This window comes from Ornithorhynchus anatinus, chromosome 5, assembly GCF_004115215.2.
Source record: "Ornithorhynchus anatinus isolate Pmale09 chromosome 5, mOrnAna1.pri.v4, whole genome shotgun sequence".
NCBI classification, from domain to species: Eukaryota; Metazoa; Chordata; class Mammalia; order Monotremata; family Ornithorhynchidae; genus Ornithorhynchus; species Ornithorhynchus anatinus.
Genome location: NC_041732.1, coordinates 1,713,070 through 1,838,035, shown reverse-complemented (window position 1 = coordinate 1,838,035; position 124,966 = coordinate 1,713,070). Strand labels below are relative to the sequence as shown.

The 124,966-nt window shown below is 59.8% G+C and overlaps 10 protein-coding genes across 19 annotated transcripts in view; 3 read left to right on the top strand and 7 right to left on the bottom strand.

Annotated features, from left to right (window-relative positions):
• Window positions 1-6,509, top strand: part of WDR87 (WD repeat domain 87) — a 12,850-nt gene extending 6,341 nt beyond the window's left edge. The window contains exons 5-6 of the mRNA XM_029065177.2: window positions 120-418; window positions 713-6,509. Coding sequence (XP_028921010.1) covers window positions 120-418; window positions 713-6,489 — 6,076 coding nt within the window. The 3' untranslated portion in view covers window positions 6,490-6,509. The remainder of the gene's footprint in view (window positions 1-119; window positions 419-712) is intronic.
• A 9,556-nt stretch (window positions 6,510-16,065) lies between these two features.
• On the top strand, window positions 16,066-23,630 carry MAP3K10 (mitogen-activated protein kinase kinase kinase 10). Its single transcript, XM_029064993.2, has 10 exons — window positions 16,066-16,919; window positions 17,958-18,138; window positions 18,236-18,384; window positions 18,533-18,708; window positions 19,672-19,912; window positions 20,723-20,845; window positions 21,158-21,296; window positions 21,687-21,799; window positions 22,260-23,003; window positions 23,139-23,630. The coding sequence occupies exons 1-10, from the start codon at window positions 16,205-16,207 to the stop codon at window positions 23,483-23,485; spliced, it is 2,928 nt and encodes a 975-aa protein (XP_028920826.1). The 5' UTR covers window positions 16,066-16,204; the 3' UTR covers window positions 23,486-23,630.
• A 563-nt stretch (window positions 23,631-24,193) lies between these two features.
• On the bottom strand, window positions 24,194-28,590 carry TTC9B (tetratricopeptide repeat domain 9B). The gene is made up of 3 exons (XM_001520306.4): window positions 28,109-28,590; window positions 24,991-25,173; window positions 24,194-24,453 (listed from the first exon to the last, which is right to left on the bottom strand). The coding sequence occupies exons 1-3, from the start codon at window positions 28,536-28,538 to the stop codon at window positions 24,362-24,364; spliced, it is 705 nt and encodes a 234-aa protein (XP_001520356.2). The 5' UTR covers window positions 28,539-28,590; the 3' UTR covers window positions 24,194-24,361.
• Window positions 28,591-29,650: 1,060 nt separating this feature from the next.
• CCNP (cyclin P) lies at window positions 29,651-32,275 on the bottom strand. Of its 5 annotated transcripts, none has more exons than XM_029065273.2 (7): window positions 31,987-32,275; window positions 31,779-31,894; window positions 31,472-31,574; window positions 30,743-30,901; window positions 30,465-30,623; window positions 30,196-30,347; window positions 29,756-30,088 (listed from the first exon to the last, which is right to left on the bottom strand). In XM_029065273.2, exons 1-7 carry the CDS (start codon window positions 32,228-32,230, stop codon window positions 29,816-29,818), a joined length of 1,206 nt encoding a protein of 401 aa, XP_028921106.1. In that variant the 5' UTR covers window positions 32,231-32,275; the 3' UTR covers window positions 29,756-29,815. The 5 variants fall into 5 exon arrangements, with proteins under 5 accessions (XP_028921103.1, XP_028921104.1, XP_028921106.1 ...); XM_029065274.2 differs by having other exon boundaries at window positions 29,829-30,088; window positions 31,476-31,574; XM_029065270.2 differs by having other exon boundaries at window positions 29,651-30,347; window positions 31,476-31,574.
• A 1,071-nt stretch (window positions 32,276-33,346) lies between these two features.
• Window positions 33,347-60,001, bottom strand: AKT2 (AKT serine/threonine kinase 2). Of its 2 annotated transcripts, none has more exons than XM_029065263.2 (14): window positions 59,910-60,001; window positions 49,280-49,416; window positions 44,554-44,682; window positions 44,233-44,344; window positions 39,703-39,856; window positions 39,464-39,598; window positions 38,938-39,003; window positions 38,421-38,489; window positions 38,172-38,294; window positions 37,931-38,059; window positions 37,595-37,809; window positions 36,854-36,941; window positions 36,488-36,590; window positions 33,347-35,898 (listed from the first exon to the last, which is right to left on the bottom strand). In XM_029065263.2, exons 2-14 carry the CDS (start codon window positions 49,323-49,325, stop codon window positions 35,819-35,821), a joined length of 1,449 nt encoding a protein of 482 aa, XP_028921096.1. In that variant the 5' UTR covers window positions 49,326-49,416; window positions 59,910-60,001; the 3' UTR covers window positions 33,347-35,818. The 2 variants fall into 2 exon arrangements, with proteins under 2 accessions (XP_028921096.1, XP_028921095.1); XM_029065262.2 differs by having other exon boundaries at window positions 39,464-39,595.
• Window positions 60,002-64,074: 4,073 nt separating this feature from the next.
• C5H19orf47 (chromosome 5 C19orf47 homolog) lies at window positions 64,075-72,248 on the bottom strand. 3 transcript variants are annotated; one of them, XM_001515681.2, is made up of 10 exons: window positions 72,193-72,248; window positions 71,373-71,445; window positions 69,585-69,672; window positions 68,907-69,021; window positions 68,155-68,236; window positions 67,912-68,049; window positions 66,730-66,876; window positions 66,280-66,350; window positions 65,836-66,178; window positions 64,075-64,616 (listed from the first exon to the last, which is right to left on the bottom strand). In XM_001515681.2, exons 2-10 carry the CDS (start codon window positions 71,389-71,391, stop codon window positions 64,525-64,527), a joined length of 1,095 nt encoding a protein of 364 aa, XP_001515731.2. In that variant the 5' UTR covers window positions 71,392-71,445; window positions 72,193-72,248; the 3' UTR covers window positions 64,075-64,524. The 3 variants fall into 3 exon arrangements, with proteins under 3 accessions (XP_001515731.2, XP_007661992.1, XP_028921130.1); XM_007663802.2 differs by having other exon boundaries at window positions 64,524-66,178; XM_029065297.2 differs by lacking the exons at window positions 71,373-71,445; window positions 72,193-72,248 and adding an exon at window positions 69,972-70,091 and having other exon boundaries at window positions 64,524-66,178.
• A 4,395-nt stretch (window positions 72,249-76,643) lies between these two features.
• Window positions 76,644-84,442, top strand: PLD3 (phospholipase D family member 3). Of its 2 annotated transcripts, none has more exons than XM_029065267.1 (12): window positions 76,644-76,732; window positions 77,672-77,772; window positions 79,271-79,333; window positions 79,829-79,977; window positions 80,882-81,062; window positions 81,308-81,428; window positions 81,799-81,926; window positions 82,317-82,517; window positions 82,643-82,782; window positions 82,944-83,109; window positions 83,499-83,598; window positions 83,738-84,442. In XM_029065267.1, exons 2-12 carry the CDS (start codon window positions 77,746-77,748, stop codon window positions 83,938-83,940), a joined length of 1,479 nt encoding a protein of 492 aa, XP_028921100.1. In that variant the 5' UTR covers window positions 76,644-76,732; window positions 77,672-77,745; the 3' UTR covers window positions 83,941-84,442. The 2 variants fall into 2 exon arrangements, with proteins under 2 accessions (XP_028921100.1, XP_028921101.1); XM_029065268.2 differs by having other exon boundaries at window positions 76,675-76,741.
• Window positions 84,443-85,104: 662 nt separating this feature from the next.
• HIPK4 (homeodomain interacting protein kinase 4) lies at window positions 85,105-90,798 on the bottom strand. The gene is made up of 4 exons (XM_029065245.2): window positions 90,273-90,798; window positions 87,486-87,842; window positions 85,911-86,699; window positions 85,105-85,640 (listed from the first exon to the last, which is right to left on the bottom strand). Exons 1-4 carry the CDS (start codon window positions 90,735-90,737, stop codon window positions 85,455-85,457), a joined length of 1,797 nt encoding a protein of 598 aa, XP_028921078.1. The 5' UTR covers window positions 90,738-90,798; the 3' UTR covers window positions 85,105-85,454.
• Window positions 90,799-92,561: 1,763 nt separating this feature from the next.
• On the bottom strand, window positions 92,562-101,397 carry PRX (periaxin). The gene is made up of 8 exons (XM_029064992.2): window positions 101,347-101,397; window positions 100,560-100,688; window positions 100,317-100,442; window positions 99,027-99,183; window positions 98,558-98,754; window positions 94,954-97,360; window positions 93,646-94,854; window positions 92,562-92,665 (listed from the first exon to the last, which is right to left on the bottom strand). The coding sequence occupies exons 3-8, from the start codon at window positions 100,341-100,343 to the stop codon at window positions 92,562-92,564; spliced, it is 4,101 nt and encodes a 1,366-aa protein (XP_028920825.1). The 5' UTR covers window positions 100,344-100,442; window positions 100,560-100,688; window positions 101,347-101,397.
• Window positions 101,398-109,159: 7,762 nt separating this feature from the next.
• On the bottom strand, window positions 109,160-111,147 carry SERTAD1 (SERTA domain containing 1). 2 transcript variants are annotated; one of them, XM_029065321.2, is made up of 2 exons: window positions 111,005-111,147; window positions 109,160-110,089 (listed from the first exon to the last, which is right to left on the bottom strand). In XM_029065321.2, the coding sequence occupies exon 2, from the start codon at window positions 110,083-110,085 to the stop codon at window positions 109,378-109,380; it is 708 nt and encodes a 235-aa protein (XP_028921154.1). In that variant the 5' UTR covers window positions 110,086-110,089; window positions 111,005-111,147; the 3' UTR covers window positions 109,160-109,377. The 2 variants fall into 2 exon arrangements, with proteins under 2 accessions (XP_028921154.1, XP_001510854.1); XM_001510804.5 differs by lacking the exon at window positions 111,005-111,147 and adding an exon at window positions 110,396-110,908.
• Window positions 111,148-124,966: the final 13,819 nt, after the last annotated feature.

Sequence of the window (124,966 nt, the reverse complement as noted above, 5' to 3'; positions counted from 1 at the left end):
GATTATAGTGGTACCCCCGACCACTGGACTCTCCCATCGGCTCCCACCGACCCCCAGTCTCTCCCAGCGGTCTTCCTGCTCCCAGTCAGCCCGCACCGCCCCGTCTCCTTCCTTTCCAGGCAGGAGCAGATCGGGGAGGAGTCCCTGGACCAGCTGCTGAGTCTGCGGGCCACGGACCTCCCGGCCCTGCTGGCCGAGGTGGAGCGGCAGCTCAATGAAGACCTGGACCTGAAGGACAGGACACTGGGACCACAGATCAGCCTCGATATCTCGAAGGCCGCCGCCGCCCCCCCGCCCCCACCGCCGCAGATCCTCATCCCCACGGCCCCAGGCATCACCATGGCCACTCCCCAGATCCGCCAGCGCTCCAAGATTGGCAGAGGGCCAGGCTCTGGAGTGGGCCAGGCAGCAAGCAGAGGTACGCCAGGGTGCTGGGCCCACAGATCTGATGCTGGAGGGGAGGGGGCGGGGCCGGGTGGCCCTTAGGGAGGCCCTGGGGTACCTCGGTTCCACGGCGGGGCTGCCCAGCGGTCGGTTCCAGGCTCTCCCAGCCGGAAGGAGAGCGGCCGGCTCTTCCTTGACCCGCCGGGCCCCATCTGCCAGCTCCCGCCCTCCTCTGTTGGCATTTCTGCTGACCCTCTCCAGCTGGTGGCCTGGGTCCCCCGAGCTCCCCTCACCCTCTCCCTCCTGCACCCGACCCTTCTCCACACAGCCAGGATCCTGCTGCAGGTCTCCCAGAAGCTGGAGAAGGCGAAAAAAGGGCCCCCGCCCGAGCCAGATGAGTCCGCCCCGAAGGAGAGTGCAGAGGCGGTGGCCGTGACACCCGAGGGAGAGGTCGGGACCTTCCCGGAGAAAGAGGTGACCACAGACGAGAGTCTGCAGGGGGCGCTGGCCCCTGTGGGCCGGAGGCCCACAGCCGTGGAATTGTTCCATAACGTGTTCAGGTCCCGGCAAGAGGGCGCCAAAGTCTCGAAAATCTCAAGGGAGAGCACCAGCCTGTTGGGCGTCCGAGGGGAAGACAAAAAAGTACCCAGTGTGGGTAGCCGGAGTGTCGCTGGCCTGCCCGGGCCCACCGAGCCCGAACAAAGGGGTGACCAGGATAGCAGCTCGTGGAGGGAGGATCTCTGCCGGCTGGTGAACCTCCGTGTGTCGGCGTCCCTCGAGGGCCTGGGCCGGGACCTGACCGCGGAGCTGGTGAACACGGCTCGAAGGGCGTTAGGGGGCCGGAGGCTCAGCTGGCACCTCTTCCAAGAGATCTGCCCTGTCTCCCTGCTGCCCAGCCAGGGACCCCGGCCAGAAGGCACCGTCCAGGCCGGGCTAGGGAAACCGGGGACAGAGGAAGCAGGGAGAGAGGAGAAGGAAGGGAAGCCCCCCAGTAAGAGGGAGGCAGAAGTTTCCAAGAGAGAAGAAGAAAAGGGAAGGGAAATTTCCAAGAGGGAGGAGGAAAAGGAAAGGAAGATTTCCAAGAGGGAGGAAATTGACCTTGCCCCCAAAGGGGAAGAATTCGTCAAGAAAGAGAAGACATTGCCCACTGAGGAACAGACATTAACCCGGGAAGAGAGAACACCGGCCAGGAAAGAGGGGGAGGTGACTGTGGAGGAAAAGGAAGTGGCAAGAGATGAGAGGAGCCTGGCCAGAGAGGAGAGAGAACTGGCCATGGAAGAGAAAGAGATGATCATAGAAGAGGGGAGGCTGGATAGAAAAGAGAGGGAAATGACCTGGGAAGAGAGGGAGATGGCCAGGGAAATGAGGGAGATGGCCAGGGAAGAGAGGGAAATGGCCAGGGAAATAAGGGAGATGGCCAAGGAAGGGAAAGAAATGGCCAGGGAAGAGAAAGAGATGGTCCAGGAAGAGAGAAGAATGATCAAGGAAGAGAGTAGGCTGGCCAAGGAAGAGAAGAAGCTGGCCAGAAAAGAGAAGGAAATGACCACGGAGGAAAAAGAGGTGGCCAAAGAAGAGAGAGCACTACTCAGGCTAGAGAGAAAAAGGGTCATAGACCAGAGGGAGTTGGCCAAAAAGGAAAGAGAATTAGCCAAAAAAGCGTGGAATTTGGCCAAGGAGGAGAGAGAAATGGCCAGGAAAGAGAGGGAAATGGCCAGGAAAGAGAAGGAAATGTCCGTGGAGGAAAAAGAAATGACTAAAGAGGAGAGAGAACTGTCCAGGGAAGAGAGGAAACTATCCAGGAAAGAGAGGTCACTGTCCAGGGAAGAGAGGGAAATGGCTGGGGAAGAGAGGGAAATGGCTAAGGAAGAGAAGGAAATGTCCATGGAGGAAAAAGAACTGATGAAGGAAATGAGGGAGCTGGCCATTGAAGAGAAGGAAATTTCCATGATAGAAAAAGGAAAGACTGAGGAAAAGAGAAGGCTGCCCGGGAAGGAGAGAGAACTGACCACAGAGGAGAGTGACGTGTCATTGGAAGACAAGGATGAGAGCCAAGAGAGGGAAATCGCCAAGGAAAAGAAGGACAAGTTCAAAGAAGAAGGTGAGGAAATGCCAATGGACGGAAAAGGGCCGACCAAAGAAGAAAGGCAGCTGCCCCGGGGAGAGGTGGAAATGGCAAGAAAAGAGAGGGTTGTTCTCGAGGAAGAGGAAGAATTGCCCCTCGAAAAGAGGAAGTCGTTGGGAAAAGAAAGGGAGGTCTCCAGGAAACAGAAGGAAATTCTCAAGAAAGACTCAAGGGAAATGATCCAAGAGGAGAGGATGTTGGCCAAGGAAGAAAGGAAGCTGGCAAAGGAAGAGAGGAGAGTGGCTGGAGAAGAGAGAGAGCTGGCCAGGGAAGAGGCTCAAATGTCCATGGAAGAAAAGGAAATGATGCAGGAAGAGAGAAAGCAGGCCAGGGAAGAGAGGGAAATGCCCCAAGAAATGAAGGAAATGATACAAGAAGAGAAGAGACTGACCCGAGAAGAGAGAGAACTACCCAAAGAAATGAAGGAAATGGCCCATGAAGAGAAGAAACCGAGCGGGAAAGAGAGAGAAATGCCTAAAGAAATAAAGGAAACAACCCAAGAAGAGAAACTGGCTCGGGAAGAGAGGGAATTGTCCACAGAAATGAAGAAAATGATTCAAGAGGAGAGGGAACCGGCCAAAGAAGAGGGGATACTGGCCATAGAAGGGAGAAAACTAGCCAGGGAAATGAGAGTGCAGAGCAGGAAAGAGAGGAAATTGGCCAGGGATAGGAGAAAACTGGCTAGGAATCAGAGGAAACTATCTAGGGATCAGAGACAACAGTCCAGGGATAAGAGGAAACTGTCCAAGGAAGACTGGGAGATGATCGGTGAAGAGAGGAAACCCGGCAGAGAAGAGAAGCAAATGACCAGAGAAAAGAGAGAAATGGCCAAGGAAGAGAGGGAAATACCCACAGAGATGAAGGAAATGATCCCAGAAGAGAGGGAACTGGCCAGGGAAGAGAGGAAAATGCCCCAAGAAATGCAGGAAATTATCCAAGAGGAGAGGACACTGGCCAGGGAAATTTCAGAAGTGACCGATGAAGAGAGGAAACCGGCCGTGGAAGACAGAGTAGCATCCATAGACGAGAGGCAATTGACCGGGGAAAGGGGGGAAATGGCCAGGGAAGAGATGGAAATGGCCAGGGAAGAGACAGAAATGGCCAGGGAAGAGACAGAAATGGCCAGGGAAGAGATGGAAATGCCCAGAGAAATGGAGGAAATTACTCCAGAAGTGAGGAAACTGGCCGAGGAAGGTCAAGAAATGACTAGTGAAGAGAGGAAACCTGCCATGGAAGTGAAAGTGATTGCCAGAGGAGAGAAGCAACTGACCAGAGAAGAGAAGCAAGTGACCAGAGGAGAGAAGCAAGTGACCAGAAAAGAGAAGTCAGTGACCAGAGGAGAGAAGCGAGTGACCAGAGGAGAGAAGCAAGTGACCAGAGGAGAGAAGGAAATATCCATAGAAATGCAGGGAATCACTCAAGAAGAGAGGAAAGAGGCCAGGAGAGATCAGGAAATGACCAGTGAAGAGAGAAAACCTGCCGTGGATGAGAAAGTAGTGGCTAGAGGAGAGAAGCAAATGACCAGAGAAAAGAGGGACATGCCCCTTCTGAAAATGAAGGAACTGATCCAAGAGGAGAGCAAATTGGCCAAGGAAGAGTGGGAAATGCCCCAAGAAATGCAGGCAATTACCCAAAAAGAGAGGAAACTGGCCCGAGAAGAGAGGAAAGTGGCCAGGGAAGAGAGGAAAGAGGCCAGAGAAGAGAGGAAACTGTCCAGGGATCAGAGGAAACTGTCCAGGGGTGAGAGGAGACTGGCCACGGAAGACTGGGAAATAAAAGGGAAAGAGAGTAAAGTGGTCCCGGAAGAGAAGGTGATAGCCAGAGAAGAGAAGGAAATTGCTGGGGAAGAGAGGGAAATGGCCAGGGAAGAGAGGGAAATGGCCAGGGAAGAGAGGGAAATGGCCAGAGAAGAGAATGAAATGGCCAAAAAAGAGCAGATAATCACTAGGAAAAAAAGGGACTTGATCCTCAAAGTGAAGAAAGTAGTCAGCCAAGAGAGGGAAATGGCTAGGGAAGACCAAGAAATGCCCCAGACGAGGCAGGAAATGGTGGAGGAAGCAGACCAAGTAGCCAGTGCAGGGAGTCCCCCCTTGAAGAAAGAGGAAATGGAAAAGGACAGGCCAAGTCACAAGGCCAGAGAGGCTGGGCTGTTCAAGGCGGAGTTGCAGAAGTTTCTGAGGCGCTGGAAGAAGTGGAGGAAGCGGATGAGGCGGGCTCGAAGGGTGGAGACCATCCTTGAAGAGGAGGAGCCAATCGAGGAAGCCAGAGAGTCGTCCCTGACCGAGGATAGTCAATCAGAAGAAAAGTCTGAGGAAGAGGACGCCTTGTCCGAGGAAGCGGAGAGCATGTACCCAGACGAGGCAGAGGGAGAAGGGGCCTTCTCTGGGGAAGACGAGGTGGGCGGTGAGGGGGGCCCATCCCAGCTGGAACGCCTCATGGAGTTACTGAGGGAACAGATAATGGGGCCCTTGGTGAGCCAGACCAGGGATGCGCAAAGGGAAGTGGCGAAACGCAAGCTGGAAGTGGAGGGCAAGCGCTGGTCTTCCCTGAAAAGGCTGCCGGAAACAGTCGAGAAGAAAGCCCCAAGAGTCTCGTTCAGGTTCCCCGAAGCAGCCGGAGAAGCCGGGGCCCCCGAGAAGCGAAGGCACCGGCGCCTGGGATTGTTCCCCAATGAGCCCCCGGAGCCCCCCAGGCGCCGGAAGGCTCCCGAGCTGAAGGACCACATGCAGATGCCCAGGACGTTGACGCCCAAGGAGGCGAAAGAAGCCCGGAAGTGGGCCTGGTTCACCCAGCTCGAGCAAATCCTCACCGAGTCCTGGACCCCATCCCTGGAGGATACCCCACCCAAGCCCCCCACCCACCTGGAGCTGAACGGGGTGAAAACGGCCTACCGCCGCCTCTGGGAAGCCCGGGGCCTCAGCCGGAGTCGCTTCCTCCGCTTCTGCCAACTACTTTCCGAGCCCTCCGGGAGCGAGCTCCGCAGGCTGCTCCAGCTGGCCCACCTGCAGGACATCGTGGCCCGCTGCGGGCCCTCGAGCGATGGCGGCCCCTCCCACGCCCCGGAGAAGCCCGCCAGAGTCCCAGGACCGAGGGGACCCAGAGGTCGGTGGACCCTGCCGGTGCTCCCGCCCATCAGGAGGAAAGAAATTCCTCAAACGCCTGCAAAGGGCCCGGGGGCCCAGGGGCTACCAGTACAACTCAAGACCATCCCCGGGCCCTGGAAGAAGCTGGCCCTGCTCCCGCGGCAGGCTCGCCGGCCCCAGGCTCGCGGCGCCCGGCTGCCGAAGGGCAGCGGCCCTGCCCAGCGGTTCCCTCAGGCCCCCGCGGTCCCACGCTCTGCCTCGGTGCAGGAGGAGAGGCTGAACTGGGAGACCTTCCTGGCGCTCTACCAGGTGCTGCTGGCCATGCGGGCGCGCTGCGGGGAGGACAGCCCCATCTGGCTGGCCCAGTTCAACCACCTCCTCGACCTGTACCGCCTCAAGTCCCCCCGCCTGCGGACCTTGCTGCAGCGGCTCCTGAGGGCTCAGGACCGCCCCCGCCGGGACTTTGTGGTCGACGCGGCCAGGGAGGCCCGCGATCTGGCCCCCGGAGAGCGGTTGCTCTGGAAGGTGCTCTGTGGGTGCCCCCGGCCTCCGCCCCGACCCCCTGCCTTCGAGCAGGTGCTGCCCCTCCCCTGGAGGAACAACGTGCACACCATCCGGCCCAAGGGCGATGCCCACTGGGGCATCCTGAAGCTCAGCTGGCGCAGTCTGGCCTCCACCCTCCCCACGGAGGGGCTGCCCCAGTTCCCCACCCCCCGACCCTCTGAGTGGCGCCGGCCCCAGAGGAAGCCCCGTCTGAGCGACACCCCTAAGGTTCCCGGGAAGAGGTGGGAGGAGGGGGCAGGGGGAGGGGGGCAGCCCCAGCCCCTAGGCCCCCACCACCACCACGTCAACTCCAACCCCGACCGGGCTCAGCCCGCCCTCTTGGTTATTCCAGAATAAAACCGGAATCAATCCATCAATCAGTGGCGTAAAGAGCACTGGACTGAGCGCTTGGGGGAGCACCAGAGTGGGTAGATTCTGTAATCACAGTTCAGAACTTGTGGATTCCCCCAAGTTGGGAGTTGCTGAGTCGCCCCCTACTAGAGGAATTTGCCACAGCCCACTGGGTTTACAGATCAGCTGCTGCAGCTTTCTTTCTCTTATGCCTTGACCCCATAATGGGCCTTCACTCCCCTCGCTCTGGTCTCCCCTCCCCTGTTCCCCGAGCCCAGAACCCCTCTTCATCCCTCTCCCCACAGGCCCTCCTCTATAGGCTCCCATCCAACTCCTCCCCACCCCTTTGTTCCATTATTATCTCTACCCTTCTCCCCTACCTCTTCCCTGTCATCCCATCCCAGCACCACCCCTCATCCCCCTCTCCGTGCACTGGCCCCGCCACCTCCTTCCCATCCAATCCCCCCAGCCCTCGTGCCATCCCGACCCGGAACCCCCACCCCAGAGCCTAAACCAAGGGCGGCCTGTGGAACCCCTGCTCCATCACGGGGAAGCTTCCCTTCATTACTGACCTGTTCCTGATCCAGTGGCTACCCCTCCTTGCCATTGCTGAAAACTGGCCCTCCTCAGATGACACGGTCTCCCCTGCTGCTCTCTCCAGAGGGGGCCTCATCTTCTCCCACTCCCCCAGACTCACTGGGAAAGGGGGAGGTGGTGGGTTCCTTCTTGCGCCCGGTGTCGCTTTCGCACCATTCCACCTCCCCCAGCCCTTTCTTTCCCATCTTTCCAAGCTCGTATCGTCCGCCTCTACCACCCACTCCAGATTCCAGTAACGGTCATCTACTGCCACCCCCGGGTCCCACCTCCGACTTCTTTAACCATTTTCATCCCTTTCTCATATTCCTTCTCTCTTTCCCCATGCCTACATCAATCCTTGGGGACTTCAGTATCCACAGAGATATTCCTGATGACCCTCTGTTGCCTACCTTCTATCACTCCTCAACTCCGCTGACCTCCTGCTCCACCCCACCTCACCTTCTCGCCAATTTAGACATATCCTCGATATCACCTCTAGCCACCGCACAATCTCTACCCTCACCAACTCCGAAATCCCTCTTTCAGACCACAACCTTCTCACCTGCCTTCTCTGCCACACGGCTTCTCCCCGTAAATCTGTACCGTTGCCCCCACAGAGACCTCCAATCTTTTGACCCCAACCAATTTTCTCAATTCATCATGCCCCTTTAGCCTCCCCACCCAAACTTTCTTCCCTTGATGACTAAATCGATGCTCTCAACACCACCCTCTCCACTTAACTCACTCGCTCCCCATCCCTTCGTCAATCTCATGCCGCTGAACCCACAGCCCTGGATCACCTCCACAGCCCAACTCCTTCACGCTTGTGCATGAGCCGCAGAGTGCTGCTGGCTTAAATCTAGATCTCAGGCCGACTTCATCCACTTCAAGTTTATCCTTGAGTGCTTCAACTCTGCCCTCTCCTTTGCCCGGCAAAATTATTTCTCCAACCGTATTGATACCCATGCCCATCACCCGCTTCAGTTCTTCCAGATGGTTAACTTCCTCCTCAAACACGCTGTCTCCCCACCTCCCCGACCCCTTGCCCCCAAAGACCTGGCCACCTACTTTATTAAGAAAATCGACACCATCAGGCATAATCTCCCTAAAATGTCCCCTGCCCCTTTCCAGTCCCTCCCCAACCCTGCCCCTTCTTCAACTCTCCCATCTTTCCCAGCAGTACGTCTAGAGGAGATCTCCTGCATTCTCTCAAAATCCATTGCCTTCACCTGCTCATCCAACGCCACTCCTTCACAACTTATCAAAACACTTGTCCCTTCCCTTCTTCCCTCCCTAACTTCCGTTTTCAACGGTTCCCTCTCCAGTCGCTTCTTCCGTACTGCTTTTCAAAGATGCCCATATCTCCCCACTTTAAAAAAAAAAACCCTCCTTTGACCCTACGGCTCCCTCCAGTTATCGCCCTATCTCCCTCCTGCCAATATTCTCCAAACTCCTTGAGCAAGCTGTCTACACCCACCGTCTCAAGTTCCTCTACTCCAATTCTCTCCCTGACCCCCTCCAATCTGGCTTCGATCTCCTTCACTCCACAGAAACCACCCCCTCGAAGGTCATCAGTGATCTCCCTCTTGCCAAATCCAACAGCCTCTAATCCATCCTAATCCTCCTCGACGTCTCAGCTGCCTTAGACACTGTCGATCACCCCCTTCTCTTGGACACATGATCCAACCTCGGCTTCATTGACACTGCCCTCTCCTGGTTCTCCTCCTATCTCTCTGGCCGCTCCTTCTCAGTCTCTTTCGTGGGCTCCTCCTCTGCTTCCCTCCCCCTAACTGTAGGGCTCCCTCAAGGTTTAGTTCTCGGTCTCCTTCTATTCTCCATCTACACCCACTCCCTTGTAGAACTCATTCTCTCCCCTGGCTTTAACTATCACCTCTATGAGGAAGATACCCAAATCTACGTCTCCAGCCCTGACCTCTCTCCCTCTCTCCAGTCTCGCATCTCCTCCTGCTCTCAAGACCTCTCTACTTGGATGTCCTCCCGTCATCTCCAACTTAACATGTCCAAATCAGAGCTCCTTACCTTTCTGCTAAAACCCTGCCCTCCCCGTGACTTTCCCATCAATGTAGACGGCACCTCCATCCTTCCTGTCTCACAAGCCTGTAACCTTGGCATTATCCTTGACTCCTCTCTGTCACTTAACCCACATATTTATGCCGTCACTAAATTCTGTCAGTTTTACATTCTCGACATTGCCAAAATCCGCCCCTTCCTCTCCATCCAAATCGCTACCGCGTTAATACAAGCACTTACCCTATCCCGCCTTGATTATTTGATCCGCCTCCTTGCTGACCTTGTTTCTTGCCTTCTGATGCCTCCTGTCTCTCCCCACTTCAGGCCATCATCCACTCTGCTGCCCGGATCATTTTCCTAGAAAAAGGTTCAGACCACGTTTTCCCACTCCTCAAGAAACTCCAGTGGTTGTCCATGCACCTCCACATCAAACAAAAACCCCTCACCATCGCCTCTAAAGCAGTCAATCACCCTGACCGCTCCTACTTCACCTTGCTCCTCTCCTACTACAACCCAGCCCACACACTTTGTTCCGCTAATGCTAACCTTCTCACCGTACCTCAGTCTCATCTTTCTCACCTCCGACCAGTCACGCACATCCTGCCTCTGGCCTGGAACATCCTCCCTCCTCATATCCGACAGACAATTATCCTCCTCCCTTCGAAGCCTGATTGAAGGCACAGCTCCAAAAAAACCTTCCCTAAGCCCTCCTCTCCTCTTCTTCCACTCCCTTCTGCATCGCCCTGACTTGCTCCCTTCATTCATTCCCCCCTCCCAGCCCCACGGCACTTATGTAGATCGTTGTAATGTATGTATGTATATTAATGTCTGTCTCCCCCTCTAAACTGTGAGCTTGTTGTGGGCAGAGAATGTGTCTGTTTATCGTTATATTGTACTCTCCCAAGCGCTTAGTATAGTGCTTTGCACACAGCAAGCGCTCAATAAATATGATCGAATGAATGAATGATAATAATAATAATAATCGTGGTATTTATTCGGCGCTTACTACATGCCAGGCACTGTCTAAGCACTGGGATAAAATCAAGCAAATCAAGTTGGACAGAGTCCCTGTCCCGCATGGGGTTCACAATCTCAGTCCCCATTTTACAGATGAGGGAAGTGAGGCTCAGAGAAGTGAAGTGACTTGCCCAGGTCAGGCAACAGACAAGAGGCAGGGCGGGGATCAGAACTCACCATCTTCCGACTCCCAGGCCCGTGCTCTACCCACTACGCCACACTGCTTCTGTAGGCATGTCCCCCGCTCACAAGGAGCTTACAGGTTATGGGGGGAGACAGACATTCAAATAAATGCCGGATGGGGGAAACGGCAGAGTGGGAGGAGCTGTGGGGCTGAGGGTGAGCGGACCATCAAGGACCGAGGGTGTGGTGGCTGGAAAATAGTAAGCGCTTAACAAATACCACAACTATTAATTATTAATAGCCATCAAGTGCTTGAGGAAGTTTGGCTGGGGTGCAGCTCTGCTGCTTGCGCCTTTCCGGCCCGCTTGGCACCCGTGCCGGGGGATGGCGGAAGGGCCGCTGGGCTCCGCGGGGCTGTGGCCCGGGATAGAGAAGCAGGGTGGCTCAGTGGAAAGAACTCGGGCTCGGGAGTCAGAGGTCAAGGGTTCTAATCCCGGCTCTACCACTTGTCAGCTGTGTGACTTTGGGCAAGTCACTTCACTTCTCTGGGCCTCAGTGACCTCATCTGTAAAATGGGGATGAAGACGGTGAGCTCCATGAGGGACAATCTGATCACCTCCTAGCCCCCCAGCGCTTAGAACAGTGCTTTGCACACATTCATTCATTCATTCAATAGTATTTATTGAGCGCTTACTATGTGCAGAGCACTGTACTAAGCGCTTGGGATGAACAAGTCGGCAACAGATAGAGACAGTCCCTGCCGTTTGACGGGCTTACAGTCTAATCGGGGGAGACGGACAGACGAGAACGATGGCACTAAACAGCGTCGAGGGGAAGAACATCTCGTAAAAACCGATGGCAACTAAATAGAATCGAGGCGATGTACAATTCATTAACAAAATAAATAGGGTAACGAAAATATATACAGTTGAGCGGACGGGTACGGTGCTGTGGGGATGGGAAGGGAGAGGTGGAGGAGCGGAGGGAAAAGGGGAAAATGAGGCTTTAGCTGCGGAGAGGTAAAGGGGGGATGGCAGAGGGAGTAGAGGGGGAAGAGGAGCTCAGTCTGGGAAGGCCTCTTGGAGGAGGTGATTTTAAGTAAGGTTTTGAAGAGGGAAAGAGAATCAGTTTGGCGGAGGTGAGGAGGGAGGGCGTTCCCAGGACCGCGGGAGGACGTGACCCGGGGGTCGACGGCGGGACGGGCGAGACCGAGGGACGGCGAGGAGGTGGGCGGCGAGGAGCGGAGCGTGCGGGGGTGGGCGGTAGAAAGAGAGAAGGGAGGAGAGGTAGGAAGGGCGAGGTGATGGAGAGCCTCGAAGCCTAGAGTGAGGAGTTTTTGTTTGGAGCGGAGGTCGATAGGCAACCACTGGAGTTGTTTAAGAAGGGGAGTGACATGCCCAGATCGTTTCTGCGGGAAGATGAGCCGGGCAGCGGAGTGAAGAATAGACCGGAGCGGGGCGAGAGAGGAGGAAGGGAGGTCAGAGAGAAGGCTGACACAGTAGTCTAGCCGGGATATAACGAGAGCCCGCAATAGTAAGGTAGCCGTTTGGGTGGAGAGGAAAGGGCGGATCTTGGCGATATTGTAAGCGCTTAACAAATACCAACATTATTACTATTATTATTATCTCGGCGTGGGCCCACGTGGGGAGGTCCGGGGGCACGGGGGTGGGCGCAGCCGCGGCCTTGCGCTTCTCTCCTCCGCCACCAAGGGGCGCTGCGGACCGGTGTCGGGCTGGTCCCGGCAGGGACTACATTTCCCAGAGTTCAGAGCGGTCGGAGGGGAACCCGCCGTGGCGACCGGCTGTCAGTCATCCATCCATCCATCCATCCATCCATCCATCCATCCATCCATCCATCCATCCATCCATCCATCCGTGTTTCCGTGTTTATTGAGCGTTTACTGACAGTGATGGTATGTGTTAAGCGCTTACTTTGCAGCGTAGCTCAGTGGAAAGAGCCCGGGCTTGGGAGTCAGAGGTCAAGGGTTCGAATCCTGGCTCTGCCACTTGGCAGCTGTGTGACTGTGGGCAAGTCACTTCACTTCTCTGGGCCTCAGTGACCTCATCTGAAAATGGGGATGAAGACTGTGAGCCTCACGGGGGACAACCTGATTATCCTGTCCCAGCGCTTAGAACAGTGCTGTGCACATAGTAAGCACTTAACAAATACCAACATTATTGTTATTATTATTCTAAGCGCTGGGATAGTTCCAGGGTTATCAGGTTGTCCCACCCGGGGCTCCCAGTCTTAATCCCCATTTTAATGATAATAATGATGGTAGTTCTTAAGGGCTTATCATCTGCTAAGCACTGTTCTAAGTGCTGGGGGAGATACCAGGTAATCAGGTTGTCCCACATGGGCTCACACTTTTAATCCTCACTTTACAGATGAGGTAACCGAGGCACGGGGAATTCATTCAATTCATTCATTCACTAGTATTTATTGAGCACTTACTGTGTGCAGAGCACTGTACTAAGTGCTTGGAATGGACAATTGGGCAACAGATAGAGACAATCCCCACCCGATGACGGGCTCACAGTCTAATCGGGGGAGACAGACGGCAGAGCAAAAACAGAACGAAACAAAAGCAAGACAACATTATCACGACAAATAGAATCAAGGGGATGTACACCTCATTAACAAAATAAAGTTAAGTGAAGTGACTTGCCCAGAGTCACACAGCTGACAGGTGGCGGAGCCGGGATGAGAACCCATGACCTCTGACTCCCAAGCCCGGGCTCTTTCCACGAAGCCATGCTGCTTCTTTACTGTGTGCAAAGCACTATACTAAGCGCTTGGGAGAGTACGATATAACAGTGTAACAACGAAACAGACACATTCTCTGCCCACAACGAGCTCACAGTCTAGAGGGGGAGACAGACATTAATATAAATAAACAGATAAGTAAATAAATCATAGATTTATACAGATAGATACATACATGCTGTGGGGATGGGAGGATGAAGAAACAAGAAAGGGCGGCGCAGAAGGTTGTGGGAGAAGAGGAGAGGAGGGCTTAGGGAAGGCTCCTTGGAGGAGATGGCTCTTCAATAAGGCTTTGAAGCGTGAGAGAGCACTTGTCTGTCTGACAAGAGGAGGGAGGGCGTTCCGGGCCAGAGGTAGGATGTGGGCAAGAGGTCCGCCTTGAGATAGATGAGATGGAAGTTCAGGGAGAAGGTTAGCATTAGGTGCCCCCGGGAGGGGGGCTGGGCGACAAACTAGAGAAGCTCCTACTATTGTCTTCTCCCAAGAGCTTAGTACAGTGCTCCGCACACAGTAAGTGCTCAATAAATACAACCGACCGACTGGAGTAGAGAAGCAGCGTGGGTAAAGAGAAGCAGCATGGCGTGGCGGGCCGGGGAGTCAAAAGGTCAGGGGTTCTAATCCTAGCTCTTCCACTCATCTGTTGCATGACCTTGGGCAAGTCACATTTGAGTCAATGCTTCCTTAAGCACCTTTTGTACTAAGCGTGTGAGTCGGTGTGTAGCGGGAGAAGAGGCGATAAATAGGAGGGAGATAGCTGACTGAGTGTCTTAAAGCCAGTGGTCAGAAGTTTCTTCTTACAGCTGCAAAAGGAATGGGCAACTATTAGAGGTTTGTGAGGAGTTGGGAGATGTGTGATGAATGAAGTTTTAGAAAAATGAGCTGGGCAGCAGAGTCCGGTATGGACTGAGCAGGGGAGAGACAGGAAGCGGGAAGGTCTGTGAGCAGAGCGCGGTCATCAAATAGGGATGTGGAAAGTGCCTGGACCAGCCTGGGGGTCATTTGGTTAAAGAGAAAGGGATGGATCAGTCTGTCAGTCAATAGTATTCAATGAATATCTACTCTGTGCAGATCACTGTGTAAAGCATTTGGTTGAGAGAATACAGTGGAGTGGAGTAGAGGAGACACACTAAAAATATGGATAGGAGGAAGCAGTAGCCTATAATAAAGGTATGTACAAAGTGCAGTGAGAAGATGTGAGCACCCAAGTACTTAATGTGGAACTTTTCAAGTGGCAGTTGGGAGGAAAATAGGGTGGGGAGATAAGAAACTAATCAAGGAAGGCCACCTGGAAGAGGTGTGGTATCTGTAAGATCTTGAACAACCTGGGACTGTTTTGTGGAGGAAGAACCAACAGGATTGAAAGAGAGGTTGAAAGAGGGAACTGGATCAAGACTAATGCCAAGGTTATGAGCATGCGTGATAGAGAGGGTAGTGGTGTCCTTAACTGATGGGAAAATTAAGTGACAGGCAGGAGTTGGGCCGAAAGATGAAGAATTTATCTTGAGCTAGAGCTGCCGGGGGGAATTTGAAGGAGAGCTGTCCTCCGCGCACGAGGAAATCTAAGACCGGGGAGTCGGTGAGAGGTCAGGGCTGACCAAAAAGATTTGGGCTTTAACCACATTGGGGTGTTAAATTCGTGGGGGCAGATGAGCTTCTCAAGGGAATGACTGTAAACCGAGAAGAAAAAGAGACCCGGAATTGAGCGTCGTGGAATGCCCACGGTTGAGGGTGGGAGGGAGAGGAGGGGCCGGTAAAAGATGCTGGCAGAATTTAGTGTGAGTGCTGTAAAGCTCTCCTGTTAACAAGCATGGGATCGTAGGTCTGAGGCCAACTCGAAAGGAGTCGGGCAGATGGCCGATTAGAAAAATTTTTTCACTAAAGACCCAGCTCTGCCAATTGTCCGCTGTGTGGCCTTGGGCAAGTCACTTCACTTATTATTAATATTATTATTCTCTGGGCCTCAGTTCCCTTATCTGTAAAATGGGGATGGAGTCTGTGAGCCCCATGTGGGACAGGGACTGCGTCCAACCCGATTTGCCGGTGTTCGCCCCGGCGCTTAGAACAGAGCCTGCCACAGAGTAAGCGCTTAACAAGTACCTTGAAGATGCTGAAGACGACTGACTTCCCGGTCCCCCGTCGGCGCGTGGTCCATCGGCAAGAGCACGGGCTTGGGAGTCGGAGGACGAGGGTTCCGATCCCGCCTCCGCCACTTGTCTGCTCTGCGGCCTGGGGCAAATCCCTTCGCTTCCACGTGGAAAATGGGGTGAAGCCCGGGAGCCCCCCGTGGGACAACCCGATGACCTTGTACCACCCCCGGCGCCTGGCACAGTGCTTGGCCCACGGTAGGCGCTGGACGCCTACCGTCCTTCTTATCCAGCGGGAGCAGGAAGGGCGGCGGACCCCCGGCTGACTAGGGCCTGGATGTCCCCCCCTTCCTCTGGCCGGCTCTCCGGGCTCGTCCCCCGGCCGTCGGGCGAGGCGGCGGGGGTCCGGGCCGGGCCGGGCCCGGGGCAGCGGGGGAAAGACTACAAGTCCCAGCTGGCACCGGGAGCGGCGGCGGCGGCGGCGGCGGCGGCGGCGGCGACCGGGGCCACCCGGGCAGAGCCCAGCTGACATCCCCGGGAAGGGGAAGGAGAAGGGGAAGGGGCTGGGGCCGGGGCTGGGACAGGGCGGAGGGGCGGGATGGAGCCTCCGGGCGGGTAAAGGGGGCGGCGGGCAGGGTCGGGGGGCTGCGGGAGCCCCGCCATCGGGCACCGCGGCCGGTCGGCAGGGGCGGCCGGGGAGTGGGGGTGGGGGTCCGGGCCGGAGATGCGCCCCGGGGTCCCGGGGCCTCGGGCCGTGGGAGATGAGCGCTGGACCCGGCCCGTAGAGGCCCCGGCCGCATCTTCCGGGAACAGGTGAGGGCGGGAGCTGCGGGCCTTCCCCACCCGGATCCCCGCCCGCCCGGCCGTCCGCCAGCCGGGCCGGGGGCCAGGGGGCAGGTGGGGACCCGGGCGCGGGGCGGGAGGAAGGGAGGGGGGCGGCCCCGGCGCCCCGCCGCCAGCCCGCCCCCGTCGCCTTTTCTCCTATGGCCCCTCCCGGGGTGGCCCCCCACCCCCGCCGGCCCGGCCTCGCCCCGGGGACCGGCCACAGCCCCGCCGTCCCGCGTGGGTGAAGGGGCGCGCCTCGCCCCGCGGCCCGGGGCGAGAGGGGGGCGGTGCCCGGCCCCATGGAGGACGAGGGGGAGGGGGCGGCGGGGTGGGGGGCGCCCCTCGCCGGCCCCTTCTGGACCGCCGTCTTCGACTACGAGGCCGCGGCCGAGGAGGAGCTGACCCTGCGCCGAGGGGACCGGGTGGAGGTCCTGTCCCAGGACTGCGCCGTGTCCGGGGACGAGGGCTGGTGGACCGGCCAGCTGCCGGGCGGACGCGTGGGCGTCTTCCCCAGCAACTACGTGGCCCCGGGCCCGGCGGCCGACGGCGGGCCGGGCCGGCCGCTGACCCCCGGGGCCGGGCCCGGGCCGCCGGACCTCCCGCCGGAGATCCCCTTCCAGGAGCTGCGGCTGGAGGAGATGATCGGCGTGGGCGGCTTCGGCAAGGTCTACCGGGCCCGGTGGCGCGGGGAGGAGGTGGCCGTCAAGGCCGCCCGGCCGGACCCCGAGCAGGACCCGAGGGCCGCGGCCGAGCAGGTGCGGCGGGAGGCCCGGCTCTTCGGGGCGCTGCGCCACCCCAACATCATCGCCCTGCGCGGGGCCTGCCTGCGACCCCCGAACCTGTGCCTGGTCATGGAGTACGCCCGGGGCGGCCCGCTCAGCCGGGCCCTGGCCGGACGCCGCGTGCCCCCGCACGTGCTCGTCAACTGGGCCGTGCAGGTGGCGCGGGGCATGGCCTACCTCCACGGCGGGGCGCCCGTGCCCATCATCCATCGCGACCTCAAGTCCATCAACAGTGAGTCCTCTCCCCCCACCCCCGGGGGGGGGGTCCCTCGGCCGGAGGGTAGGCCCCACAGGGAGAGGGACCCCGGCCAATGGCGCTCGCCTCGAAAAGTGGCTCCCAGGGCCCAGTCGGGCATCGGGCCTCTAAAAGTCAAGCAGCGGTGGACACCTTTTCCTCTCCCTGGTGTCCAACGCTGCAGCGTGGGAGCCTGGGGAACCGGGAGCCTGGGGGCCCTGGAGTCTGGGGAACGGGAGCCCGAGGACCTCGGAGCCTGGGGAACCCAGAGCTTGAGGATCTTTGAGCCTGGGAAACCCGGGGCCTGGGGAACAGGGAGTCAGGGGAATCTGGAGCCTGGGGAACAGGGATTCTGAGGTCCTGGGAGCCTGGGGAACCCAGGGCCTGGGGAACGGGGATTCTGAGGTCCTGGGAGCCTGGGGAACCTAGGGCCTGGGGAACGGGGATTCTGAGGTCCTGGGAGCCTATGGAACCCAGGGCCTGGGGAACAGGAATTCTGAGGAACAGGGAGTCTGGGGAATCTGGAGCCTGAGGACCTGGGAGTCTGGGGAACCCAAAGCCTGAGGGCCTGGGGAACAGGGAGTCTGGGGAATCTGGAGCCTGAGGACCTGGGAGTCTGGGGAACCCAAAGCCTGAGGGCCTGGGGAACAGGAATTCTGAGGAACAGGAAGTCTGAGGAACAGGGATCCTGGAGACCTGGGAGCCTGGGGAATCCAAAGCCTGAGGACCTGGGAGCCCAAGGATTGGGAAACCTGGTGTACAGGGAGCCTGAAGACTTGGGAGCCTGGGGAACCCGGAGCCTGAGGAACAGGGAGCCTGAGGACCCAGGAGCTTGGGGAATAGGGAAACTTGAGGATACAGGAGCCTGGGGAACCAGAGCCTGGAACTGTTTACTGCAGATACATCTGGGAAGGCTTTGGAAGGGAATGGAAGGGGGACCCTGACTCAGCAGGGGATTTCGGACCTGTGAGCGGAAGGTGGGCGGGGGCATCCCCTGAGACGTGCCTCCCCCCATCCCCCTTCCTCCCTACACAGTTCTCATCCTGGAGAAGATCGAGAACAATGATCTGTCGGACAAGGTGCTAAAGATCACAGACTTTGGACTGGCACGGGAGTGGCACAAGACGACAAAGATGAGTGCGGCGGGCACCTACGCCTGGATGGCACCCGAGGTCATCCGCCTGTCCCTCTTCTCCAAGAGCAGCGATGTCTGGAGGTGCCGCGAGGGGTGGGCTGGCTTGGAGGAGTGGGCGAGGGGCGGTGGCGGGCCCAGAGAACCGGCCCTCAGGCTGACGGTGCCCCACCACGTGCAGTTTCGGGGTGCTGCTCTGGGAGCTGCTGACGGGGGAGGTGCCGTATCGAGAGATCGACGCCCTCGCCGTGGCCTATGGGGTGGCCATGAACAAGCTGACCCTGCCCATCCCCTCTACCTGCCCCGAGCCCTTCGCCCGCCTCCTGGAAGGTGAGCGTGCCCCGGGGCTGGGGCTGGGCACCCTTCTGGCCTGTCTCTCCCCTTCCTTCCCGCTCTGGTCATCCAGGGTTATTCAGGCCCCAGACGATTCTGGGAGCCCCATCTGTAGCATGGCGTCCCGCTGTCCCCCCCCTCACAGAGTGCTGGGACCCCGACCCTCACAGCCGGCCGGGCTTCGGCAGCATCCTGGCCAGGCTGGAGGCCATCGAGCAGTCAGCGCTCTTCCAGATGCCCCTCGAGTCCTTCCACTCGCTGCAAGAGGACTGGAAACTGGAGATCCAGCACATGTTCGATGACCTGCGGACCAAGGAGAAGGTCAGGCCCGAGGTCGGGGGGACGAGAGGAGACGGATAGGGATGGCAGCTGGGGGATGGGGAAGGGGCTGGGGGTTTGAACCCGTTGCCACGGTGATTTATCGAGCCCCTGTAACTGGGGCGGGCCTAGTTGAGAAAATAGAAAAATGAGCAGACCCAACCCCCGCCCCCGGGGAGCTGAGGTCTAAAAGGAGGGTGCCCACGAGCACCCGGAGCAATATGAGAGACCCCCACGGCCCCGAGGGAAACCGCGCTGGACCCACTGGACCCCTGGCTCTGAGGGCCAGCGGCCAAGTGGAGAAGCCGCACGGCTTAGTGGATCGAGCCTGGCTTGAGAGTCGGGAGGACCTGGGTTCTAATCCCGGCTCTGCCACCTACTTACTGTGTGCCCTTGGGCAAGTCACCTTACTTCTCAAGGCCTCGGTTACCTCCTCTGTTAAATGGGGATTAATGGTGAGCCCCATGTAGAACATGGGCTTTGTCCCACCTACTTAGCTTGTATCTCCCCCAGTACTTGGGCCAGTGTTTGGCACATAGTAAGTGCTTAACAAGTACTATAATTAATTATTAATTAAGCGGGCCATTTGCCCAGTATCACCAGCCTGAGTGCCTGAAGAGCCAGGGTGGCCATGGGCCCCCAAGTGGCAGGGGTCCTGAAGGCGCCCTTGCAGCTGCCCTTCCACGCACACACACCCCTGCCCGCAGGAGAAGCAGGGGAGCTTAGTGGATGGGGCTCAGGCCCAGGAGTCAGAAGGTCAGGGGTTCTGAACCCAGATCTTCCAAGTGTCTGCTGTGTGACCCTGGGCAAGTCACCTCACTTCTCTGAGCCTCAGTTCCCTCATCTGTAAAATGGGGAGCCCCACATGGGACAGGGACTGAGTCCAACCCAATTTGCTGGTATCCACTCCAGCGCTCAGTAGAGTGCCTGGCACTTAACAAGTACCATTATTATTATTATTGTCAGGAGCTGCGGAGCCGGGAGGAGGAGCTGCTGCGGGCGGCCCAGGAGCAGAAGTCGCAGGAAGAACAGCTGCGGCGGAGAGAGCAGGAGCTGGCCGAGCGCGAGATCGACATCGTGGAACGGGAGCTGCACCTCATCATGTGCCAGATGAGCCAGGAGAAACCGCGTGTCAAGAAGCGCAAGGGGCACTTCAAGCGCAGCCGCCTCAAACTGCGTGACGGCAACCGCATCAGCCTGCCCTCGGGTACGGCTCCCCTCATCCCCAACCCCTCCGCGGGCACACCGCCCCTCCCTGCGCGTGTGTGGGGGCGTCGATCGATCTGTCAGGCCGTGGTATTTATTGAGCGCTTACTGGGTGCGCAACGCCTTATTGAATATGTGGGAGACCACGGGGCAGTAGAGTTGGTAGGCACCATCCCTGCCCTGGAGGGGCTTAAAGTATAAGGGGGTGGGGAAACAGATATTGAAATAAAATTACAGGTCGGGGAAACCTCTGGGCGCAAGTCCGACCGCTGTGAACGTGGCACAGCTCCCTGGCATGATATGCCCCTCTGGGGGCACTGCTCTGCCCTCTGAGGGCACAGTTCAGACCCCATGTGGGCCCAGCCCAACTCCCCAAACCAAGAACCCGTGGCCTTTTCAGGTAGAGCCTAACACTCCATTTGCTGGACTTACCCTGGTTTCACCACCTTCTGTTCTTCATGTGCCTCTGTTTGCCTTTCGCTGAGTCTGGGCTTCCCGGTCACTGGCCGGTGTCCACTGAGGACCCTCCCTCTCTCCATGGGGCCGGCCGGCTTGCCCTCTTGACGGACACTAAGTCAGGGGATATGGAGGCCTCGTGGCCTGGCCCAGCCCCTTCCTCTGCCCTGCCCTGTTCTGAGGAGACCCCTCCTTATGTGTGAGGGTGCTGAGGGGGCGTGGAGGGGCTCAGCTCTGGGATCTCCAAGCCTGGGGATGCCGCAGAGAGGGCAGGGGAAGGGGCAGGCCGGGCAGCGGGCATCGGGGCTGAGGCCGATGTGGCAACGTCACCCTTCTGGCCCCCCCGACTCCCCAGGCTTTGAGCACAAGATCACGGTCCAGGCCTCCCCGACGCTCGACAAGAGGAAGGGTCTAGGGGCCGACGGCTGCAGCCCCCCGGCCAGCCCCAGCATCATTCCCCGTCTGCGGGCCATCCGCCGTGAGTGCCCCCGCCCCAGCCGGCTCCACCGGCCCCGCTCGGGGGGGCCGACTCATCCCCGGGCCGGCCCCCTTCCCAACTCCCTAGCCCCGCTCATGGGGTCCAGCCCGCCCAACCTCCACTTGTCTAGCCCTGCTCAATGGGCGTCGTTGCATTCATCTGAGTCCAGTGCCCACTCTCCACCACTGAGGGAATTAGTGGGCATATGGACCTCTGCCCTGCCTGGGGGCCCCTCGCCCAGCCTCTCCCCAGACAAAGGGTTCAGTCAAGTGCCCACTCAGGGCCCAGGTTGACTCCACCTCTCCCCGGCAGTGACCCCCGTGGACGGCAGCCGGACGTGGGGCCGCAGTGCTGCTGTGAAGAAGGAGGAGCTGGTGGGCAGCAAGAAGAAGGGGAGGACGTGGGGCCCCAGCACCACGCTCCAGAAAGAACGCGTGGGCGGGGAGGAGAGGTGCGGGCCCCGGGGGCCGGGGGTGGAGAGGAGAGGTGTGGGCAGCCAGGGCCGGGACCGAGCAGTGGGGCCTAATAGTAATCATTATGGTATTTGTGAAGCGCTTATTATGTGCCAGGCACCGTACTAAGCACTGGGGTAGATACAAGATAATTGGTTTGGCCAGAGGGTGGGGGTGAGGGCCAGGGATGGGCAGTGGGGCCTGAAGGTGGGGAGGAGAGGGATGGGGGTGGGGGAGGAGAGGAACGGGCTGGGCAGGAGGGAGCAGTGCCCACAATGCTTGGCCCAGGGGCTCCTCCATCTCCTCCCTCCTCAGGCTGAATTCAGAGGGTTGCGGGGCCTCTCCTGGAGGTGACCGGCTCTGCATCCCTCCCTCCTTCCCCCGATCAGGCTGAAGGCTCTCGGAGAAGGCACCAAGCAGTGGTCATCCAGTGCTCCCAATCTGGGCAAATCCCCCAAGCACGTGCCCGTCACCCCCGGCTTCGCCAGCCTCACCGAGATGGGTAAGGGTTGGGGGAGGGGCAGGCCCCCCCTGGGGCTTCGGCTTCGGCCTGGGGGCGAGGGGGTCTTGGGTTAGGTGTGAATCACAGGCTAGTTGGGGCCTCCTGAGGTCACGCTGTCCATCTTGCCCACGTCCCAGGCGGCTCTTTCCCTCACCTCAGGATCAAGGGGGCCCAGGGGCAGGAGACCCCCCCCCCCCCAACCTCCCACCATATGGAGCTCCACATCCCCTCCCCCAGAAGGCACTCCTAGGCCCGAGGGGTCCGGGGGTGGGCACCGAGAGGGGGTCCCGGGGGCCGAGGGGTCAGAGGGCAGAACCCCCCCAATCCCCTCCTCGACTGCCCTTAAAGGGAGCCCCCAGGGCCGAAGAGCCCCCGCCCCCCCACCCTGCCGGCCCCCAGAAGGAAGCCCCAGGGCTGGGGACGCGAGACCCGAGCCCACCCCCCGCCCGTCTCCCCGCAGAGGAGCTGGCGGAGCCGGACGAGGCCAGCGTCCCGCCGTCGCCCTACAACAACCCGTCCTACCTCACCCTCCCGCTGCCCGGCGACGAGGCCCCGCCGGGCCGGAGCCCCTGGGGCCCCGAGGAGCCGGGCCCAACCCCGGGCCGCGGCGGGGGGCCGCGCAAGAGGAGCGAGCTGGCCCTGCTGGGCTGTGCCACCGTCCTGGGCGCCGTGGCCCTGGGGGGCGACCTGGCCGAGGCCTGGGGGGCGGAGGGCGAGGACGAGGAGGAGGACTGCGGGGAGGAGGAGGGGGAGGACCGGCGGCGGCGGCGCCGGGAGGGCCTGTTCCCTCGGGCCGGGCGCTTCCACCGCGGGGTCGCCGGCCCTCGGGGCCACCGGGCCGGACGCCGGGAGGAGGCCGAGGCGGTGCCCGGCCTGGCCCCGTCGGCCACGCTGGTCTCCCTGTCCTCGCTGTCCGACTGCAACTCCACCCGCTCGCTGCTGCGCTCCGACAGCGACGAGGCCCCGCCGGCGGCCGGAGGCCCGGACCCCGGCCCGCCGCCCGCCGCCTTCAAGGGCGCCAATCCCCTGGTGGACCTGGAGGTGGAGAGCTTCAAGAAGGACCCGCGCCAGTCGCTGACCCCCACCCACGTGACGGCCGCCCGGGCCGTGCCCCGCGGCCACCGTCGCACGCCCTCGGACGGGGCCCTCCGCCAGCTGGTGCACGGCCAGCCCCGCCCGGTGCCCGACGGCGCCCAGGGGCTCGGTGAGTCGGCCGGCCGGCGCCCCCGGGGGGGGAGGGGAGGTGGTGGGGCCCGGGTCGCCTCTGCCCTGACCCCGGGGGGCGGGGGCGGCGGTGCGGCCCAGCCCCGACCGGCTCTTCCTCCCCCTCGCCCGCCAGGACCCTCGGACTTCCCCCGCCTGCCCGACCCTCAGGCCCTGTTCCCCGCCCGCCGCCGGGCCACGGACCCGGCCGGGGGCCCCACGGAGCGCCCCACCAGCCTGGCCTTCGCCCCCCGCCCCCGCCCGGCCGTCAGCCGCCCCCGCCCGGATCCCTGGAAACTCGTCTCCGTCGGCTGGACCCTCGGCACCTCGCCCTCCCCGGGCGTGACCGAGACGCCGGGGACCCCCGCCCGCCCCACGCTCATGGACATGGACGTGGACGGGCAGAGTCTGGACAGCACGGTGCCCCTCTGCGGTGCGCTGCCCCCGTCCTGCTCCCAGCTGGAGGCCGATGCGTCCCGCTGAGCCGCCCGGGGCCTGGGCCGCCAGCGTCCCCTCCTCTAGCCTGCGGGGCACGGAGCCCCCTGACCCGGCCCGGCCCCGCCCGGCCCGGCCCCGCCGCCCCTGTGGGGTGGGGGGAAGAGGACCGTGGGCCAGACCACTGTATTTATTGGGGTTGGGGAGGGGTGGGGGGGGTGGGGGCGGGGGAGGACTAGTTCTGCTATTTAATCTTGTGATGTTTGTACCATGTGCTGCCTGCTGAGCCAGTTCGGTGCCTGCTCTGCAGGGAGGGAGAGAGGGAGGGGTAGAGGTGGGGGACCAAAGGCGGGAAGGGGGGGGGGAGAAATCTTGGTGATTTGATTTTATTTTTTAAATTAAAAGCAGCCCCCTTCTCCCCGCCCAAACACACACCTGCTGTGTCTCGGCGCTCCATCGTTCGCTGCAGTGCGGCTGCGGCCTCCAGGGGGCGCCCCATCGTTCGCTGCAGCGGCCACCAGGGGGCGCCCGATCATTCGCTGCAGTGCGGCTGCGGCCACCAGGGGGCGCCCGGAGGGGCGCAGAATCCTCCTCCTCCTCCTCCTCCGCGGCGGGCAAAGGGGGATCCGGGGCCCCCGCCCCCTTGACACCCACCGCCTTCTCGCTTTCCCACTTCACACCTCCTCCCCTCACCCCTTCCAGGGGGATTGCTTCGGCCCAACCCCTCGGTCGCGACAGAGAGAGACGGAGGCGGAGTTGGAGTCGGTCCCGAGCCTTTACAGAGAGGCCGCGACGTGAAATAAAAATACAGTTATCAAAACGCGCTCGAACGCTTCGAGGAGGAGGAGAGGTGCACGGGGCGGTGCTGTGGTGCTGGAGGCGCTGCCCTCGCCCCAGGGAAGATGGCGAGCTCCTGCCGGAGCCTCAGCCCGGCACCTTTTTGCCGCCGTCCCGCTCCCGGCTACAGCGCGTCATCTTCATCTCCGTGAGCTGGATGTAGCGGAGGACGTTGGTGTCTGCAGGGGGAGAGGGCACCCAGGACTGGGTAACTCTGTTGGCCTGGGGAGTGGGGGGCGGTGCAGCCGCATGCGTGTGTACGTAATAATACTAATTATGGTACTTGTTAAGTCCTTACTCTGTGCCAAGCACTAAGTGCTGGGGTAGATGCAAGGTGGGACACAGTCCCTTTCCCATATGGGCTCACACATCCCCATTTTACACATGAGGCACTGAGAAGTTAAGTGTCTTGCCCGACATCACACAGTAGTCAGGCGGCACGGTCACGATTAGAACCTAGGTCCTGAGTCCCAGGCCCGTGATCTATCCACTGAGCCACACTGCTACGTACGGCGAGGACAGTCGGAACACGTCTGAGAGTGTTCATGTCTAAGTCGGGGTGTGTGCCGGAAGGCCTCCCCGCCCCACCCGGGCGCAGCGCCATGCCCAGTGTGGCCGCCTGGGTCCCACCCCCCTTCGAGCTCCGAGCCTGTGCCCTCCTCTCTCCCTTATCCATCTCCCAACCCGCCTCCGAAACGGTTTTCCCGGTCTCTCACCCGTGGGTTCCCGGCTGCGAGCCTCCCTTAGGTAGAGTAGGGCGCGGCCGTAGTCGCCCAGGTGGTAGAAGGCGATGCCTGCGCGGTACGTGGCCTTGAAGTTGCCCTCCTGCTTCTCCAGCACTTTGAGGCAGTATTCCCGGACCCGCTCGTAGTTCACCAGCTCCGACTGGAGCAGGCAGGCTGCGGCGGCGGCGGCGGCGACCGGGCGGGTGGAACAAGGCACAGGCGATGGGCCGTTAACGTTTAGACTCAAAGCCAGCGAAAAGTGGAGCCATGGATTGAAAGAGGGGCCAATCCGGATGGCATCTCCAACGAGCCAATCGGACTACAACACCTAAGAAGGGGATTCCAGGGCGCTCAACGGGCATTGCCAATAGAAGGAGTCGATGGGGTAAAACCGACGACGCTCGGATTGTAAAGGGGCCAGTCAGAGCGGCCGCTAGAGGGAGCCAATAGGGATAAAGCCGACGAAATTCGGATTGTAAAGGGGCCAGTCAGGGCGGCCGCTAGAGGGAGCCAATAGGGATAAAGCCGACAAGATCCGGATTGTAAAAGGGCCAGTCAACGCGGCCGCTAGAGGGAGCCAATAGGGATAAAGCCCACGAGACCCGAATTGTAAAGGGGCCAGTCAGCGCGGCCGCTAGAGGGAGCCAATAGGGATAAAGCCCACGAGACCCGGATTGTAAAGGGGCCAGTCAGCGCGGCCGCTAGAGGGAGCCAATAGGGATAAAGCCCACGAGACCCGGATTGTAAAGGGGCCAGTCAGCGCGGGCCGCTAGAGGGAGCCAATAGGGATAAAGCCCACGAGACCCGGATTGTAAAGGGGCCAGTCAGCGCGGCCGCTAGAGGGAGCCAATAGGGATAAAGCCCACGAGACCCGGATTGTAAAGGGGCCAGTCAGCGCGGCCGCTAGAGGGAGCCAATAGGGATAAAGCCCACGAGACCCGAATTGTAAAGGGGCCAGTCAGCGCGGCCGCTAGAGGGAGCCAATAGGGATAAAGCCCACGAGACCCGGATTGTAAAGGGGCCAGTCAGGGCGGCCGCTAGAGGGAGCCAATAGGGATAAAGCCCACGAGACCCGGATTGTAAAGGGGCCAGTCAGCGCGGCCGCTAGGGGGAGCCAATAGGGATAAAGCCCACGAGACCCGGATTGTAAAGGGGCCAGTCAGCGCGGCCGCTAGAGGGAGCCAATAGGGATAAAGCCCACGAGACCCGGATTATAAAGCGCCCAATCGGTGTGACCACTAGAGGGGGCCAATAGGGATAAAAACTAAAGTCGCCCGAATCGTAAAATGACCAATAAGCGAGGCCAATAGAGGGGGCCAATGGGGGTAAAAATTAAAGTCTCCCGAATTGTAAAATGACCAATAGGCGTGACCACTAGAGGGAGCCTATGAGGGCAAAGGTTACGGTACCTGGATTGTAAAGAGACCAATGGGCATTGCTCTAGGACGCTAATAGGAGGAAAGTCTAAAGTCTATGGGACCGGATTGCAAAGGGGTCAATCGATCTTCAATGGGAGGGGAGCGGGAGACCAAGAGAGATAAAGCCGAAGAGAGACCGGATCGTAAAGAGCCCAATCGGTGTGACCACTAGAGAGGACCAATGGGGGTAAACCTGATGAGCTCCGGACTATAAAGAACCCTCAGTGGCGGTTCAAAACAATCGGACCCGGATTGTAAAAGTCCCAATCAATCCATTCACTAGAGGGTGCGAACGGTGATAAAAGAGTAGGGGTCTGGAGTGTAAAGAGACCAATATGATAATAGTTATGCTATTCGTTAAACGCTATTATGTATCAAGCCCCTGTACTAAGCGCTGGGGTGGAATCGAGCAAATCGGGTTAGACACCGGTCCCCTTGACCTCTGAGTCCCCCAGGGCCCCGCGCTCTAGCCATAAGCCACACAGCTTCTCCCCTCTGGTCATTAGAGGGGTGGGGGAGAAGAGAATGGAGATTAAAACCGACGAGGCCGGATGGTAAAAAGCCCAATCGGTGAGACAACTAAAGGAGACCAATGGAGAAGAAAAAATCACCAAGTCTCATATTTTAAAGGATCCAATCTGCGCGGCCGCTAATAGGAAGCCCATGGAGGGCGGGGAGTAGAGGGAGGTAAAGTCTCCACAGGCCGCCGGGGTTTATATAAAGGGCCCAATGCAACCGAGGGCCCCCAGAGGCTACCAGTGGTGTAAAGTAGATCGTTATGCCCGGGCCCGTGGAGGATCCAAAGGCCACTAGGGGTCGGCAATGGGGGAAGTGTGAGACACTGGATTGGGGCAATCGGGGCAGCCCCTAAGAGGAGCCAATGGGGGCAAAAAACGATAGGGCCCGGCTTGTAAATGCTCAGAACGGTGCTTGGCACATAGTAAGCACTTAAATACCATCGTCATCATTATTACCAAAAGCTCCAATCGAGCCACCTACTAGAGGGTGACGGGGGTGGGGGGGATATAAAGCGCGGGTCCCTGGAGAGAAGCCCCCCGGACCCGAGTTGTAAAGAAGTAGGTGGTGGTGGCCACTAGAGGGAGCCAAGGGGCGCTAAAGCCCAAGAGGCCCGAGTTGGAGCGCGCAGATAAAACTGAGCGATGACTCAGGAGAAGGAGGCGGCGCCCGGGAGGCCGGGAGGGGGCGCTGCAGGGCAAGTCAGGCCAGCGCCCCCCTCCCCTCCCTTCCCCTTCCCTCCCCTCCCTTCCCCTCCCCTCCCTTCCCCTCCCCTGTTCTCCGCCCCCGCATCTTCCCTCCGCCCGGCCCGGCCCGGCCCGGCCCGGCCAGCCTCCCCCGGGACTCCTCCGCCTGCACCTCTCCAGCTAGAAGGGCCGCTCTCCGGAAAGGCTGCGGCGGGACGGTGACACGGAGCAGTAGGTGTCCGGAACCCTAAGAGTTGCCCCACCTGGCCCGGCCCGATTTTTGCGCAGCCACCTGACCCCGGCTCTCCTCTGAAGGGTCCTCCCCACCGGCCCGCTCTCTGCTCCGCTCCCGCCTCGACCTTCCCGGCCTTATTGCATCTCCGCGGAGGCCCGTCCTCCCTTCGGCCCCACGAGTCCCTGGCTTGCCCCCACTGGCGGTTTCCATGCGGGGTCCTCAGTGCCGCCCTCCTCCCCCCCCCCCCTCCATACCCGTGAGGCTGTCATAGCACTCCATCTCGGTGCTCTCCACCAGACGCCGCTGCTCGTCGCTGAGGCGGGCGGGGCCGGGGCCGGGACCGGGACCGGGACCGGGACCGGGGGTTGAAGCGGGCGGTCCCGGCGGGCGGGCTCCCTGCCGCCGCTTCAGCTGCAGCAACGCCCGGTGGTACTTGCCGATGGCCTCGCGGAACTTCTTCTCGCGGTAGCAGCGCTGGCCCTCGGCCTTGAACGCCACGGCGGCCCGCAGGCTGTTGTCCAGGGCCCCGCCCGCGCCCCCGGAGGGCTCCGGGGCCGAACCCGGCCGAGGGAGGCCATGCCGGGAGGCCGGGACCGGGGGGGAGTGCGAGGGCGGAGGGCGGGGTGGCGGAGGCTCGGGGGCAGCGCTCAGCATCAGCACCGGGGACAGCGCGTCGCGCTGCATTGTGGGAAAATCCCGGCGTGGCTGCCGCCCCCTCCTCGGTGAGCCCTCCCCCCTCTCCTCCTCCTCCCGCCCGCCCCCGGGGCTCTGCTGCGGGGGCGTCTGGAGCGACGAGGCCCCTCTCGGCCGAAAGATGCGGCGACCCAGCTTCCCCCACCCGGCGGCTCCTTTCCTCCTCCCTCCTCCCTCGCCCCCGCCCCGCTCTCCCCGCGCCGCCCCGCGGCGCGCCGCGGCCCCGCACGCCCGAGGAGCCGCCGGCCCCGAGCGCCCGGCGCGGGACCGCAGGGCGCGGCCGCCCCGCACAGCCGCAAAGAGGCGGCGGCTTCCAAGCGGCGGGGCTCAGTGGAAAGAGGCCGGGCTTGAGAGTCAGCGGTCATGGGTTCTAATCCCCGCTCCGCCGCTTGACGGCTGTGTGACTTCGGGCAAGTCACTTCCCTGGGCCTCAGTGACCTCATCTGTCAACTGGGGATTTAAGCTGTGAACTCCAGGTGGGGCAATCTGAATCCAGGCTGAATTCCCCCCCCCCCCCAGCGCTTAGAACAGTGCTCCGCACAATAGTAAGCGCTTAACAAATACCACCCTTATTATTATTATTATTACCCTTCCCCCCTCCCCCGCGTCCCCAACGCCGGAGGCAACAGAGAGGGTGGGGGGAGCTAAAGGTCAGCAGGCCGGCCCAAAAGTAAGCCCGTCAAAGGGCAGGGACTGTCTCTACCTGTTACCGATTTGTCCATTCCAAGCGCTTAGTACAGTGCTCCGCACATAGTCAGCGCTCAATAAATAGGATTGAATAATGACTGAAAAGGCTCCCACGTCTTGGGCGGGGAGGGGGAGCGGGGCGAGAAGCGGGTCCCGCTGCGGCCGCCTCCGCCGTCGTCCGGGCCGGGCGGCCGAGGGGGCGGCCTCCTCCGGCGGGAGCTGGGGCTGGGGCTGGGGCCGGCTCCGCGGGGGGAAGGCGGCCAATGGGAAGGCGGGCGGAGGGCCCGGCGGCCAATGGGAAGACGGGCGGAGGGGCCGGCGGCCAATGGGAAGACGGGCGGGGGGCCCGGCCGCCAATCCCAGCGGGCGGACGCGCCCCGGGTCCCAGAGCCAATAAGGACCGGCAGCGCGAGGCCTAAAAGACAAGAGCACTTTATTGAACCGTCGGCCGCCCCGGGCTCAGCTCGGACGGACGGACGGACGGACGGACAGAGGCACGGACAGAGGCACAGACGCACGGACAGAGGCACAGACGCACGGACAGAGGCACAGACGCGGACACACAGACCCACGTTTCTTTTTTAATCCCCCGGCTTGGCCTCCCCGTGGCGTCCAGCGCCGGGGTGGGTCCGGCCGGGGCGAAGCGGCCCAGGGGAGGGGGCCGGCCAGGCCGGGGCCACCGTCAGGGCTGAGGCCGGCGGCGGCGGCGGTGGCGGAGGAGGCAGGCGGCCGTGAGGCTGGTCTGCAGGCGCTGGGGCCGCGCGTACTTGAGGAAGATGGCCCCGAGCCCCGGAGCGGGGGCGCTGAGCGCCGACCGGACCATGGAGGTTTGGATGGGCTCCAGCTCCGCCTCGCTGCGCCGGAGGAAAGGAACGGCAAAGAGGGAATGGGGTCCGGGGCTGGGCGAGGTGGAGCGGCCCGGGAGGTCCCACCTGTCCCGTCCCCGGGGGGCCCCCGGTACCTGTACACCGCCAGCCCGGGGGCTCCCGCCGCTTCCTGCAACGTCCCTCGAGCCAAGCCCAGGGCGGCGGCGGCTCGACGCCCCGGCTCCCAGCGCAGCAGCGCGGCCTCCAGCAGGGACAGCTCCAGGAAGTACTGGGCCAGGAGCAGGACCTGGCCGGGACGGGCGGGAGGGAGGGAGGGAGGGAGGGAGGAGGGGGCTCAGAGCCGGGGCTTCAATTCGGAGGGGGGTCCGGCGGCCGCCCCTCCCCTCTCCTCCCCTCCCCTCACCTGCCGGGGCGCCCGGGCCAGGGCGGCGAGGAGGCGGAGGCAGAGCAGGGGGCCCGGGTAGTGCAGCTGGAAGTCCAGGCGGCTCAGCACCCTCCGCTCGGCCCGCAGCAGCTCGGCCGGGGAGAAGGAGTCGGCGCCCAGGAGGCAGAGGGAGGCGGGCTGCAGGCGGGGGGGACAGGGGGCGGCTGCGGGGGGCGAAGGGGCGGCGGGCCCGTCCCCCCCACCCCCACCCCGCCCTCGGCCCCCACGGCCGCCCGGCCCGGGCGGGGGCCGCCTACCTCGGGGCACGTGCATTCCTCCACTTTGCAGGCCAGGAAAAAACAGGCCACCGCCAGGAGCTGCAGGCGGCGCGGGCGCACCGAGGAGGCGGCGCGCAGGAAGGAGTCCAGCAGGTGCACGGCCAGGAAGAGCGTGTCCCCGGCCAGGCCCAGGTACTCCTGGGGAAAGGGAAAGGGGTCGAGGGGGAGGGAGGAGCGGCACTTTTAGAGAAAGGAGAGATGGCCTCGTCTATCTCCCCACCGCCCTTCCTCGCCGATAGACTTTCACTCTCCCCACCCTCTCAAAGCCTTATTGGAGGCACATCTCCTCCACGAGGCCTTCCCTGCCTAAGCCCTCATTCCTTCTTCTCCCCCCCCCCCCCCCCCCCCCCCTGCGACGCCCTCGCACTTGGATTTGGATTTGCTCCCATTATCACTTCTCCCTCAGCCTCTTAGCACTCATGTCCAGATCTGTAACTTTCTTTTCTAAATGTCCGTCTCCCCCACCCCCTAGACTGTAAGCTCACCGTGGGCAGGGAAAGTGTCTCCCAACTCTGTTGTACGGTACTCTCCCAAGCGCTTAGTATAGCGCTCCGTCCACACTAAGCGCCCACTAAATACGATCGAACTGACCGACCCTGCCCGGGGCACACGTCCCTTCCCAAGGCGGCCTGGGGTGGGAGGTGGGCCAGGCTCACCAGGCCGACCTGTCCTGTCCGACCCCGCCGCCCCTTCCCTCTCGCCTGGTACCTACGTGCACCTGGACTAGCCAGTCCACCACCAGGGCACGCATCTCCGGGGTCACGGCGGGAGAGAGGTCCGGGCTCGGGAGCGGGCGGTCAGCCTGGGGGAACTAGGGAGCCAAGAGAGGAGCCGCCTAGGCCCAGCGTCGGGCCCGCGCAGCCACTGGGAGGAGTGGGAGCCACGGGAAAGGGTCACGGGCCGGCAATCACCGCGCCCACTAGGGAAGCCGGTCCGGGAAGGGTCCCCCGCCAGGGGCGAGATGAGTGACGGGGGCCCAAGGGGAGCCGGCCCGGGCCCGCAGAAACCCCCTCACCATGACGCTGGCAAAGATGTCCCCCGCGTACTCGCGCTCCCCGTCTAGGCCCAGCGCCCCCATCGCCTCCGCCAGTCCCGGGGGCGGCGTGGGACCCCCCGCTAATCCGGACGGGGCTGCGGGAGAAAGAGAAGAGTCAAGGAGCGGCCTCCGCCCCCCCCCCTCCACTGCCCTGCTTTCATTCCGCCCCGCCGGGGCTCCCTCCTACCTGCCTCGGCCACCGCTGCCTGGCCGACCGTTAGGTTTCTGAGCCCCACGGGCGGCGTGGAGGGTTGGGCGCCCGTCGTGCTCTGGAAGAAGGGGGCGCGGTGGGGTCGGCCCAGCGCCAAGGGTCCCCGGGGGGAGGGAGGGGAGCGTAGGTGGGGCCTGAGACAGCCTTGAGCAGAGATTGGGGTGTCGGGAGGGGGCGGCGTGGGCCCCGGTCCCCTTGCCGCCTTCCCTCCCAGCAGCATCTCTCTCGCGTGGACGGCGATCGGAAAGGCCGCAGCTGGGGGTGGGTCAAGGGGGGTGGGGGCGGCCCCCGGACCCTTTAGGGTGGACCGGGGGGGGGGGGGGGCGGGGCCCGAGGCGCATGCGCATCGCCGCTCTCGCCACCTGAGCGGGGAGAACGGCTAAAAGGGCCCGGAGAGGCGGCGCACCTAGGAAGAATCATCATCATGGGGGGATTTGTTAAGCTCTTACTAGGGGCCAAGCACCGTACGGGCAGATCGGGTTGGACGCAGTCCCCGTTCCCATTTTACAGACGAGGAAAAGGATTCCCGGCGCCTCCACCCCCCCTGGTTGGGGTTAGAGAAGGGAAACGTACCCTAGTGCATGGAGCACGGGCCGGGGAGTCAGAAGATCTGGCTTCTAATCCCGCTCTGCCATTTGTCTGCGTGTGGACCGTGGGCCAAGTCACTTCCCTAGGCCTCAGTTTTCTCATCTGTAAAACGGGGATTAAGATGGGTGAAGCTCCGTGTGGGAGAGCGATTGCGTTTAACCTGATCTGCTGACCCGGACTGTCGCGTTTGGACCGGCACGTCTGGCATCGCGCTTCCTTAGGAGCGCCCGGGAGGAAAACAGAAGTAAGAGAGCGCGTGGTGGGAACGGGCCAATGTTTTCATTTACTCTTCCGTTTGGTATTTCTCCCAAGCGCTTACCACAGTGCTCTGCACACAGTACCCACCCCGGTGCTTAAAAAGAGTGCTTAACGCATAGTAAGCGCCTAACAAATACCATTTAAAAAAATGAGTTGATGATCCTACAAGCTGATGAGTTTTTGCTTCACGCAGAGGTTTTTGAGGAGAGGGGAGACTCTCCAGTCTAGCCTCTGACCTGCAAAGGGGAAGGAGGGATCCACTCTGACCTTCTGGACGGGCAGCCCTCTTTGCCCCCTTGCCTCCCGGGGGGGGGGGGGGTTCAGCCCTCACTGGGGGCTGGCAGCATTTCAGATTTCTCACCTCTAAATCTCGCCCATCCCCTCACCCAGCCGGCCCACCTGGGGGGGGGGGGGGTCTCGGGGAAGGGGGCCCCACTGCCCGTGCCGCAGTCACCCCATCCTGCAAATTGGCAGCTCAAGCGCTCCCGAGGCTTGTCTGAAACGGTTTTATTGCTCGTACCGTACAAATAACAGGAACAGGTGAGACAGGCAGAACGCTTAGACAAAATCAGCACCGTGCTTGTTTCCTCACCTGTGTCGACGCTATAACCGAATGCACAGCGGGGCAGGGAGGCCCGGGGCCTCCTCTCCCTCCCTCGTTGGCCTGGCACCCGGTCCTAGCCTGCTCGGGCTGCCCTCACGGGAGCTCCCCAAAACGCAAACGCTGCCCCCTCGATCGGTGGCAGGGACCGGGAGTCAGGTGGGTGTATGGCCAGTATTTTAAGTTAATGCATCTCCCGCTATGGAGCTAAAGTGTGAAACGTCGGCATTGAGGATTTATGGACTAAGTACAAAAGTCCCTGCTTCCGGGGGTGGGAGGGGTTGGGGGGGGTCGAGGATGGGCCGCAGCCACCGGCTGCCTTCGGTGCCAGCGCGTGGCCTGGTTGAGGGTGGGAGAGGTAACACTCTGGCTGGAGGGGGTGGGAAGAGGGGTTGGGGGTCGGTGCATACACCCCTGAATCAGGTCTGTGGACTCCCTAAGTGCTTTGCGACTCAAGGAAGGGGATGCGCTCCCCCAGGGCCTGCTGAAACCCCAGAACTCTCACCACCGCCCTCCCCTCACCACACAGTCACACGTCCACACGCATACCTACCTTCAGGGAAGACCCTGAGGTTTTTGATCCAGCACTGAAGCAGGGGTTGGGGGCGGTGCAGGTACCGGGAGCCCCCTGGCAATTTACCAACGGGGCCCAGTCCCCGCATTAGTCGGCTAAGCTGCCGCCACTCTATCTGCCATGGGAGAATTACTGCTAGGGGGGATGGCAAATCTGTAACAGCTTCAACTGGCCAGGCCAGGGTCAATACCCACCAGCGCGGCCCGGCTCCTGGGGACTTTTCCCCTGCCCAGCTGGCTTGGTGGGGTCCGTGTGGACAGGCCAGCCGTGGGGGTGGGAAGGACGGAAGTAAGAAAGTAGACAAGTTGGCACTAGATTGAGGGAAGGGGAGGTCAGAGACCCCGTCGATGTGTTCATGCTCCTCATACACAGGGCTGTCTCCCATGGTCTCAGAAAGACTGTCTTGGGGGAGAAGGGGCATTGGGATTCAGACTATCAGCCAAGGGGTTTCCCCTTTCTTGTGCTCTGCCCACCATGCTCCAGGGCAGTGGGCAGCCCCGAGGGTGGAAGCGTCCAACAGTACCTTGGTAAAATAACAGCAGTAGGCGCCCCACCCCCCGCCACGCACACACACACATACACACACACACACACACAGCAGCACGGACTCTGGGGACTGGACACCCCCCTCCCCACAAACGACAGGGGAGGGAGGTAGGTGGGGCTCCTTGCTCTTCACACAGAGCTACATGGTGGGTGAAAGGGGGTGGGGGAAGAAGAGGCCTGGCAGGGGGATGGACACTGGGACCTTCAGCTTGGGTGTGCCTGGCTCTATCTCCCCAGCACTTACAGCCTAGCTGCTCCACTCCCCCCCCCCCCCGGGGTCTGGGTGGAGGCAGGGGCCAGCAAATGAGTCAGGTGGGATCCCTAGGGTTTGGGGAAGGGGTGCGATGGCAGCAATAAGGCACAGGGACAGCCCTTAGGACCCCTCAGGCCTGCCCTCGGGTCCCTTGGGGCAGGCTCGGGCCCCTGCTGTCCGAAAAGCTCCACCGCAAGGCCAGAGAGAGGGGGGCAGCGGAGATGGCGGGCCCACCAGCTATGGCGACGCTGCCACCGCGTCGAGCCCCAAAGGGCTCGACGCTCCCTGGCCCGGAGGGAGGGCAGGACTGTGATTGTGCAGAGGGCAGGCGAGGGCAGCGGGGCACTTGGCTCCAGGGCCACGGCAGCCAGGTGCCCGTCCCCACCCACCCCCAGAGTGGGGCCGTCGTCCAGTGGGCTTAGTCGGGCTGGGTCAGGGCCACAGGGGAGTGGCTGAGAGGAGGGGGCTGACCCTCTGATTCCTGATACGGGCCAGGGGCCGGATGCAGCCGGACGGGGTTAAGGCAGGTAGGGACCGTTATTGCTATGCCAGCCCCAGGTTCCGTGGGCACCTCGTCCCCTTTTCCCACCCCCCTGCAGTTGGCCAGGAGTGCCGGGGCCTGAATGTGGGGGAAGGGGCTGTGACTATCAGTCAGCCTCCAGGAGGAAGCAGAAGCACTTGGGGGGATTTCTGAGAGGGACCGCGGGGCCTCCGCTGCCCGGGACCGGGGTGGGGGGCCACGGCCCGCGCCCGGCCTGGGGGCTGCGGGTAGGGTTTGTACCGTGTGGCGCGGGCAGACGGGGGCGGCCGAGGGTCTCCGCCCCACCTCCCGCCAGCCTGAGGGCCGCGACCGGGTAAGGGGCCCGGCCCGCGGAGTCGAATCCAGCTTTCGACACGGAGAGGGAGGAGGGGCAGGGGGTCACGGCCCGGCTCCGCGGCCACGCTGGCGGGCCCGACTTCGCTCTGGCCAGCTGGCTGCCGCCACTGGCTACTCGCGGATGCTGGCTGAGTAGGAGAACTGCGGGAAGTGGGCCCGCTGGTCCGTCTCGAGGGAATCCATGCTGTCGTCTGCGGGGAGAGAGAGGAGGCAGCTTCAACCACCGTGGCCCGACGTGGCAGGGCCAGGCAGAACACACGTCTGCGCTTCGAGGCGGGCCCCGTTCCCTTTGGATGTGTCCTCCTGCCCCCTCCCACCTCCTCGGGGGGGAGGGGCTCTTGCCAGCCTCGCTTCCCCTCCCGAGTTCTCCGGCTCCCTCGGCCCCAATCTGGACTCCAGGGGCACCCCGGGGCAGGAGCACCAGAACCCTACTACCGAGCCTCGCCCCTCCTGGAGCCTCCTGGGCTTGGCAAGAAGCAAGAGGGGTTCCAAAGGGGAAAGGTGCCCTAGGCTGGCTGGGCTACTTTTCCGCGCAGACGGGCCAAGAAGTTGAGCCAAGAAGGGGACGTGTGTGTGTCTGGAGGGGGGTGAGCCCTGCCTCCCGGAGGGAGGCAGAGGGGCGGCCAGCAATGAAGCAAGGGGGCTAGATGGGCCGGAGAAGCCGGATGCTGGCTTGAACGACCGCAGGGCAGGGCTGGACCACAAAGGAGCTTAGGGAGGAGCCCAGCGGGCCAGGGGCCTGTTGGCCGAGTGGGGGCCCACCCCCCCAGTGCCACTCACATCGGTCCGGGGGGGTGATGGTGATGGACTGAGCGGTGAACTCGTCATCGAAGTACCGGGTGTCAATCTCCGATGTCACCTGAGGCTTGAAGGGCGGCGGGAGCTGGGGTGGGCGGGAGGATGGGAGGTGACGGCGGGTCAGACGGCAGGCCGGAGGGGGCCGGCCGAACGTGCCCCAATCCACAGGGCTCCCCTCAGCTGACGGGCCTGGGCCGGCCGGGGACCATCACCCATAGCTCCTGGCCTTGGGTGGGAGAAGGTTCCCTGGCCAGAGCTGGCCCAGCCACAGGCTGACCCCGATCGGCTTGATTGCGCGCACACACTCACACACACGGGGAGGGAGGTTGGAGGGTCAGCCCTCCTCACCTTTTTCTGCACAACATCCTGCCAATTGATGGGCGTGAAGAAGCGGTGCTCCATGACCTCCTTGGCATCGCTGGGCCCCCCGCCGAGCCTGGGACAGAAGAGAGGCCTTGCTTTCTTCACTGGGTTAGCACCGGCCAGCATTCAGCCTCTGCCTGCCAGGCCGTCACGTCGGCCTTCTCGCCAGCCTCCCCGCCTCTAGCTCCTCTCCACCTCCCCGCCCCCCCCTTAATGGTATTTGTTAAGCAGTATTAAGTGCCAGACACTGCAAGAAGTGCTGGGGTAGATACAAAGTTGTCAGGTTAAACACACTCCCTGTCCCGCCTGGGGCTCCCAGTCTTAATCCCCGTTTTACAGCTGAGGTAACTGAGGCCCAGAGAAGTGAAATCACTTGCCCAAGGTCACAAAGCAGACAAGCGGCAGAGCGGGAATTAGAACCCAGGTCCTTCTGACTCCCTGGGCCAGGCTCTATCCAATAGGCCACACCGTCTTCAGTCCTAGCTCCCGGCCGAATCATCTTCCTTCACACCTGCTCAGCCCAACATCTCCCCTCTCCCTCCACAACAAGCAGAGATTCCTGACTCTTGATAGGCTTCTAGGCTTTCCACTGGCTCTCTCCATTGCACAACCTGCTCTCTTCTCTCACTACACCTCAGCTCACTCGCAGTCTTCGCTCCGCCCACGGTCGCCTGCATCGTCCCCTCCCGGGCATGTGGGCACGGGGCGCGGCTGGGCCGCACTCACCTCTGCTTGGGGTCCTTCTTGAGCAGCCCAGCCAGAAGGGCCTTTGCCTCGGGGCTCAGGGTGCGGGGGAAGCGGATCTCCTCCATGAGGATCAGCTCAAAGAGCCGCTCATGGTCCTGGTTGTAGAAGGGCAGGCGGCCGCAGGTCATCTCGTACATGACGACCCCCAGGCCCCACCAGTCCACTGCCCGCCCATAGTCGTTGTCCTCCAGCACCTGTACAGAGAGGGTGAGGGGGACGGAGCGTCACGGGCTAGGCGGAGGGGGAGGGAAAGAGCGGTCCCGGCCTCAAACACGAGAGCCCCCAACATTGGGGGCCAGGATCGGGGTTCCGCACCTCGGGGGCAAGGTACTCCGGTGTCCCGCAGAAGGTCTTCATGGTGGCCCCGTCAGTGATACCCTCCTTGCACAGCCCAAAGTCGGTGATTTTGATGTGCCCGTCCTTGTCCAGCATGAGGTTCTCCAGCTACGGGGGAGGAAGGGGCCAATGGGCCTCTGGGGACGACTGGGGGACCTCCTCCCTGGGGACCGTGGCAGGGCCTTCCTACTCCTCCACCTGCCCGCGGGGCCCAGCTAACCTTGATGTCGCGGTAGACCACGTCCCGCGAGTGGAGGTACTCCAGGGCTGAGACGATCTCGGCCCCGTAGAAGCGTGCCCGGTCTTCGGTGAACACGCGCTCCCGGGACAGGTGGAAGAAGAGCTGGTGGCGACGTTGCATAGAGTTCAGGGCCACGGCCGCCCCCCGAACCCGGACAGAAACCCTCCACCTACCCCTCCCTCCCTCTCCCCGTCCCCAACCCTGGCCCCGACGTCTCCTGCCCCTCACCTCCCCACCGTTGGCATACTCCATCACAAAGCAGAGACGGTCATTGGTCTGGAAGGCATACTTGAGGGCCTGTGGGGGGCAGAGGAGGAAGTGGAGCAGGTGAGTGCCCGGGTCTGCCGGGGCCAGGAATGCTCATGTCCCGGGCACCAACGGAGCCTCCCAACTGGTGAGGGGAGGGATGGAGCCCAGCTGAGGGAAGCACTCGGGTCCACTCCATCAGCTAGGAAACGATGCCGACCCATCACTGGACCCCAGCAGAGTCTGAGGGAGAAGTCAGAGTGGGCATGGCTGGGTGGGCCCTGGCAAATCCACCTGGGCCCAATGCGGGGCAGGGAGCTCTCGGGCAGGATTCGGCTCAAACGCTTGGGCAATCCCGTGCACTGGGGCAGAGACACAAGCAACAGAGGGGCTACGTCCCCAACCCAGTGCCATCTATCCGGTTGGCAAGGGAGGACAGCCTCGCCAGCTGCTCTGGGGGGATGCGAGGGGCGGGGGGTTTGGGGGAACAAGGACTCACTGTGAGAAACGGGTGCCTGGTGTTCTGTAGCACTCGGCTCTCGGTCACCGTGTGGGCCACCTCGTCCTGAAGGCAGAGAGGTGGAGGTGGAAGTTGGGGGTCCAGCGCCCTCCGGGTGGGATCCCCCAGGGGAGGGTGGTGATCCCAGCCTCGTGGGGCCCGGCCCAGCCGGTACTAGCCCTCGGGCAATAGGTATTTAACTCAGCGGGGGCCTGTGTCTACTGTGGTATGCAGGAAGAGAACCCAGAACCATGGGATTCTGGGGCCACCCTGCCATCTCCCAGCTTCCATACTCCCTAAACCCCAACATCAACTCCTCTCCTTCAAGAAGGCTTCCTAGGTCCCAGCCACAGAAGCAGCCCTAACCCTCTGGGCACTGCAGCTGCCCCAGAGCTCCCAGGGCCACCTGGAATCGTGGGGATCTCTGCCCCTTCTGCTCCGCTGCAACTGGCAATGGGGTCTGAGCCTCTGGCCCGCAGCCTCCGCTGGCCATCCCCGGGGGCCCGGCCCGTAGCCAGGTGCCCACCTTGGCAATGATGACCTCTTTCCGTAGGATCTTCATGGCGTAGTAGCGTCCCGTCGCTTTCTCTCGCACCAAGATCACCTTGCCAAATGTGCCCTTCCCCAGGAGCTTCAGGTAGTCAAAGTCGTTCATTGTCTGCTGGGGGGGCGAGCCAGGAAGGCATGAGGCAAAGTCGCTCCTCGCCTCCGGGCCGTGTTCCGGCCAGCGCGCCCAGTCCCAAACCCACCCCCTCGCCCTCTCACCGCCTTTGTCCGTGTCTTGGTCACCGCCACTTCCATCTCCTCGGCGGCTGAGGGGTCACCGGGGGAGCTGCATTTGAACTCCATCGAGTCCTCCCCGGGCTCCTGGCTCTTGAGGCTGTTGGCGACTGTCTGGATGGCCCTCATCCACTCCTCTCTGGGGAGGGACAGACGTGAGGAGCAGGAGATGGATGGGGGAGCGACAGTAGTCGAAGCAGCAGGGCCGTGGCACCAGGAGACCTGAGGGCTCTCGGGGGGCGGGGGGAGGGGTTCCCCCGAGAGGGGCTTCTGGTTTCTACCTGCTACCCCAAGGGCTATGCCCACCTCTCTGACACCTCCTAGGGTAGGAAGGCCCCACATCCCAGAAACCCTCTCGGCATCTCACTCCTTGAAGGTACAAGTCTTGCTTCCATCCCTCCGGCTGCCATGGGAAGGGTGGGAGAGAAGGCAATCTGTTCAGGAAGGACTTGGGGAAGGGGAGAATGGGTGAAGGGGAGTGCTTGTCCTATACCAGGATGCTTAACTCTCCCCCTACAGAAAAGACAAAGTACACTGGGCACCTAAGAGCCAGCCAAGGGCTAGCTCACTGGACAGCTGAGGGCGGTCGGGCCACGGCTCAGATCGGGCTGAGGGCTCTCCCAAGGCAGTGCTGTATCTGCTCCTCTGGTCCCGAGACTGACAGCCATTGGCCATCCTGGTCCCTCCCCGGTGAGCAGACAGGAGGGGACCTGGGACCACCCCGCCACAGGGGGATCGCTAAGGTCACCTCGCAGGGAGGTTGTCCGGGGTAGAAGTGGCCCTCGATTTGCCCCTGCCGGTCTGCCCTGGAACAGACGCAGGCAGGAGGCCGATCTTGGGCTCCGGGATTTTGCCGCGGCGATAGCCCTGCCGGCTCAGTTCCCGGCTGGACGTCGTGAGGAGAAGAGGGACCGGGGTCAGGCGGTCCAGCCCCCGGAGCTGGGTATCACCGGAATGGGGTCGGGGCGCTCTGAAGCTCCATCCACGGGTGGACGGATGGGCCGGGGGCAGCTGCCCAAGCAGCCCTCCCGCTCCTCAGCCTGTGACCTGCTCCCACCGCTCTTGGCCATCTCCCCCGGCTCCACTGACCCTGACCTCTCCAACCACCACCACCTCCTAACCTGCCCCTAGGCTCAACTACTCATCTGCCTCCTCGCTGGCCTCTCGCCTCTCCAGTCCAAAATTTCTAAAGCGCCATCCCGCCCACGTCTCCTCGCTCCTCAAACACCTCCAGCCACTGTCCATTCCTCCTGGCCTCAAGCAGAAACTCACACCTGACATCCCGACTCTCCCTCCTACTCATTCTTCTATCACCACATGCCACCTTGCACTTAATAATAATAACTGTGGTATCTGTTTAGGGTTTACTCTGTGCCAGACTCTGTTCTAAGCACTGTGAGGGAATACAAGCAAATCGGGTTGGACACAGTCTCTGTTCTACAATAGGCTCACAGTCTTAATTCCCATATTACAGATGAGGGAACTGAGCCACGGAGAAGTGAAGTGACTTGTCCAAGGTCACACAGCAGACAAGTGGCAAAGCCGGGATGAGTAACCATGACCTCCTCACTCCCAGATGGGTTCTCTAAGCTAACCTGTTCCGGCAACTTGCTTGGACCATTTTTCTCTGCCTGCAACTCCCTCCCCGACAATCCACCGGACCACTGCTCTCCCCAGCTTCAAAGCCCCTCTGCAATTTCTCCTGCTGTCGGAGGCCTCCCCCGATGGGTCTTATGCTCCCTGATTCCTTTACACTGTACGCTCATTGTAGGCAGGAAACGTGTCTACCACCTCTGTCTCACTGTATCCTCCCAAGTGCTCAGTAGATTGCTTACAGTTAGCACTCAATAAATACCAGGGATTGCTTGAAACTAACTCTCTTCCCCTCTTCAAAGCCCTACTGAGAGCGCACCTCCTCCAAGCGGCCTTCCCAGACTGAGCTACCCTTTTCCCTCTGCTCCCTCTCTGCTTCCCCTCCGCCCTCTGCTCCCTCCCCTTCCCCCTCCCCTCAGCTAAGCCCCCTTTCCCGCTGCTCCTCCCCCTCCTCCTTCCCCTCCCCTCAGCACTGTGCTCATTTGTATATATTTTTATTACCCTATTAAGTTTATTAATGAGCTGTACATCCCCTTGATTCTATTTATCGTGATTATGTTGTCTTGGTTTTGTCCGTCTCCCCCGATTAGACTGTGAGCCCGTCATTGAATGAATGAATGAATTGAAATTTCCTCTCCACACTTCTGTACTTTTCTGCAAACTGACTTAAACCCTCTGTTTTTTAAGCCATTGCTTCTCCACAGTTCCTGCTTTCCAGTCTCTCCTCTTCCCAGGTCCCCAAAAGCACTTATGTCCCTATCTGTAATTTTTTTTTTTAGATTAGGGTCCGTCTCCCTTTCTAGACTGTAAGCTCCTTGTGGGCAGGGAACATGTCTACCTACTCTGTTCCACTTTACTCTCAAGTGCTTAGAACAGTGCTCTGAACTCAATAAGCGCCTGATAAATTCGTTCATTCAATCGTACTTATTGAGCGCTTACTGTGTACAGAGCACTATACTAAGTGCTTGGAAAGTACAATTGGGCAACAGATAGAGACCATCCCCTACCCAACAATGGGCTCACAGTCTAGAAGGGGGGAGAAAGACAACAAAACAAGTAGACAGGCACCAATAGCATCAATACAAACAATTATAAGTACGACTGCTTGGTTAACTGATTGATTGACTGAATGATTCTGTGCGTGAGTGTGGCAGGATTAGATCAGAAGCAGCGTGGCTCGGTGGAAAGAGCCCGGGCTTGGGAGTCAGAAGTCATGGGTTCGAATCCCGGATCTGCCACTTGTCAGCTGTGTGACTGTGGGCAAGTCACTTCACTTCTCTGTGCCTCAGTTACCTCATCTGTAAAATGAGGATTAACTGTGAGCCCCACGTAGGACAACCTGACGACCCTGTATCTACCCCAGCGCTTAGAACAGTGCTCTGCACATAGTAAGCGCTTAACAAATACCAACATTATTATTATTATTAAGCCCCTCGAGGCCTGGGATGGTGACTTCCCGTTCTGCTCCGCAAGCAGCGGGTGCCCAGCGACTGCAATAATGGGATGGAGCAGGTCTGCAGGGGCAGGAGAGAGGTGCACAGAGGGCAGGGCAAGCAGGCATTCAAACATTTGACGGCCTCTCCATCGCCCTGCCCCCCCGCCACTTGTCAGGGAAAGCCACAGCTCCGGGGATGGACCCCCCACTGTCTGGATCGGGACTGGGCCCCACTGCCTGGATCTGCCCCGGGCCCCATGACTTTTCCTGTTATTTTATTTTTTTATGATATTTGTTAAGCGCTTACTATGTGCCAGGCACTGTATTAAGCACTGGGGTAGACATAAGTTAATCAGGTTGGACTCGGTCCATATCCCACTTGAGGATCACAGTATTATTCCCCCATTTTACAGATGAGGTAACTGAGGCACACAGAAGTTAAAAGACTACCCAAGGTCACACAACAGACGGGGGAGGAGCCGGGATCAGAACCCAGGCCCTCTGACTCCCAGGCACATGCTCTTTCCACTAAACCATGGGCTTCTGGGAATAGTAATAATTATTATCATTATTATCATGGCATTTGTTAAACACTTACTATGTGCCAGGCACTGAACTAAGCATCAAAGTGGAAACAGCAAATTGAGTTGGACACAGTCTCTGTCCCGCATGATGATGACAGTCTTAACCGTAAGACTTAATCACAGTCTTAATAATAGCCCTGACATCCCACAGGGATAAATGCCTTTTCCTATCTTATCGCATAATAATAATAATAATGATGGTATCCGTTAAGCGCTTAGTATGTGCCGAGCACTGTTCTAAGCGTTGGGGTAGATACAAGTTAATCGGGTCGTCCCACATGGGTCATCTCACAGTCTTAATCCCTATTTTACAGACGAGGTAACTGAGGCCCAGAGAAGTAAAGTGACTTGCCCAAAGTCACCCAGCTGACAAGTGGCGGAGCCGAGATTAAAACCCACGATCTCTGACTCCCAAGCCTGGGCTCTTTCCACTGAGCCACGCTGCTCACGTCTTTCCCCAAAATGAGCCTGTAAATTCCTCGAGGGAAGGGATGGGGTCTACCAACTCTAGTGTATGGTACCCTCTCAGGCACTTAATACACTACTTGGCACAGAGTCAGCGCTCAAACAGCATCGACTGGTTGGTTGACGCTCATCAGTTGATGCTCAATGCGAGCGTCCCATGGCCCCCGGCGGCTGACTGTGCCAACCCCTATCACCGGTTCCTATGCCCTCCCAGATCTGGCTCACTGTGGGCAGGGAGTGTGTCTGTCTACTGTTCTACTGTCGTCTCCCAAGTGCTTAGTACGCCGCTCTACACACAGTGAGCGCTCGATAAATACGACTGACTGGCTGACTGGGGAAGAGTCCAGCCTGCGGGGCCTCAACCAACAGTGCGGCCCCCAGCTCCCTCTGGTCCACCGCCTTCCCGGACCACCTCGGGGGCCGGAGGGTGGGGCCTACCGTTCGTCGGGAGAGTCCACGTGAAATGTCCTTTCGATGACCGTGGTCCACTGGAGGCAGCGGATGACGAAGGTGTTGGGCCGGGGCCGCTCCGTCTTCATGAGCTGGCATTCTTGTGGGGGGTGAGGGGGTGGGGCAGAGAGGCACAGCCGGTGGTCAGAACCTCCCCCCAGGCAGGGATGAGGTGCGGGGAAGACTCTGGGAACCCGGACCTCAATTCATGCAGTGGGAAGGGTCAGGGAGCCTTGCTGGATCCACCGGGGCTCCACGGGGGCTAGGCTCGGCCCTCTCACCGGCCTCCCGCCGCCATCCCCGACGTACCTGCAACTGAAAAGTTATTCAGAGGGGGTAGGCTGTGGTCTGAGGCCTCTGGCCGCTCCTTGTACCCGATGAACGAGCCGTCGCTTTTCAACAGGAAGTAGCGGGGCCTCCACGTCTTGATATACTCGCCTGGAAGAGAAAGGGACAGCCAGCCAGTCAGTCGTATTTATCGAGAGCTTCCGGGGTGCAGAGCACTGTACTAAGCACTTGGGAGAGTAGAATATAGCACTATAACAGACACACTGCCTGTCCACGACGAGTTTACACTCTACGGGGGGAGAAGGACATGAATATAAATTAATAAAATTACAGATATGTACAGAGTGCCGTGGGACTGGGAGGGGGGGATGAATAAAGGGAGCAAGTCAGGGCGATGCAGAAGGGAATGGGAGAAGAAGCAAGGAGGCCTCACTCAGGGAAGGCCTCTTGGAGGAGATGGGCCTTCAATAAGGCTTTGAAGTGGGGGAGAGCAATCGTCTGTCGGATATGAGGAGGGAGGGCGTTCCAAGCCGGAGGCAGGACGTGGGCGAGAGGTCGGTGGCGAGATAAACGAGATCGAGGTACAGTGAGGTTAGCAATAGAGGAGCGAAATGTGCGGGCTGGCTGGAGTAGAAGAGTAGCGAGGTGAGGTAGGAGAGAGCAAGGTGATTGACTGTTTTAAAGCCAATGTAAGGAGTTTTTGTTTGATGCAGAGGTGGATGGGCAACCACTGAAGGTTCTTGAGGAGTGGTGAAATGTGGCCTGAAAATTTTTGTGGAAAAATGATCTGGGCAGGAGAGAAAAGTAGGGACTGGAGTGGAGAAAGACAAGAGGCAGGGAGGTCGGCAAGGAGGCTGATTCAGTAATCACGGCGGGACAGCATAAATGCTTGGACTAATACGGTAACAGTTTGGTTGGAGAGGAAAGAGCACATTTTAGCAATGTTGTGACAGTCGAACCGACAGGATTTAGTAAGGGATTGAATGCGCGGGTTGAATTAGAGAGCGGAGCCAAGCATAATGCCAAGGTTGCGGGCTTGTGAGGCGGGAAGGATGGTGGTACTGTTTATAGTGATTGGAAAGTCAGGGAAAGGACAGGGTGTGGTTGAGAAGATAAGGAGTTCTGTCTTAAACATGTTAAGTTTGAGGTGAGGATGGGATATCCAAATAGAGATGACTTGAAGGCAGTAGGAAATTTGAGGCTGCAGAGAGGAAGAGAGAGATTCGGGCTGGAGATGTAGATTTGGGAATCATCCACACAGAGGTGGTAGTTGAAGCCATGAGAGTGAATGAGTTCTCCAAGGGAATGGGTGTAAATGGAAAATAGAAGGGGACCCAGAACTGAACCTTGAAGGACACCCACAGTTAGGGAGGGAGGCAGAGGAGGAGCCTGTGAAAAAGACTGAGAATGAGCAGCCACAGAGTCAGGAGGAAAGTCAGGGGAGGAGAGTGTCAGCGAAGCTGAGGTTGGATCACGTTTCCGGGAGAAGGGGGTGGTCTACGGTGACGAAGGCAGCTGAGAGGTCGAGGATTAGGATGGAGTAGGGGCCGTTGGATTTGGTGAGAAGGAGCTCACTGGTGACCTTTGAGAGGGCAGTTTCTGTGCAGCGAAGGGAACGGAGGCCTGAATGGAGGGGGTCAAGGAGAGAATTGGAGGAGAGGAACTTGAGCCGACGGGTGCAATCAACCTGCTCAAGGAGTCTGGAGAGGAATGGTAGGAGGGAGATGGGGGCGATAACTGGAGGGAGCTGTGGAATCAAGGCAGGGGTTTTTTTAGGATAGGAGAGACACGGGTATGTTTGAGAGCAGTGGGGAAGAAGCCCCTGGAGAGTGAACAGTGGAAATGGCAGTTAGGGAGGGAAGAAGGAAGGGGGCAAGCGTTTTGATAAGGGGTGAAGGGATGGGGTCGGATGTGCAGGTGGAGGGGTGGATTTTGAGAGAAGGCAGGAGATACTGCTGGGAGAGCTGAAGAAAGGCCAGGAGGAACGGGAGAATTTAGGGATATCACGCATGATAATTTCAATTTTCTCAATAAAGTAATTAGCCGGGTCGTTAGGGACAAGGGATGGGAGAGGCAGAAGGGATTTGGGTTTGGAAGGAGTTAAATGCCTGGAACAACAGGTGAGGGCAATTGTCATTGATGTCAATAAGAATGGAAAATTAATTTTGCCAGGCAAAGGATAGGGCAGAGTTAAAGCACGTAAGGATAAACCTGAAGTGGACGAGGTCGGCCCGATATCTAGATTTCTGCCCGCAGCGCTCTGTGGCTCGTGAACAAGAGTAGAAGGGGCGGACTGTGAAGGTGATCCGGGGCCGTGGGCCAGTGGTATGAGATCGACCAAGGGATAGGGGAGCGAGTGAGCTGGGTTCAGTAGAGAGGGCGGTGTGGAGAGCGTCGATTTCAAGGGAAGGTAGTTTAGGTATGGAGGATCATCAAGAGGATGGGGTGGGGGGTAGAGGGAGAAGCAATGGGGGGTTTTCGGGGGGGAAGATCTGGAAAGCAGCTGGTCCTTGGAGGGCATGAGGCCAGCAGGAGAGGCTGCTGGGAAGGAGCAGGGAAACATCAGGATGCCTGGCTGGCTGACTCACTGGAGGGCCATTCACAAAACAAGGTGCCAGAGAGTCACAAGGTCACATGGGGGTTAGGGAGAGAGGGCGGGGAAGGGAAAGGCCCAGACCCAAGCCCGAGCTTCCCCGAAGCAAGGCAGAGGCCTAGCGGGGCTGTCCCCACCCACACACCCCAGAGAAGCAACAACTGTTATCACAGGGACCACCACAAAGGGGTGGGAGGAGGAGGAGGGGGGAGGAGGAGGGCAGAGGAGGATGAGAGAGGCAGCTCCCCCCAGCAAAGGTCATCTCAGCCCTTGAGCATCAGCCTGGCCCGCTTCATGGGCTAGAATATCGCTAATCCCAGGACTAATCCCAGCTCGGCCACATGTCTGCTGAGTGACCTTGGGCAAGTCACTTTGCTTCTCTGTGCCTCAGTTCCCTCATCTGTAAGACGGGGACTGAGACCGTGAGCCCCACGTGCCACAGGGACGGTGTCCAATAAGATTTGCTTGTATCCACCCCAGTGCTTAGTACATAGTAAGCACTTAACAGATACCACAATTACTACTGTTATCATCCCTAGACCCCGACGGCAGCTGCCCTGGGCCACCGCGAGCAGGGAGAAGGAGCCGGGAGCTGCTTCCCGTCCCAGCTTCGGCCAGGCCGATGGAGGTGAGCGGGAAGAAGGCAGCCGGGTCCTGGAGCCTCAAGCTCAGCAGGGGAAATTGGCCGGTGGGCGGGCAGGCAGACCGACCCCCCGACTGCCAGTTCAACCGGTCCCTGGAGACAGAAAAGCCCGGGGGGCACAGCGCCTGTCTCTCTGGGCGTCCCCCTGACCGCCCGTGAATGACCAGAAGGCCTTGGGTTCCAGAGGGAGTCTCTTGGGGGGGCGGGTGGGGACCAGGACTTGGTCTGAAGTAAGATGAGCCTTCATCCCTGCATGGGTCAGAGCCAACAGCCCTGGCCCCGGCCCCTGGCACGCCACTGGGGGCTAAAAATACCAGCTGCCACCTGCGGGGAGTCCCATTTAACTGGAAACATCAGAACAGAGCAGCCTGCCAGCCGCGCGCCCACAGAGGCAACGGATCCCGGCCGCGCTTCCAGGCCGGACACCGGGCAAGGGCCGAGACGGGGCCTGGTCGGGTCAGGGCGAGCGAGGGCGGCAACCTGATTAGGAAGAATGAACCTGCAGGGCTTCTCGCTGCCTACACTAGTCCCGAAGCAGCATGGCCTAGTGAATAGAGTATGGGCCTGGGAGTCAGAAGGACCTGGGTTCGAATCCCCACTCAGCCATTGGCCTGCTGTGTGACCTCGGGCAAGTCACTTCACTTCTCTGGGCCTCGGTTCCCTCATCTGTAAAATGGGGACTAAGACTGTGAGCCCCATGTGGGACAGGGACTATCTCCCCCAGGGCTTAGAACAGTGCCTGACACATAGTTAACGCTTAACAAGTAACATCATCAATATCACCACACCCCCAGTGGGTGGCTGGAGCCGGGCTCCAGGCTTGGCAGAGGCCGTCCTGCCTCTATGACCCTGAAACGAAGCCCAGCGAGGGTAATGACGCCCCGGCCCCAGGGGAGGCCCAGGGTGGCCAAATAACTCAGAACGCCATGCCCCTCTGCCCGCTCTTCTTCCTGGGGGAGGGAGGGCGGCAGCTGTCGGGCTGCTTACACCCCGAAGGACCTAAAGGCCAATGCCCCGGCCAGTTGATTCCGGGCTGCAGCCGGCCCTCCCTGAGAGCCGATCCCAATTTTAGACCAGGAGAGTGGAAAACCCGCCAGGCTGATCATCTGGAAGCCCGGGCTGGAAAACAACCTGCTGATCGGCGGCACGGCTGAACCCGTGCCGAGAAGCCCCCGGGAGGTGGCAAAGGGGGCAGCGAAGTTGGGAGGGGAGGCAGCCAGGGACCACCTTGACTCATCCAATTAGCACGTGGCCATCTGGTGCGGCAGGGGCCGTCAGTGCCTTCCCGGCATGGCTGCACGGCCTAGCGGAGCCCCGGGCCTGGGAGGAGGGAGGCTCGGAGCCCAGTCTGTCCATCCCGCCGGCCTGCTCCGTGACCGCGGGCAAGTCGCTTAACCCCTCTGCTCGCCGCCCCCGTGAAAAGCCGTGACCGGATGGATGGGCCCGAGGGGCCGGGGGTGGGAAGGACCCGGGAGGAGAGGCCGGCCTCGCCAGCCCCGCGGTGCGCTTACCTCTCTTGTGCAACCAGCCCTCTTTAACGACAGACACCTCGTTCATGGTGCCGCCGGCTCTCCGGGGCCAGGGCCGCGGCGAATCAGGCTGGGGGCTCCGGTGGGCGGCAGCAGATGGAGCGAGACGGGAGGGGCGTCTGGTAGGGAGAAGCAGAAACTGAAGCCCGGGATAACGGAACGGGGGGCAGGGGCCAAAGAAAAGCGTGACATCGCCCCATCGCTGATAGCTGTGATCTGATTGGGAACCCTGTGTGGGACGGGGACTGTGTCCACCTTATCTCTCTCAGGGTTTAGTAACAGACGGAGTAAGCGCTTAACAAATACCGCGATCATTATGACCGATATTAGTAACGACCCGGCCCGGAGGCAGGGGGAAGGACAAAGCGACCTCTCGAGTCCCCTCCCGATCCCAGGGTCACCGCCGGCAGCCTGGAGTTTGGGAGAGTGTGGCAGGTCCCGGGCGGACCCCTGTGCCCGCAAGCGGCTGCGGGCACAATGCGGAAAAGCGCCACCTCAGAGGGAAGCTACAGCCCTGACCCCAGGGCCCAGAAACTCTGCTCTCTCCCTCCCAGGGCCAACCCCCTACTCTTCCCTTCCCCAGGCCTTGGGACTTCCATCCCCTCCAGCCAGCCTGGTTACAGAGAGAAGGGATGAAGCAACAGACATGGCGGCCACGGTGCACCAGGCCTCTGGGGCCCCTTGGACCTTCTCCGGGGCCTGGCTCGGGCGCCGCCTGCCAGCCGCTGGTGGCGACCCCGCTCAGAGCCGGGGACTCTTGGCAGGATCATTGGTTCTGAGGAGGGGAAGAGGAAAGCCACGTGCCAGCGTGCTGAAGTAACCCTCGGTGCATCAGACGGGGACCTCGGGGGAGGAGACTGGCCGGTCGGGGCGGGGGGTGGGGCAGGGGGCTCCTGCAAGCCAGGAACCTTCCCCTCCTTTCCATGAAACGGTTGTGAAAGGGCGCAAGCTGTGAGGAGGCAGAGGCCTCTGGGTCGCTCCAGGACACCCCCCGGCCCCTACCCCCACCCCCAGACACTCCTCCCCTCCCCGGCTGGCTCAGCCCAGCTCTTCAGCCACCTCTTGGCTGCTGGGAGGCCCACCGGCGGGTTCCTGGGTCAGCAGCGTCCCCGGGCCAGGTCTCCCCAGGCCTGCGCTGGGCAAGTCCCCTCCACCTGGAGCTGAGGAAATGAGTCCCACGACTAGGCCAGGTCTGGGTCCCACTGCCCCTCTCTCGCTCCCGGCTCCTCCCCGGTTCACAGAGCAGGGAGCGGTGGGAAGTCTGGGCTCACCAAGGGACCCATCCTTGGGTCCCGCCAGGACCGAGGGCTGACCAGGCCTGTGAGGGCAGTTTGGGCGGGACAGGCTACCGACAGGAGGCCCCACGCTGGGCATCGTGTTTCTCCATTTACGTGCGAGGGGCCGGGCCCGCTCACACTCTGGCTGTAGATGCTGGGAACACTCGCTCAGAAGCATCAGCCCTGGCTCTGAGGCTTGGGGGGGAGAGGGAGGGAGAAGGGGCAGTTGTGGGGGGAGGAGGCTGAGGTAAGAAGAGGAAAGGAAGAGAGGCAGAGGGGGACAAAGGTCTCTGGATGGCAGCAGCCAAGTGCTTTTCCGCCCAGAGGTTGAAAGAGTTTCCGCCCAGAGGTTGAAAGAGAGGGGAAGAATGCACCGTCCAACTGGAGGCGGGGTGAGAGGTCCTCTTGTCCACCCCTTGCTTCCAGGCAAGATGGCCGCCACGCCGCCCCAGAAGTGGGCGATCCCCCAGAGGTGGTCCTGCAGCACCTAGGGCGCCGGACTCAGGTTCCAGTGGCTGCCAAGCCCACTGCAAAGGGTGCCAGACCGGCTGGCACTGCCCAAGCTTCCATGGACACTTGCTCCCGGGGATGGGGTGAGAGCAAAGCCTTGAGGACAGGCTGTAGTACCTGTGAGCGCCACCCCCCTGCCCCACTCACCCTGGGGGTGCCCCAGGGTCACTCTGCCAAATCCCAGGTCTCCACCCCACCCCCCCCAGCTGGGGCAACACTGATCACGTGGAAACCCGAGAGGTTGGACCCTCCCCACTGGGGGCTGGAGGGCACCCAGCCAAGCCCCCTCAAGTTTCAAGCTACGATCCCAGCCCTGACCCCGGCGGTCCAGGGCCCGGCCAGCCAGCCCCACTCGTGGACCTTCAGAGCTGGAACCGGGACTCATTTTCGCCAAGTCTCCCCGGCCACAGAACTCCTGGCAAGCGGTTGCTCCGTCTCCATGCCGACCGCTCTGGGAAAAGCCCCCAAGTGAACACGAAACTCGGCCAACCAAATGAAAGATTTGCTCGGCCCAGCGGACCCCATCTTCTACTCGCCCCCACCCTAGAGCAGGGTCACAGTGGGCCAACGACGGGACGAAGGAACGGGATGCTTGGAGAGGTCAATCGAACCATCTCCCTGCTTCCCGGCCGGTGAGCAGCCGACCGTGCCCCAGAGATTCCACACCTACAGAGTTCTCCCAGGCCCACGCCGCCCTCACTCCGGCTACCCTTCCTGCAAGGGGGTCAGTCAATCGTAGTTATTGGGGGCTTTACTGTGGACAGAGCACCGTACTAAGGGCTTGGGTCATTCTTTGGGTGGGCCCTAGACCCTTTGGGCGTGTCACGGGGGCCTGTCACGGCAGGCCTACCGGCCTCTCCCCTGCCGGGATGCCCTTGATCACAGCTTCAGAGATTGGCCACTTGGAGACTTCACGGGGATGGGGGTGACGCTATCACCTCTGTGAGCTCATGGTGGGCCGAGTATGTGTCTGGTTGTCATTGCACTGTACTCTCTCAGGCGCTTAGTACAGTGCTCTGCACACAGTGCACAGTCAAATACGACTGAATGACTGAACGAACGGGCAGTTCCTCCCTCTAGTCCCATGGGTCATCCATCGTGAGGAAAGATTCGGCCCTGCCCGAGAGCCCGCACCCCCACTGCCGGACCCCTATTTCAATCTCCTCATTCATCGCAGCTCTTGAGGGGTATTCTGGCGGTCCTAAGGGTGCTCCTTGATATCAATCAATGGTATTTCCCGAGTGCTTACTGTGTGCAGAGCCCTGCACTTTGCACTTGGGAGAGTACAGTACGACTGAGTCGGCAGACACGTTCCCTGCCCGCAACAAGCTTACGGTCTAGTGGGGGAACTGTCATTAATATACACAAATGAATTATAATATATAATTCAAAGTTACGTATTATAAATTATTTATTTATGATACATCCTTCACTCTCCACGGCTCAGCAATTTGGGACATGTGAGCCTAACAGGAGAGGGGGACGGGGGAGGGTAGAACAGACTGAAAACATACCTCCAAGGTGGCTAGCCAACGAGGAGCGGAGAGTTGGGCAGAAGGGCAGAGTGATCGATCCATCAATTGATTGACCGATGGTATTTATTAAGCCCTGCAGATTTTCCTCTCTGTCCCCGACCCTTTTGGGCCCGACGGAAACGAGGGGAATCGGGACAACCATTTCCGAGAGGCTGCCGCTGGGTTTCTAAGATGCCGCCTGAAGACTCGGGGGTGGGGCTGGAGTGTGGCCGGGCCAGGCTGGCCGTTCTTGGCCCCGGGGGCCTGCGATCAAGCCCAGAAAGGACCCAGAACTCAGGACCCCGGGACCTGTCGAGACTAAGAAAGGTTGGCCGGGAGAGCGGGTGATGCTGGTGGAGAGAGCAAGAAGGGTTGGTTTGTTTCGTCCCGCCACAGATGATCCTAAGACTCCCGTCAACCTTCTCCACAGAGCTGCCAGGAATGGGCAGGGGTCAAGGGGCAGCAGAGGTGCCCTCCACCGAGCAGGGCTTAGAAAGAAGACTGATTGGGGAGGGGGCGGGGGGTCTGAGAGGGTCCCAATCTCGGCTCGGCCATCCCTTGCCGATAGCTCCGCTCCGCTGGCTGCCAGTGCTGCTATGCCAACAACACACGGAGATCAAGCGAGGGCACCGCCACCTCCCCCCTCCTCCTCTGGCGGGGAGGGGCCCATCGGGGCCCAGGAGGTGAGAAATGAGTTGATTGTTTACCGTCTCTGCACAGCACCTTATTTACTTCACCACATCCTGCGTCGAAGCAACGGGGAAGCTGGTGGCTCCTCCGGGCGGGCCGGGGCGGGCGGCCTCCGGTTGGCGGGGAGCGGCCGAGGGGGTGGGGCCGGGGAAACGGCCCGCCCCTCGGGGGTACCTGGCAGGGCAGGTGGTGCGGTGGCAGCGAACGTCACGTCACGGTGACTCACCGCTCGGGAAATTGCGTGAGTGGGGGGAGAAGAGGGAGGGAGGAAGAGAGCGCCTCGGATCCCGCTCCCCCTGCTCGTCCACCGTGTCGGTCCCTCCCCGCTGCCCGAGGACCGGGCCCGGCCACGCTGCCGACGCCCGGAGCCCCGACCCCCAGCCGGGCCAAGGGACGGCAGGCGCCGGCTTCCTCCCGGGCTCTGGCCCTAACAGCGGCCAGGGTCCGTGCCGCTTGGCCCCCGGCAGACCCCAAGCGAAACCACTCGGCTTGCGCTGCCCCCCGCCATTTCTGCCTTCGATAGTGGGGCCTGGCGGGGAGGGGCTGGAGCCCCCCGGCCTTTGCTCCTTGAGGGGAACCCCCCGAGTCCATCCCTCCAGGCCGCTGGCTCGGGCACCTGATGGCTGACTGGATAATAAAGTTTTCCTAGAGGGCCTCAGAGTCCCTGGGGCCCAGAGGCTGGAGAAGCGGCATGCGCCCAGCCCCCGGCACACGGTGGGTACAAGGCGGGCAGAAAGCGGGCACACGGTAGGCTGTGGGGTTTCTAGCTTTTCAAGAAGCTGCTCTCTCTCCGCCAGCAGCTGGAGAGCGTGGCAGGTCCCGCGCAGTCGGGGTTTGGAGATAGCGATCTCCGGCTTTGATACCCACCACACTGGGGCTGGCTCACCATCACACTGCACCTTACGTGGCACGGGCACACGGAGATAATCTCGCCCTTAAACACACATCAAGTATCAGCTCCCCCCCGACCCTGACTTTGGCTTGCGGACAGTGAGCAAGCATACCCACACTCACTCACACGAACACACGCCATCTCTCTCCCTCCCCGTCTCACCAGCTCCCTCCCTCCTCCCCATCACCCTCCAAAGACTCAGTTTGCCTGGGGGCTTCCACGCTTGAGGTTTCAGAGGGGAAGAGGAGAGCTCCCACCTCTGGGAGGTCAAAGCACTCCTTCGGGACAGATTGGCAACCACCCAGCTTAGACCACCCACAGGCAGAGGGGTCGGGGAATCACGGGCGGGGGGCAGTGCTAATACACGAGGAGAAAGAGAGAAAGAGAGAGAGAGAAATGGGGGGGAGGGGGAGGCAGGGAGGAGGAGGGACACCAGCGCTGGCTGGAATGGACTCGAACCAAAGAAGAGAACAGCCTGGCGCTGCTCTGTCCTGCCAACTGACTGTCATCCCCTCCTCGGGTGGGCCTGTTTCCCAGAGGCTGGGCGGAGGTGACCGGCCAAGGGGAAAGCCACAGCGAGCTGGCCGGGGAGAGAGGCCGGGGAGAGAGGCGGCTTCCCTGCCCTCTCTGGACGACCTTGGCCTCTTCCTCTTCATGCAGCCCTCCGTGCCGGCGGGCGGACCCAGGAGCACATCGGCAGCCGGAAGGGGGAGCCAAGCTCGAGCTGTAGCAGCACTGGGGGGCGGGAAGGGGGATGTGGTTGGGGGGGAGCACATGGTGGGGGCGGGAGGGACTGGAGGGGGACGGGTCCTCCCCATTTCTGACCTCCCCCAGCAACCAGCCCGGCCACCCCCTCCCCGGGGCCTCCCAGGTCCGCTCGCCGCAGGAGGCCCCTTGCGGCCTGTCCTTTCAACTCCAGAGGGAGGTCGCCGGTGGTCCCCGTGGCCGCCTGGCCGGGATTGGGCGGTGGCGGCCAACCCCACCTCCAGACCCGGGCCGCCTCTGAGCGCACAGTCCCAGTCGGCGCCTCTGGGACCTTCCCTGATGGCCAGGAGGTGCAAACGTCCCTCCTCTTCGCCGGGGGTACGCCCAAGGACTCCCCAACAAGGAGGCTCCTTTGCTCTCTGGCCCCGGCCCCACCACTGATGTGTGGTCGTGGGGGAAATCCGGCCCTCCATCTTGCTCGGGGGCTCGGCGTGTCCATCGGTGAAATGGGAGGGTGAAGACGGGGGGTCGGGGGGGGGGATAGGGGGAATCCCCGGCCTCACCGTGGGCCAGTGGGGCAGAGAGGACAGAGGGGAGTGAGCTCTCAGGCTCCCCGTGACGGTAAGGGGGACCCCAGGGGAGGGGGCTCTGCTGTGGTTGGGAAGCAGAAAAAAGGGAAGACCACACTCAGGTTTGGCATGGAAGCACCCAAACAGGCAACAAAGGAACGGCAAGAGGAAGCAGCGTCCAGAGCTGGAAGGGAGAGGCCTTCTGCGCAGGTTGGGGGCTGGGGGTCCGGGAGTCAGGGGGCTACATGTGGCCTGGAAAGAGGGGAGGAAAGATGGGGGTGGGGTGAGCCACAGAGGCATATCCTGGAACTGGACACTAACCCTGAGGCGGTTGGAGAAGAGGCCCAAAAGAGAAGTCTGAGGGGTCCCAGGGCAGGGAGTCAGAAGCACCCCAGGTCTGATAGAAGGACGGGAGCTCTGGGGGAATTAGAGACCCCAGTTCTCGTGCGCTATTACTGACTGACGACAAGCCCCAGAGAGCCAACGGGCCAGATGGCTAAATCCAGAATTGCGCTCCTCCCAGAGAACCCCGAGGTGACCTTACACTGGGATTTGTACCCTTTATTCACTCCACCCTCAGCTCCATCACAGTCATGAACATGTCTGTAATTTAATGTCTATCTCCCCTTTTAAACTGTAAGCTCCTTGTGGGCAGAGAACAGATCTATCAATTCTGTAATATCGTACTCTCCCAAGCACTTGGTATTAGGCTCTGCATGTAATAAGCACTCAATAAATACAGTTGATTGATTGACAGGCGGAGAGAATGAGAATGGGGCTGCACTGTACGAATTCACAGCTGTGTGCCCCTGGAGAGGAGGGGAGAGGGTCCTCAATCAATCAATCAGTGGTATTTATTGAACGTTTACTATATGCAGAGCACTGTACTAAGCACTTGGGAGAATACAACAGAGTTGGCAGACACGTTGCCTGCCTTCAACGAGCTTACAGACTTGAGGGGAGGCAGACGTTAATATTAATAATTTATAATATATAATTTAAAGATACGTTCGTAAGCGCTGTGGGGTTGAGGGAGGGGTGAACAACACCGAAAGGACCCAGATCCAAGAGCACAGACGATGCAGAAGGGAGAGGGAGACGGGGAAAAGAAGGCTTAATCGGGGAAGACCTCTTAGAAGAAATGGGGCCTTAGTAACGTTTTAAAGAGGGGAGAGTGGTGGTCTGGCATATATGGAAGGAGAGGAAGTTCCGGGCCAGGAGGAGGACATGAGAAAGGGGTTGGCGGCGAGATAGATGAGATCAAGGCACTGTGAGTAGGTTGGCATTAAAGGAGCGAAGTGTGCTGGCTGGGCTGTCGTAGGAGAGTAGCGAGGTGAGGTAGGAGGGGGGCAAAGTGATGGACTGCTTTAAAGCCGATGGTGAGGAGTTTCTGTTTGATGCAGAGGAGAAGGGGCAACCACTGGAGGTTGACCTAGAGAGGATGGAGCAAAGGTCTGGGGTCGACACAGGAAGGGAGAGAAGTTGGCCCCCCTGCCCAATCCCCTCCCCTCCCCACCTGTCTGCCTACAGAGCTAAAATGAGGGACTTCCATCGGCTCTATGGCCCATCTGCCCCGTCCTACAGTGCAAGTTCCCTGAGGGCAGAAACTGTCTCTCAAATTTCCCAGGATCTAGAACAGTACCCTTCACTTTGCTAGCTACAGAAGATGGAAGCAAGAGAGAGCGCCGCAGCTGTTGGGGATGACCAGGCCATGCTTGGGTGCCGGGTAGGGAAGTAGGGGGGGTCCAGAGGGAGTGGGGAAAGGGAGGCAGAGAGGGAAAAGATATTCTTATTTATATGCCAACACCCACTAGAGGCTGCTGGACTGGGGCGGCCACCCCTCACCTGGGGGGCAGAAACCTGCGGTCCCCCGCAGCCGCCTGGGACCCCTCCGACGGGGCCCGGAGGAAAATCATCCCCCGAGGCAGAGGGGGACATGCCACATGACCCCAGAAAGGACGCCCCCACCCCCGGACGCTTGACCCGCAGGGCTCGGTGGCTTAATATTAACAGAGGTCAGGAGGCAGCGCCAGGCACCGGCACAGTGAGGACAAAGTCAATTCAGGGCAGGCCCAGGGGGAGGTAGGTCCCCTGCCCGAGCACGCCGCTGCCCACCACTCCGACCCTATGCCAGCCCCTTCCCTCGCCACTCCTGCCCCGTGCCGGCCTCTATGCTCGGCTGTGGTTTCCGTTAGTGACCGGGCTGACTGGGGACGGAGGATCTGCCGGGGCAGAAGGGAACGGTGGAGCCAGGGGCAGCGGGCAGCGGCTGCCCATTTCGGTGAAGCCTATCCGGCCACCCGACCCCAGGACTCCAACGGGGGAAATCCCAGAGGCCAGAGATGATTCTCCAGGGGAAACGGACCATGGACGTGGCTCCCCTCTGTGGCTCTGGCGGACCTCCGAGGCAGGAGATGGGGGAGGTTGCATGAGCTGACCAACAAAACCCTTCCCCTCCGGCCGCTGGGTCCCACAAACGAACGCATCCCTGAGGCCCTGGCGGCTCTGAAGCCAAGAAGCCGGGGGGGACAATCGGGAGAGATGCCGGGAATCCTGGAAATGGCCAAGGCAAAGGTCACGGCGTGGGCACATGTCACCTTATCGCCAGGGTGGAGGGCCACCCGCTGGCTGGGGCAGCCTTGCTTTTGATAACCCCAGAGCAACATCAAATCAAACATAACCAGTCTGCCCCACTGGCTCCGTGTGTGTGTGCGCGCGCCCGTGTAGAGCGTGGGAGTCTGCTTCCATCGGGAGCCGCCGGATTGAGAAAACAAACCCAGATGGCTTGGGGGGAGACGTTTCTGGGAGACATTTTCGCCAAACACTAACGGCATTTGCCTCCTACCAATCCCCATCCCCGCCCGGGGAGAGTGTTGTGAAAATCCGGTGCCCACTCGGAGGGCCATTTTCACCGGAGAAGAAAACGTCCAGTCCCCTTCCCGTGTCGGCCTACGACAATCCCACCTCTCCATTATGCCTCCATCCTCTGCCTCGGACAACACGGGGGGGGGGGGGGCAGGACTGTCTCTGGGCAAAAATCCACCTCTCTGGACTCGCAGGCGATTGTACGGCAAACACCACCGTGGGAACGACACGACTGAGAGCGTAGTAAACACTATGCGGTCTGGACGAGAAGGCGGAGCGCAAAAGAAAGTTCCAACGACTGCCTGATTGTCACTGCCTGACAGTAGCCCCTGTCCCCAGGATTAATCGACAAGTCCCGGCCTTCCCACGGTGGGGGGAGTCCCGCCTCAGTGCCCCTCAGAAACCTTGGGGGAGTTCGGCCCTTTAGGGGTTGGCCCTATCTCACCCCGACATCCAGCCTGCCCCCAATCCTAACCTGCTTTCACTCTTCATTCAAGGACTCAGTACATAGTAAATGCTCGATACATCCTTCATTCAAGCGCTTAGTAGTCCTTTGCATACAGTCAGCGCTCAATGCATCCTTCATTCAAGCGCTTAGTGTAGTCCTTTGCATACAATAAACGCTCAATACATTCTTCATTCAAGCGCCTGGTAGAGTCCTTTGCACAGAGTAGGCGCTCACTATATCCTTCATTCAAGTGCTTAGTGCTGTACATCGCACACAGTAAGCACTCACTCTATCCTTCATTCAAGCGCTTATACAGTGCTTTGCACACAGTAAGCGCTCGCTATATCCTTCATTCAAGTGCTTACTACAGTGCATTGCACACAGTAAGCGCTCACTCTATCCTTCATTCAAGCGTTTATACAGTGCTTCGCACACAGTAAAAGCTCGCTATATCCTTCATTCAAGCGCTTAGTACAGTGCTTCGCACACAGTAAGCACTCGCTCTTATTCTTCATTCAAGCGCTTAGTACAGTGCATTGCACACAGTAAGCGCTCACTCTACCCTTCATTCAAGCGCTTAGTACAGTGCATTGCACAGTAAGCGCTCACTCTATCCTTCATTCAAGCGCTTATACAGTGCTTTGCACACAGTGAGCGCTCGCTATATCCTTCAATCAAGCGCTTAGTACAGTGCACTGCACACAGTAAGCGCTCACTCTTTCAGTCAAGCGCTTAGTCCAGTGCTTTGCACCCAGTAAGGGCTCAATACATTCGACTGAATCCTTCCATCCCGTTCTCCTGCCCCCCTTCGATCTTATGGACTGAGGGCCTACCGGGTGCAAAGCACTGTACTAAGCGCTCCCCCCCGCCCCATTACCGGTCATCACCGGGTCGGGGGATACGGGGGTGGGGGGGACAGACTAGCCCTCGGCTCGCCGCCCTCTTGACCTTTGACCCCAGGCCGCCGCGGCCCCCCCTCGGCTCCCCGGCCGCTGGGTTCTGCGCGCTTTGGTGATTCTCCCCCGTGCGGGGAGAGGTGGTACATTCCACCCTCGGCGCCCCAAGGGGGTCGGGCGAGACCATCTGTGGGGAGGGGGGGGTTCCAGGAATGACCCCGGGACGGAGAACGAAGCCGCCCTCACCTGTCACCGACGGCCGCCGCGGCTCCTCCGGGGATCCCGGCTCCGGCCCATCGCCCACCGCCGGACGCTGCTCCTCACCCCGCCCCGCCCCCCACCCCCCCCACACGGTCGGCGGCGGCGGCGGCCGAGCCTCCTCCGTGTCAGGCCCAACGGCTCCCCCCCCCCCCGCCCCTTGGCTCCCCCGCCGGAACTACCGCCCTCGCCTTCCACAAACAGGAACTGACGTCACCGCATCGGGGGCGGGAGGGAGACGGGTGCGTGCGCAGCCGCCGGGTCGGGGAGAGGGCGCAGGCGCGAGGAGAGGACAGGCCGGCGCTTGTGCGCAGGCGCAGAACCGAGTAAGGGCGGGGCGAGAACGCGTGCGCAGATGCAATGGGGAAGCCGGGGCGCCCCGCCACCTCGGCTGGGCAAGGAGCTGCGCAGGCGCAGGAGGGAGGCGGGTCTTTGGGAAAGCGGCCATGGCGCACATGCGCAGAAGGAACGCGGGGGCTGAGCTTAGTGATAACGATGGCATTTGTTAAGCTCCTACGATGTGCCAAGCGCCGTTCCGAGCGCTGGAGCAGAAACAGGATAATTAGGTTGTCCCACGTGGGGCTCACAGTCTTCATCTGCTCACAGAGAAGCAGCAGGGCTCAGTGGAAAGAACCCGGGTTTGGGAGTCAGAGGTCATGGGTTCTAATCCCAGCTCCACCACTTGTCACCTGGGTGACTTTGGGCAAGTCACTTAATAATAATAATAATGTTTGCATTTGTTAAGCGCTTACTATGTGCAGAGCACTGTTCTAAGCACTGGGGTAGACACGGTCATCAGGTTGTTCCACGTGAGGCTCACAGTCTTCATCCCCATTTTACAGATGAGGTAACTGAGGCACAGAGAAGTTAAGGGACTTGCCAACACAGAGCCGACAAGTGGCAGAGCCGGGATTCGAACCCATGACCTCTGACTCCCAAGCTGAAGCAGCGTGGCTCAGTGGAAAGAGCACGGGCTTTGGAGTCAGGGCTCATGAGTTCGAATCCCAGCTCTGCCACTTGTCGGCTGTGTGACTGTGGGCAAGTCACTTAACTTCTCTGGGCCTCAGTTCCCTCATCTGTAAAATGGGGATTAAGACTGTGAGCCCCACGTGGGACAACCTGATTCCCCTATGTCTACCCCAGCGCTTAGAACAGTGCTCGGCACATAGTAGGCGCTTAACAAATACCAACATTATTATTCACTTCTCTGGACCATTGCCATTGTTCTCGTCTGTCTGTCTCCCCCGATTAGACCGTAAGCCCGTCAAACGGCAGGGACTGTCTCTATCTGTTGCCGACTTGTTCACTCCAAGCGCTTAGTACAGTGCTCTGCACATAGTAAGCGCTCAATAAATACTATTGAATGAATGAATGACCTCAGTTACCTCATCTGTAAAATGGGGATGAAGACTGTGAGCCCCACGAGGGACAACCTGAGCAACCTGTATCACCCCAGCACTTAGAACAGTGCTTTGCACATAGTAAGCACTTAATAAATACCAGCATTATTATTATTCATCCCCCATTTTCCAGATGAGTTCACTGAGGCCCAGAGAAGTCAATCAACTTGCCCAAAGTCACACAGCTGAAAAGTGGCAGTGGGGATTAGAATCCACGACCTCCAACTCCCAAGCCCGTGCTCTTGTCACCAAGCCACACTGCTTCTGCCCAAGTTCAGTCAACCCTCTGCCTCGGGGAGAGCGCTGCACTGACAACTTCCCGGCACCTTTCGGGGCTGTTTTAATAATAATAATGTCGGTATTTGTTAAGCGCTTAGTATGTGCAGATCACTGTTCTAAGCGCTGGGGTAGATACAGGGTCATCAGATTGTCCCACGTGAGGCTCAGTCTTCATCCCCATTTTGCAGATGAGGTCACTTGAGGCACCGAGAAGTTAAGGGACTTGCCCACAGTCACACAGCTGACAAGTGGCAGAGCCAGGAATCGAACCCATGACCTCTGACTCCCAAGCCCGGGCTCTTCCCACTGAGCCATTCCCCACTGCATCAATTAGCACTGGGCTGCAAGGCAGGTAGCACTGTGCCTCCACTCTAATCAGAGTCTGACGTCAACTTCCCTCGGCCCGCGCGTTAGAGGCCTCCAGCCCATCCCTTAGCGTTCAGTAAGTAGTCCCGGACTTTCTCACTAGAGGGCCGCACATTCTTTGTCCGGTGGCCGATGTCCGTCCTACTTACCCTGACCTCTCACTGCTTCTCCTATCTCACATTTCTTCCAGCCTCTAGGGCATCTTTATGGGTGTCCCACAGCACCTCAAACCTTGCTGCTTCCCCATTCTTTCATTGAGTCGTATTTACTGAGCGCTTACTGTGGGGAGAGGACTATAAAAATAATAATTATGGTATTTTGTTAAGCGCTCTGTGCCAGGCACTGTACTAACAAATGGGGTGGATTCGAGCAAATTGGGTTGGGCGCAGTCCCTATCCCACATGAGGCTCACAGTCTCAGTCCCCATTTTACAGACGAGGGAACTGGGGCACAAAGAAGTGAAGGAACTTGACCAAGGTCACACAGCACACGTGTGGGGGAGCCAGAATTAGAACCCTTGACCTTCGGACTCCCAGGCCTATGCTCTATCCACTCTGCCGTGCTGCTTCTCTGAACTAAGCGCTCGGGAGAGTACAAGAATAAACAGACACATTCCCTGCCCACAACGAGCTTACAGTCTAGATGGCCAGGTGTAGGCCAGAGAATTGTGACTCTTGCAAGCTGGGGAGACCACAGTCCTGGGCTGGTTGGGGGGCACAGGGGGCTTCCCTTAGCACAGCAGTGCAATGGGGTTGCAAAAATCCATAGCCCCCAGCTTCCAGTTCCAGCAGGCAGGAGAGCCAGGACACTCAATCGAATGAGTCTTCTACGGGCCAAGCTCTTATCCAGGTGGGTTTTGTGTCAGCACTTCCTCTTCTAATCTCGCTTGTAAACCTGTCAGTAGATCGCAGCTTCGGCTTAATAAATCAGAACCTCCATAGGTCTGCGTGCATTGGACCCGACGACTCCTTAAATGAAGCCACGTCCTCCCCGACCCTCCCGTCGTGCCCAACATAATGTGCATCCCTCCTTCCCTCGCAGACTGGCCGCCCACCAAGGGCACAGGTTGACCCTCCTCCTTCCTCCGCCCCTCTCCTAGCTCCCGGCGCGGAGTGACTGGGGCAATGGCCGTGCCGACTCTCCCATCAGACTGAGAGGGGAAGAGGTAGGGAAGGGCTTCAAAGCGGTCTATCACCTTGCCCTCTCCTAGCTCACCTCGCGACTCTCCTACTACATCCCAGCCCGCACACTTCGCTCCTCTAATGCCAACCTACTCACTCTACCTCAGTCTCATCTATCTCACCACCAACCCCTCACCCACATCCTGCCTCTGGCCTGAAACGCCCTCCCTCCTCATGTCTGACAACTACTCTCCCCGCTTCAAAGCTTTATTGAGGGGACACCTCCTCCAAGAGGCCTTCCCTAAAAAAGCCCTCTTTTCTGGTTCTCCAACTCCCTTCTATGCAGCCATGACTTGCACCCTTTCTTCACCGCCCCCGCCCTGCCCCACAGCACTTACGTCCATATCTGTCATTTATTTACATTAATGTCTATCTCCCTCCTAGACTGTAAGCTCACTGTGGGCAGGGAACGGGTCCGTTTATTGTTGTATTGTACTCTCAAGAGCTTAGCCCAGTGCTCCGCACACAGTAAGCGCACAATGAATACGACCGCCTGACGACTCCTCCTTTTGCCCCATTCCTAGCTCCGAGGACAGGCTACTAAGTGTGGAAGCGGGTGTGCTGGCTCTCCCAGAGGACAGAGAGAGGGGAAGAAGAGAGAGCAGTGTCTCCTCCTCCCCGTGTCCAACCCCCCCATATAGAGTACAGCACATGGAAGTGTGCCACCTCTGAAACTGGCCTGGCAGCTCGCGGTCCCACGGGGCACGGCCGGGTCGGTTGGTCGCCCCCTGGTCCTGTGGTAACGGACGGGGACGGGGGCAGAGAGGGCAGCTCCCGTGTTGAGAGACGCCCTCGCGCTGACCGCCGACAGGAGGGCCTGTTGACCCGATGAGGCGGGGCTGAGGAGGGAGGGCTATGCCCGGCTGGCGACCCCCTCTGCCAGAAGGAGTCCGGGGGGGAGGAAGGAAGAGAGGGAGGCGGGACGGGGCCACTTTACTCGCGGTTTGGTTTTTAATCGACAGGGGCTTGGCTCTCGCTAGCCAGCCGGCGGGCCCGGCCGCGCAGAGCGGGGAGCCATCTCTCAGCAGTCTCTCTAGCGCGTGAGGAAACACTCAGCCCACACGGGGTACACTGCTCTACGTCTAAAAATTACAGTGAAAAACATTTTCTACTTTGCCCCATATGGGCAAACAGTAGGAAGGTCACAAAAATATATTAAAACCGGTTTTCCCCCCCTCCCTTCCTCCCCCACCCACGAGTCGGGCAGGGGAGATGCTCGCCTGGCCGGACCCGTGCGCAATCACCCTCCCAACACGCACACACGCCCCCCCCAAGACCCGGCCGCCGACCCCAGTCCGTCCCCCCCGCCCCCCGAACTCATCTGGACGGTGGGGGAGGAGACCCCGGCGACCCCCCCGGCGACCCCGGCGGCCGGTCCTAACGGTTCCGAGCGGCCGGGCGCCACGGGCGGCGGCGAGGGCGCTTCAACGGATGGACGGTGGCGGGCAGGGAGCGGCGGGTGGGCGGGCCTTCCCAGCGGCACAGGAAACAGAAGAGAAATGAGAGTGTGAAGGAGGCAGGTCGGCAGGAGGGAGCAAAGTGTGTGTGCGGGGGGGACGGGGAAGGGGCCGTTCGGTCCGCCCCCTCCCCGCAGGGAACCCTCCCCTTTCACAACCGGCCCGGCGGGGTTGTGGCGAGAAAGGCCGCAAGGGGCAGAGATGCCGGACACCCTCCGCCTTCCACCTCCGCCCCCACAGTGTGCGGAGGAGCACCCCCCGCCCTCTGCCACAGAGAGACCACCGAAGGTCTAGACACCAATGTCAGGCACGTAGAAGCCCTTGGGCCGAACGCCCGGAGTACCCAGGCCGGCCGGGGTGAAGAGCACCAGTGACACTGCTCCCCTGCCCCTCGGTCGCCCCACTCTACGGGGGGACCCGGGGAGAAGGCATCCCGGGAGGAGGGGATGGATTCGGGCTGGGGAGCGGTCCGAGCCCATCCCAAAGTCCGTCTCTCCAATCCGCTTCGGCGGTTTGCGGGGGCGGGTACCGGGCCAGAGGGGGTGCGGCGGAGGGCCCTGGTACCCCAGCTACTGCAGTGACCCAAGTGTTTCGTGGGGGGAGAGGAGGAGGAGGAGGTTAAAAAAAGGTGGTCCACAGGCCCCACCCTGGCCGGTTTCAGCCCCATCCTTTTCACCCGGAATGGAGCAGGGTTGAGTGGGTCCAGAAGTAAGGGGTGTTGGGGGGAGACGGAGTGCGTGCTGGCCACACACGGTGACCCCTACGGGCTGCTGGGAAGTGGAGTCCCACCCCAGATGGGCCCATGGAAATCTCCGGGCACTCAGGAGGGCCTGCCGGGAGGCCCGGCCGCAGCCCGGCCGCTCCCCCTGACACCTTCCCCTCCCAGCGCGGCCGAAGGCCCCCTCGACCCGGCTGGCTCGGTCCGGGCCGGCCCACCCAGGGCGCTACCGTCAGGGACGGGCCGAGCCAGGCCCGGGGGCGCGGCTGAAGAGGCGCGGCGGCCGCGGGGGGCCGAGGGCAGCGCGGACAGAGTCCAGCGAGGCCGCGGGGCAGCCAGCGAGGGGCTAGTTGCTCTTGCGTCCGAGTCTCTTGAACACGCTCACGGGGCCCGTGTTGTCCATCTGGGCACCGTGACCCTCGCTGGCGCCGCCGCCGCCGCCGCTGCTGCTGCTGACGCTCGCGGACGCCACGGTCCGCTGAATGATGAGCCGGAACCTGGCCGGGGACTTACTCTTGGTGCTGGTCACTCTGCAGTCCTGGGCTTCGGGGGGCGGGGCCGCCTTGCCCAGTCTCTGGACCACGCTGACTTTGGGGAGCGGCTCGGCCTTCCTCTCCGGAGCCCCCCGCCCGGCGTCGAGCCGCCGGAGGGTGGGGGCGGCCGGCTTGGCCTGGGAGCTGGTGGCCTTGGCCTTGACGGGGACGCCGGGCTTGGGGCTGTCCTTGGGCGGGAGCTTGGACGTCCTCTTGAGGACCCCGGCGTACTGCAGCACCGAGCTGCTGTCGTCATCGCTGTCGGCCGCCCGGTCTTCCTCGGGTTCCAGGGCGTCCCCCAGGCGGCTGAAGACCCCGGTGGGCTGTGGGAGGAGGCAGGGGAGAAGAGTGGAGGCGGGTCAGCCACTCACCGCGCTGCCCCGGCTCGGCCCCCGATTTTTAAGCTACTTTCCCCCACCCCCACCTTGTTTGCACTGGTGGTGTCCGCCTTGGTTTCAGCGCCGAGCCGGTCGAACACGGACGTCCTCTGGAGTCCTGGCGGGGCAAGGACCGAGGGTCGTCAGGGACGGCCACCCTCCCGGACGGTGGCCGCCGCTCGGCCTCTCCCCCGGGCTAACGCGTCACCCGGCCCGGCTCCTGCCCCGCTCCGGGAGCTGGAGAACAGCTGGCACCCAAGCGGGCTCAGAGAGAGACTTTCCGTGGGAGACCCAGTGGAGAGGGAGGGAGGGAGGCAGGACAGATCCCACAATGGACCGGGAGGTAGGGAGGGAGACCCAGAACTGTGGTGAGTGCCAGAGATGACAGAGGAGACCCCGACGATGGGAAGGGGACGAAGAGGGGAGACGGGGGGAAGGAGGGGCAGGTGGGCTCTGGAAAGGGGGTGAACGAGAGGAAGGCGCCCCAGGTTGAGTACCCCTGGCGGCCTGCTGCTCCAGGATCTTGCGTGTCCGCGGGGTGGTCCCCTTGGGCATGTTGATGATGTACTTCCCCTCCATCTCCGCCGTCACCCGGCGCCGCTTCACTGGGACGTCGGGGCTCTCGTCCACAGGGTCGGCCACGGCTGGGGACGGTGAGAGGCCAGGGGCGGGGCTGCAGCAAGCCTGTTGCCGACCTGCCCTCCTGCCCGCCCCCGGGGGACCCGATCCGAGGAGGGAGCCCTCAAACACACCAAGCGTGCTCACACGCACGTGCCCTCGGAGACACCCTCACGCTCAAACATTCACTCATGCGATCGTATTTATTGAGTGCTTTACTGTGCGCCGAGCGCTGTACTAAGCGCTTAGAAAGCACCCCACACCAAAGCAAACTTACACGTAGATAATCTCCCAGGAAGCCCCCCACATGCGTGTTCACCCACGCCTGTACGAAGCTGGCTCCTTTCCATCCCCAAACCCTGCCTCCAGTCCTGTGCCCAGCTGTACCCGAGGCTTCGGCCTCACCACACCCACCGACCCCAGGCTCCGGGGGGGGGGGCGGAGGCAGGTAAACTGCCCCGGTATATGCCCAGACAGATAATAATAATTACGATATTTGTTAAGCGCTTTCTACGTGCCAAGCATTGTAGCAGGCACTGGGGTAGATACAAGATAAGCAGGTCTGAGCCGGTCCCTGTCCCACATGAAGCTCACAGTCTAAAAGGGAGGGGAACGATAATTCATCCCCATTTTACAGATAAACTGAGGCCCAAAGAAGTTAAGTGCCTTCCCCAAGGTCACCCAGCTGGCCAATGGCAGGTGGCCTGGCGGGGGGGTGCTTCCAAAGAGCTAGAGGGCACAGCTTCCCTAGGGATGGCATTCCTGCCTCATCCCTGCCTGGTGGTCCCGGAGCAAGGGTCCCGGCCAGGTTTAGGAGGCCTGGTTCAGTGCCGGCTCCCGGGTCCCCAGTCCCGCCTGCCCTAACAGCCCCCAAGATGGTCCTCTTCACCCCTGAAGCCTGGTCCCACCCCCACAACGCCCTCTGAGAGAAAGTCCTGCCGTCAGCCCCGACCCTCACCCCGGAGAGCAAGCCCTGGGGCCAATCGGCCCTCATCCACAGGCCCCTCGGAGAACGGGCCCTGCGGCCAGCCCCCTGACCCCGCGTCCCCCGCCCCCCACACCTGCAGCCTTGGCGTTCTTCACGGCCATCTTGTTGGACACGGTGACGGAGATCTTAGAGGTGGCAGTTTCGGGCCTTCGCACCGGGGTGGAGGGGGGAGAATCCCGGCTCAGGCTGTTGGCGATCATCCGCGTGGCCGCTGGGAGAAGGGGGCGCCTGGGTCAGCGCTGAGGCCTCAGCAGGCTCCCCGTTCTCCCCCCTCCCCCGCCACCTCCTCCTGGTCCCCGGCCAGGCCCACACTCACCACAGTTGGCACTACGCCTCAGTTCCGACTGCAGGCCACCAGGGCTGGAGGACATGGACTCGGTCGCCGCCTTGCACACGTCCTGGGGAAGGCAAATTTTGGGGGTTCCACCCGGGTTGTGGAGCAAGGCACGACGAAGCCCCCACCCAGACAGCCGGGCCCCTGTGGACATGGGGACTGACACGCTGCCTGGACGGGGGACGGCCCCCTCGATGCAAGCTGGGTATGGGCCCGCACCACAGACGGCTCAATTGGGCTCTTACTTAAGGGGGAAACCTAGGATGCCAACTCCTCTCCGAGACCCTCCTGGCCAGAAGGAACGGTTTAAGAGCCCACGGGTAACGTCAGTGACCTCCCCAAGGACGGGCTAATCCAACTAGGAGGTGGCTGCCAGGGTGGAGGCTACCTCAGGGGACGGGGGAGGGCAGAGGGTAGAGAGAGAGGAGCGAGCTCCGGGGCTAAGCCAGCTCCCGGCCCGAGGGGCCCCAAGGCCATTCCGAATGTAAGCTCATTGTGGGCAGGGAATGTGTCTATTTATTGTTGCATGGTCCTCTCCCAAGCGCTTAGTACAGTGATCTGCACACAGTAAGCACTCGATAAATAGTAAATGAATTATCCCTCAAAACACATAGTTTGGGGACGTGAAGGAGAAGCAGACCTCTGAGGCTGGAGGGCGGGCCCGGGAGCCCGGACTGGCCTCCTGGGACCCCAGCTCCCCGGCTGGCATCAACGAGCGGGCCACGGGCACCCACCTGACGGTACACCACCTTGGCGTGCTTGAGGATGGCGATGATGTCGCCCACGACGGTCACCCCTAGCTCATTCATGATCTCCTTGTTGAGGTCCAGCAGCATGTTCTTCTGGATCCTGCCAGGGAGAGAGGGACGCTGGACTCGGGCCCACCGAGCCTACTCGAGGGAAGGGGTGGGGAACACCTCAATTCAGCCCAGCTCGCCACACTTTGGCTCCTTTTTTCCATCGGCTCAAGTCCGAGCCTTCCAAGAAGGGTTCTTCCAACTCCTCCCACTCGGTCCCTCCTGGCAATTCCATTCCGAGGGCGAGATTGGGCCTCTGCTGTGCTCCTGTGCTCTCCCCGCCGCATTCCCCTGCTCTGCACTCGGCAGGCGCCCAGACAATACGACTGTCAAAACGCCTGGTGGGCTGCGAATCCCCTGGCCCGGGCTGGAGGAGGTGCCTGCTGCAGGTCTCCGTTCCCACTCTCCAGGCATCGTAGACTATCTGCTGTGTGACCCAGGGCAAGTCACTTCACTACTCTGGGCCTCAGTTACCTCATCTGTTAAACGGGGACCGAGACTGTCAGCACCATGTGGGACGGGGACTGTGTCCAACTCGATTTGCTTACATCCACCCCTGCGCTTAGTACAGGGCCTGGCACATAGTGAGCACTTAAATATCATTATCATTACTACCTGTTGTCCACAAACATCACGGCGTAGTTGACGGCAGGTCCTGGTGGGATCCCAGCTTCCTTAAAGAACTGGATCCACTCTGATGTGGCTGAGAGAAGCAGGGAGGGAATCAGGTGAGACCCCCCCTCTCCGCTTCACGCCCCCCTCCATTAACCTCTAGACTGTGAGCTCATTGTGGGCAGGGCACTTGTCTGTTTACTGTTCTATTTTACTCTGCCAAGTGCTTAGTACAGTGCTCTGCACACAGTAAGCACTCAATAAATACAAATGACTGACTGGCTGACCCACGGAGGACTTTGCTGGCTTTCCGAGCTGGGCCCCCAAACCAATCCCAGATCCCCTTAGAGCACAGGTTGCAGAACCAAAACCCGCACACCCGCTCCCCACCTGCCAGTGGGTTCCTCGTTCTCAGCTCCAAATCCCATGTTTTCTGGGAACCCTTGCCTGGCCACAGCCAGCCTATCCCCAACAGCAGGGCATGGAGGATAAAGCACACGCCTGGGTGTCAGAAGATCATGGGTTCTAATCCTGATTCTGCCACTCGTCTGCTGTGTGATCCTTGCCAAGTCACTGCATTTCTCTGTGCCTGTTACTTCATCTGTAAAAGGGGGATTGAGACCGTAAGCCTCACATGGGACAGGGACGGTATCCAACTTGATTTGCTCGTATCCACCCTAGTGCTTTAGTGCAGTGCCTGGCGCGTAGTAAGCACTTAATACCGTCATCGTCACCAACTCCCAGCCCTGCCAGTCTTGTCCCCCAGTTTACCTGCCACCTCCTCATGCTCAGGGAGGCTCACGCCCGCAAAGCCCGTTCATCTGCCATCTCCCGAACTGCCCGGCTCCCCTTCCCGCGCCCCCAGAACAGGCCCAGTACAACCGGTCAGTTCGGCCCCAGGCTCTGGGAGGGGGCACAGGTTGGCAGAGCCCTGAAGCGCCAAGCTGACAGTGGAGCCCTGGGCGGCAGAAGCACGGGCTTGCCACCGCACAGACAGCTGGCTGGGCTGCGACCACCCTCGGTGCGGGGAGAGCCGATGGCAGGGAACCAGCTAGGGCTACTCTGCGGCTACTTCCAGACCAAGCCTCACTTTTCCTCTTCTCCCTCTCCCTTCTGCGTCGCCCTGACTTGCTCCCTTTGCTCTTCCTCCCTCCCGGCCCCACGGCACTTATGCCCGTAACTGTCATTTTATTTATTTGTACTGACGTCTGTCTCCCCACCTCTAAACTTTTAGCTCGTGGTGCCCAGGGAATGTCACCGTTTATAGTTGTACTTTGCTTTCCCAAGTGCTTAGTACAGTGCTCTGCACACAGTAAGTGCTCCCACTGAATGAATGCTCTACTGCGGCAGTTAGCGAATGCCACCCTCTAGGCTGTAAGCTCATCCCTCTAGACTGTAAGCTCGTTGTGGGCAGGGAATGTCCGTTTATTGTTCTATTATACTCTCCCAAGCGCTCAGTACAGTGCTCTGTACATAGTAAGAGCTCAAAGAAATACGACCGACTGGTGATGGAGAGGATAGGGAGATGGAGCAAGGGACCCCAGGGGGCATGCGGGAGTGCACCTGCCCACAAAGGGAAGACCGGTCTCAAGGCCTACCTGACAGGTGCAAGCAATCCCCAAAGTCCCGCAGCGAAGGGGCTCCAGTCCTCAGTTTCGCCCCCACCCCCACCCAGCCCCGCCAGCAGCGCGGCATTCCCCACGGTCGCAGCTGTCACCGCTCCTCCGCTGCCCAGGGACTCCCCACCCCCATCCCAGGGGTCAGAGAGGCGGGAGGAGGGTGGACACTCACCCATGGTGACCGACACCATTGTGGAGGACCCTCCCGGGGTGGGGATGGGCAACTTGCTCCTTTCCAACACAGCCTGGAGCGGGGGGAGAAAGGAAAGAAGGGAAAGAAGAAAGGGAAGGGAGAGAAGGAAGGAAGGAAGCAAAGGAGGGAGAGGAGGAAGAGAGGGGAGGGAGAAAGAGAGGGAAGGGAGGGAGAGGAGGAAGAGGGGCATGTGAGCCTGGAGCAGCGTGCCTGGACCACGACTCAGGATACAGGAATAGCCTGCGAGCAGGAATCGGTCCCAGCTCCCCCCACCCCCTTTCTGAAAAAGCTTTTTTGCAGAAGCAGCGTGGCTCAGTGGCAAAAGCCCGGGCTTGGGAGTCAGAGGCCGTGGGTTCCAATCCCGCCTCCGCCACCTGTCAGCTGGGTGACCTTGGGCCAGTCACTTCACTTCCCCGGACCTCAGTGACCTCGATTGGAAAACGGGGGTGAAGCCTGGGGGCCCCACGTGGGACCACCCGATGAGCGGGGATCTCCCCCCGCGCTTGGAACGATGCTTGGCACAGAGTAAGCGCTTCATAAATACCCTCGTTCTTATTATTATCGGAGGGGGCGCTTCGCCAATTCCAGGATGATTAGTATTGGAGGGAGGCGAAGCTCGGTGCTGCAGGGAGGGGGGCTGCAGCTAGGAAAGGACCGGTCCTCCGGGGCACAGGCTGAGTCCCCGCTGGTGGGGGGAGGGTCCCCGGGAAGGGGTCCCCGAGTGGGGGTGGGGAGGGCTAAAAGCCCCTTCCTCGGGGAAAAGGGGGAGCCCCTTGCCCTGCCCCCCCTTGCCCCTCACCTTTAAGGGCGGCGGCGACTCCTCCGGCCCATCCCACCCGCCCTCCTCCTCCACGGCTCCCGCCACGCCGGAAGTGCCGCTCTAGCCACCGGAAGCGGCTTCTCCCTCCCTCCCAGAGCGCCCTCTCCTCACCCAGACTTCCGGGATGGGAGGGCGCCTCTCTAGCCGCCAGGGAGCATAGAGTCGGAGCTGGGGAGCCCCCGTCATTCATTAATAATTATAATGTTGGTCTTTGTTAAGCGCTTACTAGGTGCAGAGCCCTGTTCTAAGCGCTGGGGGAGATGCGGGGTCATCAGGTTGTCCCACGTGAGGCTCCCACTTAATCCCCATTTTACAGATGAGGGCACTGAGGCCCAGGGACTGGCCCACGGTCACACAGCTGACAAGTGGCAGAGTCGGGATTCGAACCCATGACCTCTGACTCCCAAGCCCGGGGTCTTTCCACTGAGCCACAGTGCTGGTGGTATTTGTTAAGCGCTTATTATGGGCAGAGCACTGTTCTAAGCGCTGGGGGGAGAGAGAGGGTCATCGGGTTGTCCCACGTGAGGCTCACACTCTTCATCCCCATTTTACAGATGAGGGAACTGAGGCCCAGAGAAGTGAATGTTGGTATTTGTTAAGCGCTTATTATGGGCAGAGCACTGTTCTAAGCGCTGGGGGAGAGAGAGGGTCATCGGGTTGTCCCACGTGAGGCTCACACTCATCATCCCCATTTTACAGATGAGGGAACTGAGGCCCAGAGAAGTGAATGTTGGTATTTGTTAAGCGCTTACTATGTGCAGAGCACAATTCTAAGCGCTGGGGGAGATACAGGGTCATCAGGTTGTCCCACGTGAGGCTCACATTTTTTAATCCCCATTTTTCCAGATGAGGGAACTGAGGCCCCAGAGGAGTGAAGGGACTGGCCCACAGTCATCCAGCTGTCAAGTGGCAGAGTCGGGATTCGAACTCATGACCTCTGACTCCCAAGCCCAGGGTCTTTCTTCCTTAAGCGCTGACCATGTGGCGAGCACTGTTCTAAGCGCTAGGGGTGGAACCAGGGTAATTAGGTTGTCCCACGTGGGGCTCACGGTCTTCATCCCCATAATAATAATAAGTGATAATGGTATTTGTTAAGCACTTACTATGTGCCAGTCACTGTTCTAAGCGCTGGGGGAAGTAGGGGGTAATCGGGTTGTCCCACGTGGGGCTCACAGTCTTCATCCCCATTTAAATAATAATGTTGGTATTTATTAAGCGCTTACTATGTGCCAAGCACTGTTCTAAGCGCAGGGGGAGATACAGGGTAATCAGGTCGTCCCACGTGGGGCGTCCCACAGTCATCATCCCCATTTTCCAGAGGAGGTCACTGAGGCCTAGAGAAGTGAAGTGACTTGCCCAAAGTCACACGGCTGATAAGTGGTGGACTCCAGATTAGAACCCACGACCTGTGACTCCCAAGCCCGGGTTCTTTCCACCAAGCCATGCTTCTTCTCACTAAGCCACTCGATCGTATTTATTGAGCGCTTACTGTGTGCGGAGCACTGGACTAAGCTCTTGGGAACTACAATTCAGCAATAAAGAGAGATGATCCCGGGCCACAGCGGCCTCACCTTCTAGAAGGGGCGGGGAGACAGACAGCAAAACAAGTAAACAAGCATCAGTAGCATCATTATAAATAAATAGAATTATAGATATACACACATCATTAATAAAAACAAATAGAATTATAATTATACATATGTACCTATATACACAAGTGCTCTGGGGAGGGGAGGGGGAGCAGAGGAAAAGGCATTCATTCAACGATTCTTTCATCCTTTCAATCGTACTTATTGAGCGCTTACCGTGCGCAGAACACTGGACTGAGCGCTTGGGAGAGAACGATAGAACAATAAACAACAGCGTGGCTCAGTGGAAAAGAGCCTGGGATTCGGAGTCAGAGGTCATGAGTTCGACTCCCGGCTCTGCCACTTGTCAGCTGTGTGACCGTGGGCAAGTCACTTAACTTCTCTGGGCCTCAGTTCCCTCATCTGTAAAATGGGGATTAACTGTGAGCCTCACGTGGGACAACCTGATTACCCTGTATCTCCCCCAGCGCTTAGAACAGTGCTCGGCACATAGTAAGCGCTTAACAAATACCAACATTATTATTATTATCATTAACTGTGAGCTCGTTGTGGGCAGGGGTTGTCACCCTTTATTGTCGTGTTGAACTTTCCCAAGCGCTTACTACAGCGCTCTGCACACAGGAAGTGCTCAATAAGTACTATTGAAATTCAATCGTATTTATTGTGTGCACAGCGCTGTACTAAGCGCTTGAATGCCTGAACGAGCTTCCCCCTGGAGCCGAGGGACGTCAAGCCCGTCTTGCCCGGGTGGGCTTCGCCCGCGTTGGGCCGGATCGTTGGGTCGCAAACAGCACTGTCGCGATAAGGAGCCGCTCCGGGGTCTCCCGACTGTCGCGATACCCCCCCACCCCGTGTGTGCGCTAAGCAGGCGAAGCCCCCCTCGCCTCGCCTGCGACAGCTAAGGCAGGATGCCGAAAAGAGTAGAGAGTCGACATGACCATCGTTATTATTTCCGACTAGGCCTAACTGACTCCTCCCCACGATGAGGGTCCTGGAGGGAGCTCCCCCTCCCCCTAGAGAGAAGCAGCGTGGCTCAGTGGAAAGAGCCCGGGCTTGGGAGTCAGAGGTCGTGGGTTCTAATCCCGGCTCCGCCGCTTGCCAGCTGCGTGACTTTGGGTGAGTCACTTCACTTCACTTCTCTGGGCCTCACTGACCTCATCTGGAAAATGGGGATTAAAACTGTGAGCCCCACGTGGGACAACCTGATCACCTTGTATCCCCCAGCGCTTAGAGCAGTGCTTGGCACATAGTACGCGCTTAACAAATGCCTCCATTTATTTTTTATTTATTTTATCCCCCTCCCTCCTTTCCCCCTTTCTCTTTCCCCCCTCCCTGGACCCCCAGACCCCCAGTCCCCACTCCTCCAACCTCGCCCTTTTCCCAGGACAGGTTGCCCAGTGCTGGGATCTGGGGGCCCGGCCTGGGGGCGTCTCCCCCACCTAATAAATCCCCGGGTCCCACATCAGCCCCTCCCCTCCCTCTCATCCATCCATTCATCCATTCAATCGTATTGATTGAGCATTTACTCTGTGCACAACACTGTCCTAAGCGCTTGGAATGGCCAATTCGACAACAGAGAGAGACCATCCCGGCCCAATGACAGGCTCACGGTCTAAAGGGGGGCAGCAAAAACAAAGCGGAATAAAACAGAAACAAGACACCATCGAGATCGATAGAATCAAGGGGATGTGCACCTCATTAACAAAATGAATAGGGTGATAAATAATATATGCAAATAAGCACAGTGCTGAGGGGAAGGGGGGAGTCCTCTCACCCACACGGGCACCCTGCACCCCCTGGGCCAGCCCTGCTGGGGCTGAGACTGTAAATCCGTCAATGGGCAGGGACTGTCTCTATCTGTTGCCGATTTGTCCATTCCAAGCGCTTAGTACAGTGCTCTGCACCTAGTAAGCGCTCAATAAATACTGTTGAATGAATGAATGAGTCGGGGGGCTCGGGGAGGGAGGGAGAGGAGGCTTGTCCCTGGGCTCGTCGCCCCTCGCCCCTTCCCACACTCAGTGGCGAGTTTATTATTGTTATTATTATTAGGGTGTTTTCTTGAAGCGCTTACGATGTGCCAAGCACGGTTCTAAGGTCTGGGGGAGATACAGGTTGTCCCCCATGGGGCCCCCGGTTTTAACCCCCTTTTTCCAGAGGAGGTCACGGAGGCACGGAGACGTTCAGGGCCTTGCCCAAGGTCACCCAGCAGACAGGTGGCGGGGTCGGGATTAGAACCCAGGACCTCTGACTCCCCAGCCGAGCCGCGCTGATTCTTGATTCTGTTTATTGCTATTGTTCTCGTCTGTCCGTCTCCCCCGATTAGACCGTGAGCCCGTCAAAGGGCAGGGACCGTCTCTATCTGTTGCCGACTTGTTCATTCCAAGCGCTTAGTCCAGTGCTCTGCACATAGTAAGCGCTCAATAAATACTATTGAATGAATGAATGAATGCAAGGCCGGTTGCGGCACTGGGCCGCTCGGGAGGCCCGCTGGGGTGGGCCCAAACACACACACACACAACTACACACACGCACACACACAGGTTGTGGCACAGGCCTGCTCGGGAGGCCCGCTGGAGAGCGCACAGACACACAACTTCACACACACAACTACACACACACCCGGTGGGGGCACTGGGCCGCTCGGGAGGCCCGTTGGAGAGCGCACACACACAACTACACACACGCACACAACAACACAGACACACCGGGTGGGGCACTGGGGAGCTGGGGATGGCCTATGGGGATCACACACACACACAACTACACAAGTCCCCTAGGGCACAAGCAGAGGAGCCCCCCTCCCCTGGTTTTGGGACGAGAGCCCGCCCCCCACCCTGCAGCCGGGCTGCTGCCTCCGCCCCCGGTCTGGGCGGAGCAGTCGCCTGGGACCGACGCCACCGGGAGCCGGAGCCCGGTTTCCTGGGATCGAGGTAGCCCAGGTCCGGGGGGCAGGGGGGTGGTCTCGGGCCCAGCAGCCCCCAGACTGCGGGAGGAGGGGGCACCGGGGCTGCCCGGGCCCCGGCGGGCGAAGTCCGGGACACCGGACAGTGGCGAGGTGACGCTGGGCGGCCCGGGGACCGGCCGGGCCCGGGAGACCGGGGGCTCGTCCCCGCTGCCCCCTCCTCCCTGCCCGCCCCATCCCACCCCCGAGGGAGGGTCCCCGGATCCAGGAAGGGTCTGCGCCCCCCGAAACCATCGGTCCCGGTAGGGCCGGGGGGCAGCCTGAGGGCGAACCGGAGGTCCTCGTCCAGAAATGCCAACCGGGGCGGGCGCACCAGACCGGGGCATCAGCCCTGGCACTCGGAGCCCGTCTCCCTGGCAGGAGGAGGGTACTAAGCCTGGCAGGGCAACCCCGGGGAGGAGGGGAGATCGGGGTGTTTGGGGGTGCCCCCCCCCCGATGGGGCAGGGGGCTGTCGTGGTGGGGGAGGCGAGGACCCGCCCCTTGTCTGCCGTTTGACCCCGGGCCAGTCCCTTCTCCGTGCCTCAGTGACCTCATCTGTAAAATGGGATTAAGAATGTGAGGCTCATATGGGACGTGGAGCCGGTCCAACCTTGTCTATCACCCAGCGCTTAATACGGGGCCTGGTGAGCGCTCAACAGATACCATTAAAAAAAAAAAATATCACACAAGTACCACGCACGGGACAAGGAGAACCGATTCGTTTCCTCCTTTTGGAGCCGGCCCCAAGCCGATCCCCCATGACCGGGACCCGTGATCTTCTGGGGAAACTGAGTCACGTGGGAGGTAGAGTTACCCTTCCCCTCTCCAGCCCTCCGGGTGGGGGGAGGAGGGGACTGGTCCTGGTCACTAGCCAAAGCCCGGGTTGGGGGAAGCGAACTCTCTCTTGTCATGCTGTTTGCGGGAAAGGCCGAGAGCCCTACTCCGGAAGGGCCGACACCAACCACTGACCACAGCCCGCCCCCGGCCCCGGACCGGCCGAGATGAAGCTGTACTCGGCGTACCAACAGGTAGGTGGGCACGGCGGGCACCAGCGGGGATCGGGGCCGTGACCAGCCTCCGTCCCCATGGCACCATCCGCTCTACTGTGTCCCCATCCCTACCGTATTTAAATGTCTACCTCGACCTGTGGCTCTTTATGGGCAGGGACCCCAACTACCAACTCTATTTATTGTACTTTCCCCAGTTCTTAGTACAATACTCAGCTCAGAGTAAGTGCTCAGCAAGTACCATTGATTGGTATTTTTTCGACAATCATTCATGCATTCAATCGTATCTACCGAGCGCTAACTATGTGCAAAGCACTGTACTAAGTGCGTGGGTGAGTACAGTATAACAATGACCAGACTCATTACCTGCCCACCATGAGCTTACAGTCTAGAGGGAGAGACAGATCCTGGCTCCGCCACTTGTCCGCTGGGTGACCTTGGGGTAGTCCCTTCACTTCTCTGGGCCTCATTACCGCCTCTGTAAAATGGGGATCGAGACTGCGAGCCCCACGTGGGACAGGGACTGTGTCCAACCCCATTACTTAGTACAGTGCCTGGCACATAGTAAGCTCCTAATAAATACTATTAGTAGTAGTTATAATAATAATCATAATAAATAAAGCACTTGGGAGAGTACCCTAGAAATAGTAGCGGGGAGACACGATCCCTGCCCTCAAGTACCCCAGAGTCGGGGGGGAAACAGACCTTAAAATAAATAGGAGGAAGTAATGGCGTAGAGACTTCTTTGTCTTTGCTGAGGGGTGAGGGGTGAGGGGGAAGTGCCTAAGGGCTCAGGGGACATGGAATTGCTGAAGTGACACTTGGGGAGATAGGGGATCAGTCAATCAGTGGTATTTATTGATCTCTTCTTAGGTGCAGAGCACTGTACCAAGAGACTACAATGCAACAGAATTAATAGTAATGATTGTAGTATTTGTTAAGCACTTACTGTATGCCAGGCACTGTACTAAGCGCTGGGGTGGAGACAAGCAAATCAGGTTAGATACAGTCTCCTTCTCACATGGGGCTCACCGTCTCAATCCCCAGTTAGCAGATGAGGTAAATGAGGCCCAGAGAAGTGAAGGGACCTGCCCAAGGTCAAACAGTAGACCAGTGGCGGAGGCAGGACTAGGACTCATGACCTGCCGACCCCCAGGCCCGTGCTCTGTCCAGTATGCCATTAGCAGACACGCTCCCTGCCTGTAATGAGTTTACAGTCTAGGGTGGGTGAAGAGATGACAGATTAATCCGGGAAAGGCCTCCAGGCAGAGCTGGGATTTTAGGATAGGGTTTCTCCTCTGCTCACCCACACCCAAGAATCCGGAATCGAACTAGGCAGGGGATGGAGAGGGTTGGTTGGTAATGCAGGTGGGAGGATTGGGGTTAATGGGGCGCTGGGTTAGCACGGAAGGAGTTGGCTGGCAGGGGATGGGGGATTGTGTCAACACTGGGCGAGGTGGGGGTTGGGGTCAGGGCTGGACAGGGGTTCTGACCTCCTCGGACTCTCCGTCCCTCCCAGCCGAAGCCGCGAATGGAGGAGCAGCTGCTCTCCCCAGTGATGCCCCGGACCCTGGCTGAGAAGGTAAAGACCCAGGCGAGGCCACCCCCCCCTTGCCCCCCTCTGCCCGCCCCCAGGAACCCACCGCCCTGGGTGGTGGCACCATTGCCTAGCTCCCTGGACGCCCCCATCGGGGTGCCTCTGGCATGGGCAGAGGTGCACAGAGGAGATTTATTGCTATTATTAATAATAATTGTGGTATTTATGTGCCAGGTACTGTACTAAGAGCTGGGGTGGATATAAGTAAATCAGGTTGGACACAGTCCCTTAGCCCACATGGGCCTCCCAGTCTCGATCCCCATTTTCCAAATGAGGTAACTGAGGCCCAGAGAAGTGAAGTGACTCGCCCAAGGTCACACAGCAGACAAGTGGCGGAGCTGGGATTAGAACCCTTGACTTTCTGACTCCCAGGCCCGTGCCCTATCCACTACTCCATGCTTCTTCCAAAGGATTAGTGAGCTTGGCGAGGGGTGCCCCAGCCGTGCCTCCTGCCCCCCGCATGCCCTCTCTTGTTTCCAGAATGCCCGCTGGGCCCTGCTGATCACCCTGTTGGGCACCATGGTGCTGTGCGCCTTGCTGACCCAGCTGCTCTTCTGGCCACGGCTCGGGGGGCCTCCCGGGGGAAAGAGCAACCAGGCGCCCGGACCCACCTGCAAGGATCCCTGCCAGTGAGTGTCCGTGACGGCCACCGCATCCACCCCAGACGGTTGTCCCTTAGGGCACGGGACCCCGGGGACGGGGTCACACGGATAGACTGACTTATCCTAGACCCACACGCAGACTGTCGTGGATACAGACCTGGGCACAAATCAGATCCAGATAACCACCCACCCGCCTGAGACAAGACACAGATGCAGACCCAAACCCCCCCAAAGACACACAAATACAGATAATAAGAGTAATAATCGTAGTATTTGTTAAGCACTGACTATAGGCCAGGCACCATTCTAAGCGCTGGATGGAAGCAGATTGGGCTGGACACGGTCCCTGTCCCACGTGGGGCTCACAGTCTTAATCCCCATTTATAAAGATGAGGTAACCGAGGCCCAGATAAATAATGTGACTTACCCAAGATCACACAGCAGACAAGTGGCGGGATTAGAACCCGGGTGCTTTTGTCTTCCAGGCCCATGTTCTGTTCAGTAGGCCACGCTGCTTCTCGGTTTGTGCCGACATGCACGGCCGCACGCACTTTCTCTCTCTCCTCTGTCCCTCCCCCTCCCTTTTACTCTCTTTCTCTCTATCTTTGTGCTCAATGCAGCCCGGAGCAGGGGAAACAGAGCCTGGGGATTAGAGTGAGAGGAATGGAAACTGCATTGGCAGGCAAGAAGAGGGTGGGAGCCGTGAACATCCTGGCCTGCTCCGGTGCCCGCCGTGTGCCAGTCCCATCTATTTACATGTTGCCTCTATTTGTTTTGATGCCTGTCTTCCCCCTTCCAGACTGTGAGCCCTCTCTGGGCAGAGATTGTTCTCTATCTGTTGCTGAATTGTACTTTCCGAGCGCTCTGCACACAGTAAGTGCTCAGTAAATGCAATCGAATGAATCGAATGCATGACTCCGTGTGGCACTAGGGCGGTGCTGGTGGAGAGCATCCCGGAGGGCCTGACCTTCGCCAGCGGCCCCACGCACCCGACCATCAGCCAAGCCTGGTTGGACCTGGCGGCCGGAGCCCACCGCAGCCTCGACATCGCCTCCTTTTACTGGACCCTCACCAACCAGGACACACGCACCCAGGAGCCCTCTGCCCAGCAGGTGCCGGGAGGGCAAGGAGGAGAAACAGGCCGGTGGGAGGTTGGGGGCCGGGAGGAGCAGCGTACTGTGTGTCTTGGGCTTTCCCAAGCAACTAGGGTAGTGCCCTGCGTTCGGCGGGCGCTCAACAGATAGCAGCCCAGCTACCACCAAGTGGTGGGGGCTGAGCTGGGAATTGGGCAGAGCTGGGGACGGGGAGGGGGAGGCGAGGGAGCTCCTACACTCCCTTGCCGCTCTTGCCACCCCAGGGGGAGAGGGTCCTCCAGGAGCTGCTGAACCTGGCCCCAAAAGGCGTAAATGTACGCGTGGCAGTCAGCAAGCCCAACGGCCCCCAGCCCCAGGCCGACCTGCAGGCCCTCCTGGACAGCGGTGAGTGTGGCGAGGGCGGGCGAGGATGGGCAGGGCGGCGGGCAGAGTGGGCAGGCGGGGTCCAGAGGGGGAGGGGGATGCCACCTGGATGCGTAGTGGATAGAGCACGGGCCTGGGAGTCAGAAGGTCCTGGCTTCCAACCCCGGCTCCGGCCCTTGTCTGCTGTGTGGCTTGGGCAGGTCGCTTCGCTTCTCTGTGCCTCAGTTCCCTTATCTGTAAAATAGGGATTAAGACCGGGAGCCCCAGGCGGGCAGGGACGGTGCCCAACCCGATTTGCTTGCATCCACCCCAGCGCTTAGTATAGTGTCTGGCGCATAGTAAGCGCTTAACAAATGCCATAATAATAAGTGAGCCTCCTCCCCGTCCCCAGGGGCCCAGATCCGCATGGTGGACATGCAGCGCCTGACCCACGGCGTGCTCCACACCAAGTTTTGGGTGGTGGATCAGACCCACATCTACATTGGCAGTGCCAACATGGACTGGCGCTCCCTCACCCAGGTTTGGGGGGCCGGAAGAGGGTACTGGAGACCAGGCGGAGCCTGGGCAGGGGGGAGCAGGAGCCCTGGGTGGAGTTGGGGCTGGGGGCGGCCAGGGGTGGGAGATGGGGAGGAGATTAGAGTGTGCCTCTACGCTGTAAGATCATTATGGGCAGGGAAAGTGTCTTTATTTTTGTGCTGTATTCTCCCAAGCTCTTAGTACGGTGCTCTGCACACAGTAAGCGCTCAACCAATACAATTGAACGAATGGATGAGTGTAGCTGGGGCTCCTCCTGGGCCGATCTCCCACGAGCTGCAGACTCAATCTGGGGGGCCACCTGCTCCTGAAGTGGGGGTCCCTCCCACCCCCCTCCATGAGTCCCCCCGACCCCACGGTCCCCTCTCCCGCCAGGTGAAGGAACTGGGAGTCGTGGTCTACAATTGCAGCTGCCTGGCGCAGGACTTGGCCAAAGTGTTTGAGGCCTATTGGTACCTGGGCCAATCGGGCTCCGCCATACCATCCCCCTGGCCCGACAGCTACGCCACCCGCTACAACCTCGACTCCCCGCTCCAGCTGCAGCTCAACGGCACCCCGGCCCGCGTCTACTTCTCTGTAAGCCCCTTCCCCTCCCCATCCCTCTCCACTGTCCGGCCCCGTCCCCTCCCTTGTATCTGAGGTCTCCCCCCTCTGCCCCCGGACCCACCCGCCCTTCTGTTTCTCCCTCCCGACACCCGCAGAGCGCCCCACCCTCGCTGTGCCCGGCCGGCCGCACTCCCGACCTGAGCGCCCTGCTCAGCCTGGTGGACGATGCCCGCGGCTTCGTCTACGTGGCCGTCATGAACTACCTGCCCACGATGGAGTTTTCCCATCCCCGCAGGTGCGGCCCGGGGAGGGGCCGGAAGGGGGGCCGAACCAGGCCGGGAAGTGGGGAGGGGAGGAAGGGGTTAGGGCGTCTTGGGTTCGTGGCTGGGCGGGAGAGGAGACCGGGGGAGGGTCCGAGCGTCCAGCCGCCGCCGGTCAACCCCGTGCCCCCTGCAGGTTCTGGCCGGCCATCGACGATGGGCTGCGGCGGGCGGCCTATGAGCGTGGCGTCAAGGTGCGGCTGCTGGTGAGCTGCTGGGATCACTCAGAGCCCTCGTTGCTACCCTTCCTGCGCTCCCTCGCCGCCCTCCAGGACAACCGCACGCATTATGACGTGCAAGTGGTGAGTCTATCCCCCTACACCCCGTCCTGACACCCCCAGCCCTCCCCACCCTACTCGGTCTCCCCTTTCCCTGCCCCGTCTCTCCTCCCTCTCTCCCTCCGTCTGTCCCTCTCCCAACCCTGCCCCGTCTCTCCTTCCTCCCTTCCTCCTCCTGTCCCTCTCCCAGCCCTACCTCTCTCCCTCCACCCGTCCCTCTCTAAGTCTTGCCCTTATCTCCTCTCTCCTTTCACCTGTCCTTCTCCCAGCCCTGGCCTGTCTCTCCTCCCCGTCTCCCTCCACCCGAACCTCTCCCAACCCTGCCCCGTCTCTCCTCCCTCTCTCCCTCCACCTGTCCCTCTCCCAACCCTGCCCACCTGCCTCTCCCCTGACCACTCCATCTCCCTGGACAGAGACTGTTCGTCGTCCCCGCCGATGAGGCTCAGGCTCGGATCCCCTACGCCCGTGTCAATCACAACAAGTACATGGTCACTGACCGGGCAGCCTACATCGGTGAGTGGCTTTGATCCCCCCTCCCCCCTCCGGCTGCCCCTTCCCTACGGAGCCACCGGAGCGGGCCGGGGACAGGCACATTTCCTCAGTCCGAGGCTGACCCCTCGCCGCCCCCCTCTTCTCCCCGCTTCTCCCTCAGGGACGTCCAACTGGTCGGGCAGCTATTTTACGCAGACGGCCGGCTCGGCTCTGGTGGTGAACCAGACGGGGGCCGCGGGGGCCGCGGGGGACCCGGGGCTGCGGGAGCAGCTGGAGGCCGTGTTCCTCCGCGACTGGGACTCCGTCTACAGCCACGAACTGGACGACCCCCTGGCCGCCGGCAACTCCTGCCGCCTCCTCTGAGACATCCGGACCCCGCGGCCGGGGGCCGGCCGGGGAGGTGGCCGGCGGGAGGACCGGCCGGTGCTAACGGTCCCCCCTTCCCTCGCGTCGGTCTGTGTTGTGGGTGTGGTTGTTTAGACTTTTCTTCGCTGCCCCTGCCTCTGGCCCGGCGACCATCTGCACAGTGCCATTCGCCTGCGTGCCAAACTCCGGCCATCTGGACCCCTGCCAGGAACAGGTCTCGTGCCGGGGGATGGGGGCTGGCTGGAGTAGCCCGTGAGGGGATTAGAGGTGGGAGAGGGGACGGGGGTGGTGAGGTGGTTGGGGAGTACCTGGCTGGGGACTGTCACTGGGGAACCCAGGGATGGGGTGATGGGGAGGGGACACTGAGGCCCAGTCTAGGGTGGATCCCATCACCCGGGCATGGGGCGCCTGAGTCTCTGGGCTGCCCAGCCCCCGCCCTGTCTGAGTCTGGGGCGGAACCCCCAGGGAGAAGCAATAAAGAGCCTGTGGATTCAGCTGAGTCGGCGAGTTTGGCTAGGCCGGGCTCGGGGCCGAACTGTTGCTCGGCCTGTGGAGACGTGCGTGGGCTGCGGTGCAGCGTGTGCTGGGTAGACATTACACGGTAAGCCTTTAAAGGATGTGGTTTCAGTCTTACCACGTCGTGTGATCCTAAGCTCTCAGCACGATACCGTGCAGCCGTGGCCTGGTGAATAGAGCACGGGCCTGGGAGTCAGAAGGACCTGCGTTCCAGTCCCGACTCCACCACTTTGTCTTATGGGTGACCGTGGGAGAGTCACGTAACCTCTCTGGGATTCAGTCACCTCAGTCACCAAAATGGGGATGAAGCTGGTGAGCCCCACGTGGGACAGGAACTGTGTCCAACCTGATTTGCTTGTAGCCACCCCAGGGCTCAGTACAGTGCCTGGCACATAATAAGCACTGAACAGATACCATCATCAGCATCCTACGGCAGGCTTAGTTTCCCTGCGGCTGCTTTACCGGCATGTGTGAACCAAGTATAATGGTGATGGTATTTGTTAAGCGCTTCCTATGCGTCGAGCACTGTTCTAGGCACTAGGGAGGCTACAAGCCAATCTGATTGGACACAGTCCCTGTTGCACACGGGCCCCCCCCCCCCGGCCCCCCGCCAAGCCCCCCACCCAAGGTACCCACACAGAGCCGGACAGCAAAACAATCCTTTATTGCAACCGATAGAGCCACCTCGGGAGAGGGCAAAACACTGGGTACATAAGGCTAACGCCATCCCAGACTGCCCTTACGGCCTAGAGGGGCCGGGCAGTCGGGTGAGCAGACCCCTCCCCGGGCACCGCCCCCGGGCGACAGTGGATGGACTCAGCCTCCTCCCCTCTGCATCTCACTTCCAGGGGCTGGGGAGGGTCGGGGCTAGAGAGAGGCAGATTCGGGGGTTCAGTTAAGGATTTTTAGGTTCACTTTGTAATCTGTGGATTTCTACGAAACGATCTGTGGCCGAAGAAAGCTGATGAGGGGAGCGGGATGGGGAGGAGGCTCACTCAGGGGCGCCCGGAGATACGCTGGAGGAAGCTGGGGCCCCGGGCTGGACGGTGTTGGTGGTGTTGGTGGTGGTGGTGGGAGCGACCCCGCTCCCGCTCCAGGCTCTTGTCGGACTCGCCCACCCACTTGCCCACGCGGAGGGCCACGGGGCAGGAGCCGGAGTCGTAGTGCTCGGGGCCGGGTCTCTGCGGGGGGAGAAAGGAGACAAGGCTGGAGAGGGGGGTGGGCCCGGGGCAGGACCCCCTCCCCTGGGGAACCCGGGCAAACGGTAATACCTCCCCAGTCCCTCGTTCCCGATTTGGAGGTCAGTGACGGCGCATCCCCGCGTCCCTCCCCTACGATCGGCCTGTGGCTACTCAGCCTGGGAGATGGACCGGTCCCGGGAAGCTCCCACCTGGGCACGTGGCTTCGCCCGGGCCGGGAGCCCCTCTCTCCCTCCCCGGCCCCCCGGTTACCTCGGCCTCCAGCTCCAGCTCCAGCTCCAGCGGGCCGGGGTCTCCGAGGGAGCCGCCCCCCTCCCGCTGCGCGGGGCCGCGGGATGGGGTGGCCCTTCCTTGAGGCGGCGCCACCCCCTGCCAGTGCTCTCCGGACTCGCCCTCCTTTGGCGACGGCTGCCCCAGCAGGATCAGGTTCCCGAAGTTGGGGTCCGACTTGGAGCCGGCCGAGTACTTGCGGGGCTTGTGACGACCCAACCTGGTCCCGTAGAAGGCCAGGATAGGCTCGGGGGGCTCGTGGCAGCGCCGCCCACCCACCTTGGCGGCCGGCCTCTCTGCCGGGGGCTCCGGGGGCCCGTAGCCGTCCCCCCACAGTCGCCCCTGCTCCTGCAGGCTCAGGTCATCAAGCTGGTCGATGGTGCGCTGCACCCCGGGGCCCCGCTCCTCCCAGAAACAGGCCCCATCTCGGCCCGGGGGGTGGCCGGGGGGTCCGGGCTGGGGGGCTCGGCCCTCGAGGTACAGCGAGGCCCGGCAGCTGTGCAGCGAGAGCTGGTAGTAGCGTGTGCCCTCGTGGGCGCTGCGCAGCTGCTGCAGGCCCACGAATGGGTGGCGCAGGGCGGCGCTGGGGCTGATGCGCTCGTGGGATTCCCAGGTCAGCATGCGCTTGACCAGCTCCACCATGGACTTCAGGTCCGCCGCCTCGGCCAGCGCCTCGCGGTCCGGGAAGGCCAGCTTGCTGGGACCCCCGTTCACTGTCTCCATCTGGTCCAGCGACTTCAGCACGTACTTACGACGCTCCAAGGGGCGCACCTGGAGGGGCCGAGGGGGTCGGAGGTCAGGACGGTCCTGCCTCATCCGGGCATCGACAGCCCCTTTCATTCATTCGGTCGTATTCATTCATTCATTCATTCAATCATATTTATTGAGCGCTTACTGTGCGCACAACACCGTACGAAGCGCTTGAAAAGTACAATTCAGCACTAAAGAGACAGTCCCTGCCCACAGCAGGCCCACAACGGGTGTTGGTCTAGAAGGGGGCGGACAGATATCAAAACAAGTAAACAGGCATATAAATAAATAGAATTATAGGTATATTCACATCAAAACAAGTAAACAGGGATTGAGAGTTTGTTGTGTGCAAAGCCCAGTACTAATCGCTTGGGAGAGTACACTATAATAATTAACCACTCTCCTTCCCACCCTCCTTCCATTCTATTTGCCACTTCCTCAAGGTGGAGCGGAGTCGGAGGGTGGTGGTCAGAGCTGGGGGAAATGAGGAAGGGGTAGCCCGGTTGAAGGAAGGACCTACAAATGGGGACCCCGCCACCCGCTTCCCCACTTTTCCACCTTCCCCCTACCAGATGTAGAGCAGGAGGGATGAGGATTAAACTACAGCCCAACGAGGAGGGTAGCGCGAGCGAGGACAGCTACGTCTTATAACCGACCCACGGGAGGCCTCTCAGATTAAAATCTACCTCCCAACCCCACACTCCCTTCCTCAGACCCTCCCCTCCTCACCCTCCCATCACAGTCGCGCAACCCCGAGGCAGAGGGCCGGCCGCACGAGCCCCCCCCTTTTCCCCCCGGGCTCCCTACCTTGGTCTCGGCCAGGTAGTCGGCGGAGGACTTGAGCTGCCAGGGACTGGCGGCTTCAGGGTGGAGGTTGCGCTTGAAGAAGTGGTGAGCCTTGCGGGCGGCCTGCAGGACGTGGGGCTTGGGCGGGCCCTGGGTCTCGCAGATGTAACGCACCTGGTCGAACTCGCTGTTGCCCGGGTAGAGGGGCCAGCCAAGGTGCAGCTCGGCCATGACGCAGCCCAGGGACCACATGTCCACCTTCTCGCAGAAGGGCAGTCCCAGTAGAATCTCGGGGGCCCGGTAGAAGCGCGACTGGATGTACGGCTCCTTCACGTAGCGCACCTCGCTGAAGATGCTGGCCGAGCCAAAGTCAATCACCTGGCGGGAGGGCGGGGGAGGAGAGGAGCATGTGGATGCAGCCTTATTTTTCTTTTCAAAGTAGTTGCTAAGCGCTTATAACGTGCCAGGCTAAGTGTTGGGACAGATACGAGCTAATCAGCTTGGATGCAGACAATGTCCCACAAGAAGCACACAGTCTTGACCCCCATTTTACAGAAGGTAACTGAGGCACAGACAATAATAATAATTATTATTATTATTATGGTACTCGTTAAGTGCTTACTATGTGCCAAGCACTGTTCTCAGCACTGGGGTGGATACAAGGTAGTCAGGTTGGACACAGTCCCTGTCCCACCTAGGGCTCACAGTTTTAACCCCCATTTTCCAGATGAGCAAAGTGAGGCCCAGAGAAGTGAAGTCACTTGCCCACGGTCACACAGCAGACATATGGCAGAGCCAAGCTTGGAACCCATGACCTTCTGACTCCCAGGCCTGTGCTAATAATAATAATAATAATGTTGGTATTTGTTAAGCGCTTACTATGTGCCGAGCACTGTTCTAAGCGCTGGGGGAGATACAGGGTCATCAGGTTGTCCCACGTGGGGCTCACAGTTAATCCCCATTTTACAGATGAGATAACTGAGGCACAGAGAAGTGACTCGCCCACAGTCACACAGCTGACAAGTGGCAGAGCCGGGAGTCGAACTCATGACCTCTGACTCCGAAGCCCAGGCTCTTTCCACTGAGCCATGCTGCTTCCCTACCCTATCTATCCCCTAGGCTCTATCCCCCAGGCCACAGTGAAGGGAGGCCTGTGGAATGGGGTCGGCGGGGGGAGGACTGGGGGATGGGAATGGAAAGACGGCTGGAGGGTAGGGCATGGAGAACGTAAGCTCAGCTTGGGCAGGGAACAGGCCTACCAACTCTGCCATACTCTTCCAAGCACTTACAACAGCGCTCTGCCCTTAGTGCTTCGCTCAATAAAAACCATTAATGATGATGAGGAGAATGATGGAGCAGCTGGGAGATGGAAGGTGGGAGTCCTGGGGTGGGGCGGGAGGCCCAGGGAATGTGGAGAGGGGATCTGGGCATGTAGGGTTGGGGGAGACCCAGGAGATGAGACACAGAATGTCTGGGGGGATGGGAGGGGAGGCTCAAGGAATATGGGGAAGAGACTGGGGGGATGGGAGTGGGGATGCCAGGGGTGGGATTGGGGAGGCCCAAGGGATGGAAGTGGGGAGAATGAGAGATGGAAGAGGGGGAGCCAAGGTATGGGAGTGGAGAGACCTGAGGAGTGAGGGGGGGAAGGCCCAGGGTGTGGGAGAAGGGAGGCTGAGGGAAGGGAGTGGGGGGAACAAGGGATAGGAGTGGAGAAATCCAAGGGGTGGGAACGGGGAGACCTGAGGAGTGGGAGTAAGGAGACGGAAGGGATGGGAGCTGAGAAGTCCCAGCGGATGGAAGAAGGAAGTTGAGAGATGGGAGTGGGAGATTATAAACTCACGTGGACAGGGAATATGTCTGTTTTTGATCATAGTGTACTCTTCCCAGTGCTCAGTAGAGTGCTCTGTACACAGTAAGGGCTCAATAAATACGATTGAATGAATGAATGAGAGCGAGGAGAGCTACGGGGTGGGAGCAGGGAGACCCAAGTGATGGGACTGGGAAGACCCAGAGAAGGGGAGAAGGTCGAGGGATGGGAATGGGGGGGAAGTGATGGGAGTGGAGAGACCTGAGGGGTGGGAGTGGAGAAACATGAGGGGTGAGAGGGGGGGAGCAGAGAGACCCAAGTGATGGGATCAGGGAGGCCCAGGGGATGGAAGAAGGGAGGTTAGGGAGAGAAGAGGGGAAAAGAAGCTCAATGTGGGCAGGGTATGTGTCCATTTATTGTTGTACTCTCCCAAGCGCTTAATACAGTGCTTCACACACGATATGTGCTCAGTAATAATAATAGTAGTACTTGGTAAGCACTTACTATGGGCCCCGCACTGTTTTAAGTGGTGGGGTAGTTACAAGTTAATCAGGTTGGACACAGTCCCTGTCCCACATGGGGCTCCCACTCTTCATCCCCATTTTACAGAAGAGGTAACTGAGGCCCAGAGAAGTGAAGTGACTTGCCCAGGGTCACCCAGCGGACAGGTGGCAGAGCCCGGGATTAGATCCCAGGTCCTCCTGACTCCTAGGCCCAGGCTCTAGCCACTAAGCCAAGCTGCTTAAATACGATCGAATGAGTGAATGATAAGTGGGTGGAGAGGAGAGACCTGAGGGGTGGGGGGGTGGGACCCAAGCGATGGGACCGGGGAGGCCCGGAGGATGGGAGAAGGGAGGTTGAGGGATGGGAACGGGGAGGACGAGGGATGGAAGCCGGAGGCCCGAGGGATGGGAGCAAGGAGACCCCAGCGATGGGACCGGGGAGGTCCGGAGGGCGTGAGCGGAGAGGCTGAAGGGCTGGGGGAGGCGCCCGCAGCTCACCTTGACGCGGAAGGGGCAGCGGGCCTGGTCCACCAGCATGATGTTCTCGGGCTTGAGGTCGGCGTGGATGATGGCCAGCTCCTTGAGCCGGGCCAGCGCCCGCAACACCTGCAGCGTCACGGTGCGGATGTGGCGGACGGCCAGCGGGGCGAAGTTGTTCTCCTTCTGGTACTCGAACAGGTTCTGCTCCAGCAGCTCGAAGACCAGGTAGAACTTGAGGGCGTCGTGGAAGAAGTCGAGGAAGCGGATGACGTGGGCCTCGTCGGGGTCCAGCTCGCGCATGCAGCGCAGCAGCCGCAGCTCGTTCTTGATGATGCGGCTCTGGTGGGCGTCGTTGCGCAGCACCTTGATGGCCACCATCTGGCCCGTGCTGCGGCGCCAGCCCTTGGCCACCTCCCCGAAGGTGCCCTTGCCCAGCACCTCGATGATGTCGTAGCAGTCCGTCTCCGACTGGATGGAGGCCATGGCCGGACCGCCGCTGGCCTCCCCTCCTGCCCCGCCCCCAGCCCGATTCCAATGTTGCCACGCGCGACGGGTTCTGTTGTCGGAGACCGGGTGGGCCGCTTCTAAGGGGAGGTTCTGGGGGGGGGGGGGGCGGCCCACCTGCTAACAGGGGCCGGGGTTCTGGTCATATGTACCTGTCCCTATCTGTCATTTATTTATTTCTATTACTGTCTGTTTCCCCCCTCTAGACTCTAAACTCCCTGTGGGCAGGGAATCTGTCGTGTTACATTGTAGTATCGTACTCTCCCAAGCACTTAGTACAATGCCTTGCACACAGTAAGCACTCGATAAATACAATGAAAAGGATGAATACCTGGCGGGATGTAGCATTTAGCACGGCCCAGTGGAAAGAGCCAGGGCCTGGGAGGACCCGAGTTCTAATCCCTGTTCCTCCGGTTGTCTGCAGGGTGAGCTCGGGCGAGTAGCTTCACTTCTCCATGCTTCGTTTTCCTCATTTTTCTCTTTTTGATGGTATTTGTTATACGTTTACTACGCACTGTACGAAGCGCTGGGGTAGATGCAAGCAAATCAGGTTGAACACAGTCCGTGTCCCTCGGGCAGATGGCAGTCTTAATCTCCATTTGACAGACGAGGTAACCGAGGCATAAAGAAGTTAAGGGACTTGCCCAAGGTCACACAGCAGACAAGGGGCTGAGCGAGGGTTAGAACCCGGGTCCTTCTGACTCTCAGGCCCGGGCTCTATCCACTAGGTCGCTCGGTAAAATGGGGATTCGATCCCTCTTCTCCCTCCTGCTTAGACAGTGAGCCTCATGTGGGACAAGGACTGTGTCCAACGTGATTAACCTGTATCTACCCCAGTGCTTAGAACAGCGGTTGACACCCGGTGGGTGTTTAGCAAATACAATAATAATAATAATAATACCAATAATAACAGTGAATAATGCTGTGCTCCTTCTGGGTACAGTAACTGATTTCTATTTTAGCATCCACTTTCCTCTCTAGAGAGTAAGTTCCTTGTGGACAAGGGATCGTATCTCCCAACTCCACTGTACTGCACTTTCCCAAGCATTTAGCATAGTGCTGGGCATACCGTAAGCGCTTAATTAATATCATTGATTGATTGATTGACTGAAAGCTCCTGGTAGGCAGAGATCATGTTTACTAATTCTGTTGCCCCCTCACAGCTCTCTGCGCGATGTTCTGCACCCAGTGGCTCAGTAAATACCGTCGACTGACTGATGGATTGCACAGCACGGTACTGAGCAATAGGGAGAGGAAAAGTTTAGGGCGGGACACGTTCCCTGCCGCTAAGGCACTTCCACTCCCGTGAGGGTAGACAGACATGAAAATATTCACAAATAGTGGAATTTTTAATAAATAATTGAATATGGAGTTAATGATAATGGTGCTATTTGTTAAACCTTCGCTATGTGTCAAACACTAGGGTAAATACAATACAATCAGAACAGACGTAATCTCTGTCTCACAAGGGGCCTGACAGTCTAAGGAGGAGGGAGAACAAATACGCAATTTCCCATTTTACAGATGAGAAAGCTGAGGCACGGAGGAGTTAGGTGACTTTCCCAAGGTCACACAGCAGGTAGGTAGAAGAGCCAAGATTAAAACCCAGGTCCCCTGACTCCCAGGCCCCGTGCTCTTTTCACAAGGCCTCGTCGCTTCGCGGGTAGAGAAGGCGGGAAGTGGGATTTTAGGAAGGCTCCGAAGGAGGGAAGGGCTGAGGGCTGGTGGATTAGGAAGAGCCGGTCGATGGCCCCCTGGGTGGACTGGATGGGGAAAAAGGGCTGAAAACCTGACTTCAGTGGGTCAAGAAGAGAGGTGGGCGAGGACGTGAGAGCAGCGGGTGTAGACAACACCGCGTGATGGGGGCGAGAGGGACCCTGGACCCCTCCTCGGGTCTTTCTGACCATCTGGATGGGAAGCTGGGGGGTCCCCTTGGGGTCCCCGGGGCCGTCATGCCCACCCCCAACACCACACAAACACACGCACACCTGCTCCGAACCCACCGGGCCGGGCGGGGGCGGATCGAGACTGTTCATCCCCTTCACACACACACACACACACACACACACACACCCACCCCCACCCCCACCCCCACCCACGGGCTTCCCGTGTCGAGGGGCTCACCTTAGGGATCCCCCTCCTGTTCCTTCTGGACGCCCCCGGTTCTGGCCTGGCTGCCTCGCCCCCAACCCAGGCACGGCCATCACGGGCGACGGGGCGGGTTGGACTTCGGGGCCCGTTACGGGCAATAAAGTGGGGCAGAAAGAGGTGGAGGGGAGTAAGGGGTGCGTGTCGGGGTTGGGGGAGAAGGGGTGGGGGAAGAAGTGGCGGCCAGCCGAGGGGGTGGGGGAGAAGCGGCAGGCCTCTGAGAGGAGCCCGGGCCCCTGGGCGTCACCCCCGCCTCTCCCCGCCACCGTCCCTTGGGCCGCCGACTCCTGGGGGACGAGGACGGGCTCACCCACCCCCCCCACACACACCGCCCCCCACAACCCCGGGCCCCCGGAGAAGCTCAGACAGATGCCGGCCAAGGGTCGGGACCCCCTCCTCCCCCCTCCCCGGCTGCGGCGGCCCAGGCCGGCAAGCGGCGAGCCCCGTCTCCCGGGTCGGCCGCGGTGCCCGCGAGGGAGAAGGGAGAGAGCCGGCTCCGGAGGGCCCGGACGGGCGTGTGCGGATTATTTTATTCACAGGGTTCGGCTCGAAAAATGACAGTCCGACCTAGGGCCGGCGAGGGGGGCAGGGGGCGGGCGCGGAGCGTCGGCGCCCCCCGGCCGGGTGGTTAGTAGCTCGGGCGGGGAGGGCGGCGGTGCAGGGGGGTCGCCCGGCGGGCCCAGGCCTCAGAGCCCGGCCTCCTGCCCCCCTCCCTCCGCCCTCGGGGCACCCCCCGGGCCCGGCTCCCCCGCCGCCACCTCCGAGAAGCCCACCTGGGGCAGCCGCCCCTTGACGCCCGCCGCCCCTTCCCCGTCCCGACCTCTGGGGCCGAGGGCCACCTTGGGGAAGCGGAATCTGGGGGAGCCCCCGTCCCCCTCCCCGTCCTCGGCCCGGCCCTGGCGCCGGCGGCCGGAGAAGGGCGAGCGGAAGCGGGGCGCCCGGGGGCCCGTCGGGGCCCCGGCCCCCTCGCCCTCCGCCTGGGCCGGGCCGCGGGGGGGAGCCGAGAGGGCCACCCGGGGGAGGCGCACCCGGCCCCGCCGGCCCCCCGGGCCCTCGCCCGCCTCCTCCTCGCCCGCCGGGCCCGTCCCGTCGACGCCGGCCTGGCCCTGGGCCCAGCTCAGCTGGGGGAGGCGCAGCTTGGGGCTCCGGGCGCGACCCCGGCCCTCGCCCTCCGACCCCCCGGCCCTGCCCGCCTCGCCGCCCTCGCCGCCCTCGCCGCCCTCGCCCCCCTCGCCCCCCTCGCCCAGGGAGAGGCCGAAGCGGGGCAGCCTGACGCGGGCCCGCCGGGCCGCCTCGCCCGCCGGCCGGTACTCGGCGTGGCTGCCCAAGGTCGGGGGGCAGAGCTCCACCTCCGGCATCCAGAAGGGCCGCGCGTCCTCCTCGCCCGCGGACGCGCCCACCGAGAAGCCCACGGCCGGGACGGCCAGGTGGAAGCCGGGCTCCGCCGGGCACGGGGGCTGGGCGTCCGTGCCCTCGGCCCGGCCGCCGGTCCCGAAGGCGGGCATCTTCAGGCGGAACCCGCCCTGGGCGGCGCCCTCCTGGGCCTCGGCCCCGTCGCCCCCCGCCCGGCCGGGGCCCCCGACCCCCGCGCCCCTCGCCTGCCCGTCGCGGCCCAGGCCCACGTCCAGCTCCAGGCGGGGCAGGGCCGCGCCGGCCGGCCGGGCGCCCGCCTCGCCCGCCTCGCCCGCCTCGCCCGCCCTCGGCCCCTCGGGCCCCGGCTCCCGGGCCCCGGGCAACGAGAGGTCGACCTGGGGCAGCCGCACCCGGAGGGCGGCTCCGGCCGGCCGGGCCCCGGGCGTGTCCGCCCCCAGCCCGGACGGCTCCACCCGGGGCCCGGCCGGGGCCCTCCGCTCCTCCGCCTCGCGTCCTCCGCCCGCGCCCTCCAGGCCGGGCACGGCGATCTCCAGGGCGGGCAGCCCGGTGGCCGGCCGGGGCTGGGCTCCGGGCCCTCCCGCCTCGCCCTCCGGCCCCGTGGCCCCCAGGCCCGGCAGCTCCACCCGAGGTAGCCGCGGGGCCCCGGCCCCCTCCCCCGGCCTCTCCTCGGGACTCCCCCGCCCCACCCCGAACGAGGGCATCTTAAACTTGGGCATCTTGAGCCGGCCGTCCCGGCCCCGCGCCTGGCCGTCGGCCTCCTCCCCGGCGGCCTCCGCCTCCTCGGCCCCGGCCCCGAGCTTCCCCGGGGCCGGCCGCTGCCCCTTCGGCGGGACCTCGGGCAGCTGGACGTCCAGGGAGCCCCGGGGGGCCGACACCTCCAGGGCGGGCGGCGACGGCGCCTCCCCCGGCTCCGGGGCCGGCCGAGCCTTGGGGAAGGACAGGCCGAACCTGGGCATCTTCAGCTTGGCCCCGCGCCCCGACCCCGGGCCCTCGGCCTCCCCCTCCCCTCTGCCGGCCTTGGCCCCCGAGAGCCCCAGCCTGGCCAGGGAGAACTTGGGCGACTTCAGTTTGATTTCCACCGACGACTGCTTGGCCGGCGCCTTGGCCGGCGGCGGGGCCGGGAGCTCCACCGAGGGCAGGGGCACGGCGGGCACCTCCAGGACGGGCAGCTTGAGCCCCGCCTCGGCCTGCAGCTTGGGCGTGGGGACGTCCAGCTCCAGCTGCCCGGCTCTGCCCAGGACCTCGCCCCACCCCGACGCCCGGCCCCGGGCCTCCGCGCCCTCCGCCCCTTCCGCCGGGCGGCCGCAGGGCAGCTCCAGCTCCACGCCGGGCAGGGCGCCGGCGGACGGGCCGGGCCGCGCCTCGGGACCCCCTTCCGCGCCCTCCCGGCGGGGCGGGACCCCTCGGGCCTCCCCTCGCGGGGGCGACCCCGCCCGCCCGAGCTTGGGCAGCTTGAAGCTCCAGGCCGACCCCTCGGCCCCCTCCTTGGGCGGGGGCGCCTCGGGCGGCTTCGCCGCCGGGGCCTTGGGCAGGTGCACGTCGGGCAGCTTCACCTCCGGCATCCTGGGCAGCTGCACCTCGGGCAGCCGCACGTCCGGCACCTCGGGCAGCTTCACGTCGGGCATCTTGGGCAGCTTCACGTCAGGCATCTTCACGTCGGGCATCTTGGGCAGCTGCACCTCGGGCAGCCGCAGGTCCGGCACCTCGGGCAGCTTCACGTCGGGCATCTTGGGCAGCTGCACCTCGGGCAGCCGCAGGTCCGGCACCTCGGGCAGCTTCACGTCGGGCATCTTGGGCAGCTCCACCTCGGGCAGCCGCACGTCCGGCACCTCGGGCAGCTTCACGTCGGGCATCTTGGGCAGCTGCACCTCGGGCAGCTTCACGTCCGGCACCTCGGGCAGCTTCACGTCGGGCATCTTGGGCAGCTGCACCTCGGGCAGCCGCACGTCCGGCACCTCGGCCATCTTCGGCATCTTCACGTCGGGCATCTTGGGCAGTTTCACGTCGGGCATCTTCACGTCGGGCATCTTGGGCAGCTGCACCTCCGGCAGCCGCACGTCCGGCCCCTTGGGCAGCTCGACCGCGGCAGCGGGCACCGCGATGCCCACGCTAGGCACCTTGACCGCCGGGAGCTTCGCCTTGCCCTCGGCGCCGGGCTCGGGGGCGGCAGGGCGTGGCTCCGGCCGGGAGAGCCCGAAGCTGGGCATCTTCAGCCTGAGGCCCCGGGCCCGGCCCTCGGGGCTGCCCCCGGGCCCCTCGCCCTCCCGCGCCCGGGCCCCGAAGCGGGGGAAACTGAGCCGGGGCATCCTCAGAGACACGTCGGGCGCCTCCGCCGGGGCCTCCACTCTGGCCCCGGGCAGGGCCAGGTCCACCGCGGCGGTGGGCGCGCTCACGTCCAGAGCGGGCACCGCCAGGCCCACGGGGGGCCCCGCCACCGCGCCGGCCACCGGCGGGGCCTCCCCTAGGCAAGGCAGGGAGGGCAGCTCCACCTGGGGCACCCGGGCGGAGAGTGCCCCCGCCCCGGGCTCGGGGGCCGCCTCCGCCGGGCCCGTCGGACCCAAGGAGGGCAGGCGGAGGGCGAAGCCCTTGGCGGCTTCGGGGGGCGCCCCGGGAACCTCGCCCCCCGCCCCCTTGGGGAGGCTCAAAGCCAGGTCGACCTGGGGGGCCCCGACCTCCAGCCGCGCCCCCGGCAGCCCCGGCCCGCCCTCCGGGACCCCCGGGGGCCGAGGCACGGCCAGCTCCACCTGGGGAGGTGCCAGGCGGGCACCGGCCTCGGGCTCGGCCTTGGCCTTCCTCTCCCGAGCGAAGGGCTTGGCGAAGCGGGAGGCCTGAGCGGGGGTCGCCGCCTCCCGCACCCGGAGCCGGGGCAGGCGGAGGCGACGGCGGAGGGAAGGGGCCGGAGCGGGCCCGGCGGGGGCTTCGGCCTTGGCCCGGCGGAGCCGAGAGAACTTGGGGAAGGAGAACTCCACGTCCACCGGGGGGAGGTCCGGGGGGCTCCCCGGGGCCTTGGCCGGGGCGGCGCCCACCGCCGCCCCCTTCTTCTTCTTCTTCTTCTTGACCGGAGACAGGCTCTGGATGTTCTGGGGAGAGAGGAGAGAGGCAGAGGCGGGAGCATCACCCGGGCGGGCGACGACCCCCGGGGCCGGGGAGCGGCCCGTGGAAGTGGGAAGGGGAAAGGGGGCGGGGGGTCCTGCGTGGGGGGCAGAGGGGGCGGAGAGGGAAGGACTGGGGGGGCGGGGGGGCGCTGGGAAGGAGAGCGTGGGGAAAGCTACCCTAATCTCGCCCGGCCCGAGGCCTGGCCCGCGTCCCGCCTCTCCCTCCTCGAATCCGCCAGACCGTGACTCTCCCCCGCTTCGAAGCCTGAATTATAACAGAAATAATCTTGGTATCGGTTAAGCGCCTACTGTGTGCCGAGCACCGTTCTAAGCGCCGGGGGAGATACAAGGTCATCGGGTCGTCCCACGTGGGGCTCACAGTCTTCATTCCCGTTTGACGGATGAGGTCACTGAGGCGCAGAGGAATTAAATGACCTGCCCAAGGTCACACAACTGACAAGTGGCAGAGCAGGGATTAGAAACCACCACCTCTGACTCCCAAGCCCGGGCTCTTTCCACTAAGCCACGCTGCTTCTCAATGAGGGCCCATCTCCTCCAAGAGGCCTTCCCAGACTGAGCCCCGCTCTTCCTCATCTCCCACTCCCTTCCACGTCGCCTCGATTCGCTCCCTTTGCTTTTCTCCCCCATTCCCCGCCCCACGGCACTTCTGTATATATCTGTCATTTTATTTATTTATATTGATGTCTGTTTACTTGTACTGAGGTCTGTCCGCGTTTCCCCCTCCTCCCCGCAAGACTGTGAGCTCGTTTTGGGCAGGGATTGTCTCTCTTTATTACTTTACTGTACTTTCCCAAGCGCTTAGTACAGTGCTCTGCACCCAGTACGCGCTCAATAAATACCAATGAATGAATGAATGAATGAATGAAGTCTTTACAGAGAAGATCTTGTCCTGAAATTGTCTGCCTGCGGATTAGAGGCAAAGGGCGCTCGTTAGCCGAGCCCAATTTCTTGCGGAGGGGCGAGGTGCGGGCGGACGGCGGGGAGCGGGAAGAGGCAGCGGGGGAGGGTGGGCAGGACGGACAGGCCGACAGACCGACGGATGGGCAGGCGGGCGGGCCGTCAGGGCCCAGCCTGCCCCGTGCCCATTCCCGGGCAGGACCCGGGGGCCGTGCCCGAGGTGCCAGGGGCCGCCGGCACAGGGGCCCGGGGCAACACGCATACCAGCTTGGCCACCTTGGCCCGGGGCCCCTTGACCTCGTAGCCGGCCACGGTGCCCGGGCGCAGTGCCAGGTCCCCGGTGGGCACGGTCCTCTTGAGGCAGAAGGACACTTTATAGGGTTCGGCGCACTGGAGCAACCGCAGCGCATCCTCATACTTGAAGTTTTCAAAGAAAACGCGGGCACTCAGCAGCTGGTCCCCTGTGGGCATCGTGGGCAGGGGGTCCGTGAGCTCCCCGCGAACCCCGGATATCACCCCTTCCAGCTCCAATCTGCTAGGACCCCATGGTCCTCAGATCCAGGCCCCACCCTCCTCCTTCCCCACCCATGTCCGTGGGGGCCCGTCTCGGCCCTCCCTTCCTCCTTCCACCCCTTTCCCCTTCATCCCTTCAACCTCCCACTCCAGACTCCTCCCCGCTCCCAGGCCCCGACCCTTCCCTGGCCTCTCCCCCTTCCGGAGCCCCCGCCCCCACCTTCCTGCAGGCTGAGGGACTTGGCCGCTGGCGAATCCTTGAGCAGGTCCTTGATAAAGATGCCCTCTTTGCCCCCACCCGCCACGTTGATGCCGCTGACCCCGGCCTCGGCCTCGGTCTCCACGATGATCTCCACCAGCTCAGCCCGCTTCAGCTCCTGGGGGTTAGAAGAGCAAGTAACTATTATCTACCCCAGCACCTAAAACAGCGCTTGGCACATAATAAGCACTTAACAAGAACCATAAGGAAAACAAAAGTAGCCGGAGTGCGAGGAGGGAGTATACCTCCATCGCTGTACTCCCATCTCCTCCGTCTCCCCTCCGACCTCTCACCCACGTCCTGCCTCTGGCCTGGAACGCCCTCCCTCCTCATAGCCGACAGGCAATTACTCTCTCCCCCTTCGAAGCCTTATTCAAGGCACGTGTCCTCCAAGAGGCCTTCCCTAAGACCTCTTTTTCTTTTCTCCCTTCTGCATCACTCTGACTTTTTCCCGTTATTCATTCCCCCCACCAGCCCCACAGCCCTTATGTCCATATCTTTAATTTGTTTATATCGATTAATGTCTGTCTCCCTCTCTAGACTGTAAGCTCATTAAGGGGAGGGAATGTGTCTGTTTATTGTTCTGTCTTCCTGTCCCAAGCAACTAGTACAGTGCTCTGCACACAGTTAAGCACACAGTCAATAAATACGCATGAATGAATGAATGAATGGAAGTGGGACACTGCAGGAGCCCAGCCCCCCCCGGCCCTGCCCCCATCACCAGTCCCCTGCTCCCCAGGGCCCGACGCCCAGCCCCCCAGCTCCCCATCTGGACTGTGCCCAGCTCGATTTACTTGTATCCACCCCAGCGCTTAGTAGGAGAAGCAGCGTGGCTCAGTGGAAAAAGCCCGGGCTTGGGAGTCAGAGGTCATGGGTTTGAATCCCAGCTCTGCCACTTGTCAGCTGTGTGACTGTGGGCGAGTCACTTCACTTCTCTGTGCCTCAATTACCTCATCTGTAAAATGGGGATTGACTGTGAGCCTCCTGTGGGACAACCTGATTACCCTGTATCTACCCCAGTCCTTAGAACAGTGGTCTGTACATAGTAAGCGCTTAACAAATACCAACATTATTATCGTTATTATTATTACAGTGCCTGACACCTAGTAAGGGGTGAACAAATACCATCACTATTATTATTCAGTCAGTCAGTCAGTCAGTCAGCCAGTCGTTTTTACTGAGCGCTTACTGTGCGTAGAGCACTGCACTATAGGGTTTGGAAAGTATCATTACCGTTTCGGCGGTACCCACCTCGGTGCTGCGGCTCAGAGCCGCCATGGTGCCCGGAAATGGGGTCGCGGCCCCTGGCGCCTCCCGCCTCTGACCCTTCCTCTGCAAAACCTGCTTCAGCTCAGCATGGAGGAGCCGCCGCTGCACCTTGGAGGGGGACACGAGGGGCTGAGACCAGATTTGAGGGTGGGAATGGGGTGGGACCTGGGGTCCAGCAGCCTCCTCGCACCCCCGGCCCCAACCCACAGAGGCTCAGCTCCTCACCGCTGTGGCAGGGCAGGGCCCCTCTCTCTCAGTCTTTCCCTGTGTCTCTCTGTCTCTCTCCCCAGCTGGAGCCTGGAGCCAGACAACTCCTTTGTTCAGTGCTTGCTCCTTGCTGCTCTGGCCAGATGCCTGCTTGAAGATACCAGAGGTTTAGGAGTCTGGGGTAAGAGAGGAGAGAGGCCCTGGAGGGAGGAGGAGGGTAGCAGGGGGGCAGGGGATAGAGGAAATTTAGGGGGAGGCAGCGCAAGGAGAGATAGCAAGTGGCACCATGGGCAGTGGAAAGCAGCGGGGACCACAGGTGCCAGCCAACTTCTCATTGTAAGCAGGGACACAAAAAGGAGCAGGGAACTGAGCAGGGATGGAATGGGAGGAGAAAGGCCCCCAAGAGCTAATCAAGGAGAAAACCACCATTTTGATAATAATAATGTGGCCAGGCACTGTACTAAGCCCTGGGGTAGATACAAGGTAATTGGGTTTAACACAGTCCCCGTCCCACAGAGGGCTTACATTCTTAATCCCCATTTTGCACATGAGGTTACTGAGGCACAGAAAAGTAAAGTGACTCGCCTAAGGTCACACATCAGACGTGTGGCAATGCTTGCAGTGCTTGCTGAGTTTAGTGCTTGCTCTATCCACTAGGCCACTCTGCTTCCCCAGGGGTCTTCTCTGCCCTTAGTGGGAGCTTTCAGAGCTGGCCAGAGATCTGGGGTGAGCAAGACTGGGAGTCCCTGGGGCATGGGGCAGGCCAGGAGCAGAGGGCAGGGGAGGCACAGGGTGGGGTACTCACTGCCAAGCTGCTGGGGCCTCTGGTCGTGATGATCTTTGGAGGTTCCTTCTGGGGCCCTAGAGTGGAGGACGAGGTGAAAGGCTCAGGGAGCTTGTCGGGGGTAGGCAAGGGCTGGTCTCAGCCTGGGACTCCAAGTGGAGGTGGTCTGGGCAGGGGGGGCTGACAGGTCTATGGGCATACAGAGGCACAGAGATCCTGGGCCATGCAGCACGGCAGAGACTCACAGACATGCAGAGAGACAGACCCACAAGCAGGCAGAGAAACAGATACAGAGACCTTAAGGGGATGCAGAGAGACAGAGATTCACAGGCAGAGAGGCGGATACAGAGAGCTAAGAACACGCAGGGAGACGGAGACTCACACAGGCAAGCAGAGAGACAGAGACAGACCCATAGGCAGGCAGAGACAGAGAAAATCCTCTGGGAATGCAGACACGATCATTAATCATAATTATGGTACTTGTTAAGTGCTGACTATGTGCCAAGCACTGTTCTAAGCACTGGAGTAGATACAAGTTAATCAGGATGGACACAGTCCCCGTCCCAGTTGGGACTCACACTCTTAACCCCCATTTTACAGATGAGGCAACTGAGGCCCAGAGAATGAAGCACCTTGCCGAGGTCAAACGGCAGACAAGCGGCGGATCCGGATTTAGAACCCAGGTCCTCCTGACTCCCAGGCACACGCTCTATGCACTAAGCCGCCCCGCTTCTCTTTCAGAGATGGGCATCCATGGGAATTGGGAAGCAGAGAGGAATGCAGAAAGAGAGACTCAGAAGCAGACAGACAGACATAGGGATGCTCAAAAAACTCACCCCGATGCAGAGACAGACACAGGAAGCTCACTCAGCGCAGGGATTTCGGATCATTTTTCTCTGCCTCCCCTGGCCCGCCCGCCCGCTCCCAGCCCTCTCCGCTCTCGTAGGCCCGTGGGGTCAGCATCCCGCCCCATCCCGCTCCATTCCGCCCCCGCCGGAAAGGTCAGCCCTCACGCGGCACATTCCTGGGGACAATGGGTTCGCCCGCCACATTCCCGCCCCCGGCTCGACCCAGCCCAGCCCAGCTCTCACTCCTCTAGGTGTGGGAAATGGGGGGGCTCGGCTCCGTGGACCACCCAAAGCAGCGACCACCGCCCCTCCCTTCCCTCAGCCCAGTCACTAGGACAAGGTCCTGCGTGGTCTCAGAATGATCTTCTCTCCTCTCCCTTAATGAGGGCACATCTCCTCCAAGAGGCCTTCCCAGAATAAGCCCCACTTTTCTTCATCTCCCACTCCCTTCCGCGGCATCCTGACTGGCTCCCTTTGCTCTTCCCCCCTCTCCCCACCCCACAGCACCTCAGTATATATCTGCAATTTTATTTATTTATATTGATGTCTCTTCACTTGTATTGATGTCTCCCTCCCTCCCTCTAGACTGTGAGCTCGTTGTGGGCAGAGATTGCCTCTCTTTTTTGCTGAACTGTACTTTCCCAAGCATTTAGTACAGTGCTCTGCACACAGTAAGCGATCAATAAATATGATTGGATGAATTAATGAATGAATGATCTCGGTTTTTCCACTCTCCCCGTCTTTCCGTATCCCCATCCCTGCCTGTATCCCCGTCTCCACCTACGTCACCGCCTCCCTCCCTCTCCCTGTCACCCCCATCTCTCTGCTCTCCCCCTCTCTTACTTGTTCTAGACTATAAGCCGGCTGTGGGCAGGGACTGTCTCTCTTTATCGATGAATTGTACTGTTCAGTCGCTTAGAACAGTGCTCTGCACACAGTAAGCTCTCAGTAAATGCGATTGAATAAGGACAGTTGAATGAACGCTCTCCTCAGTCTCAGGGACATAAGTGGTAGGAAAGAGGATGGCTAAAGTCAAAGCGCTAAAAAAAGTCAAGAAAGGTTCTCTCTGTTGGAGGTGATGGGGAGTGGAAGAACCTTCCGTTTCCGTTTCCACAGTCCTCTTCTCCCCTTCCTCGGCACCCAGTCCTAGCCTCCAGCCTCTAGTCCTAGCCCCCAGACTCAATCCAGTCACAACCCCAGCGGCCGATCCTACATCTCAGCCTCAGCCCCCAAACCCACTCACAGAGGCAGCCTCGGGCCCAGCCTCCAGGCTCAGCCCCGGCCCGGCCCCCCAAGCCCCGACCTAACCCTGAGCCCCCCTAGACGGCAGCCCCAGCTCCCAATCCTAGCCCGCAGGCCCCAGTCCTAGCCCCCAGCTCGAACCCCAGCCCCAGTGTGAGTCTCTAAGCGGAGGGATGACGAGGGTTCGAGGGTTATTCGCACTCTTGGAGAGGGATCGATCCGCACCCTCACCTAATGATCAGAACCACTACGGCACCCAAGGCAAGGGGAACGGCACAGTGGGGAGGGATCAGGGGGCTGGGACAGTCATAGGCAGGGTCAGCCTCGTGTGTGTGTGTGTGTGTGTGTGTGTGTGTGTGTGTGTGCCTGTTGTCTGTCTGGGGTTGTGTTTGCCTGGGAGATCTCTGAGTTGAGACGTGGGTGTGTACTTGAGTGTCTTTATCAGAGCATCCACGTGTGGGTCTGGTGTGTGAGTGTGTATGTGTGTGGGTCGGGGCGTTGTGTGTGTGCATGTGTTGCTGGAGGAGAAACGGAGGCAAATCGGTGGTCAGCAATCCAGGAACCCCACCCCCGCCCACCTCAGCCCCTCTCCCTTTCCCCCCTTTCCCAGAGCTTCATCTACTCTGCCTCGGCCCAGCCCCCAGCCCAGCCCTCTGCCCCGCTCCCCGGGGTGGGACCCCCTCCCCCCGGGGCAAAGAGCAGAGCCAGTCAGTCTGCCGCCTCCAGCCGCCCGCTGTCCCAGGGTCCCAGGCAATCTACCCCCCTCGCCCCCTCCCCGTTCTCCATCTGGGCATCAGGCACCAACCCTCCACTCCTCGCTGCACATTCGCTCGGAGAATCCAGGAGGATGCCGGCTCCTGATCTCCACCCGGGGTACCAGAATCCCTGCTAAGAAGTAGGAAGGGGAATGAGCTTGGGCCGAACGGGGCCGGGAGGTGGGAGAGGTCCCTTACCGCTCGGTCTCCTGGGTCCCTCCCGGCCTCCCGGCCCGGCTTGCTGGCTCCCGGCTCTGTCTCGTCCGACTGCACCGCCCGGGTCCCGGGGCCGGGGGGGTAAAAAGGAGACTGGAGAGGTGGGGGTGGGGGGTGGGGGGACCGGGGGAAGCGAAGGGGGAGACTTCCGACCATTGGCCACTGCCATCCGACGTCGAAGTAGGTGGGGTAGTGTGTGTTTGTTTGTGTCGTGTGTGTGTGTTTGTGTGTTCTATCCATCCTTCCGCCTCCATGACATTTCTCCGGCTCTGCGGGGGCACAAGGGGCGCCGGGGTCCCTGGGCCCGCTGCCAGGAGAGGGGGCACAGTGCCAAGGGGCTGGAAGGTGAGGGAACCCATTCCTCTCTTTGCACCTCGACCCTTCTCCCCCCCAAAGGGTAAAGGAGCCCTGTGCTTCTCCGTGCCGAGGCCTCTGGGCCGGTTCTGGGCTTTGTCCATCTGGTTCCATGCTCCTGGCCGCTGGCCACTGTGGCCCCCAGTCTTGGCTAGCAGAGTTGCTGGGGGACTCAGAGCACTCGGCCCTCCCCCCCCACCCTTCGGCCTCCCCCACAGCCCTAAGCCTTTGATTGGCAGGAGCTCCTGCTTTGAAAATCCCCCCAGGGATGGTCTCCCCGCTGCCCCTGACTCTCCAATTTGACTCCCAGGACTCTCCAGGCCTCCAATGCTCACCCCCAGCCTCCTCTCCCAGACTCCCACTTTCCATGTCCAGACCACTCCCTTGCTGCCTCCAGACCCCTGTTTTTGCTCCCAGGCCCATGCACTCACTTATGGCCATTTCTCCCCACTCTGTTCCCAGAGGTTCTGACTTGCAGCCCCTTTGGGTTTCCCTTGAACCCCCAACTCACCTTGCCCGGAGCGCCGGCCCACGGGGCAGACACAGTCCCACATGGCCCGTCCTGGGTATGCCCTGTCTGCTCACCCTGTGGCTCCAGTAGCTCTGAGCCCCTGGCCCCCCAGGAAGGGCGAGGGGGATTAGCTCAAACAGTACATCAGCAACTCTGGGCCTTGCTCCAGCCCCTCCATTGTCCGGTTTCAGCCACTCAGACCCGGGGCCCAGGCCCCTGGAGAACCAATATCATCTGGGCCCCCCGACCTCATCCCCCAAGGGGTCCAGCCCTGATCCAAGTCCATCTGTGCTCCTCCCGCCCATCCCTCCAAGGGTCCAGCCCTAATCCAAGTCCATCTGTCCCCGCCACCCCATCCCTCCAGGGATCCAGCCCTAATCCAAGTCTGTGCCTCCTACCCCATGCCTACCAGGACCTAGGCCCACCCCATCCCTCCCAGGACCCGGCCCCACCCCGCCCCTCCCAGGATCCAGCCCCATCCCACCCCCTTGGCATCTAGTCCCGCATAGCCCTAGGTCAGCCTTATGGAGGTGAGAGCCCCCTCTACAATCCCCCACATGTCCCACCCTTGCTCTTCCCCTCCCCTTGTCCTCCATCCTGTTTGGAAGCTGGAATGTGCTGAGCTTTAGGAAGTGCCAGCTGGGCTCTGGGCCAGTCTCAGCCCTGGCACAGAGTTCCCCAGGCAGCCCCCAGTGGGGGTGGGTAGGGATGAAGACGCTGGTGGCCTCCCGGGGGGACACTGAGACTCAGAAGAGTGAGGCGTCCTGGAAACGGCTCTGGCCACCCTGTCCTCTGCTACATTGGCACCCTGAAGGCAGAGGGCAGGGAAGAACCCTGGCAGGCTACTTTGGCTCATCAAAGGCAACTGGAGGGGACTGGCACGGACCTGGGCATCACTATAATAATAACCGTTATGGTGTTTGTTAAATGCTTACTATGTGCCAGGCACTGTTCTAAGCGCTGGGCTAGATACAAGTAAATTGGGTTGGATACAGTCCCTCTCCCATGTAGGGCTCACAGTCTTAATCCTCATTTCCAGATGAGGGAACTGAGGCACAAAGAAGTTAAGTGACTTGCCCAAGGTCAAACAGCAGACAAGTGGCGGAGCTGGAATTAGAACCCATGACCTTCTGACTCCCAGGCCTGTGCTCTATCCACTACAACATGCTGATTCTCTGTCTCCTTTCAGCCTGGTCCTGCTAGGGTCCGTGGAGAACCCCTGGGGTCCGGACGGGGTACCCGGGCCGGTATTAGGGTGATCCAGAGGGTCTTGGGCATGGGGGAGGCCAGGGAGAGAGGGCAGAGGGGAAGCGGCAGGCCAGGGCCCCTGTAAACACAGGACATCCTCTGAGGAGGGTGAAGGGGGAGGGCAACTTCCGCCCGCCTGGAGACAGAGGGACGACCGGAGGGGAGGGAGCCAGGAGGGTCCGACCGGATACCCCACCCCCTTTCCCCGGGTCCACCCAGCCCCATCCGCCTCCACCCATCTCTACTCCCCAACAACCTCAGCCCCCTGTGCTTCTCCTCCAATATCGCTGATTCTTGCCCCTCTTCTTCTCCTCCTTTCCTTCCTTCCCCAGCCTCAGGACCTTTCCTCAATCCCCTCCCAAGTGCAGAAAGAAATCGAGGGGTCTGGGATTTGAGGCAAATGAATCCTCTACCCTAAGAGGAATAATAATAATGATGGTATTTATTAAGTGCTTACTATGTGCCGAGCACTGTTCTGAGCACTGGGGTAGGTACAAGGTCATCAGGTTGCCCCACGTGGGGCTCAAAGTCTTAATTTGACAGATGAGGTAACTGAAGCACAGAAAAGTTAAGTGGCTTGCCCACGGTCACCCAGCAGACAAGGGGCGGAGTCGGGATTAGAACCCCTGTCCTTTGACTCCCAAGTCCCTGCTCTTCCCACTAAGCCACTCTGCTTCTCCAGAAGGAGCGCTTTAAAGACCGGCCTAGCCGGAGACACCGGGAGACACCGATTCAAAGACAGAGATCCAGACACAGAGAGATAGAGACCGGCATGAAGAGGGACCCACACTCCCCGAGCTAGAGAGTCTGAGATACACGGACAGACGTGAAGAGGAAGACCCAAACCCAGAGAGACCCAGGGCCAGAGACCGTTACTGGGGCCTTCGGAGACGAACCCAAACCCAGAGACAGAGAGACCCAGGGCCAGGGACAGTTACAGGGGCCCTCGGAGACCCACCCAAACCCAGAGACAGAGAGACCCAGGGCCAGGGACAGTTACAGGGGCCCTCGGAGACCCACCCAAACACAGAGACAGAGAGACCCAGGGCCAGAGACAGTTACAGGGGCCCTCGGAGACCCACCCAAATACAGAGACAGACAGACCCACAGGCAGAGACAGTTACAGGGGCCTTCGGAGACCCACCCAAACACAGAGACAGAGAGACCCAGGGCCACAGACAGTTCCAGGGGCCCTCGGAGACCCACCCAAATACAGAGACAGACAGACCCACAGGCAGAGACAGTTACAGGGGCCTTCGGAGACCCACCCAAACACAGAGACAGAGAGACCCAAGGGCCACAGACAGTTCCAGGGGCCTTCGGAGACCCACCCAAACACAGAGACAGAGAGACCCAGGGCCAGAGACAGTTCCAGGGGCCTTCGGAGACCCACCCAAACACAGAGACAGAGAGACCCAGGGCCACAGACAGTTCCAGAGGTCCTCGGAGACCCACCCAGACTCCCACAGACGCCGGCAGAGAGAGGAGCCGGGAGAGGAGGGCGCCGGGAGCGGGACACAGGGGCTCTTTGAGGCCGGGAAAGGGGGGCGGCGGTCAGGAATGGTGTGGGCTTCGGGGAATGCACCGAGGCCGGCGGTCCAGCGAGGGGGCCGGGATGGGCAGCCGCTGGGGGAGAGGCCAGATATTGTGCCAGGTTCACCCCAGCGGGCTCGGGGCGGGCTGGGCAGGGCAGGGAGGCAGGGCCAGGGGGCAGGGCGTCGTCTCGGCTCGTGCCCATCGGGCCCGCCCCCCCGCCCCCGGTTGGCAAGGGAGGAGGAGGTGGCACCGTGCCCGGCTTTCTGCTGCCCCTGGTTGGTCAGCCCCTCTGGACGGCCGCCGGGAGGAGGAGGAGCCGGAGCCCCTCGCCCCGCACGTATCCGGACTCCTGGGTCTCCTTTCTGCCTCGGCCCCGGCCCCATCCGCCTCGGGAGCCACCGCCCCCACCCTCTTTCCCTCCAAGAGCCCCGCCCCGGCCCCGCGGGCGGGCCTCGGCTCCGGCTCCGCCCCGTCCCGGGGCAGGAAGCCGGGAGGCCGGGGAAAGGCGGCCAGACAGGAAGAGACCGGTCCCGGGGCGGGGCTGGTTTCGAGCCGGCCGACTCCTCTCCCCGGGCGGGGCGGGTTGTCCCCCCAACCGCCCCCTCTTCAGGCCCCAGGCTCCCCTTGCGCCCCAAGACTCGACGCCCCCCGCTTCTTGCCCCCTACCCCCAACTGCCGAACCGACAGAGGGCAGGGGGAAAAAGGGCCGCCTCCGGCCCCCTGCCCCTGGGGCCATCAGCTCCCCTACCGCTTTCCCGCCGGCCCCCCAGAAAACTAGGAACCAAGTCCCCCCGGTCCTTACTTCGGCCTCAGCCCCCCCCCCCCCCCCAGGGAAGAGGTACCCTCCTTCCGTGCCTCAGTTGATCCACCCGAGAGCCGCCCCCCTCCCTCCTTCCTTCTTCTTCCCCTGCCCCCCGGGGCTTTTCGGATGACGGCCTGGAGGAGGACGCGGGTGCCCGTGCCAGGCGGGTGACTGTGCAGGGACCCGCCCAGCTCAGGCCATTCCACTGCTCTAAGTGGCCCCAGGAATGCGGCTGGACCAGGCCCCGGGGTGGGTGGCCCGGAGAGGGAGGCGGATCGGGAGAACACCAACCGCCCCAAAGAGAGAGAGAGAGAGAGAGAGAGACGTACAACAGGTGTTTATACATATATTACTCATTTTCATTCAACAGCCGCCCCCCCCCCCCAAAACACACACACCAAGTCTGGGATCGCCCCAACTTCTCACCCCATAGGGGGAGGTGTCTCGGCCCCACTTCGGTCTCCGGTGCCAGATTGGAGGGGGGGGAAAGGGAGGGCGTTGGGGAGGGAAGGCAGGCCCCCTTTGTCCCCCCCAAGCCCGCTACAACGTCTGTGTGCTGACCAGCACGTCCATTAAGTAGTCCAATTCCGACATGTCCAAGCCAGGCCCCTCGGCCTTGCCCGTGGTCTCTATGGGGTCCGGACCAGCCTTGAGGCCGCCGGGCCAGAGCTCGCAGTCATACATGGATGTGTCGATGTCCTCAAACAGCCCCTCCAGCCCGTCCTCCAGGAGGTAGCCGGCCGCCGCGGGCCCCAGCAGCTCCAGGGGCCCCAGCGACGGGGGCCGGTCGGCGTCCGGGCCCGGCTGAGGGGGCCCGGCCAGAGGGTCATCCTCGGGAGGGGGCAGAGAGGGGGGAGAGGGGGCGTCGCTGAGGCCCTCGATGTGGCTCAAGTCATCAAGCAGGGCGGCGATGGAGGTGCAAAGGGGGGAGTCCGGACCCGAGACGAGGGGCTCCGGCGGCGGGGGGAGCGGAGCCGGGGGCTCCGGCACGGGTGGCGGGGGCTGGGCCGGCTCGGCCCCCATGGCGTCCTGGAGCCGTCGCAGGGTGTTGACCACGAGGACCAGGTGGCGGAGGTCCGGCTCTCCGCGCCGCAGGCTGTGATGGAGTTTGAGGACGGAGAGATCGAAGAGGGAGCTGGAGGGTGGGGGTGTGGCGGTGGGGCCCGGGGACCCTTCAGGGTCCGGCGCCAGGCCCGCACCCCAGGCTGGGTCTTCTTCCCGCTTACGCTTCAGGCCTTTACCCAACATGAGTCTGTAAACGGAGGGAGGTGGACAGGTCGGTCACGGGGCCTGGGAGTGTTTCGGGGGGGGACGGGACCCTGTGCTTCGGCTCCTAAACGAGGCTGGTTTGCCCCCGTATTTGGCCCTCCTATCCAGCGCTTAGAACAGTGCTCTGCACATAGTAAGCGCTTAACAAATACCAACATTATTACCCCGTCCCTCGATCCCCCCCGGCCCCCAGCAAACCAAGCCTCTGCCGGTCCCTACCCCAGCTCCCCGGGCCCTGAGCGTCCTGCTCGCTACCTCTCCCGCCTCCTCCCCCGGTCCCTTCCCGCACCTATAGCCTGGAACTTTGAACAGGAAACGAGCTTTCTGCCGCTCAGTTCCCTCTCCGCTGCCGCCCCTTCCCCGTCGCGGGGCCCAGGCGTCCCGCCCCCCTCTCCTCCGGGGAGCCCAGGAGGTGATCGGGGGGCCATCCCCCTCTGCCCCCGTTCGTCGGACCGACTCCTCCCGCCCCCTCCTCGCCCGGGCGGGCGGGGGGGATCCCCCGACGTGAGAGAGGGGCGCCCGACGGAGCCCGGGTTGCTCCTAAGGGGGCGTCCCCTCGGCCCCCCTCGGGGTAGATTGTGCAAACGGGGATACGGCCCCAGCCCCCCGCTTCCGGGCCCGGCGAGGAGCGGAGCGGAGGCGGCTCCTCTCGGGGCTTGCGGCGGCGGCGGCGGGGGCGGGTGAGTCACGCAGCCGGAGCCAGGGAGCCGGCGCCCCCGCCCCCCTCCCCGGGGCTGCTGCATGAATCACCCCGCTCGGCGCGCACCGCGCAGCCCCGGCCCGGAACACCCCGGGGCGCGAGCCTCGCACCAACCCGGGGGGGGGGTGGGGGGCGCGCGCGAGAGACCGGGAGCCCTTTGCCCCACTTTTCCCCCCTGCCCTCTCCTCATTTCCATACCCGGCTCGACGGCTGCCAATCAGAAGGTCTCCGCCGCGGCCCGCGGCCAATCAGGAAGCGGCGGCGGCATCGCTCGCGCGCCCCTCCGGCCCGCAGGTCGCGAGACGCCTCTCTGGCCGCGGCGCGCGACCCGGGCAGCGCTCCTTTCCTGCGGCCCCGCCCATCGCCGCGGGGGGTCCCGCCCTCCGCCGTCGCTCATTGGTCCCCGCCGGCGGGGAGGGGCGGGGATTGACAGGGAGGGAGGGAGAAAGGGCGGGAGGAGGGAGGAGGGGAACGTGCAGGGAGCGGGCGAGGGCCCCTGCCCTGCCCCCCACCCCGGTCCCTTTGCCCGGGACCGGCAGGCCGTCGGGGTGCCCCTCCCCCCCCCCCGCGCCTCGAGGTCCCTGCACCTGTCACCTTTCATTCATTCATGCAATAGTATTTATTGAGCGCTTACTATGTGCAGAGCACTGGACTGAGCGCTTGGCATGAACAAGTCGGCAACAGATACAGTCCCTGCCGTTTGACGGGCGTTTACGGTCTAATCGGGGGAGACGGACAGACGAGAACAATGGCAATAAATAGAGTCACCTTCTCTCCTCTCCCCCTCTCCCGCCTCGGTTGGGCCGGAGCGCCGCCCTCGGACCCCCGCAGGCCTGCCTCCACCTCCCCCCCGAGGCAGCAGCCGGGCCGGGGAGGAGAGCAGCTGCGGAGCAGATGAGGGAGGGGAGTCGAAGCCACAGGGGGAGAAAGGGGTGCAGGGAGACGACGAGCAAACTCTGGAGGGGATAAGGGAGTCGACCCCTGCCCGGGTCCGGTCCTATCCGGTCCGCCCTCGGGCGGCGGGAGGCCCCGGGGGAGAAAGGAAACCAAAAGGGAAACAGGCCGGTCGGATCCCCGCTCCGAGCCGACAGAGAAACCTGAGGGTGGAGCTGGAGGCGGAGGAAGGCCGGGGTCCCTTCCTGCCCGATTGCTGGAGTGCGGCCAGGGGAGGCCGGCCCGGTGCCCCGGGCTCTCCCCACCGGGAGGCCGAAGCTGGACGACGAGCTCATCTGTCCGCCTCCTTCCTCCCTCCCTCCCTCCCTCCCTCCGGTCCCACCGCAGTCCCCCTTCCCGCCTCGGTCGCAGGCATCCCGGGGGTGGCACCGTGCCAGGCCGGGGGGTCCACACCCTCCCGGCCAGCTGCAGGCTGCCCGGTGGCTGGCTTGCCCCCGCCCCCCTGGCTCCGGGCCCCGCTGGTACACACTGTCCCAGCCCAGGAGGGCCCCCCATCCCCACCCCCACCCCCTGCCTTTGCCAAGCCCGGCCCCCTCCCCCCGGACGGGGAAGGAGGAGGGGACAAGAAGGCCCCGGCTTGGCTCCACGTAGCTCGGGGCCCGCGGCCGTGAGCCCTCTCCCTCTCCTGCCCGCCCTCCCCGACACCTGGGCACCCCCCAGCTCTGGGCAGGGCAGGTGGTCCTCGGCCCCGTGGAAGCCCCCTCGGTCTGGTTGTCACCCACCAGAAGCCCCCAGCAGAACGAGGAGCAGAACGTGGGGACAGGGGAATCAGGAAAGGGCTCTGCAGACTGGAGAAACCAGTCTGTGAGCTGCCCCTGCTCTCCCTCCCTGTGCCCCTTAACACACACACACACGCACGCACGCACACACTCTCTCTCTCACACACACACCCCCACTCACCCCCCACCCCCATCCCCCGGGGTAGAGGACAAGCAGCTTCGAGGAGCCTGGCTGGACTCCAAGTGGACTCTGTCCCCTCCCCCCACCAGCCCGGCCCGGGGATCCGTACTGCTCGACCCAACGTTTGTGTCAACAGCACGGCAGGGTCCTCCCTCCCACCTCCGCCGGACGATCCCTTCCGACCCCCGAGTGGTTTCCTAGGCTGACCCCCGTGGTTTGGGACTGTGGAGTCCAGCTTGGGATCCAGGCCCTTGTGGACTTTGTTAAGCGCTTACTATGTGCCAGGCACTGTACTAAGCGTTGGGGTGGATACAAGCAAATCAGGTTGGACACAGTCTCCAACAGTCCACAGGGGCTCACAGTCTCCATCCCCATTTTACAGATGAGGGAACTGAAGAACGAAGAAGCGAAGTGACTTGCCCATGGCCACACAGCAGATGAGTTGCGGAGGCGGGATTAGAACCCAGGGCTTTCTGACTCCCAGGCCTGTGCTCTATCCACTAGGCCACGCCGCTTCGCTTGGTGTGGGGGAAGGTAAAGAAAGAGCAACCTAATTCTTTCTGAGCCCCCTCCCCAATCCCCTGGAACTGGGTTGAAACATCCCATGACTCAACAAGGCATTTGACACTTTTATTCGAAAGAAAAAACAACAGAAAAATACACGTTTGTCTTTAAGTCCCAACAACAAGCCTTTGCATAGATCGCTTTGCTCCTAGCGCAGGCACTGGGGAAAGAAAAAGGGTCATTCGCATCGTTTTAAATAAATTTGGATGGGGCTGGGAGGAGGACATAAAAGCAGGCAAGAGAACCCTCTATTGAGAGGGTGAGGGGGCAGGGAGGGGTCTGGCTTCGGCACAGAAAGGCAGGGCATCTTGGTCGCTGTGTCTAAGGAGGGACCTAGCTGGGGTCCTAACACTGATATTTCCTTGCTTTGCACATAGTAAGCGCTTAATAAATGCCATCATTATTATTTTCTTTTGGGGAGGCAGGGTGGTAGAACTATCTGGAGGTGGGCAGCAGTTACACTTCATTTCAGCTGTAAGGTCAGGGTAGATGATTTATTATTATTACTATTATTTGTTAAGTTCTTACAACATGGCAAGCAGTGTTCTAAGCGTTGGGATAGATACAAGTCCCTGTCCCCCATGGGGCTCACAGTCTAAGTAGGAGGAGGAACAGGCACGGACTCCTCATTTTGTAGTTGAGGAAACTGAAGCACAAAGGAGTGAAGGCCTTCTCAGATTAAGCCCCACTTTTCCTCTCATCTCCCACTCCCTTCTGTTTCACCCTGACTTGGCTTCCTTTGCTCTTCTCACCACCCCTCTCCCACCCCACAGCCCTTATGTCTATATCTCTAATTTTATTTCTTTGTAATGATATCTACCCCCCCCCCCAGACTGTGAGCTCACTGTGGGCAGGGAATGTCACTATTGTTGTATTGTACTTTCCCAAGCGCTTAGTAAAGGGCTCTGCACACAGTAAGTGCTTAACAAATATGAATGAATGAAAGAATGAATGAAAGTGAACTTGGACAGAAAGAAAGCAATGGGCAGAGCACAGATTAGAACCCAGGCCCTCTGACTCGCAGGCCCCTGCTCTTTCTCCTAGGCCTTGCTGCTTTCCCGGGCCCTCTGTGCCCCCTCAGAAGGGGGCTGAGACTGTTGGGGTGGGGGTCCACGCTGTGCTGCAGGACAAACTGGAAGCCAGCTGGGAGGGAGTAGAAACACAGAGGGAAATCCACAGGCTCTGCAGAACTGGTGAGGTGCAATCCAGCCTGAGGAGAGGGGCTTGAGTTTGGGGACCCCCTTTCCATCCCCTCAGGGGTTGGAGGCTTATCCCAGCGTGAGGCAGCTGCTCTTCCGGGGCTGACTGGGGTCCGTGAAGAGAAACACCAAGGTAAACTCCTCTTTGGCAGTTATCACATCTATCAATTCTATTGTACAGTATTTTTCCAAGCAGTTAGTACAGTGTTCTGCACGGGATAAATGGGTTCTAACCTCAGCTCTGCCACTTGTCTGCTGTATAATAATAATGTAAGTATTTGTTAAGCGCTTACTATGTGCAGAGCACTGTTCTAAGCGCTGGGGTAGATACAGGCTAATCAGGTTGTCCCACGTGAGGCTCACAGTTAATCCCCATTTTACAGATGAGGTAACTGAGGCACAGAGGAGTGACTTGCCCACAGTCACACAGCTGACAAGTGGAAGAGCCGGGATTCAAACCCATGACCTCTGACTCCCAAACCCGGGCTCTTTCCACTGAGCCACGCTGCTTCTCTGACCTTGGGCAAGTCACTTAACTTCTTTGGGTCTCAGTTCTCTCATCTGGAAAATGGGGGTGAAGACTGTGAGCCCCATGTGGACAGGGACTGTGTCCAACCTGACTAACTTGTATCTACCCTAGCGCTTAGAACAGTGCCTGCCATGTAGTAAGCGCTTAACAAATATCACACATTATTATTATGTGCTCAAAAGATACTATTGATTGATTGCTTAATAGCAGCAGGGGTTTCCATTAAGGTAGAGATCCCCTCTCTGTCCTACAAAAACCATGACCAATCAGGCAATCATTGAGCGCTTACTGTGTGCAGAGCACTGTACTAAGTGCTTGGGAGAGTACAATACAAGAGTGTAACAGACATATTCCCTGCCCACAGTGAGCTTACAGTCTAGAGATCAGACCTGCTGTAAATGCCAGGCTGCCCCTCTACTGCCGGGTCCTAGTAGAAAGAACCTGGGTCTGTGCGTCAGAGGATCTGTGGGTTCTAAATCCCGTTCCGTCACTTGTCTGCTGTGCGACCTTGGGCACGATATTTAACCTCTCTGTGCCTCAGTTTCCTCATCTGCAAAATGGGGATTTCAAAATCCGTTCTTCCTCCTAGACGGTGAGCCCCGTGTGGAACCTGATTATCTTGTATATACCTCAGTGCTTAGTTCAGTGCTTGGTACGTAGTAAAGCTCTTAACAAACATCACCATTATTATTATTATTATCATTACACTCACCATCCTGGATAAATTGTCACCTTCCAGGAAGGCATCCTTCCTCACAAACTGCCCCCTCCCAATAGGGGGTTTATTATTGGTATTTATTGAGTGCTTACTCTGGCAGAACCCCACGGGGGGGGGGGGGGGGACGACGACGACGACACAGGATTCCTGAATCCACATCTCTGTTGGGTGGGAGGGGGGCACACCCCATTCACCCCCCCAGAGTCCCTGGAGGAAGGGATTAAAAGGCTCTCTGCCTCTCCTCCCCCCCCCCCCCCCCCCCCCCCCCGCTCCATAAACATAATCCTCTGAGTTTTGGCACCTCTCCTCCTGCAAGGAGGCAGTTGGGGGTGGGGGTCACAGGGCTGGGGTCCGAACACAGTACCCCAGTGATCTCCATGACGTGGTCCAGCTCATTCCAGTCCTGCCCTGCTGCCAGGCTTGGGGCTGTGGTGACCAGTCCCACTGCCTCCCCCCCAAATTTAGGAGAGGCCCAAGGAAGCCGGGAGAATCAGTCTGTGGTGCCCCTCCCTGAGGGAAATGTAAAGACTCTGCCAAGCCAATAAGAGAGAAAGACCGTGGAGGAAGTAGAGGGGTCAGGTAGTAGGAGAAGACAACCCTCGGCCATTTTGGAGGTGAAGGAACTGAGTTGTGTGTGTCTGGGAGGGCAGAACAAAGTGGGAGCTCCCTCAGAGGACCCTGAATGGACACAGGGCCCAGGGAGGGATTGGACAGGACCCCGGATTAGAGCTGGAACACCCCAGAGGTTTGGAGTCCAGCGACTAGGACTCGAGGGGAGCAAGGCTACTGCCACTGAAGGGGAGAGAGGACATCCTGAGTCTGAAACACGTGGAGAGGGTGAGACACCCCCCCCCCCTCCTCCAGGGAAGAAGGGAAACATGGGCCTCAGGATGCAGACGGGAAAGTACAGAGGGTACTAGGGGGAAATCGAGATCCAGGGAAAGACACTTTGTACCGTCTCTGCTTTCACTTGTTACCTTGTTAAGAACTCACTGCACGTTATTGAGATCTCAGGACTTGGTGTCTCCCGGCGGTAGGGGCTGGAGGAGAAGCTCTGGGAGGCAGGGAGATTGGGGGGCCTGGTCGAGCCCCTGCAGGCAGGAGATCCAAATACCTCCCCTCTCTTCTCTACTTCTATGGGCCGGCACACTTCTTCGCTCCTCTGGTGCTAACCTTCTCACTGTGCCTCAATCTCACTTGTCTTGCCACTGACACCTGGCCCACATCCTACCTCTGGCCTGGATTGCCCTCCCTCCTCCGATCTGCCTGGCAATTCCTCTCCCCCCTTCAAAGACTTACTGAAAGCACATCTTCTCCAGACTAAGTCCCAGTTTTCCTCATCTCCCACTCCCTTCTGCGTCATCCTGACTCTCTCCCTTTGCTCTTCCCCCCATTTCCCGCCCCACAGCACTTATGTATATATCTGTAATTTTATTTATTTTTATCGATGTCTATTTACTTGTATTGGTGTCTTCCTCCCCGCCTCTAGATCGTGAGCTCGCTGTGGGCAGGGATTGTCTCTCTTTATTGCTGTATTCCATTCCCAAGTGATTAGTACAGTGCTCTGCACACGGTAAGAGCTCAATAAATACGATTGAATGAATCCACAGAAGTGGTCCGTGCTCTGGGCTAGGCTTAGTGGAGAATGCTTGCTCTGAGGTCTCTAAAAGTCAAGAGGAAAGTTGACTGATTGCAAAAGTTTAGACTGTGAGTCAGTTATTGGGCAGGGATTGTCACTATCTGTTGCTGAATTGTACATTCCAAGCGCTTAGTACAGTGCTTTGCACATAGTAAGCGCTCAATAAATACGATTGAATGAACGAAGTTGTACCAGTAAGAAAAGTGTGCCTCAGTGGGAAAAGTTCCCGTTTGAAAAAGACCAAGATATTCTAAATGTTATCTCCGTTGTGTAAAAATCCTTAGCCTCAGAAAATAGCATATTTGCACCAGTAGGATAAAGAACAGAATTGAACAGTTTCCCAGATCCAAAAGGCCAGTGGATGGTATATCCTTGGAGGGCCCAGAACAAAATGCTGGAAAGGCCCACAATCTTACTGAAGGAGCTTGTTGTGGGGCAGGAAATGTGTCTGTTTACTGTCGTATTATACTCTCCCAAGCTTTTAATACAGTGCTCCTTATACAGTAAGCGCTCAATAAATATGAGTGAAAGGCCCTGGAAAATCTTCTGCCAAATCCCTACGTGGGGGTCAAACCTGGGGAGCTGATAGGGGACTATATTTGTGATGATATCAACAGTGGATCCCTCCCCGCCTTCAAAGCCTTATTAAAATCACCTCCACTCCAAGAAGCTTTCCCCAGCTGTGCCCTCATTTTCCCTATTCCCTCTCCTTTCTGTGTGAAGCTGGCACCTGAATTTGTACCCTTTATTCACCCCACCCTCAGCCCCACAGAACTTTTGTACATAACTGTAACCGATTTAATGTCTGTCTCTTCCTCTAGACTGTTAGCTCCTAGTGGGCAGGAAACATGTCTACCAGCTCTGTTATACTGTATTCTCCGAAGCACTTACACAGAGTAAGCGCTCAATAAATATGACTGATTGATTGATAAAAGCGATGTGAATATTTGTAGCTTGGAGTTTAAAGCCAAACACCTTGCGGGGCTAAAAACACTGCTTGACATATAGTAAGCGCTTAAAAAATGTAATTATTATTTCAAAAGGACAAGGAAGGAAGGTTAAAACCTGTCAGTTCTGAGAATGAGCTTCCAATTGATACCGTCTCTGTCTATGGAGAGCACACCTCTATTTTAATTCTACAAGAGAACCAATTTGAAAATCTCAGAATCCAGCTGGGAATTTCAGTTCAGGGCCAAGGAGTGCCCAGGCCTATTATAGATTTCGAACAACGAGGCTTTTCAGAAACCTTAAAATTCAGCTTGAGGATAGCGAGTCTAGGGAAAAGAGCAAGGGCCTGGGAGCCAGAGGACCTGGGTTCTAATCCGAGCTCTGTCACTTGTCTCCTGTGTCCAATCTGATTATCTGAGAAGCAGTGTGGCCAATTGGTTAGGGAACGGGCCTGGAAGTCAGAAGGTCCTGAGTTCTAGTCCTGTCTCTACCACTTGTCCACTCTGTGACCTTGGGCAAGTCGCTTCACTTCTCTGAGTCTGTTTCCTCATCTGTAAAATGGGGATTAAGACTGTGAGCCCCACGTGGGACACGGACTGTGTCCAACCCGATTACTTTGTATCTACCCCGTGCTTAGAACAGTGCCTGGCACATAGTAAGTACTTAACAAATGCCATTAAAAAAAGGTCCCCTTCCTATTCAAATGTAAATTATTCCTGTTGGATTTCTGGGATGGACGGCTGCGGCTGGTACCGACACAGGATCAGAAAAACTGATCTTTTCTCCTTCCTCTTATCATTAGAGCTTTGGAAGAGACCAAGATTCCATCTGCACCTATTCTGAAACCAACAGGAGACTTAGCCAGACAGAAAAACAAACCTAAGAGATAAAGACTGGCCTGAAGAACATGTTCACTTTTCATTCATTCATTCAGTCGCATTTATTGAGTGCTTACTGTGTGCAAGCACTGTACAAAGTGCTTGGGAGAGGACAATATAACAATAAACAGACTCATTCCCTGCCTACAGTGAGCTTACAGTCAAGAGGGGGAGACAGACATTAATAGAAATAAATAAATACAGATGTGGACTTCAGTGCTGTGGGGCTGGGAGGGGGGATGAATAGCGAGAGAAAGTCGGGGCGATGAAGAAGGGAGTGGGAGAAGAGGAAATGAGTGCTTAGTCAGGGAAGGCCTCTTGGAGGAGGTGGGCCTTCTAAGGCTTTGAAGAAGGGGAGAGTCATTGTTGGATTTGAGAAAGGAGGGTGTTCCAGGCCAGAGGCAGGATGTGGGCTAGGGGTAGTAGTCAGTGAGGCCTATACTGGGCTAAACAAGTTCTTGATATTTTGGAAGAAACCCCTCCTGATCGGCAGACACTGGTTTTGGCCACCGTTCCAGGGAGCACAGAACGGCTGTCAAATTAGCTTCTGCATAATCCTAGAAGAATAACCTTCAGAGAAAAAAATCAAACGTGCTCCGAAATCCATCAGATAATTCTGTGGGTAGAAGAAACACCCAGGAAGAAAAAATTATTTGAGATCTTAAATGATTAAAAAAAAAACCTTCTTCAAGTCTCCAGTGTTGGTATTTGTGGACTGCAAATTAGAGAGGGTTTTTATGGTTAAGCACTTACTATCTGCAAGGAACTGTACTCAGTGCTGTGGTGATAATGATAATAATAATAATTGTGGTATCTGTTAAGCGCTTACTGTGTGCCAAGCACTGGCGCTGGGGTGGATACAAGTAAATCGGGTTGGACAGAGCTTCGGTCTCATGTGGGGACTCACAGTCTCTATTCCCATTCTACAGATGAGGTAACTGAGGCAAAGAGAAGTAAAATGACTTGCCCAAGATCACACAGCAGACAAGTGGCAGAACTGTGACTAGATTAGATTAGCCAGTAGAGACAAGCTAATCAGGTTGGACACCGTCTTCATTCAGTAGTATTTATTGAGTTTTACTGTGTGCAGAGCACTGTACTAAACACTTGGGAGAGTAAAATACAACAATAAATAGACACATTCCTTGCCCACATTGAGTTTACAGCCTACAGGCCATATCCTACATGATGCTGGCAGTCTTAATCCCCATGTTATAGACAAGGTAACTGAGGTCCAGAGAGGTTAAGTGACTTGGGCAAGATCACACAGCAGATGAGTGGCAGAATCGGGATTAGAACCTAGGTCCTTTTGAATCCCAGTCCCCTGCCCTATCCACCAGGTCACGCAGCTTCTGAGTGAGGTAATTAGTAAAATCATGGGATTGCAGAGCATAGCCAATCAATCGGATAATCAATTAGTTGTATTTATTGAGTGCTTGCTGTGTGCAGAGCACTGTACTAAGTGCTTGGGCGAGTGGGAGATAAATCACAAGTGGCAAGAACAAGTATATTAAAGGGATCGTTTATCAATCATTCTGTAAATCGTATTTATTGAGTGCTTATTGTGTGCAGAGCACTGTACTAATTCCTTGGAGAGTGCTATACTATAAAGTTGGTAGGCATTTTCCTGCCCACAAGAAGCTTCAGTCTAGAGAGTGAGACAGACATTAAAATAAATTATGGATATGAACTTAAGTGGTGTGGGCCTGAAGATAAGGTGAATATCAAGTGCTTAAAGGGTCAAATCTAAGTGCAAGGGCGACTCAGAAGGGAGAGGCAGGAGGGGAAATGAGGGTTTAGTCAGTGAAGGCCTCTTACAGAAGCTGTGATTTTAATAAGGCTTTGAAGGTGGGGAGAGTGATGGTCTGTGGATATGAAGAGGGAGGGAGTTCCAGGCCAGAGGGAGGATGTGGGTGAGGAGTCGGCGAGAGGAGATGGAGGTACGGCGAGTAGGTTGGCGTTAGAGGTGTGTACGGGCTGGGTTGCTGTAGGAAATGAGAAAGGTAAAGTAGGAGGGACAGGTTTAAAGGAGAGTAGGAAGCTGTGGTAAGCACTGGAGTTTGGGGACGACGACTTGACTTGGTCAACACCAAACTAGTTGTCAATTTTGATAGGCCTCCAAACACGGACAAGTACAGACACCAGTTGGAAGAACAGGGAGGAAGGCTCATGATGGAACTGCCATTACTTTCATTGGTAACAACACAAAGAAGCTTTTCTGGCATGTTGTGAAGAGAGTAAAACTAACAGAGTACAGGTCTGGGAGGTGGGAGGACCTGGGTTCTAATTCCGGCTCTGCCACTTGTCTGCTCTGTGTCCTTGGGCAAGTCACTTAACTCCTCTGGGCATCAGTTACCTCAACCGTAAAATGGGGATTAAGAGTGTAAGCCCCAAGAGGGACAGGGACTATGTCCAACCCCATTTGCTTGTATCCACCCCTGAGCTTAGTACTGTGCCTGGCACATAGTACGTGCTTAACAAATACCATCATAATAATAATTACTGTTATTGTTAATAGGAGAAAAGAACAACAGAGTTAAAAAGAGCCAAAACACAGTTGTCACTGGGGATAATCTAATGGACATTGGAAAACGTGACAAAAGTAATTCTCAAAAGTGAGTATTTATACTGCACTATTTTTAATAAAATTTCCACTGTAATGTTCCAAAGAAAAAAAATCTGCCAAATGCCACAAGTTTTTACCTTTCTGAAAGAAGTTAATTGTCCTGGACTATACCTCAAGTTTTTCCAATTACAATTTTTTTTTTTTCCATAATTGGACAACAAAGTTTTTAAAATCTGATTTTGGGCTAGTTAAGGGACAGATAGCTTAGCCAGATGCTTGATTCCTAGATTAGGTTAGAAGTTCAGAGTACCTGGCCCATAATAAGTGCTTACTAAGTACCATACAAAAAATGTATCAACCAATCAATCCATGGTATTTTTTCAGCATATAGTGGGTGTAGAGCACTGTACTAAGTGCTTAGGGGAGTACAACACAACAGATTTGGTAGCCACGTTCTCTGACCTCAACACTGATAAAAAATTAGTAAATTACAAAAATGTACATAAGTGCCCTGTGGCTGACAATGAGCGAATGGCAAGTGGCCAGAGGATAAGATCCAAGTGTGTAGATGACTCGAAAGAGGAAGGAACGGAGGGGAAGAGGGCTTAATCGGGGAAGGCTTCTTGGAGGAGACGTGACCTTAATAAAACTTTGAAGTCATCCTTGATAAGGGATCCTCATTTTGACAAGGGACCACATAAATATTGTACTTGCCCAAGCACTTAGTACAGTGCTCTGCACACGGTAAGCGCTTAATAAATACAATTGATAGGTATACATTTTTTGTACGGTACTCGTTAAGCTCTTACAATGGGCCACTCATTCATTTATTCAATCGTATTTATTGAGGGCTTACTGTGTGCAGAGCATTGTGCGAAGCGATTGGAATGAACAATTCGGCAACAGAGACAATCCCTGCCCAACAACGGGCTCACCGTCTAAAAGGGGGAGAGAGACAGCAAAACAAATACTGTAGTAAGCACCGGGGTAGATACAAGCAAATCAGGATGGACACAATCCATGTTCCACATGGGGCTCTGGGTCTTAATCTCAATTTCACAGATGAGGTAACTGAGACACAAAGAAGTTAGGCGTCTTGCCGGAGGTCACGCAGCAGACAAGTGGCAGAGCTGAGATTAGAATCCAGTTGAGATTTCTGACTCCTAGGCCTGGGCTCTATCTCCTAGCCCACCCTGCTTCTTTAATTCATGTTATTTTGAATTAACATGAGGAAAATTGAGGAAAATGATGGCAATCAACTGAAGGAGTTTACTATTCGCCTGGAAGCTCGGTGGTTTGTCATACAGCAAGAGCAAGGTCGTTTGTGGTTTTGGAAGCAGCAGCTTGGTGTAGTGGACAGAGCACAGGCCTGGGAGTCAGGAGGTTGTGGGTTGTAATCCCGGTTCTGCCACTTGTCTGCTGTGTGACCTTGGGCAAGTCACTTCACTTCTCTGTGTCTCAGTTACCTCATCTGTACAATGGAGATTAAGACCGTGAGCCCAAAGTGGGACGGGGACTGTGGCCAACCCAATTTGCTTGTACCTATCCCAGCTTTTAATACAGTGCTTGCCACATAGTAAGTGTTTAACAAATTCCATAATTTTTACTATTATCTGGAACTGATGGTTGTGCAGCTCGAACAAGACCTTAAGTCGCTGGTGTTTAGGTGAAACAATCAATCAATGCTCTTTATTGAGCTGTGTATAGAGCACTGTTCTGAGCACTTGTGAGAGTACAATTCAGCGGAATTGGTAGACACGTTTTCTGACCACAACAAGGGAAGTGGCTTGGCCTAAGAGAAGTAGCGTGGTCTAGTGGAAAGAGCCTGGGCCTGGGAGTCAGAGGACCTGAGTTAGAATCCAGGCCCTGACAGTTGCTTCTGTGTGAACCTTGGGCAAGTCATTTAACGTCTCTGTACCTCAGTTTCCTCAACTGTAAAATGGGGATTCAATACCTGTTCTCCCTCCTAACTTAGACTCTGAGCCCCATGCAGGATAGGGACCGTCCCCAACCTAATTACCTTGTACCTACCCCAGTGCTTAGAACAGTGCTTGATACATAATAAGCGCTTAACAAATACTATAAAGAAAACAAGCTCAAAGTCCAGAGGGGGAAGCAAACATTAAAATAAATTTCAGATAATGCACATAAGGACTGTGGGGTTGAGGAGAGCTGAATATCAAGTGCTTAAACGGCACAGATCCAAGTGATATGTGCAGTTTATAAGAAGCAGGAAGCAGCAGGGCCTAGTGGAAAAAACATGGGCCTGTGAGTCAGAAGGACCTGGGTTCTAATCCCAGCTCTGCCATTTGTCTGGTTTGTGACCGAGGGCAAGTCACGTAACTTCTCTGGGCCTCAGTCATCTCATCTGTAAAATGGGGATTAAAAGACTGAGCCCCACGTGGGACGGGGACTGTGTCCAACCCGATTATTTTGTGTCTTTGCCGGAGCTTATTACAGTGCCAGGCACATAGTAAGCACCTAACAAATACCACTATCATCAGGGGCCCCTTAGGATTTGCCCAAGGGGGAGGGTCAGAAGGAGAACCTTCTAGTCAGAGTTGGCCGGCACTGGGGGAGACCTCAGCCCCAGCGAGGTGATCATGGGAAGGAACAGCCCCTCTCAATCACTAGACTCCAGTGGAGTTGCCCTCCGCCTGCCCTAAGGGTGAGCAAAAAACCAGATTTGGCCCTGGAGGATACTGAGGGCTATTAGTTGAGACCCCATTGTCTTTTGCTAAGTCCGGCTCCCTCCCCCTGGCTGAGGAAGGGTAAGGGGGAGGGGAGAAGAAAGCCCCGGCTGGCTCCAAGTAGCCCAGAGACCATGGCCGAGGAGACGTAGCCAAGAGCCCTCTCCCACTTGTTCCTTCCCCGCCTCCGCCTCCCACCCCTGGGCACCCCCAGCTCATCCTCTGTGCTGTCTGGGCAGGGCAGGTGGTTCTCGGCCCGTGGACAGTCCATCCGGCAGGCAGACCCCAACCAACTGAGGAAAAGATGGCAATCAGCAGAAGCAGCTTTCTCTGTGGATGGAAGCTCCGGGGTTTCTCATGCAGAGAAACGTAGCCCCAAGCCACACCCGCTCTTTGTTCCAGGGGTAGAATGTGGGACACGATTGTCCTCTAGACCGTAAGCTCCTTGTGGGCAGAAAACAGTGCTGTGCACACAGTGAGCGCTCAATTAAATACCGTCGACTGACAGAGGATCGGGAAAGGCCAACTCTCCAGAAGAGGGAGAAAGCAGTCTGAGGACTGCCCCCCAACTATTC

Excerpts from the sequence above, each read along its gene's own strand:
- MAP3K10 (XM_029064993.2), top strand. The coding sequence starts at position 16,205 with ATGGAGGACGAGGGGGAGGGGGCGGCGGGGTGGGGGGCGCCCCTCGCC. Across the intron at positions 18,385-18,532 it reads CTTCGCCCGCCTCCTGGAAG|AGTGCTGGGACCCCGACCCT; the intron begins GTGAGCGTGCCC and ends CCCCCCTCACAG. Across the intron at positions 21,800-22,259 it reads CGCCAGCCTCACCGAGATGG|AGGAGCTGGCGGAGCCGGAC; the intron begins GTAAGGGTTGGG and ends GTCTCCCCGCAG.
- TTC9B (XM_001520306.4), bottom strand. The coding sequence starts at position 28,538 with ATGCAGCGCGACGCGCTGTCCCCGGTGCTGATGCTGAGCGCTGCCCCC. Across the intron at positions 25,174-28,108 it reads GTGCTATGACAGCCTCACGG|CCTGCCTGCTCCAGTCGGAG; the intron begins GTATGGAGGGGG and ends CCGCCGCCGCAG. Across the intron at positions 24,454-24,990 it reads TCGCAGCCGGGAACCCACGG|ACACCAACGTCCTCCGCTAC; the intron begins GTGAGAGACCGG and ends CTCCCCCTGCAG.
- CCNP (XM_029065270.2), bottom strand. The coding sequence starts at position 32,230 with ATGCTGCTGGGAGGGAAGGCGGCAAGGGGACCGGGGCCCACGCCGCCC. Across the intron at positions 31,895-31,986 it reads GGCAGCGGTGGCCGAGGCAG|CCCCGTCCGGATTAGCGGGG; the intron begins GTAGGAGGGAGC and ends TTTCTCCCGCAG. Across the intron at positions 30,902-31,475 it reads ACTGGCTAGTCCAGGTGCAC|GAGTACCTGGGCCTGGCCGG; the intron begins GTAGGTACCAGG and ends CCCTTTCCCCAG.
- AKT2 (XM_029065263.2), bottom strand. The coding sequence starts at position 49,325 with ATGAACGAGGTGTCTGTCGTTAAAGAGGGCTGGTTGCACAAGAGAG. Across the intron at positions 44,345-44,553 it reads GAATAACTTTTCAGTTGCAG|AATGCCAGCTCATGAAGACG; the intron begins GTACGTCGGGGA and ends ACCCCCCACAAG. Across the intron at positions 38,490-38,937 it reads CCAGGCACCCGTTTCTCACA|GCCCTCAAGTATGCCTTCCA; the intron begins GTGAGTCCTTGT and ends TGCCCCCCACAG.
- C5H19orf47 (XM_007663802.2), bottom strand. Across the intron at positions 68,050-68,154 it reads GAGGCGTAGTGCCAACTGTG|CGGCCACGCGGATGATCGCC; the intron begins GTGAGTGTGGGC and ends CCCTTCTCCCAG. Across the intron at positions 66,351-66,729 it reads GGAGCAGCAGGCCGCCAGGG|GACTCCAGAGGACGTCCGTG; the intron begins GTACTCAACCTG and ends TTGCCCCGCCAG.
- PLD3 (XM_029065267.1), top strand. The coding sequence starts at position 77,746 with ATGAAGCTGTACTCGGCGTACCAACAG. Across the intron at positions 81,429-81,798 it reads GCAGGCCCTCCTGGACAGCG|GGGCCCAGATCCGCATGGTG; the intron begins GTGAGTGTGGCG and ends CCCCGTCCCCAG. Across the intron at positions 83,599-83,737 it reads TGACCGGGCAGCCTACATCG|GGACGTCCAACTGGTCGGGC; the intron begins GTGAGTGGCTTT and ends CTTCTCCCTCAG.
- HIPK4 (XM_029065245.2), bottom strand. The coding sequence starts at position 90,737 with ATGGCCTCCATCCAGTCGGAGACGGACTGCTACGACATCATCGAGGTG. Across the intron at positions 87,843-90,272 it reads GCTGCCCCTTCCGCGTCAAG|GTGATTGACTTTGGCTCGGC; the intron begins GTGAGCTGCGGG and ends CCCTCCCGCCAG. Across the intron at positions 85,641-85,910 it reads AGCTGGAGCTGGAGGCCGAG|AGACCCGGCCCCGAGCACTA; the intron begins GTAACCGGGGGG and ends CTCCCCCCGCAG.
- PRX (XM_029064992.2), bottom strand. The coding sequence starts at position 100,343 with ATGGCGGCTCTGAGCCGCAGCACCGAG. Across the intron at positions 98,755-99,026 it reads GTCCCTCAGCCTGCAGGAAG|GGGACCAGCTGCTGAGTGCC; the intron begins GTGGGGGCGGGG and ends CGATGCCCACAG. Across the intron at positions 94,855-94,953 it reads GTTCGGGGTGGGGCGGGGGA|GGCCCGGAGCCCAGCCCCGG; the intron begins GTCCCGAGGAGA and ends GCGAGGCGGGAG.
- SERTAD1 (XM_029065321.2), bottom strand. The coding sequence starts at position 110,085 with ATGTTGGGTAAAGGCCTGAAGCGTAAGCGGGAAGAAGACCCAGCCTGG.